A 144,179-nucleotide genomic window follows, 5' to 3' on the forward strand; every position below is an offset into this window, starting at 1 on the left:
TTCAGTTCAACGCAGAATCCTGTCCTATTGTTTCATATTGAAAATGAGCCAGATCTGACTATGGGATCAAAAACTATGGCGAAAATACTATTTTTAAAATGCACTAGAAAGGCACAATCACCGCTAGGTGGATTAATCTGGATTTTTACCGTGTTTTGCCTCTCTCGTACTTCAAGGTCAATGTTCACTCCAAAGACGAATGTTTGATTGAAGGAGACCCCTAGTGATAAATACCAATCAACTCAGCTCGACAAGTTGAGGTGATGTCTGTATGTGTGTGCGCAAACAAATCTTAATCGTCATTTTGACTTTTTTTTGTATTCGATTTTCTCGCAACAAGTTACATTCGACGGGGAATCCAGTTACATCGGTTCCTATTCTAATTGAACCTTCATAGTTCATAGTCCAATGAACTCAAAATGTATGGTCAACATACATTTATTGGTAATAATTTTGACTTCATTTAGAATCATCAATTAATCGACTTTTCAAAGGGGTAAATGAATGAAACCACCAATACAATGGAGCACAACGGTGACGGTAACTGCAGGATTTGACAGCGCTCATATATTTCCTGCCAAATTTTATCGTTCACGTCGGGGCTTAAGTGGTTTGAGGCATTCTCTAATCATAACTTTCTGAACTATTCATTAGATTCTAATGAGGAGCTAAATAAAAGATTTCATAATATTACGGAGAAAAGAAAAAAATGAATAGCTCCGCGGAAATAATGCGCAATGAGCGATCCCCGCAAGGAGGAAGTGTAACAAAGAATGACTTGATTTCAATTCTTGCTTTGAAAATACATGATGGACAAGTTTGGTTTGATTTTTCTGCAATTGAGCAGATTGTTGTTCCTAGGAGGTTTAGCGTGAAGTTCGGAAAGCTTTACGTTTACCCAATCTAACTAAACGAACAATGGAAAAATTGGAGTTTATAATTCAGCATGAAGGTTGCCGATGTATTGCAGATATCAAGACCAACTAATACGGTGTGAGTTGGAACTGCCTTCATTGAAATAAGTCTCACAGCAAAAAATATTTAAAATTCAACGACATGTAAACAGGCCCACTCGTAAAAACACAGTAATTGAATCCGTTATTTGATTGAAATTTCCATCGAAATCAATGCACATATTGAGAGCATTGAAAAACATATAAAATTAAACGAATCATCATTCATTTTTCAATTGATTTGCATATGCATGTGCGATATGCATTTAATTCTCCATCAATAAAACTTCAACCCCATTCCCAAATTAGACGCATAGTCTAATCACTCCCAATCCATTTCTCGAGTGATTTGACTATGCGTCCAATTTAGGAATCTCGAGCTAGGTTGCGAAGGCCGACGGAGCTCCTTCGTAGCTTAGTTGGTTAAAGCACCAGTCTAGCGTACTGTAGGGTCGTGGGTTCGAGTCCCATCAGAGGGAAAGTGGTTACCTCCAATACATTTTCCAAATCACTATCTTCCACATATCGTACATATTCACATATGAGTTTTCATAACATTGTAAATTAACGTCCAAGTCGGGTGGGTTAATCCCCGGAAATAGGCAATTAACTTTGATTGAACTAATATGCATAGTTCATCACATGATAATTTCTGACATAAATGAATAATTAGTAAGCAATTTACAATCCAAACTGAAGGAATAAAAATCTTGCACGAATTTCGTTGTTGTTCGACGGATAAACAAATAAAAGGGGTAACATAGCAAACGGGAAAATCAGCTTTTGCTTAGACGAAAATTTCAGTTCAGTGTCTGGAAGCAATTATTGTCAAAAAAAAATATAGTATCCGCCATTATGGTAAACGTGGAAATCTGGATTCAAAAATCATGATATCGCAAAGGATTTTTTTTCTACTTTATAAGTTAGCCACTTTTTTCCCCGCATTCCCCCGTGGAGATATTTCAGATTCCCATGGATAATCTTGCGCAAACTTGCACCATTTTAAAAAAACGCGATTAAAAAAAACGCCTGTGCCCCAAAACTTGTTTTTTTCTTAGTGTGCATCATAGCAACACAAATTTCAATATTCTACTATGATAAACGGTCTTTCCTATTTGCTCTTGATATTTTGTGAATAAAAATTCAATGTCGTTTGGAAATTTATTAATTTTTGTAAAGACTCAAAATATTAGGCCCTTTTCAAAAGTTAATCGCGAAATCACTGAGAATTTTGCTTAACAACATTTCCCTGTTATGACAACATGAAAAACATTTTATAAGCTCGAAAAAAGGAAGAAAATATTTTTATCCGCCTGTTTGTATGGGGAGGCTTCATAGTGCCCTTGGTTCAAAATAGTAAGGCCGTCATGAAGGTATAATGGTGGCCCATAATAGAAAAAGTAAGAAAAAAAAATCTAGCGGAATACTGACATGCAATATTCTGCAAAGTTGCAGCGCAGCTTATTTCAATAAATTTTGCCAAAACAATTTGTTTCTGTAACTTTTAATTTGGCTAAATAAAAGCAATTTTACCTTTTATTGGATTAGGGTGTCCCTGAAGAGAACATTATATTGGGTAACAGCTCCGATAGTCGTGAGTGTTCCTATAGTTGCGGTAGTACGGTTTGCAGGGAATTTACAAATTAAACGCAGTAACCCACATCACCGATCAATTAGTCGACCTGCCATAACACGATGGAACCAAAAATAACATTGGAATCTCATTTAAACTGGTGAAGTATCTTTAAAATACTTTGTTTTTATCTTTCCCTCGCACCAATAGTTGCGAGTCCGGTATAACACCTATGGGATTCGCAACTATAGGAACGCGAATAATAAAATACCGCAACTATTGGAACACTGTACCAATAGTTGGAGGATTGATTTTAGGTAACAATAAACGATTTTGATGAAATTATGGCACGTTTCGAATAAAATAGAGATAATGAGCTTCCGGAAGCACTATAAAGGTAAGGGAAATGAATTATGGATTAGGTGTTATGGAGAAATGTGTGTTGGAGCGTGCTTAGTTCCTCCACTATTGGGTCTTTTGCCCTTAATCTATTTTTTTTTGTTATCGATTGTTCGGAAAAGTCATCTTCGGGCGAATACAGCTTTTGATGCTCAATATCGTTTTCCGATCAAAATATATAACCTTTTTTGTCAAAAATACCTTTTTTCAAAAGTTGATATCTCCGGATGGGGGCAGACCAAAAAAATATGTTTACATTCAAGTCATATTATTTATTATACCGCCATCGGGGGTGACAATGGGTCTGGGGTGAGAATGGGTCATCGCTCTCACCGGCAGTCTGGAGGTCGTAGAGCAAAATCGTTCAAACAGGTCTCTTATATTTTGGACTTCTAGCTCTCAGATGTATTCAATCTTCTCTACAAGCATTCTAAGCAGTTGTAACAGTGATCCATTCTCACCCCCATTTGACCCATTGTCACCCCCGATGATGGTATCAGCAAATTGGAGGTGACAATGGGTCAAATTTTTATAATTTGCCACGTTGTAAACCACGCGTCTTGAAAAGTCCCAATAGTCTTCACAAGGTAACATTTGTGGAAAAATCAAATCTGAAAATTATTATCACCCTTTTGCAATGTCTAAATGTTTTTACACTTGTTGATCTAAAGATGAAAATATTATTTGGACAAGCAGTTATAGGGTAAATGACCCAATGGTTGAGGCAATAAGCACGCGCAATCACTGTTTTATCACTTACATCTAAGCGATACTGCATTTCACTTACCTTGGAGGTGTATCCAAAAGCCCATAAACACTATTTTAAGCGAAATATATTCTGATCGCAACGTAAGGGGCTGTCCACAAACCACGTAGATCGAAATTTTACTTTTTCAAACCCCCCCGTCCCCCCTAGTAGACTTTCGTAGACTTTTCCGAAACCCCTCCCCCCCACCTTGAAGTCTACGTAGACTTTTCCAAATTTTACAAAACATCATACGTGATTGTAAAAATATGGAAAACAACCACGTTTTAAGCAATTCAGCAATTTCCATGTAAACATTACAAAAAAAATCGAATTTCAAACATAATAACATCAATCTGAACAAAACCCAACAAAACGAAAATCAAATTGAAACGAAATCAAATTTAATGCTCTGTCCATAACTTCTGAAATCAAATCCCAAAAGCCAAATAATTTAATTACTGTTGAATTCAATTCCTCCTAGAGGTGTGCGCCACCATCGCCGACACTTTTGCATCGGCGCGCATCTGTCACGCATCCGACCTATAATTCTCAACGCCGCAGAGTGGCTAAAATCGGGTTTCTAGCGCGTTTTTTAATAATTCCTTTATTATGCAACTGGTGTAATAGTGTCCTTAAGACATTTAATCAGTAAGTTTATGAGCTTCTTTGGAGGTATTCAGCTTACTGATCAATCCACTTAAAAGTGAGATGTAAAATTTATTTTTTCCACTTCACAACATATAAGTTTTGATTCTTCATAAAAGTTGTAGCAAAAGCACCAAGTTCGGAACTATACTTTTGGAGATTTTTCACGTTTTATGCTGACAACCCCTTAAAAAGGGGTTTTCATCATATCTTTTACATTTTCATTTCTACATTTTTCGCATGTTCTAAAAAGTTTTAGATAATATTAAAATACGCCGTTGGGTGGCTATTGTGACTTAAAAACTTAAAAAATAAAAATTATAAAAGTTTTATTGGATTTTTTAGTCATATTTTATTTAACTGCTACTTGACACCGGGCAAATCGTGGCAGTCAATCTCATATGCATAAAAAAGTTCAAGTAATGAACTTAGAATCAATACCTTAACTGTAGAGTTGTCAGCGAATGTAAGGAATGTTTAATCAAAATCCATTTCCTACTATGTAAGGTAGAAATCAATCACTCATCACAAGGAGTTACCATGCGTCTCCATGCTTATACATTGAACATGTTTAAAACTTGTTGGCATAAAAAGCAATAAATCTCCGAAAGTAATGAAATAACGAACTTGGTGTCTGACAAAGTTTTTTTCAGGAGAACTTTTGCTTCAACTCTCGCGAAGACATATACCTTCCATGTGTTTCAACAACAAAATTTGTGAAAACCGAAGAATTTTCAGAATTTAGAAAAATGTCGAGTCTAGTCTACATTCCAATAAGTTTTGCGTGGAAATTTCGTAAAATTTACCAATTGATAACCACAAGTAATTTTCCATGAAAATTTTGAATTATTTCCCGAGGTAATTTTAGGTTCAAACGGACATTCCGAAATATTTCCCGTAGAAATTTAGAATGGTTTCCTATGTTATTTTTAATTTCTCTTGCAAATTCGAAGCACTTTCTTGAGGAAATTTAAATAAATCTTTCGGGCATTCCAAAACATATTTTCTGAATAATTTTTGGTGGAAATTATGGAGAATTTTCAGTTGAAATTTTTGTGAACTTCTCGTAAAAAATTCGAATAAATTTTCATGAAAATTAGAAAGACTTTAAAAAAATGCTATTTTTTTGTGGAAACTCAAACTGTTTTTGGTGGGAGATTCAAATAATTTCTCGTGGAAGTTTTCAACAATTTATTTAGAAGTTCCGAAAATATTCCAACGATAGTTCCAAAGAATTTGCATTAGAACTGCCAAAGAAATTTACGAAGAATTTTCCACGGGCATTTCGAATAATTTTATTTATATGTCCAAAGAATTCCTCGCGAAAATTCCGAAGAATTTCCGAATTAAAAAATTCGGGAACTTACCAGAAAATCTCCAGTGAATATTCTGAAGAGTTTCTTGCGGAAATTTCGGAGAATTCCCTTTACAAGTTCCAAAGAATATCTTTTGGGCTTTCCAAAGACTTTTTCTTAAATATTCCAAAATGCTTCCTTTGTACATAAATTCAAAAAAGAAATCCGTTTAAGTACGCCATAATTTCCATAGTTTGCAAAGAAGTTCCTGTCATAAATCAAAAGAAATTCTAGTAAAATCTGCAGTAAAATCAAAGTGAAGACTTTGAAAAAAAATTCGAAAGTTTTTATAGAATACTTTGCAGAATTTTCCTGCTCAACACAGAAGACTTTCCTGGTGAAATTCATAACATTTTTATAAAGTCATGTGAAAAATTGGAAAATCCTTAAAAATAAAACTGGTGAACTCCGTACAAAGCTGCTGTATAAATCGTTTTAAAAAAAATAAATAAATAAAAAAGTCTACGTAGACTTTTGGTATAACCCCCCGTCCCCCCTCGTAGACTATCATAGACTTTTTCGAAACCCCTCCCCTAAACTATCACTGCTGTTTAAAATCTATCCTCCAATTATTGGTACAATGTTCCAATAGTTGCGACATTTTTTAACTCGTGTTCCTATAGTTGCGAATTTCATTGTTTTTGTATGATACTCGCAACTAAAGGAACACTACCGCAACTATTGGTGCAAAGGCTAGAAAAAAATAATGTTTTTGAGGATAATTTACCGATTTCAAAGATATTGCTAGACTGTTTTCCTTTATATTCTATGCTGACAGTTCAACTAATTGATCGACAATGTGGGTTGCTATGTTTAATCTGTAGATTCCCCAAAAATTACACTACCGCAACTATAGGAGCATCCACGACTATCGGAACTGTGTAAATTACCACATTTTGTCAAGTTATTCTACCCCCTAATGCGTTATGTAATTTGAGAATGGACCCAAAGAGGCGCTCAACATAGCTCTGGTTCAATACTCACGCTTCCTGCCACCAGTTAAGGGTTGCGTACCTTGGATTATAGTACAGTCTAAGCACTATTGCCCCTTTGGCACCGGTCAGAATGAAGTAATGCGTCTTGTTGGGCCTTCCCAGGACGTGGCAATTTTTGAACAGCAAATAGTAGCTAAAAAATGTCATTCTTGCACGATTGCTAAAATGTAATTGAATATTTACTCGTCCAAATCAGATTTAATACTAGCAAGCAATTTTGTCTTGTAAGCAAAAGTCTTATTCATTATCAAGATGTAGCGTCAAAATTGAGAAAAATCCTTTGACTTTCAATATGAAAAAGTATTACGCCATTTACTTACTCGTAATATGCATGCTGAAACATTTTTGCAGTTAGGCGAGAACACTCCTAAATGCACCCCTTAAGCTTTTTCGATGATTTCACTCATATAAACAAGAATACTGTACCATTTCAACGTGTAGATGCAAAATTTACAAAACCAGCTACATTTCACAATGAATCATGACAATAAGGGCTTCATGACTTTCTAACGCATTTAAAAAATGTTGTAAAAATAGGCCTGGGGCAAAACGCCCGAATGGTGGTGTAAAATGGCCCAATTGCATTTAAAATAATGGTGAACGCATGGTTGTTTGTTTTTTCTTGATGGATTGAACTACAATCTTACGGACGGTGGAAGAATCGCAAATCGTTAAATTTCAGTAAATATGAAGGGATTTTGCTCATTTTTTTCAATGGAGCTCAATGATGGATAACTAATTATGAATTGTAGGTAGTATTCGTTCATAAATGTCCTACGACAGATTATATGAGTGATGACATTTAGCCCCAAGAGTGCATTATGTACTGTTCTCCCCTACATCAAGCAACTGAAAACCGAAATTTGCATCTCCAAAGTTATGGGATGATAAGTTAAAATAAGACTAAAAATATAGACAACTTATCGCAGAGCCTAATTGCTCAATTGCAAAAAATGTTATTCTCAAACACCCTTCCCCTTTTATCACACTATCGTATGAAAAATCTTATATCGTACGGACCATGGCGCTTCTCGGAACCACCTCCCTTTCGGAAATAAAGTTCGTCTATACATGGAAGAGCATGACAGAATGGTGGGTGGATTTTTCGCGATACTTCGGGTAAGACGTCTAACCTGGCAACCTCCTATTTATAAGTGTATCATTTCCACTGCGTAAAAAACATTTATGATTCAAGCCATTACTTTTTTATCATTCTGACCTACTCCATTTTTTCCATGAAATTCGCATTGTCCATCGCAACTCAAATAATATTAAAGCTACCGTCACCCTTTATGCCAGTACTTACCGTCGTAACCGTTCGAGTTATGTGATGATGACGCACAAACGAGAATTAAGTCAGACTCTGTCCCAGTCGAACAAAGAAAGAACATCCGAAAAACTAGGGCTTGTATGTGGATAACATCTGTCCGGTTGCCGGTCTGCCAATCGGATGCGTGCTCGTCTGGCATTGATGGTGCATTTCTTTTACTGTTTACTGCATTTTTCCCTGCTTTATTGCATCAACTGTTTGGTTGGCCTATTTTCCGTGCAAATGCAATCGTTCACTCTCTTCACGTTCCTTTGTTTCGACCATATCATTAAGGCTGCAACTAGGTGAACCAAAAAAAAAAAGCTTCATAAGCAGAAAAAATGAACAAACACCATGAGTCCACCAGTGCAAGTGCATCGCACAGATAAGATTTTTTTGTTGTCCCATACCTATATCACATCATCCCCACACCCCATACAGGCGGTACAAAGTTTGGAAAGGAAATTTCCATTCGCCAACCGGCCATCCCTCACATGCTTGTCGTGTAGTTAATATCAGAGAAGAGATGCAGACAGGCCCGGAATAAAACTCGTGGTAATCTATTTCAAAAATTTGTTTTAAAAAACACATCTCAGAAATTTTGTCGAATATTTACGAGAAAAATAAAAAAATCAATATACCGGGATGACAATGGGTAATTGCCTACATCACGTAAAAAAAATCTTGTACGCTACTACGACTGATTTCCATCCATAATGAACGCAATTAACTTTGTAATAGCTAAATGTCGAACATAGATTCAATTTATACTGGAGGTGATTACCTCCGCTTTTTCCAAAAATGTAGGCAATTATTTTGTGTGAATATACATAACTAATGTTGTTATAATTTTGATATGAACTGGTCGAAGACACATTTTTATCGAATTATCTAATTATAACACACGTTGTTTTAAATAACAACCATTGATAGAATTGAATAATTTTGTTATGCATTGCTGATATCGGGTAGACTGCCGGGGAGAGCGATGACCCATTGTCACCCACGATGACGGTAATTTAAAATACATGGGAACCCAAATTCGATTGAATATTTCACCGATTTGTGTGCTACTCTAAAGACAGCTTGGATTCTATTTTTCAGTTTTCGTTCCCAAAGGAGCGCGTATCAGGAAAATCAAGATTTTTTTAGAAATCCAGCCCTCTTTAACATAAATCTAGAGTGCTTTGAGAATAGGTCGTATGTGCAAAAGAGAGTCTCTCTTTGCCTCCATTCTCTTTCGATTATTACAGATCTATAATAAAGTTTACTTCAGATTTCTTGGCAGATATCTAAAGGTTATAGCTTTGTCTAGCGTTCTGAAGTGAAAATGTGGCAAAATATACAAAACTAGCTTATGTACAAGCGAAAGAGAGCGTGAACAAAGAGAGCCTCTCTTTTGCACATACGACCTATTCTCAAAGCAATCTAGAAATATGGATTAGGGGAACACTATGATGGGAACACAGGGACTATGTCCAAGAGTTTGACGACCCTATCCTTTGTGATGGGATTTTGCAGTAGGCTCCGTTTAACTTCTATAGGGCACTGCACGGAAACACCTCTATCTCTTTCATGCCTCATACATTTTGACGTTTACTGGCCTTGTTGTTTTCAAATTTCTTTGCAGCAAGAAAGAGACAAAGCAGTCCGACTGCACCATTTCGCTCCCACCACCACTACACGCTCATTTTTTTCTACTCAATAGTGAGTAGTTTTGTATTGCCGTCTCTTTTTTTCCCACAGAAATTTTACTCACTTTTTATTAAAAGTGGAACCACTCAAAATTTGAGTGGTTCCACTTTTTTTCAAAAAGTGAGTAAAATTTCTGTGGGAAAAAAAAGACGGCGATACAAAACTACTCACCGGTGAGTAAAATCAAAATGAGCGTGTAATAAACCCACGTTGATTGCCAGCAGCCATGTACTTCGTTTTGCTGGTATTGATCGTGGAGACCAATCCTCGCTGGTGATAATTTTAGCTCAATTGGTTGAAGTTTAGGTGTGCATCAAATAGATTTAGTATTTTCGGCATGATTTTGCCTCTAAAAAATCGTAACTCTGAGTGGGATGAACTAAATTCATTGCAACAAAAACTAAATAAAAGCCATACCTATCATCGACAACATTGTAGAACATTGTTTTGTAATCGGAACATATCTTCTATGTTTTTCAACAGATTTCGTCCTTCGAGATACCCAAAAACCAACATTTTTCGACGATAAACAGGCCTATGAAATCTACATATATTTTTTTATTGCATTTGTCGGGTAGTTGCAGCTACACATTCATTATAGTATAGCCCGATATTAAATCTTGAATACCTTCTCAAATAAAAATTGTAGAAAATTTAGAAGTGGATTCACATTCTAATTTGCTTAATTGATTGTCTTATTACAAAGAGTAGCACGCTGGCAAGCATTTTCATCGAACAAGTTACCATAGCTTTTCAATGATCGTCATCTATCGTCTTAAAATATGTTTGGCTGGGACATGAGATGTTGAGACAAAGTAATCATTGGTGACTTGGCAGAATGTCATTCAACTGTAACATCTTGCTGCAACAGCAAGCGTATCTGATGCAGTTGGTAAGGCGTTCGGCTTGTAGAACTTTGTTTTGACAATTCTTTAAAAGAATCTTCTTGATACCGTGGTGCATCGAAACCCGTACATTTAAGCACTTCAGTATATGTAAAAGTCTCTAGAAAATACAAATCGAATGCAAATCGAACGTTCGTCATTGATCTAACTGCACGAGGGCCTCTATTTTTTGTGTGCTCCACTGTATTGCATTGAAAGTAATGAAAAATATGATAAAATTACGAACAAAATCAACACCTCCTGAATCGAAATCCGTCCACCGTGGACGGACTTCGAATCATAGGATCATAATCCGTACAGCTATTTTCTAACAAAATATTTAAATTAAAGCAGACCAATTGATCAAACTAATACTGTGAATAGCGTAATACGCACCGTGAGAAGCGATCCCTTTGTTATTTATGCTGCTGATCTTGCTTTATTAATTGCAATTTGCAATTTAAACACACTCACTTTCGGTTCAATTGTGTCCAACACGCGAACAAAATGGCACCTGAAACTTCGCGTTTGCGGGTGCCGATTTGTTTTTTAATTACCTATGTTATTTTAACTTCAGAGCCTACTTTCTATTTCAATGGCCAGAAAGCTTTCTGTCAAGCTTAAGATCAAGATAAGATAAATGATTCATACATTAATTCCCTCAAACCCCCTTTATTTTATTGATATCTTACGAAGTGGACGGATTTCGGTCCCCACGGTATGGAAATGTTTCAAAAAGTTTCTTAAAGTTGACCGGTCGACTTTAAGAAACTTTTTGAAATTTTAACAGGTCTATTATCCATAGACCCCATCAAGATGAATACACAGCTAGGTGTTTCAATCTGCCCAATTTATGGACGAGAAGAAGGTGGGGGTGAAAAATTCATTTTCGGTGCAAAACATAAACAAACCGGCTGGCTCTCCCATACTAAAATCCAAGATGACTGAATCGTGAATTTGGCAGATTGGAACACCTAGCTGTGTATTCATCTTGGACCCCATAACAATATTAATGCCTATGATCTAATTAATGGTAAAAGTTATGAAAGTTATTAGATTCAAATTTAATTCACTTGGTTTAACTTATGGGAATATGCGAAATTTTTGAACAAAAGATAAATCCGGCCCTGAATGCAGAGCGAAATCTACCAGTCCAGAATGCACAAATTTAGCGAAAGTTAACTGAACTCTGCTCGCTGCAGCAGCGTCCGCCGCCGCCGATACGATGCGCTGATGTAACCTCTTTTTCGATTGGCTCGCCGCGCGTTGCTATTTACGATCATCAAGCGGTTCAAACTGGACCAATGAAACACGCACACAAGATGTGGATGGCGAGCAGCGTTGACAAACAGCGCGGGAGAGGCGAATATTTCGGAACAATGACCGATAGTGCAAACACGGTGCAACGTGATGTTGTGATAAAAATGTTGCTCCAAAATATGACGCGGCAGTTTAGACTGTTCGTAATACAAACGGTAAACAGGAAAGGTGTCATCGTTTTATTATAAACAATTATTAGCAAGATAAAATTGATAACATGTTTGTATTCTTGACCTAAGTATTTCGCAACCAAGTATTTTATAAGCGCATTAATTTTGAGGTATAGAGAGTTAATGTTTATGAGTTCAAAGTTAATCAATATACGTTCAGACTACTGAATCACATTTTATTTAAAATATAGGATTTGATGACATCAACAGTTTTAGAGTAAATATGTACAAAACAGTGAATACAATAATGCAAGAAGTGATAGGCACTAAGTCTCCCAGTTAGCCTCGCGAGTAAAGGCGTAGGATAGGATTGCCAATCCAGATAAGGGCGAGTTCGATTCTCGGTCCAGCCGATTCACCATATTTGTAGCACCGCAACCACTACATTAGGCACGGTGTTCCCAGATCAGATGAACGATTGATATGACGGCGAATATGAGCAGTTAGAGGTGAAGAATCCATCAGGGTGAGGGTGAACAAGGCATGATACAATTAGGCTGACCATACGTACCTTATTTAACGGGACAGCACCGTTTTTCAGACCTTTTTGTACTATCCCGTCGTAATATGAAAAATCATCCATTTGTCCCGTATTTCCAGTTCTGTGTTAAAACAGTAAGATAATCTCATTAAAACGAACCCCAAATTTTACGCAGTGTTGTCCATATACAAAACAAAAAGAGATGTCAGCCGCAATTTATTAACAGACCCCACACGACTTAAAAAGTTTGACAAACTCTTGATTATTGAAGGAAAAGATTGATGGTGTGAGTGCGAACCCAAAATATTGAAGTAAATATTGAGGGAAATCAGAAAAGTTTGATATTCTTTTCAATATTTCCCCTCATCTCCCCCCGCAGTTTGCCCACAGGAGTCGATGACGGTTGAGTGTGTGCGTGTTTTGTGCGTTATACCGCTATTTGATTCGTATGAGTTTAAGAAAAAAATGAGTTTTTCTTCAGCTACGGCCATGCTGGCTAACTAGTAAAAATATTGAAGAAAAGTTTGATGAAAAGTTTGACGAAAAAAGTATTGTCAATATCACATAATAACTAGAGAAATAATAACTAGATAAATTTTATAAATTTCAACTAAATAAATCATAATTGTTGATATATTTGCAATAGTAGTGATTCTTGTATTAAAGCTATATAAATAACATTTTTTCACGAATTATTTATCAAACATGGATTATTTAAAAGACTGACACGCTTGGCACTTTGGGTTCCTGATTTAGTATTACCACGTATCACTGTAATAACCAAAAGCCTTGGAACGAGTTCGAATTGGTATCATTTGTTTATATACGCTTAATAGAAATTATTTGTGTTTGGAAAAATAGAGAAATGCATTCAGTGTCGGAAAATTTTCACTTGCCCCACCCATGGTAAAAAACAGGCAAAGCAATAAAATATTTTTTTCAAAATTTTTGACGTTCATATCAATATTTTTGTGGCTAGGATTCAAAACCAACATAAAACAATATTTGTATTTATTGACACGCAAAACAACTTGTGCAAAAGATAAACTTGAAAGGTTAATAAATTTTTTCTCTCGCATGTTGAAATGGTTCATTATTTCATGTTTCACTTATTCAACGCATTGATTTGAATGGCTTTGTATGATTGTGAAGTGAAATTGAATAATTCTGTGCTTCATCAGTGAAATATTTGCGTTTTTTTTCATTTACCCCATTTACCCACTTACCCCACTGTACCTTATACTAAAATGAATGTAGCTTCCTGACAAATTCAATCCTAAAAAGTTATCTGTTTGTAGATTTCATAGGCTTTTAATCAACGAAAAATGTTGATTTTTGGGTATCTCGAAGGACGAAATCTATTTAAACACATATATGATAGGGAACACAAAGTTCTCGAGGATAAATAGGTATGGCTTCCATTTAGTTGTTGTTGCAATGCGTTTCGTCCATCCCACTCAGACAATTTTTTTAGGGGCAAAATCATGTCGAAAACACTAAATCGATTTGAAACAAACCTAAATTTCCAAAAATTGAGCTAAAATTTCCACCAGAAGTCTGTCTTCGCATAAGGCCCCAGGGAGCCGTGAATGTTTACCACCTGAAACATCCTAAGCTAGACCGAGAATCGATCACACTATCCCCGGATTGGTAATTCTACGCCTTTGCTCGCAAAGCTAATTGGAGACTAATTGAGAATAGCCGTATATGCCCATTTGAATAACATGGTAACCTCACGTAACAAAAGAATAGCTAATATTGACTCACCTCACGTGCCTTACTCTACACGCAGAAAAAAATCAATTATCTACCGCGATAGTGTTCGATCGTTTGACGACAAATAATCGTCACCAATTATGTTTCTTACTGGCGTAACATTGCTCATCTTATATTACAATTATATATACATTCTCAACCCACCAAGATGGCAATTTTCTTTGAAATAAAAACAATCAGTTGAGTAGTAAAATTTAATTCAATCGAATTTTAGAGCTTACCCTATCCTAGCTCGTAGTTATTCTAATGAAGCATTCTTAGTTCAAGATTAATTTTTACCTTTAGTGTACACCGAAGTGTACAGAAATGTAGTTTTATTGTTATATAACTAAATGAAAAAAAAACCGCAAATTATACGTAAGATTAAGTTTCCAGACGATCTAATTATTTCCTGTAGCATCGTTAAATACTTCCTAGGGATAGACTATTCCATGCGATTTTTTCAAATGCAGGTCCAGTTCACTTCTGTAATCGAACTGCTTGAAACAACGATCGCACGCAAAATCGCGGACGGCTTCATGGGACTTGAGATGTCGCCTAAAGTTGCCTCTAGTGGAGAAAATTTTCTTGCAAACCTCGCAAGTGTGTGCCTCCGATTCCTTAGGTGCGTGCGACTTCGAATGGGCGTAGAGCTCCTTCTTGTCCGTGAACTCCGTTCGGCATTGGTAGCAGTAGAATGGAACCCGTGCCGTGTGATAATGGAAGTGGATCTGGAACTGCTCGAACGATGGCAGCTGTCGTTCGCAAATCCGGCACTGAATGGTGTGGTTGTCTTCGGTTTCGTCATAATTTCCCTTGTTGAAATCATAATCATCGGCCAGAGTTGGCTTGCATTTGGTACAATCTTCCGGGTTGGAACAAAGGTGAGACTTATGGTGCTCTTTTAGTTCTGCAAGCTCTTCGAAACGACTTAGGCAAAGCGGGCAGCGATGTTTCCCAAGAACTTGCCCATTTTCCGGATCTTCGGATTGCGCTAAGGATTTCATGTTCTCCATGAAATCGGTTGTATTGTTAGCCACATGTTCGGCCTCATGTTTGAGCAGTGGTTCCTCATCAGTGAAAGTCTCCGCGCAATAATTGCACGAGAAATAGAGAGAATTGACATCGAGCGCGATGTCGTGGATTCCCATGTGCATGTCCAAGGCGCGCTTATAGTAGAACCTACGGTAGCAGATTTCACACCTAAATTTGTTCCGACCCTCATTATCTATGTTTAGTCCAGCTAATCGATCCCTTCTGTGTTTCCGACGAGGACAATGCACACGGAATGTATGCTCTTTGAGACTGGCTTTGTAGCAAAATATCTGTAAATAAAATCAGAATAATTATTACGATCTTGTTCATAATATTATGATCAAATTCTAGACCAACATTTGGAAATGGCGTAACAGCCAACACAGCTCTTCGGGTTCTTTATCTACATACATAGCTTTATGCATAAACAAAAAACTGGAAGGAATATATTTTAAATGTAACGCTCTTTTCAAATGTTGGGCAAGAAATAATCGTCAATGCTCTGCACAGTGGCGGAAAGCCGGACAAAACCTCAAAATTTTTTTCTCGATTTTGTGAAGTCCATATTTTTTTAATTTAACATATATATTGAGTGAGCTAGTTCCAAAATGTTTTGATTTTAGCTTGTAAATTAAATTTTGGGTGTCTTGTTGAAGTTCATTCCTTATGAATCACGGTGTTTATTAATTAACCTAGAAGAACTCAAAAAACGCAGGGAATTCTCAATGATAGCTTTCATGAACGATATTATCGCACAAAGAGTGGATAGTAGTGAAATTTTGGCAAATATTAATTTTTACGCCCCTATCCGTCCACTTAGAAATAGAAGTCTATTTTATATCAATAATCAAAGAACAAACTATGGCAGAAATGGCCCAATAAATAGAATGATGACATGTTATAATGCACATTGTGAAACAATTGATGTAACGATGAGTAAAACTAATCTAAAAAAAGTGTTCTTCTCTAGACAAGGTAATGACTGAAGTACACATAGACTAGATAATAAGTATTTATTGTACAAAGTATAATTGGTCTACATTTGATTGACGGCAAATAAATAAAAAAAAAATGTCTCCCGAACAAATATGTATGGGAAAAAGAAATTTGGCTAAAATTTTTTGGGAAAGATTCGAAAAGATCTGGTATTATGTATTAAAATCTATTTTTTGTCTACTTTCCGGTGGTTAGTGTGGTGAATTGCACATAGCTGCGCCAAAGCGGGAAATTCACTGGTGCAATGTTAGAACGAGGACACTGTCTTTGTTCTAGCTCCTAAGGCATGGGGCTTACGCAAGTCCTTGGATAACAAAGTATGTCGGATAACCATTTTAACCTCAAAATGAATGCAACGTTTCAAAATTACTCTGTGGTGAAGTTTTGAACACAATCTCAGGTTTTGTCCGGGATTTGTATGAGGGCCTGCCACTGTGCTCTGGTCCAATTGATGGGAGAAAATGAAAGTAAATAATAGGGGCAGTAGGGGCAATATGAGCCACCCTCATTTTGAGCTTATTGACAAGTTTAGTCATGTAAAAGTTATATGATCTTAAAGAGAATGCTCCACATATGCCTCAGAGCATTAGTGATTAATCATAGATTTAATCATGATTAATGAATAATGGGTGTTTTAATCATTATTCATTATTCATAATCATACAAAAAATACGATTTAATCATTAATCACTAATCGTTAATCATAGAATTTTACATTTAATCATTAATCACTAATCTAAATCATAATTATTTTGAGTCTATTCATTAATCATCAATTTTAATCATTGCATACATCGCTTTTATTCATTAATATTTAATCATAATCATATAATTTTCATACCTTTTAATAACCCAATTTGGAATAAAGGTTACTTGCTTTTTGATCACTATGCAAATCATTCAATTTGATTATTCATAATCGATAATCATTAATCATATCGATCGTTAATCATTAATCATACACATATTGTGTCAACATTTAATCATGATTGATAATCGTTAATCACACTCCAAACGTTTTATTCATTAATCATAATCGTTAATCATTGTCAAAAATTAATTTAATCGTTAATCATAATCATTAATCATTGTCAAAAACGAATAAATCATTATTCATAATCTTTAATCATAGAGTTGAATGATTTAATCATAACAAATTTAATCATTCACTAGAAGCTTTATTCATTAACGCTCTGGCCTTAACGTAAAAACCGCATTAAAATTCAATACAAACATGAAAATACAGTTGAAAATGTAAATTTTTGCTGCACAGGCAGAATTATTATAAGATTTGACGTTTATAAATAAGGTTTTGATACAAAACTGATTACCATACAGGTAAAAAATGAATCACAATCAAAAGACCTACTATAAGGTACACCGGGGGAAGTGGAAAAAGGGGGTAAGTGTAAAAATCAGCTCCAAAAATCGGAATTGAACATACTTTACCATTTTTATCACACCATAACATTGTGCAAGAATATACTTTGATGCTCACACTAACACTATGTTCAAATTTTTATGATACGTACACTAACACGGCTATTGCCTCCACTTTAGCATCTTATGTTGCATCATATACGATGTTGACTGGGAATACTATATTTTTAGCTTCATAAATTTGATTTTGTTATTCAAGTAAGTATGAGCTCATGACAAATTATTTGGACATTGCGATTCTGCAGAAAAATATCGCAGTTTAATTTTTCATGCAAAATGTTAGTCAGAAAAAAAAATTTCGACGAGAAGGCTTTTGAAAACTAACAAATGAGCACTTTAATTTTCACGTATTTAAGATTATCACATATGCTATGCGAAGAACGTAAAATCCCCGCATTACGAAACAAATAACACAAATCATGCAAACTGTTGATCGAATCTACATAATTTGGTTTAAATCCTGCATGAGTTCTAAGTTTTGAATTTTTCCAAGTTATCTTGGTTGGAAATATTATACATAACTGAAATATAGATAATATAGTAACAAATTAGTTTTTTTTTGTTAAATATCATTATTAGCACATGTTTCGGAATGGACAAATTGATATGAAATTTGCGAAACAGAATCCACATGACTTGGAGGGACTCGAACCCTCAACATCCTACTCTCTAGATTTCATTCGAGTCCCTCCAAGACACGTGGATTCTTTTTCACGAATTTCATATCAATTTGTCAACCGAGATATTTAACAAAAAAATGGTTTTCGTACGGCCGAGTTGCCGAAAAATATGCAATTAATTAACAAATTAGTATTAAACATTTTAAGTTGCTGTTCCGTCTCCCGTTGGAAGCGAGCCCGCAAAAAATAAGAAGCGCACCAACCAGCGAGCGCCACGCTATCCTTATTTCCATTGTTCCACAGCAGCCGTATGTCTGTTGTCACTTCTTCAAGTCGCAGCCTTCAGCAACGACAAGAGCAGAGGAGAGTCAACCTAACCACGCCCGCGACAAGACACGTCGAAGTTTATCCCCGACAAGTTCGCGCAAGCAGCAGCAAAAGCAGTATTAAAATTTAGTATCGAAAAAGAGAATAAATAGTTTGTAGTGTATATATCTCTTTCCGTACACGAAAGACGAAGAAAGTTTACCAAAAGAGTGTTCCACCAAGTGTTTTCCGAAATACGTCAATTTTTCTCCTTACAGTCCACTGCATTGTTGACCCACCCTGTTTGGGTCAGAACATATGGTCCTTCGAGCCGAATCTCTAGTGAACCGATAGTGTTTTCCCGTGACGATCTGCCGTGGATCGAGCCACCGCCTGGTGCATCCGGAAAAGTGAATTTTCAATCCTCGATTCTGTTTCTGTTGAACGACGACCGCCGGCCGAACCACGACCGAGCGCAGAACAAACAAGAAGCGTGGAACGAATCGGAAAGTGAAACAAAAAAAATGTAAACTGCTCCCGCTGCTGTGTGTGCTCGAGCAAAAACCTCGGAAGTTTGGTACATGGTGTGAACATTATTGCGAGAGAACCGAAAAAGTTTGTGCGAATTCGAAAAAGAAAGTTGAACTTAGTCATAGAACATTTCCGAAAGTGATTTCGTGCGAAATTCCGATTATGAAAAGCGCGAAGAAAAAACTGCCTCAGCAAGAAGAAGCAGCTGTGTTATCCAGTACGAGTACTCCAGAATCATTCCACGGATTTGACGAGCGGGAAACTGCAATGGATGACGCTTCACGAAAGGATTTGGAGAATGTCATCCGTCAGCGGTCGCAAACAAAACTGAAAGTAGTGCGATTCCAACGCACCTTGATCAACAATCAATCGCTTGGGCTGGCACAACTTAATGTGCTTTCTCAAACCCTTTCAACTGCCTACAACGGCTATTGCCAGTTTCATAGCAAGGTAGTAGCCATCATTCCCAACGAAGCTCTTCCGGAGCATGAAACAGAGTATGAATCGTTTGAAGACCTCTACTTCGAAGTTGCTAATATGGTCGAAGAACTGTCACTAGCAGCAAAAGCTGCCGCCGCCGTTCCGCTTCCTCGAACGCAAAGTCCAACAGCGCCTCAAATAGTGGTTCAGCAACAGCCGTTAAAAGTTCCGATTCCAACATTCGACAGAAGCTACGCAGCCTGGCCCAAGTTTAAGGCAATTTTTCTGGATTTGATGGAGAATTCGGGAGATAGCAATGCCATCAAGCTCTATCACCTCGATAAGGCGCTCATCGGTGAGGCTGCTGGTGTGCACGACACGAAAGTTCTGAGTGAAGGTGATTATGATTATGCATGGGAACTTCTGACGGACCGCTTCGAGAACAACCGTGTCATCGTAGAAACTCACATCCGTGGGTTGTTGTCCCTCAAACAAGAAATGACTGGTGTTTCGAATATCATTACAGCACTTGACAAGTCCACACGAAAGGCCTGGGAAGGAACCCAGAAGAAAGGAGATCTTCCAAAGTATAAGCAGACAATCAATTTCCTGAAGTCCAGGTGTCAGATCCTGGAGAATTGTGACACAGTCTTCCAAGCACCCAGCTCTACAATGAAACCGAAGCAGTCCCAGCCGCTTACCACCGTGCACAGCGTTAAACAACCTGACCGCTTCCCAGTAGAACGAAAAGGTTCGGGCCGCAGGAGTTTGCTTCAACTGCCTGCGAAAGGGACACCGCTCTCGAGAGTGTCCATACAATAAGTCATGCTTCAAGTGTCAAGCCCGGCACCATACACTGCTCCATGATGACGGGGCACCCACCAAGAATCCGAAACCCAACTTTCCCATTCCCACGGAAGCATGGGGAAAGCCTACCACCAAGTCCATCAGATCCGTCCCAACTCAGTATGACGGTGCAGAAGAAGCCGCTCCCGGCGGACCCGCCTGTGTCTACCACCTGTTCATCGAATTTCACGCAGTCTACCAAGACAGTACTGCTGCTTACCACGGTCGTACAGGTGTTTGATAAGAAGAGTCAGCCGTGTTCATGCCGCCTCCTATTGGACAGTGACTTGCAGGTAAATTTCGTGACGGAGGAGTTGATCAATCGCCTGGGTCTGCCGGAGAAACCAGCGAACGTACCGATCACTGGTATCAACGCCTTGCGTACCCTTGCCCATGATAAGGTGACGCTAAAAATTCAATCCCGCGTATCCAGTTTCCACGCAAGCCTCGAGTGTCTAGTTACACCGAAAGTGACAGGCACAATCCCATCATCCAAAATAAATGTCTCTCATTGGGACATTCCCGATGGCGTGGTGCTAGCTGATCCCGAGTTCCACACGCCAGATAAAGTGAACATGCGGAATTATTCTTCGAAATTTTGAAGCCCAGCCAACTGAATCTATCAGACAACCTAACGATGCTGCGAGACACTCACTTTGGGTGGATCGTAGCGGGTGTTATCATCGATCCCCAAAAGATCAACGTTTTCGTCCAACAATTCCATCACGCCACAGTGAACGACATCGAGCGAAAGATGCAGTAGTTCTAGAGGAAGTTCCGGACGAATAGTGGAAGTTCCGGACGTTCCCAAGCTCTCTATCGAAGAATTGACATGCGAAGCCAACTTTCTGTCTTCCCATCAACGAGATGAGAGTGGAAGGTTTATCGTGAGATTTCCGTTCAAAGAAAATTATGACCAGCTAGACGATTGTCGCGCTCTAGCATTGAAGCGGTTTTTAATGTTGGAGAAGCGGCTCATTCGCAACCCCGATCTACAATCGTAATTCCTCCGGGAGTACGAAGCTCCTGGACACTGCCATGAAGTAAATGAAGACGACGATCCATCAAACCAACTAGCGTACTACATGTCGCACCACGCTGTCCTGCGACCATCAAGTACCACAACGAAATGCCGAGTTGTGTTCGACGCAAGTGCCAAATCATCGATGTGCTGCAAGTCGGACCTGTGGTACAGAATAAGTTACACTTCATCGTTCTACGTTTTCGAAAGTTTAAAATAGCATTTTCCGGAGACATATCTAAAATGTACTGCCAGGTACTACATAGACCTGTGCGCCGCCGCGCCACGCCGCCGCCGCCGGTGGTTTTACTCGCGCCGCCGCCGACGACGATTTTGGGTCGGCACGCCGCCGATCATAATTTTGCCACGCCGATGACTAATCGCAATAAAAAAATCAATTAACTTAAGTCGAGTCGAGCCAACACGAGACACTGAAAACGGCCTAATAATTGAGGTCGGAATACGTATCTGTGAAGAAATACAGCGTGTTGGAGTTAATTGGAATAGTACTAAACTAGTCTTATGACAGTTCATAAATGTTGTTAAGATGGCTCTCGTCATAATTCAATGTCAAATCTTAAATTAATAGCTTGGTTGAGTGGAGGTACCATATTCTGCGCATTTAAGAAAATTTTGAAATAAAATCGTTGTTATCGAGAAACCATAATGATTTATGAATATCTTTATGTAGTAGATCTGTAACTATAATCACCGGAAGACAATGAGTCATGAAAATTTTGATTAAATTGACTAAGAACCAGGGTTACTGGAAATCGCATCAAGTATCTCGCATTCACTCATACTTTGCGAACGGAATCGGAAAAGAACGATAAATGATGCATCCCGAATGAACCGCACAAAATATATCTTCCCAAAGCTGACGAGTGAATCCTGTATGAATATGTTTCGTATTTATTCGTACTGCATTAGCTTCGGGTTTGATTCATCACCATGTGGTGAGTGACTCCGGTGTGTGCAAAAGTGTTGTACTGTTCGTACTGCTTTTGCATCGGCCTCGATTTATCTCCAGCAGAATTTGGAGATTTGCGATCGGATGCGATGATGAATGGCGATGAGTGGTGATGATGATAGAAAAATTGAATCATCGCAGTCCGCCGGCAAACATTGCAACGGACAGCAAGCGATGCGGGTGGAGAATAATATACCTACCTAGGTATGGGAGTGGGAGGTGTGGAGCGAGGTTCAAATGATATCGCTGTCCATCGTAGTTTACCATAGATTTCTGATAGCATGACAAATTGAACATTATTTAATTATTGTGATAGCAAAAATGCATTTTACAATAGGTTTTCGATATGTTGGCATCAAACGGAAGTCTTAGATTTCTAATATAGGGCACGGACTGCTTCTTCCAATTTGTCTTCAGGGAACCTGTACTAAAACGGTGGTGCTGTTTGAAAGAGATGGCGCCACAACATTTAAAGTATAATTAATTTCCTTGTTTGGACAAATCACCCATTCTCACCATGCGTAGTTCACACCAACTACGCATCTCATCGATATTAAATACGGATACAGAATGCTTGGAATATTTAATAGGTTTCAGTTTAAAACAATAAAAGAGCTTTCATTATGTCTCCATACCAAACTCTAGTTATTTACTTTAAATTTCTTCAAGGCTGTTCTCCACCTCGTGTGTGTGGAAGAAAATCTACTATATTGAACGGCAGACACAGCTAGTGTTTATGCTGAAGCTGAACCACATTGATACAAATACGCAACAACATAACACCATCTGTCATGGTCATCTGGTAATGTATATTTGCAATTATACCATCATGTGTAGTAGGCCTCAGCAGAATTTTTACTAGAATGCAACTGACGACGTTCTATAGTGACAGTCTGAGACATTCAATGACCTCAAAGACTTTTTTACTCGAGTCAAATATCGATAGCGAACCAACATGTATTCCCCAAATAACCATTCAACAAAATGATTTCCGCTAATTTTTTTGAGGCAGCCTTCACAAAACCAAAAATCCATTTGGTTTGTAAGAACAGATAAGAACCATTATTAAGGAAGTAAGTTTAGTCTGCAATTCAATAATTTAACGGCGCTAGTGTATCGGCAATGATGGAGCTAGGGCATGATGGGGCACGTGACCCACCAAATTGAATGTTTATTCTGAAATTTAATTATATACGCCAATTTTGATAATATTTCCGAAGGAATGTCTTAAAAAATTTGTAAAAAAATCTCCAAATTATTTTCTGAAGAAATTCCTGTAATTTCCAAGAAATTTCTGGAACAATTCATCAAGAAGTTTTCTGGAATTTCACCAAATACAAATACTAAATTAATTGAAAGAATCCAAAAGCATTTATAAAGGATTCCTAAATAAATTTTCATCGAAACTCCTATACTGCCCCACTCATATAACAGTAAAATTTCACTTTTCATCACTTTTGAGTTAACCCAACTCGGGCAGAAGCCATGAACAGAATAATAAAACATGATGTGGACTTAATTGATATAAGAGATGAAAGAACAGGCAAATATATCAAAAAATCAAGAATATATCAAGATATGCTATGAATAAGAACCTATAAGAACTAATGGCACATGATATTGATCACTTATTACAAATAGCATAAGTTGGTCTCCTCATGATATTTTAGTGCAAAATATTGATATCTATCTTTTATCTCTTATATCAATCATATCCATATCTTATTGGGCTATCCTATTACCATTTGATATTATTGAACTATTATCGTCTACTCGGGAATGGATAGTGTTGATCTTGTATGTCCAAAAATACAAAGTCATGTGCGTTCAATATTGAAAGTACTCGCATAATAGTTCCATTAAGAATTTGCACAACCTGACTGCACAGAACCAAACACTGTTTAACCTTAACTAAATTGTTTCACGGTAATCTATCGAATGATGAACTACTCAGCAAAATTTTAATAGCATCTAATGTAAAACATCATTATTAGATTTTTTGAAACTTTATATGAAACATGCGATTTGAAACATCAATGGCTATTATATCTGTATGCGACAAAAACGGCATGGGACTGGCATATATGCGAATGGGGGAAATATAATAATTTCCAATTTTTCCATGATACTTATTCTCGGAGTCGAGTGAGTAAGTTTAAAAAAATAAAAAATCACAAATACGAAATTCGGAACAAAAAATTCACACGTGTACTATCAGTGATGAACTTTATAATTATTTAAAAATCACTTTAATAATGGCTATTATATCTGTATGCGACAAAAACGGCATGGGACTGGCATATATGCGAATGGGGGAAATATAATAATTTCCAATTTTTCCATGATACTTATTCTCGGAGTCGAGTGAGTAAGTTTAAAAAAATAAAAAATCACAAATACGAAATTCGGAACAAAAAATTCACACGTGTACTATCAGTGATGAACTTTATAATTATTTAAAAATCACTTTAATAAAGAATAAAAAAATCTAGTAGCTATATTTCATATCTAGTAACACTTCAGATGAATTTAAGCCATAAAAATTGAAATGTAAATGTTTCGAGTGAAAGAAGGGTTTTCAGTTGTAATTCGTTAAAAAAACGACAAAGTTATACATTTTCCCATTGGTAATAATTATTTTGTATCTCCTGTGTTAGATTATAAGGTGTTTAGCGTGAAAAATGCGTTGCTTTTCTTGTACGCCCAGGTTTTTTTACACGGTTTGGTTTTACTCGTTTAAGACCTTCAGCGTCAATGAAACAATGAGTTAACCCTACTAAAAAAATCACAAAAAATCGAAAAAAAATTCAGGGGGTATTTAAAAAGCTGTGAACGTTCAGGTTAACCGAGAAATTAATGAATTCCAACCGCGTAAAAAAACCTGGGTGTATATTTAATTTTTGGATTTTCGACGAAATTGCGTTTTTTTAGTTTTGTATTCTTTGTGACAAATATTTTCACATTATATTTCGAGTGGATAATTAGTAGGAATGCAACTAAAAGCACTCGTTACGAACTTTCACTAGATTCAGCAGCTAAATGGAGCAAGAATGTACACCCAACCAGAGATTGCAACATTTTATTGCAATCTCGCATTAGTTTCGTGTACAGTTTGCCATAATTTGCGACATATGCTCAGATTGTATTAAGTAAACGGCAGGCCCTTGCATTAGGTCTCCGGCCACGAGAAAATAAGAACTGGTTATGTGTTAGTGTCTATACATTGAATCTAATTTTACACTCCCTCATCGAGGAGTGCAATGCTGTATACTTCGACAACCTCAGCAACCATACAAAAAAATTCGGTCAAAGACGGGAATCGAACCCGGACCCTCCACCCTTAGCACATCTTGACTGACGCGCTAACCATCTGGACTATTTACCAGATGAGGAACGACGTGCCCAAAGGCAATCATAATCCACGTTTCATGCTATGAGGATATGACAAGTGGAAGGGTAACAGGGATAGCAATGAATGATACGAGTGGAATAAGCATCATGCATATTTGTGTCCTTTTCCGTTATCAAGCTAGATGCAATCAGGAAGACTGTGTGGGTTAAAGTCATATTGCTGTACACGATTCATATACTTGTTCTAGAAGGAGCCAACGAGCGTTTGGATGTATTTATCGCAACCAAATAAACCGACTTAATGCAATGAGCTGTATTAACAAGCATGACATTCTCTGATCGGTTTGAATGTAAGATTTGACACAAAATGCTTAATACAAAGAATGTCACACAATTTTTTTTTGGGTGTATGTAAACAACCGTAAAGTCTTGTGAAGTCTAGTGCATTTGTGCGCTTTCATGCAGCATGGAAAGCGAAATTCTAAGAGCGGGAAATGTTTGACAACCAAGTAACTGCAAAATAATTTTGTTAATGGGAGTGATTTCAAAATATCCTTCTACTCGCTTGAGCGCAGAAAAGCGGCTCTAACCCGCAGCACCCAGCGTAAAACCTAATTTTTAAAAATATTTTATTTATTTTTGTTGTCGCTGAAATTGCGCTTGCAAGGCAGTGGCAAATATATTGCCACAAATTTTCCAATGTTTCTGAACTGTTTAATGTATAACAAACATTCATTCGAGTTTAATACCATGTAAACATTGCGTCTTATTGTTATTTTTGTTAATTTATTGTTTAGATTCGTCTGCCTTTCAAAGAGTAAAATCGTATAAGTTTCGACCCCATTACGTCGTCGCACATACGCTAACGCTGTCAAGCCCTAGATCTCCAAAAGCCCTAGATCTCCCAAATAACTTTAATGAAGACTGTAAGCGTCTATCTTTTAAGTTTGAAGCGATATAACAATAATTAACGTCTAAATGTACTAAATACAAAGCTCGTGGGCTCGCGCTTCAAATGTTCCGAAAGGCTAAAGCAGAACCTCTAGGTTTATATCCATAAGAGAATCCTGTGTAACGCTCCCTACAACTTCCAATCATACCCAATCATCATCACTCGCGATGCGTTTTGGCGATCCATCGCTCGTGATGCAATCAACAAGGAATCCGATGAACACTTTATACGCAAAGCAAGAATCCGTGCAGATACGAATAACTGGTGAGTGCCGTTTGCTTCCAATTTGCAGATACTGGTAACTCAGTGATTGGCAAAAGCACGGATGAAAAGGGAAGCCCAAAATGTATGGTTTGGTTCATTGCGTATCGTGTTCTCACGCGTGACGAAGACACACGAACAAAAGCTGTAGTATTCATAACTGAGCGGCATCTCAAGCGAAAGATGATGCTATGCATGGTTCGGATTTCTCACTCACTCACGCGACAACTGATCACTCCACCATGCATTTTATCCGGATAAATTACAGTGCGATAAACTCCGGCACAATCGGTGGTGCGAAAAATTGTTATCCTTCTTCCCATGTTTCGCGAAAATCAAATGCCGCTTGCTTTGCCTCTCCAAGCTGATTGAATCTGACGATGCGCCACGATAAGGAAAAGGTTCAATACAGCAGTTTTTCCATTCGCTTTCAATCAATTCATGTGGTGGCGTGGTTTTAGTGGGCGCTCTGAACATTTTAAAATTGTTTTGGGTTCGAATCCCGTTGCGGTCCTAAATTTTTGTAAATATGCTTGTAAAATTTATCTGATGAGGCGACGAGAAGGAAAATTTGTGGATTAAAATTAAATTATCCGGGCGATCCGGCGCTCACGAATTTATCACTCGCCATTCTATCCGGATAAAAATGTTGTGTGAGAATACTTCCTCACAGAGGGACCATGAAAAATCACACTCTGCTAAATGGATTAATCGCAGGTTTTTATTCATATGAGTGAGAATTCCGAAGCCTGATCTATGTAGGAATCAGTAACTTAGTAAGAACATATATTATTAATCGATTTGTAAACTGCCATATGGTTCCTAATTCTGCGCACATATTTTGAAATGTTCCATATTCTGCGCATAATGTTCCTAATTCTGCGCATAATAATAAAAACTCAGTTTGGGTAATTTTGTGTCTCATAAAATGGTTTTGAGCATTTATACAAATATTTCATTACTTTTGCACGTTTTTAGTGCCATGTATGTTTCCTGAAGTCTATCTGACTACACCGTCTAAACGTTCGCTAAGTATACGAAAAGCATTCGCTCCAAAACGAATTAGAAGGCGAATTAGACCCAAACCCAATCGATTCAGCTGCATTGAATTGAGATGATGCCTGTGTGTGCGTATATGTGTGTATGATGTATGTCCACACAAATGCTATTCATTTTCAAGACCATTATCCGTTTGCTCGCCATCGCCACAAGTTACTTTCAAAGATCCATTTTTTCTGTTAGACAACATTCCAGATAGGTTATTGTGTCCATGTCAATGTTCAAGTCACTATTTTGTTGTGTTTACTAAAGTTCTCCAATGATGAAAAGCCATTTTATTATTCTGATGAAATCGGATATTTATATGAAATGGAAATAAATGAAATCCAACGTGAATAATAAGACTAGTCCTACATAAATGGTCATATTGCCCAAAGTGCTGTTTTCTCAAATGTCGGAATTCCAGTCCGGCCTAGGAAATATCCAAGTGGGGAATTATGTCGAATTTTCAGGGAAAATTATTCGCGCTAGTCACGTGATTTACACATTTAGATTAGATACCTCGAAGTTTAAAAAAAAACGCATAGTGGAGCTGTGGTGCGCAAGGCCAAGTAGCAAATGTCCCTTGTATCTTTCCGGATATCATTTTAAAATATGTGTTCTTGCCAAAACAGTTGTTACGTCCAATTTGGGTTGACAACCCAGGCTTATTGTACCTATCCATTCCGCGCGCATAATTAGGAACAGAAAGCAAATTTTGTGCCATATTCTGCGCAACATAAATTGTTTCCTATTGGATAGAGATTACACTCTGAAAGCCGATTTTTATAATATTCAAGCAACAAATAATCTGCCTTTGCACTTCGCTTTAAAAAAAATGAGTCCAAATCATTTTTTGCTCAAATTCGACATTTTTTGACATTTTTCGTTTTTATCGATTTTGTTTTTCCTAACATTCCCGTTATCAACGCTAACTTATTGCTTTATTATCTGCTTATGACAACAATAAATTCCCAACTTTTTGATGACATGTAAGTAAATATGATAAAAACAGTAAAGAAAATTTAAAAAAATGTTTTTGTGTCGAAGTGCGCAGAATTAGGAGCCGCGCAGAATAAGGCACGCTCACGGTAGTTTGAGAATTTGAATGAGGCTTTATCTAGTATAGCTAATAAGTAATTGTAATCTTATATATTAAAATGAAATGGTCTGTGTTCGTATCCGAAATCGTAAATCGGAAATCGAAAACAGTGGATGGATTTTTTCATTTCTTCAGCAGAAACATTCGTTATAGTTTCCGACGGGTTTATATGATATTTCCTAATGGTAAAATTACGAGTAAAGTTGAGCAAATCGTGAATAACTGAAATTGTGATTTCTATGCGAACTTTGCATGGGCAGTTCGGAATGCACATTCTCGCCTACTATGCAGGACAACGTCTGCCGGGTCAACTAGTAAAATATAAATTGTTAAATTGATCTTTGGAATGCGTTAAGTCAAGGCCTCATTCAGTCGGGCACCTAAACTTGCAGGTGACTCGCAAAATGGGTTTGTTGTGGTTCATAAGCTTTTGAGGGGCCTGGATACATGCCCAAAGCGTTGCCATTCTTAAAGGATCTGGCATTGGTGCAGGTATTGCAGTTTTGAAATTTTAAGTTAAGTTGCACATTAGTAATTTGGACAATATTTATTTTTTAATTTATTTAAATCAGCTTCGTTTTAAGATTTGTGCTATTAGGATAGTTGGCTTATAAGGCAAACTGATTTAGAAAAATATTTAAATCTTTAAATAAATTAATTACCGATTTTTTTGTTCCGACCCCCGAGTAAGTAGTTTATATTTTGAAATCAATTTCTGAATATTACAAAACCACTTGCTGAGCATCAGCAAAGCAAATATTACGAGCATCAGTTAAAAACGGTTCTTATTTTTTTATTCACAGCTATTGTAACCCAGAACTGGGGCGTTGTCGCCTTGCTGCATAGTATTTAGTCAAATTATTTAGTTAAAACGTCAGGTATTTTCAAACATTATGAAATTTTATTTATTTTAATTTTATTTTATTGTCTTGAAATTATTTAATACTGTTTTGTAAAAGCCTTATTGTAAAATTCCTGAAATTTCTGAAAATATCGTTTAAACATTCATTTATGAATTCCTTCGAAAAATACTCCAGAAATTAGTTCGGAAATAAATCAAGAAATTTATTTAATAATTCCTCCGAAAAGTTTCTTTTAAAAAAACCTTATAAGATTATTTAGAAATCAGGAATTTGGGAATTCCTTTAAAGGTTCCTTACAAAATTTCTCCGAAAATTCCTTAAGAATTTCCATTACGGATTTCTTCGGAAAATCCTCTACGCATTTCTTTCGGAAATTGCTTAAGGAATGCTTTCGAATTTTGTTCCACGAATTCCTATATTCTCCTTCGGAGACTCCTTGAGGAATTCCTTTGGAAGTTTCTTTAGCAATTCCTGCGGAAATTTCTTAAGTAATTCATTAAAAAATTCAATTCGTTTTTTTTTTTGAGAATTTCTTCAGACATTTTTGAGGATTTTTTCGGAAATTTTTCGTTTTGAAATTGTTTCGGCAATTAGGCCGATACAAATATTTAAAATCTATTTTGTCTCCCTCCTCCTCGGATTTTTTGCCAAAAATAATATTTAGAGGGCAGCAAAATAAAATTCGGACAATTTGAAGGATTTTCAAAATATTCTTTAACAAATCCATGGAGATTTTTGATTTTTTCATTTTAATATTTATTTTTATTATCCACCCTTGACATTTCGGCGCCCAGTAGGACAAAATGTCAATTTAATATTTGTAACAGCCTTATTTCATGAATCGCTAGAAAAATTCTTCTAGATATCCATAAAGTATTCATTCAAAATTTGCCTACGGAATTTCTTCAGAACTTCTTCCAGCAATTCCTTTAAAATATTCTCCGGGAATTCTTCCAGAACTTCCTGCAGGAATTTCTTCGAAAATGCCTTCATCTTTCCGAAAGTCTTTTAGTGTTGTTGTTTATTTTTAGATTTTTTTTCGAAAATTCAAAAAAGTAACATCGCAAACAACTTCATTTTCAATAAATTTCAAAGGTTTTCCTGGGAGATCTACCGAAAAAAATCTGGAGAAATCTCCGAAGGAAATTTCGGAGGTTTTCGAATAATCTTTTGAAGAAGTCCCTGGAGGAATTTCCGAAGGAATTCTGGGCGGATTTTTTTTGTTTATTTAAGAAATAAAATTCTGGAGGAGTTCCCAAATAAATTTTTGTAGGCGTTTTTGAAGAAATTTGTTTTGGGTTTAGTGCAGGAATTTCCAAATAAATTGTTGAAGGCATTCCCAAAAGAGAACCTGAATGGATTTTCAAAAATAAATCCTAAAGGAACTTAAAAAGAGTTTTTGAAGGTAAAATATTTCCCTAAAGAATTCCTAAAGGATTTTCCAGATGAATCCATAAAGGTATTTTTGAAGGATTTTTTGATGGAATTTCCGAAAGAATTCTTAAAAGAAATTACGAAGAAATTCCCAATAGAATTTCAGAGAAAATGCCTACTGGTATTTCTGATGTAATTCCTAGATTTCTTCAAGAATACCTTTGGAATTTTTCCCAGTAATTTATTCGCTATTTCCTCCAGAGATTTCTTTGAAGATTTGTCCAGGAATTCCCTAGAAATTGCCTCAAGAAGACCTACAAAACTCCTCCGGAAACGAATTCCAGAAAGTCCTTCAGAATTTTTCGGATGTTCCTTAAAATTTACCTCAGGAATTACGTCAGAATTTCCTACACGTATTCCTTTGTTTAAGAAAACCATAGGAAATTTGTTAAGGTTCGTTCTTTTGGAAATTCCTTTAAAAATGTCGTAGGAAATTGCTTTAGGAATTTCTTCATAAAATCCTTTAGGAATTCTTTCGTAACTCCCTTAGAAATTCTTTCGGATGTACCTTCCGAAAATCATTCGCAAATCGCTTTTGAAATATCGACGGAAAATATTTTAGAATTTCTCTAAAAATTCCTTCAGAAATTCATTTACAGATTCCTTCGGAAATATGTTTAGTCTTTGAAAGTTTGCTTAGGAATTTCTTCGGAAATTAATATGGAGGATTATTTTAGGGAAAAAAAACGTTGGAAATTTTTAAGAAATTCCTCTATCTTTTCCATCTTTTCCTGAAATTCCCATAGGAATTCTTTCAGAACTACCTTAAGTAATTCCTTGGGAATTTCTACGGGTAATCCTTTGAAAATTCTTCGGTAACTTAAGGAAGAAGTTCTTGGTCATTTCCCTCAGTAATTCTGTCTCAAACCTAGTAACATTTAGAGTGAAATCAGGAGTGATTCAGTTTGATTCTAAATTTTCGACCACTATTCTAGTTTGTATCTGGAGCAAAATAGAACAAACTCGCTGGTTTCCCCAGCAGTGTTCTATTCATGTTTTTCAAATTTTCATTGAAATCATTATGTTACTGCCAAGAAAGGCGCCAGAATTGCAAAGTGGATTGATCCGTAGATAAAATGACGCATCCATACACCAAAACAATTGAAAAATATTTGAATCTCGTGATTCAATCGTGGTTCAAATCTGCAGAAAATAGAACGGAGCGTTATACCAGTTTTATTTTTTTGACAGTTGACTGGTTTATACCACTGAATCTGAACTGAATCTAGAACAGCTGCTGGGAAATTCAATGTTTCAGATTCATATTCAAACTGACAGCCCCGAACGATTTGAATCACTGCTGATTTTACTCTTAGTTTTTATGCAGGTTTTATAACACTCTTGAAGAGTAAATTAAGGTCTTCAAGAGCGTTGTAAAACTTAAAATGTTACTTGGGATCATTCTCCATTTCTTTTGATTTTTTCGAGAATCTTTTCAGAAGTTCATTCAAAGAAATTTCTTCAGAAATTGCGTTTGGGAACCATTCGGAAATTCTTCTAGGAATTCCTAGAACATTTTTGAAATTTACTGAAAAGATTCTTTATTATTTTTCTTCGGGAATCCCTTCGGTTCCCTAATGTAAACTATTTTTGAAGTCGGTGCTTCCGGGCAAAATTATAAAATACCTATACATATAATAAGCAAAGACTGCATGCCCAAACCTTTGTTCCTTATGACGAATAAACGAGTCTACTTTTAGCAAGGAAACAAGCTAGTTCGGTTTTGTATTTCCGTCCGTCGTGGGATAAAAGTACGGACGAAGTATTTTTACACTAGGTTCTTTTGAAAATTACTTCAAAAATTTTGCCAGAAATGTCTTTATAAACTCTTTTCGCTATTCCCTCGGAGAGTCCTTTTTGACCCCTTCGAAGATTTTTTCAGCAATTTCTTCGGCAAATATTACATTCCTTAATAAATTTCCAAATGAAATCCTGAAAGAATATTCAATGGTTTTACCTGTGGTTTTACTAAGGAATTTCCCAACGAGAGCCTTAATGGTTTATGAAAAAATGCCTATATGAGTTTCCGCAGAATTTCTTATAGGGTTTTACAATGTCAAAAAAAAATCGTAGTTTCCTCCGGAAATCTCTTCAGGAACCCACCAAGAACTTTTTTTTTGTCATATTTAACCAACTTTTGAGGAAAATATTCAATTTGTAGGTCATCGTGCCCCAATCTTACTCAGCGAGAGCTCATTTTAGTTATGTTGATCATCTATTGAGATTTGTGCATACAAGAACGCGAGGTGGGGAGTAAACTGTCCATTGTGGTTGTCATTAGTGGATTCTATCGTGAATGTTCCTTCCAGGGTCACAGCAGGTGAACGAACTGCAAATTCTCTAAATATACTAGATATGCAGCCGCTCAGACATTGCCCAATTATATATGTAACTCAAAGAATAGCAGCATTTTTCTGAAATATAGATATATTGAGAAGTAAATCGACTGGACTTTATCAAAATCCTGAATTAGAAAATCTTTTGGAAAATAATTACAAATTAGTCCTATGACACCGAAGTCTAATTCTCAATATTGCTCAAGGGTTACGAATAATGAAGCAGAATTCGTTGTTAAATTTTGATTCATCAAAATCAAAGAATAATAAAATAGTTTCAATTTAAATAACATTTTGAGGTACTTATTAGTGTCGCTGGTAATTGACTATGGAAAGTGCTGTTTGATGATCGATCGAATATTACAATTTTAATCCACAGAAGTCGATTTTTATACGGGCGATTCGTACGGTGTGAATCAAAACCGCGTGAATTCAAAAATCCGCGTTAAAAGCGATATTTTAGCCATTGATTTTTTCATCCACGCTGGATCACGCCGCCGCCGATAAAAGCCAACGGCGCGCCGCCGTGATGTCACCGCCGCCGGGGCAAAAGTGACCACTACGCCGCCGCCGCCGATTATATGACCGGCGCACACGGGAGTTAGAATTGTGTACCATTACATACGGTACAGCATCAGCACCGTCTCTGGCCACACGGTGTTTGGTGCAACTAGGTAGTTGAAGAAGACGGCAAAGCTTTCCCAATCGCTTCGAGCATCGTAAAGGAAGAAACATACATGAACGACATACTTTCCGGTGCGGATTCGGTGGAGGATGCCATCGAAGCTCAACGACAAGTGAAGCAACTCCTAGAGCGAGGAGGATTTCCCATTCATAAGTGGTGCTCGAATTCTCGAGAATTTCTCGAGCACATTCCGGAAGAAGATCGTGAGAAAACAGCACCAATAGAAGAGCGAGGAGTGAATGAAGCCATAAAGGTACTCGGCTTACTTTGGGATCCGAGTGCTGATGCACTGTTTATCGCCAACCATTCCAGATCCCTAACAGCAGGCGACCAGCAACGTGTGAAGAGAGTGATGTATTCGGAGATCGCCAAATTCTTTGACCCCCTCGGGTTGGTGTCGCCAGTCATCGTATTGGCGAAACTCCTGGCTCAACGATTGTGACAGCTTAAGATCGGGTGGGACGATCCAGTCGACCAAGCAACCGCGCAAGAGTGGCAAGAACTCCAAACATCCCTGTTACATGTGCACCACATTGGTATTCCAAGATGCGCGATAATCGACGAAACGATTGCGTATGATCTGCACGGTTTCTCTGATGCTTCAACCGTGGCGTACGGGGCTGGCATCTACTTGAGAAGCCTGTTTGCCGATGGTGCGGCGAAGTTACGACTCCTCACGAGCAAATCGAAGCTGGCTCCTCTGCATGATCTTTCCATTCCTCGGAAAGAGTTGTGCGCCGCTCTTCTGCTCACTCGATTAGTAGAGAAGGTGTTACCAGCCCTGTATATGAAGTTCTGGCAGACTGCCCTGTGGTGCGATAGTGCGATTGTCCTGGCCTGAATAAGGAAACCACTACAACCAGCTATAGGTATCCGTGCGAAACCGAATCGCTGTAATCCAAGAGCTTACTGGTGACTACACATGGGAATATGTCCGGTCTCAACGAAACCGGACATCGTTTCCCGAGGTCAACTACCTGAAGCACTGGAGCACAACAGTCTCTGGTGGGACGGCCCTGAATTTCTTCTTAGGGTCGATTACGAAACCGATTCGCCGGAACCCGTTCTAGAAGATCAACTACCATAGCAAGTCCAGCCATAAATATCGAACCATTTCCATTTTTTTTTTCGAAATACAGTACTGCCGTTCTACGCATAATTCAAGACAAAATTTTCAAAACGACTTATCTGCTTTTGTAAACAAAGATTCAAACGACGATTTGACGAATCTGATAGCTTTCCCACGCAAACCAACACCACCAATAAGTAGGTAAAGGTTTACGCTACCTGTTGATGGTGTTGGTTTGCGTGGGAGAGCTATCAATTCCAAATTCAATTTTTTTAAATTCATTTTCATTCATTCAATTTCAAAAATTCAAAATCCAAACCAGTCAATTTGTGCCACTAGTTTCAGAACCGATTTGATCTTGAAATTTAACAAATATTTTTGAGATTTAATGAGCGTAGGCAAAACTTTGCCACGACATAAAACGAATCACTACTTATTTAAACAGTTTTCAGTCTCTATTATCATCAAACAACAACTTCATTTTTTCAGTGGGACAAATTGATTCGAGTTTGAGATTTTTCATCAAAAGTAACATGGGACAATTATGCGTAGAACGGCAGAGTAGCTTTCGGACGATTCAACGCATAATGGGCTATATACTGCGATTTGTTAACTTATACAACAGTCGATCAAGTTTGATCTAATTTTGATTCAGCAAATGAGCCATGAGCAATTAGCACAAAAATGTAAACGATACAACCGTCTTGCTCCAAATAAAGGATTTTTTAAATTATGCCATTTTGAAAAACAATCAAAAACAAATGTTCTTACCTTGTCGCAATGCTCACACGCAATCGTATGCGCTTCTTGTAGCTTCTCGTGATATTGTAGTTGACACTTTTGGTTGAACGTCTTGTGGCACCGGTCGCACTTGTAGGCGTTGGCCGCAATGTGGACCGTTTTTTCGTGTGTGCAAACCGTGCTTTTGTGGTTGAACCGTTTGTCACAGTACGAGCATTTGTAGGGCTTCTCGCCGGTGTGCAGTCGCATGTGTATCGCCAAGCGTTCCTCGTTGTCCAGGACTTTGTTGCAACGATCACACTTCAGTGCCTTCCGGATCTTCTCGTGCGTCCTTGAATGGGCTATCAGATTCGACTGGTGATTGAAACACTTCATACAAATCTTGCATTGGTAAGGCTTTTCGCCGGTATGCAAACGCGTGTGGACCTGAAGTTTCTCTTCTGATTTAAACACCTTTCCACAGGTAACACAAGAGAATGTATTACCGGATGCATTCTCTCCGTGCACCTTCTCATGGCAGGTAAGCGTGCTTTGGGAGCGAAATTTCTTATCGCACACACGACATTCAAAGGACAAATCCTCATTATGAGTACGTTGGTGTTTGTCCAACTTTGCTTTTGAATCAAAAGTCTTGGCACAAATTTCACAGCCGTACGTTATTTTTTGGGCTGCGACGTGACCGGAATGTTGCACGACCGAATGAGTATTGGTACTCTGAGGAACCGGCGAAGCTTGGACGCTGTATGGCTGATGATGATCAACAGAACTGATGGTGGATGCGTTGGAATGGTCGTGATAGTCATGGGCCATCTGAAAAGTAGCTTGCTGTTGACCAATCACCGTAGTTTGATTATGCGGCAGATATGGATTCGAAACTAATTGCAGATCCAGAGGTTTCCCATAGTAAATTTGCTTATCTTGATGATGCCCACTGGATTCCGCATAATGTTGACCACTTTGACTGTAGTTCACGGGCGGCGTCGCAGTTCCACTGTTTGGTTCGGGTTCCTGCTTTAAGACGAGGCTCGGATTCGGCACTTTGAGGAATGCAGCTGAACTGTTGGTATGAAAGAAACCCGAGCCACCAGCAGTTGGTTGATTCGGTGTTACGCTGAAACAAGCAGAGGGTTGTTTTAAATTTTTAATGAATAAAAACCGGAAGTATATTTGAAGACTCACAAAATTTTGTTGTACGAATTGTAATCCATTTTAAAGTTTCAACTTTTCGTGACAAACGTGTCTTTAATTATAATTATTAGGCGCGCAAAACTAGCTAACACAGATATTATTTATATTTTTAGTCTTAAACTGGTCTTAATTTTAGTTGAAGAATGAATTTCACATTTCCATGATCAAACTTTGCCCGGAACTTCTGATCGCATCACAACAAAAAAGATTTTTTCACTTTTGACCAAGACCCTGCCGTAGCTTTACTTTTTGCAAGTCAAGGAGCCCATCTAACTGAATGCTCCAAAACAACATAAAAGATACCAATAAAATGGTATAATACTTGCTGCACTTTTTTACGTTTTGTTAAATATTTATTCTACGATATTATGGTAGCAATTGACTTATTAATTCCACAATTTGATTGTTCAAGTTAAATGTTTGATCAATTTATATCTCAAATTGTAAACATTCCGCAGGAATGCCAGAGTCCTGGTTTTGAAGTTTAAATTTTGACAGTCGATGTTTTTGAGGGAGCGGACAGTTGCACACGCTAAACTGAATTTACTCAATCATTGTATAATTTCTGATACACGGTAATAAAAAAGGCTATTTTTTGAATATTTTTTTATTTTTCTCGTATATACACGGTAATACCAGAATACTCATTTTAGGAGTATTTTTCAATCACTTGATTTTTTTTAACTCTATTTATTAAGTTCAACACCGCAATCACTTTTGAGAATATTGCCTATACGTCAAAATATGCGTACTTTTGGCTAAAGGCTGGTTTACAGTTCGGAAAACGTGTCCCGGGATTTGGTCTCCCATGTAATTTAAATGGGAGCGGGATTTGCGTTTCCCGTGACAGGAGCAGAAGTCTACACGAAAAAATATTTTCCTGAAGTGTAAACCCAATCGCGGGAAAAGTGTACGGTGAAAAATCCCATGTGTAGAGATGCAAATCCCACGGGGAATCCCACGTTTGAATTGATTTCGCACGGGGAATGTGTAATCTATGACGGAAATTTATTATGGGAAGAATTTAGTGAAGTGGATAGTGAAACGTGAGAAATGTGAGAAGTGTGAAGAGAAAACTAAGGAATGATAAGCGAGAAATGAAAAAATGAGTAAGTAAGCAATGAGCAATGAGCAGTGAGAATAAGAAGTAAGAAGTGTACAATTAGAAGTAAGAGTTGAGTAGTGTAATGAGTAGTGAGAATAAGGCGCGAGAAGTGAAGAGTATGAAGTGAGTTATGAAGAGTGAGAAAAGAAAAGTGAAAAGTGACTAATGAGAAGTGAGAAGTGAGAAGTGAAGAATTATAAGTGAAAAAATGAGTTGTCAGAAGTGAAATGAATAGTGAGAAGTGGGAATTGAGAATGAGAAGAAAAAGAGTAAAGTGAGAAATGAGTACTAAGAAGTGAGAAGTGAAAAGTGAGCAGTGATAATTGAGAAATAGTGCATAATGAGCTCGCTCTAACTCATTCTCACTCACTCGCTCTAACTCATTCTCACTCACTCACTCTAACTCATTCTCACTCACTCGCTCTAACTCATTCTCACTCACTTTCTCTCACTCATTCACTCACTCAATCTCACTCATACACACACATTCTCACTCACTCGTTCAATCTCACTCACTCACTCACATTCACTAACTCTGGCTCACTCACTTATTCATTCTTACTCAATTACTCACTAACTCTTTCTCACTCACTCACTCTCTCTCTCATTCACTTACATTCATACACTCATTCTCACTCACTCACTCAACCTCACACACTCATTCTCACTTACTCACAAATTCTCACTCACTCAATCACTCGTTCACTCACTCATTCACTTTGACTTACTGACCCACTCTCACTTACTCATTTTCACTCACTCGCTCACTCATTTCCTCTTTCTTTCCCACTCAATCGCTCTCTCTCACTCATTCTCTCCCTTTCTCGCTATATCTCACTCTTCTCGTTATCTTTCCACCTCTTGTATAAAGAAATCCGAACCAAAACCCCGAAGTGTAAACTCAAGCACGGACGAGGATACGCAGATTCTCAAATCCCGAAGCAAAATCCTGAAGTGTAAACCCAATCACGGAAAATGTTTTGACAGTGGAGACTTATCGGCGGAAAATTTTCCCTGACAAAACCCGGAGCAAAATCCCGTAACAAATCCCGCGGACACGTTTTCCGAACTGTAAACCAGCCTCGAACCAGCCTTAAAGGCGGAGGAGTAGTTTTTACAACAAAACAGATAGACATCATAGAACAAACTGCAAACTTCAAAGTACACTCAGAATAAAATGCATATTGGGTATTTTTTTGTGAATTGGCTTGTGTCGTCCCCCTTGGCTGAACCGTCTACCATTTGAAGACGTATATGTATTAATATACAACAATTGTTGATACCGCAAGACAAAGTTCTAGTTCATCATTGCTTCCTGGGCGTCATCAATGCAATATCTCTAATCGGAGAAATCACGGAACCGGCTTTGAATCCTCCGTCGCCGACAATCAAACGGAGCAGCACATTCGGATCGATCGTGCTGTGGAACAACCAGATTAGTGAGAATCCTTGCGGGCCATATACAGCGGGATCACCACCGATAAATCCGCCCACATGCTCCGATATTTTTCAAGTGTCGTACTTACGTCCGTAACATTTCCGAGTCGTTAGAAACACGAGTTATTCGGTTTTTTAATTTTTTTTCAAAAACACGCAAATATTTTTCACGGAAAATTTTCAATCTATTACAGTTGATATTATGCATCTCGAGAAAATATAGATTACTGCGTCGTCCTGCTGGCTGCTTCTCAGGTAATCGCAACAGTCACTAAACACGACAGAGTCAATAAAAATCTTATCCACCGTATGCACTTGTCATGATAAACACTCTCCATGTACTCAGTGACTCCGGTTGCCTCTTACTAATACAATCGAGTACTGCTGTCATTTGGCGAAAAGCACGTGGTATTGTTTTGAGAGAGAAAATTTTCCCTATCTTTTAACCCGGCGGCTATCTTGACGTCTACCTTCGCAGTCGAGCCTGCGAGAGTAAGATCGCCGCGAAATTCTAGAAAAAGATAAGCGCGACAATATGAACAATTACGCAATAGTGAGTAAACCCTAAAATTATAAGAAGTGAGTGAAAATTAACTCACTTGCTAAATATAATGTTACTCACTTTTTGACATTTCCATTAAAATTTTAAAGTGAGTCATTTTGACTCACTTTTGAGTAGATTCAAATGAGCGTGTAAGGTGGCCTTTACACGGTTACTGGCTGAAACCCATTAATGGGTAAAAAAGTATACATTTTTTCAAGTTCTATGAATCTGTCAAGAAATGGGTTATTTTAAATGTGGATAAATGGGTAAAAAAATGCCCATATTTAAAACTTATTTGACGTTAAAAAATGTGCAATTTTTTACTCATTAATGGGTGAAAAAATAGTTAGCAATTTTCGTCATATAATTCACAACGCGCATCTTGGTGCGGATTCTTTTAGCAAGAACAATAAATTATTCGTAGTCATTAAAGATTGGAGACAATTTAAAGGATCACTAGAAGGTAAGTAGTGTAGTATAATATTCATTATTCATTTATTATTTAAATCAACCCTTCTTTTTAAAGATATCGTCAGCTTGAAATTTTCGGCTGGTGAAATGGCAAGAACCAGAACCCGGAACAAATTCGGTGGCCAGACCATTATCATGTGGTGCAACATTCGTAATTTAAAAGGGAGCGGCATGGTTCGAGGGGCAGCATCTGGTAAAGGCAAAAGTAGTGGACATTCAATAACTATCGATTGCATCATTGGAATTAGTGGCTTGTCGCAGGAAAAAAGATCGCTCAAACATTTTATGAATTATGTGTAATTTGCTTTTGTACAACAAATGTGAATATCTAGAAATATAATGTAGTCGATAATGCGTGTTTTCTTTGAATGATTTTGCAAATATTCTATTCCCCAACATTAAGAAATTGTCCATTACATTTTGACAAAATGGGTATTTATTTACCCATTTTGCAAGAAAAATGCTTCCGGCTGATGGGTAAAATAATACCCATCATTTGACAGAAACATGATTTACCCATTAATGGGTATATCGCTTTTACTCATTAAATGAGTAGTGGCGGTTTTGACGAAAATGGGTGCCATAGTACCCATTAATGGGTTTTAGCCAGTAACCGTGTAAGGTAGCCTCACACCTCGGGAATTTGGTTAGCGGATTTTTCCCCCACACTGTGCCACCAAAGTACTCTTTAATGGGTAAAAATGTACCCATTATGAAGTTAAATAGTTCAACTCATTAAAAGAGTAAACAGCGTTTACTCATTAATGGGTAAAAGACCTGTACGTCAAGTTCATGTGTGATTTTTACCCATTATGGTAAAAAAAAATCGCCCACAGTGAGTAAAATTTACTCTTTTCTATACTAAATAATTCGTATAGAAAAAATAATATGGATTTGAAAAAGACATTGTTATAATAGAAGAGGCATGAAGTTTTATTTCCTGATATTAAGATCTATTTGCATACAACAACATATCACTTAGAAACAATCTCGAAAACAATCTTATACAGCGTAAAAGTCGAGATCAACCAATGCCGAATTGTTGTCATCAGCCGTCCTCATTTTACATTGGCTTCTTAAGTCTCCTTTCAGCGGCTGCTGTAACGGAACTGCCGTCAGATGAACGCCGATAAACCGCTTGATTTCCCGGCCGTCAATTATTATGGACGACATTGTCGTACGCTTGGTCGTAACTATAGATAGTGGAATCTATAGATGAGCGAAAGCATGGCTGAGTCGATTTTTTTGCCTGTGCACACGCGCATATGACGTCACAGCCCTTAACGTTTCCATTGAAATCGTGACGTCATGCTTGTTTGGAGACACGTTTGACAGTTCGTTTGGAGACAATGGATTTATCTTCGCTCATCTATATATTCCACTATCTATAGTCGTAACCATTATCTGAAATAAGTATAAGTTTATCGACTTATTTTCACACACAAAATAGAAATCAAACCTTATTCATTTGATTACTGCATGTAGGGCTCTGGTTTCTTTTCGGGAGCAGCTGTTGCGGCTGGCGCTAGCGGATCAGATTCCGGTAATCAGGATCTTGATGTGCGATTCCATTACATATTCCTTATTTTATGTATTCCTCTGTGTTTTTGGTCTGTAATAAAGGAATGATGTTGAATAGTTGTTAAAACAACTAAAAATATAAAAACTTACGTTTAATTACCATAAATCACAAAAGATTTTTAAATTTTATTGCATGACGTTTGCAAACGCGGGCTCAGCGGATTATTCGTTATTTGTTTTTGTTGGCATGCACTTAAGTAGTTTTCACTCTTTAATGAGTAACTATTCAATATGACAAAATGGTTGTTAAATACGCATTATCGAAAAAAATAAAATACCCACTTTTGACAGCTCCATACATCGTCAAAAATGAGGTATTTTTACTCTTTAATAGGTATTGGTGGTTCACAGTGCATGTGTTTTGCATATGCGATGTTTTCGGAATATGGGCACGGAAAATAAAAATCCAGCCCCTTTAAAATACACGGGGGCAAAAATCCGGCGGAAAATTTTCCCGAGGTGTAAGGTAGCCTTTACGCCCACACGGTTACATAACTTTACCCATTAATGGGTACTGTGTTATTGTTGATATTATTCCCACCGTGAAAAATTCACCCATTTTCTTCAAAAAGCGCCACTACTCATTAAAATGGGTAGTGGCACTTTTTCAAGAAAATGGGTGAATTTTTCACGGTGGGAATAATATCAACAATAACACAGTACCCATTAATGGGTAAAGTCATCTAACAGTGCAGGGGACTGAAGAGAAGGCTAATACGCCTACCCATCATTCATTCAATATGGCGTACAATGTTTTTGTTTTAATTTCGTTTAATTCATGATAACAAAACTTCGGAAGTATCGACGAGCTATTTTTGTGATCTTTTGCCCTCTACACGCTTAGATAAGATTACCTAAAATTAGGTTTTTATTTTACCCAAAAATTAGGTAATGGACACTCAGAAATAGAACAAACCAATGATAGTATGAAAACAAATCTATTTATATATATACGCAGTTTATACTTAGTCTAGTTTACGAAGTATTCTGTTCAAGATGATCATTTAATCTATTAATGAATTTTGCAAAAATATATTCCACAAGTATATTTGCGGCTCTGAAATTTTCTGGGGTTACGTTTTTTCCCGGCTTGTGCTTTATAAATAAATCATTTCTGATCCCGGGTCTGTTTTGGCAACTATAATATATGGAATCGATTGTTACAGAATATGCGGATTTATTAAGGAATATACGGCTATGCAGAAGACGAACTTTTAAGGTAGGTTTTTGAAATAATTTTCCGATGAAAACATCGCTTATATGATTCTCATTTTAGTATCGATACCAATATCCTCCCGATACTCTTCCGGACGTTCTAATGGCTGAAATACACATAATCATTAAAAAGACGGAACGCCGGGAATCATCCTATTTTACAAAAAAAAAATGGCAAATTGGATCGCAAGCAGACCTAATAGGTGGACCTTTCAAGCGTCATGATCCAGAGCTAAACTTTGATCGCCCAACAGTGCACTGTATAGTCTTGTTGTCGGCTGGCGGATGATTAGGTCAAGCAGTTGCAGCTCCATCGTGCTTAATTAACGACCATCAGCTAGAACTGGCTACTGGATACTATTTCCTAGCAGAACAAATGTGGCGAAGCAGATAACCTACTACCCGCAGACAATGTCCCGCGTTGCAACATAGTGACATAGTGGAGTTACCTGGCATGCCAGAAAAAAAATGATCGGCCGTACTTGTACTCGCCCGATCGTCCGTGCTCGAGATCAGGTGAGTTCATTGAAAAATCTAAAAATACATATTATATTTCATCAACTAAATTATTTACAGCAAATTGGGACACCGATATAAACAGCTAAAATAGCGATTGCACATGAGGAACTGCGAGCTTTAAACTCTACAGCAGTGTTTGATGCAAAATTCGCATTTACAGGATCAACAAGACCCTCAGTAGCGTTTGTTAGATTATGTTTGAATAAAATGAATAAAAAGTTTGTCGAAAGTGTTTCCCTGCTTCCTTTTGTTACTATTTCTAAACAAAACAAAATAAACTCCATAAATACTATTTTTGATATATTCGCTTTATACTATTTCCATATACATGAAAGTTATACTAACCATGTATAACTGGCACTTAAACCAAGCCGGGGTCAACCAGGCGAATAGCCGATTAGAATGACTTTTAATCTATTTAGTATAGATTTTTCTCAGAGTGGATGTTTACTAGAAATATCGGTAAAAATTGGCGATAATTCTCGTTTCTTTTTACCTACTTTTAAGTATTCGACGGTTTTAGACGATGACGTTATTTTTTACCTAAAATTAGATTTTTCTTGACTTTGTAAATACAAGTGCTTCTTCCGGCTATTTGCTGTGTAGCCTATCGAAACCTACTTGTTCCTGCCGCTGAATTCTTCGGGCAACATCGAGATAATCAACGATTCAAAACTGATGGTAAGTGGTTGATTGATAAGGGACAACTCCCGGGAATAATATATTAACTTCTACATATTTATTTTCAGAATTACGGAAAATGGTTTTTTGGTCTCACATTTCCGAAATGCTTCCAGGATCAGGGCTCGAACGCCTGTCACTGTGTTGGTTGGGGATGTTGGTCACGGGTTTAATCGCTGGCATGCGGCCGATGATCAGCCGCCCTTAGCGTGGGGAACAGACCCTCATACCATGAGGAGCAGACGCTCGATCAGGTTAACACCTCTGGAGTGGAGCAACCCCCCCCCCTTCCTGTTAGCATACGACCATAGTTCCCACCGGGATTAGTTACCTGATCTTCCCATCACTTCCAAGACGCTCGATCAGGTTAACACCTCCGGAGAGGAGCTAACTACCACACCCTCCCTCCCTGTTTGCATGTGACAAAAGTTCCCACCGGGGTTAGTTACCTGGGCTTCCAAAAGGGTGCTCGTATCCCGGCCAGCACCACGGGGAGGCATAGGTAAGAGGCTAAGGACCCAGTATTTGCAATGCCATACAACAGGTACCATAATCCGGCCGAAAATTTAGCCGGTTTCAAAATTTACTCAATAAAAAATAAATGAATCAATTGAAGAATTTTGTTTTTCTTTAAACAAAACACTAAAAAATAACCTAATAGGGTAAGACACCCAGAAATCGCCCTCCCCCCAGTTTTCGCCCACCTATTTTAAAACCTTCCTTTCTCGAAAACTAGTTGTTGGAAACAGTCAAAGTTCAAGTTTTTTCGTAATTGATTGATGCTTGTATGGAAAAACTTCAACTGTAACTGTTTTCAACAACTAGTTTACGAGAAATGAAGATTCTAAAGTAGGTGGGCGAAAACTGGGGGGAGGGCGATTTCTGGGTGTCTTACCCTAATCGGTAATTTTCAACGTTTTTGCATGACCAAAACAAACATCCAAAACCTATTTTAGGTAAAAATAAACGACCGAAATCGGTAATTTTTAACGATAGTTCTTGATAACCACCACTACCTAACTTTAGGTAATCGATGATTACCTACACTAATAAAAATCCACACATTTTTATTGGCAAAAATCTAAAGAAATTTACAAATAAATTTTATGTGTGCGTTAATAACCACCCGCTATGAGAGAATCCACATAAAGGTTATTAGTTAATAACGGTTAGGTGTGTTTTCACATATATGCTATGCGAATTCACATAGCCATTATGTGGGAAATGCTATAGTCAAAATTTATGTGTGCCACACATAATGGATATGATTGGATTTTTGTCAGTGTACATTTTAGGTATGTGCACTTTAGTTCGATTATCGGTATTTTTTACCGACTTTTAGATTATCCTAACTAAGCGTGTAAGAAAAAATCGGACGCATAAGTCGGATTAGAAGGCCGACGATCAGTCCGACTGAGCCCCATATGGGGCTTCCAAGGGTTGGACGATCCGCCTCATATCCAACGATTTTGCACCGTTTGCGTCGAGCGGATCGAGCGTCGACAAAACAAATGAGGCTCGACGTGAAAGCCCGTTATCGGACGGATGTCGAGCTATGCAAAATCAAGCCCTCTGAGCCTGACGTAGAAGTCCGATATCGGACAGCTGTGAAGCTATGAAGAATCAAACCCTTGTAGAGCAATATAATTTTTATTTCTTCTTTTCAATTAAAAAAAGGCAAAAACAATATTTGAAAATAGACATATACTAAATATTTATTCAAATGCTAAACCATGCTTATCAAATAGGTGACGTTAAAGGAAAACACATTTAACTTGCGAACTCCGGGAATGTCACCGACGGTGTGACCCTTACGACCGAAACCGGCAACCAGGACCTCATCGTTCTCCTAGATGTAGTTCAGGCCCGGGGTAGGAAGGCGGTCATTTTCTTGCCGTTCTTGATGAGCTGCACTCGGCGGTACTTATGGAATGGATGGCGGAGTTCGGATTCGAAGCTGACCTTTTCGTGCACGACGCCCTTGGCGTGGGAGGCTCCGGCGAACGGGTTGGACTTCCAGCGGGTGCCCAAGTGGGCATTCTTGTAGTTCTTATCGGCCCATCACTGGTCCCTTCGGTAATGGATGTACTTCCGAGCGGAACCTATGTAATAGCGTCTGAACCAAACGAACACTTGCTGGATTCTAAGTTCCTGCGGTGCTCTGCCCTCACATAGCAGCTTTACAATTCGTGGTGGATGTTGCCATTTTCAATATTTAATTCCTGTTGAATTAGCATCTTATTAGTTCATTTTGTTCAATTCCATAAATATTTAATAAAAATACTCACCAATTATGCTGGAAAATTAAAAATATATGTGTGGTGCACGATGATACGTGCTTGCCGCGAGCAAGAAAACTTTGAAAATAAAATGTGGTGGCATGCTGGCGAGGATAGGGGATCTAAAGCTATCAGTACACTGTTTGTCATAATGACAAATATTTGTCAAGTCAGTCTGATATCCATGTCGATTTCTAATCGGTTTGGTAGATGTCCGGATCAACTTGACCTAGAGAAATATTTCATATGGTCCTATCTATAGATAGTGGAATATATAGATGAGCGAAGATAAATCCTCTGTCTCCAAACAAACTGTCAAACGTGTCTCCAAACGAGCATGACGTCACGATTTCAATGGAAACGTTAAGGGCTGTGACGTCATACGCGCGTGTGCACGGGCAAAAAAATCGACTCAGCCATGCTTTCGCTCATCTATAGATTCTACTATCTATAGTCCTATCTAACAAAAGTAAACAAATCGAGTTGTTAGTTTATTAACATTACCTTTAAAATTTTATGTTAAATTTGAATCAGATCGATTTTACTTTTTTTACTAAAATTTATAGTAGTGCAAAACGGCCAATCTGACTTGACTTGACGACTGGCCGTTTTGCAATGTGACAGTCCAATCTGATATTAAATTTTACCAAAACATTGTCAAATTCAAGCTCTATCTGGTAAAAGGGCGAATGTCGCAAGAGAGAATTCTCTTCGTCGACTTCCCCCTCTTTTAAATAAAAGTGACAAGCAAAGGATTTCTTTGCAGTTTATCACCTCAGAATGCAAGTTCGCATCGTTTTCTATCGTCCTGAGGTGATAAACCACAAAGAAATCCACTGCTTGTCACTTTTATTAAAAAGAGGGGAAGTCGGCGAAGAGAATCCTCTCTTGCGACATTCGCCCTTATTCCAGATAGAGCTTGAATTATCAGATTGGACCTTCGGTTGTCCATCGGTTTAATTATTAATTTTAATGATTTAAAATTGTTTCTAAGGTATATATCCGATCCGATAATCCGACACGAAAGACACGCTGTTAAGGTAAGTTTGTAAAAGCATAATTTTAAGTTGTTATGGTATATTAAGGGTCTGTCTCATTTGGAGAATTAAACTGAAATTAAACTTAAAAGTGACACTTCAATAATTATTATCGAATAACCCTGCTGGCAGAGCAAGATTACTTTTGACAGATATAGAATCATTTTGCATCGATGTCTTATTGGAATTGCGGGGTAGCACCAGCCATTCTTATGACCGGTTTTTTTTTTGCTAATTTTCGAACTGTCACTTTTAAGTTTAATTCTCCAAATGAGACAGATCCTAAGCATACAAATTACAGGACCCGCTTCAGAAACAGTAAACAGGTCATTAACAATCGGATCCCACCAAAGGGAAGCCTACGGAAGGGTGGCACCCCCTGGGGGACGGGTTCGACGGCGCAGAAGGGAATGATAACTCCGGAGAAAAATTGGACTCGTTCTGGAAAAAGAAGATGATATCGTGGTACGTCACGATGAAGGACAGTTTGAAGAAACGCTATGAAGATCTGGATGAAGGGACGAGCGCACTGCGGGTGATCAATCCGGTGGCCCTGCTGGACAAGAAAGCCACCCAGCGGATCGAACTCCGGTTGAGGAACCTGCTGAAGCTTCCGAAGGTGCAAAAAAAATGTTAGCTACGAATGGTTTTACAGCAATATCGAGCGAGCGCTGCTCGAGGGCGAGAATGACTTCCAGTTTTGCCCGAGGGAAATGTAACCGGATTTGAAAAACAAGGCGTTTGACAAGGTACGAGGAATAAGATTCGGTTTGAATGCGGGTTTATAAATAAAAATCTATCTTTAAATTTCAGAGCTGAGTGGAACCAAATTCGAAGGACTATGGGAAGTCCAAGACGTTGATCGGTAGTCGTTTTAGAGGAGGAACGTTGTGAGTTGGAACGCAAGCGGCGTAAGATTCGGCTACTGCAGTCCAAGCTTTCTTTTATTCGGAATCTTCCCAATGATATTCCTCAAGGTGACGGCTCCTTTGCGTTCTCCTCAGGATGGTCTTTTTACGTAAACCATGGAGGCGATTGATGTGATGTCCAGTTAATATCGGGTGTGTTTCGATCGACCCGATTTGAATGCCCTTACGATTCCAGACTTCGAGATTATAGCCAACGATAATCCGGAAAAGATTATGCTCTGTACTCTATCACGAAAGACTTCCAACATAAGTATCAGAATGCTTCATTCTATGTCGCTTCACCTGCCGTAAAAACCTCATCACCAGTATCGAAGGCGATCCTTTGCTGGGAGGTAACAGTTATTCGAAAATTTCCGGTATGCCCGAGATCAATATGTTTTTCTTGAAATATAATATTGGAGGATTCCCGGACAAGTTACTTTGTTGTTGATTATTTGAACAAAGAAAGTATCCGTCGTCCCGAAATGCCACTGCTGGCGGGTGCAAAAGTCGAAAACCTCGGCTCGACATTACTCCGAAATTTTCAGCACCTCTAAGCACCTTCTTATCTCTAAGGATGTGGATTCAAAAATGGAAGGTATATACACAGTATTAGCTGCTATAATGCAAGACGGGACTGCCCTGCAACAGACGGGATATTCTGTTAGATGTTAAATGTATGTATTCAAGTATCAGATCCTATCAGCAAAGCTATCAATGTCCTGTATGTATATGACGCGATTTGTTGTCGAAATACATACACCGATCCAATATTCAACAAGTTAATGTTGAAGAATATGAATATTCGCTGAATTACGCATGATCCTCTGTACTATCCACCTAAAACTAGCCTCCTTTTGCAAAGTTTGAGTAATTTTCATTCAAGGTCCTATGTAAATTTGATTTAAGTAAAATGTCCAATATAACAGGTCCCATCTGATTGTTCTAATGCAAAGGGTCCGAAGTAACAAAAGTATCTTAAAATCCAAGAAAAATGACCTGTACTGGAAAACCATTACTTTTATTCAGTTCTACGACTATTATTTTGCCTGTCAACGATTTAAAAATCGTTGAACGAAGTTGGAATTTTAATTCAGATTTATTTTCGTCTGCCAATTTTTGCATCCCATATTTCTCAGATTATGGCAGATGTTAGGTAGGCCCATTTGAAATGTTTGTCTAGAAATATTTGTCATTATGACAAACAGTGGACTGAGGGCTTAAATGTGAATGAAGGAAAAATACATACGATTTGACAGTTAGGTACCACACATGTTTCGGACAGCAGAACAAAGGGAACCGAAGCGACAATCTTTATCTGGTAATAAATGTCTTTTATCGCCACTCATAGACTGGCGGAATGGTCAGCAGTGTTGTACACTTAACATGAATAACATATGCGAAATGGTGAGTTGACATCTGGGAAGGAGTGACCTACACAGCACTGGTCCTCACAAGTTCCAATCTCACGCTCCCACGGGTCTTCCGATGACAATCGACCGCCAGCTAAGGGTTTTGTACTTAGCTGGTAGTGCAGCCTGGGCACTGTTGTCCTTCTGACATCAGCTAGAGTGAGTGGGTGCGACCGACCAAAGGGACCATCGTCCCTAACCCCTAATCCCAAAGCGTTAAGCGACCCGTGCCGAGGGGATGCATGACCAGGGGGGTGAAATAATGAGCTAGGCTTTTAACGGAGCCTGTGGGGTACCTGGGCACCCTCCACAGTAATTGTCCCTTACTGCGTCATGCTGGGCTCTAGCGTGGTGGACCTCTTTTCCCGAGCAACTCGTGGGACCAAAATGGAAAAACAAGTCAATTCTTCAATTAGTGGTAGTAGTGTAGACGATACCCGGATAAAAATGTACTATTAATTCAATAGTGTAAACAATTGAATTACAATACAATGTACGGTATACAATAGGATACATTGTTTCTTGATGGTTGCACAGATCGTGTCAACACTGAGGATACAATACATCAACATATTTCTTTATTGTAACAATACTTGCAATTGTTTTTGAAACGTTTTCGTACATAAGATTCAAACATTGATAACTTTTGAAACGTTTCTTTACATTGCATATAAACTGTATAACAATATTTGCCTCATAGCGCCAAATATGCATTTTATTCCCTTTAAATTGTATTGTTGAACAGTAAAGCTGTCACAACTGAGAAATCAAAAATCGTATTGTTTTACTATACAAATACAATACAATCCATTGTATTTTGAACAGTTTTGTTCGGATATTTCAACAATATATTAACCATACCATTGTTGGGGCCCTCCTTAGCCGTGCGGTAAGACGCGCGGCTACAAAGCAAGACCATGCTGAGGGTGGCTGGGTTCGATTCCCGGTGCCGGTCTAGGCAATTTTCGGATTGAAAATTGTCTCGATTTCCCTGGGCATTAAAGTATCATCGTGTTAGCCTCATGATATACGAATGCAAAAATGGTAACCTGGCTTAGAAACCTCGCAGTTAATAACTGTGGAAGTGCTTAATGAACACTAAGCTGCGAGGCGGCTCTGTCCCAGTGTAGGGATGTAATGCCAAGAAGAAGAATTAACCATACACTCTATTGTGTGACGAAAAGAATGTATGGAAAAATCTCAGATTTTGTATAGTTAAGATACTTAACAACCCGTACATTCTATTGCGAAAATTTCATTTACATTTGAGTAAATGGTTCATAACAATGCATTCTAATGTATTTCTATGGTTTCATTTACAATATAATCTATTGCCAACTTAATGTTATTAATAGTAGTGTTACAATAAATTATATTGTTATTCAACTGTATTTTTTATTCGGGTAACCCCTTCGCAAGAGGTGGGTTGTTCAGGTCTCCGCCTAAAAGGCCAGAAGCAACAGTCGGCAGCTCGGTGCGCAGCGTGAAATGCGTGGAGTGGAGGTCTACCCAGAGACCCAGGAGGCCCAAGGATTCGCGGACTCGGGCAAGGTCGAATCGACCGAGGGCGTGCCAGCGAAGACGGTGGTGCCAAAGTCTACCCAGACTGAGGCTCAAGTATTCGCAGGCACGTCGGGGATCACTGCTCCAACGGAGCAGACACAAAAACGGGGGAGACAGTCTCCAGGCGATGAGTAACGCGGAGGGTTACTACCCCGAACAAGGGTAGTGGGGCTGGGAAGCTGAGCCCCGGCCAGGTACCTCCCAAACCGGTGGAGGAAGGACCTGTAAAAGTCCGTCCACCCAGGAAAGACGGTGGTAAGGGGTTACGGCAGGCTGAGAACTCTCAGCCGCCCCAGACCAGGGAAATAGAGGGGGATGACGCCTCCTGGACCCTGGTCAAGAACAAGAGGAAACCGAAGACGTCAAGGGCCGAAAAGAAGGCCCAGGCGAATGAGGGTAGCAAGAAGTCTAGGGTAGGCGCCAATCGCTCCAGGGGCGATGCCCTAGTCATCAAGACGAACGAGGCTAAGTACTCGGACGTCTTGAAGGCGATGAGGAGTGACGTCAAGCTCGGTGAACTCGGCGCCGACGTACGTCGAATAAGACGTACCCGGATGGGCGAGATGATCCTCGAGCTGAAGCGGGGCGTCACAAGCGGTTTAGCGGGTCGGGGATGTAGTCCTTCCTCCCTCGTTTTCTGTTGGAGGTAGTCCCTAATCCCGCACTTCCTGGACAACCCAGGAAGTCTGTTAAGCAGATTCCCCCTCCATTGCTTGGGAAAAAAACATATGACCATTGCACATCGAGATAGGAAGATATTCGAATAAGGGGTTCATCGAGATGGAAAAAGCAAAAATTTGTGTGGATTGAAGAAACCGAAAAAAAAACATTTACATATTAAAGATATCGAAATATGGAAAATTAAGATGTAGAGAGTAGACTGAACTGCGAACAAAAAATAAATTACCCTTCTTATAATCTCATAATTTATTTAGAAAGTAAAATAGTTTCATCACATCAATCACAATTTGTTGATATAAATTAAATAATGCCATATTCTACGTAAAGCTAATGAGAGAAGTCAAACTAATAGGAAACACTGCGTTATACGCTTTAAATATCGGTCACTGACTCATCACTCTCTACACACATTTTTCATTTTTTGCATAATTTCCTCACGACTTATTTGGTTGCATAACCTTCTAATGGCACTCAAACTTATATTCACGCACACACTCATGGCACTGCCCTTTTAATCCTTGTTCCTACCCTCCATTGCTAGCGTGATTTCTTCAATGCTCTTTCCTCGCGTTTCCGGAATAAACAACGCGTTGAAGAACATTCCGAACATACAACATCCGGCGAAGGTCCACATGCAGCCATGCATACCCAGCACTTCCACCATCACAGGGAAGTACTTGATCACAATGAAGCTCACCACCCAAAGGAATGTGGTGCACAGAGATCCTCCGAAGCTTCTCAGCTTCTGTGGCAAGATCTCCGACAGGATCACGAAAGTTAGCGGCAGGATACCGCACGCGGCGATGAATATCACAAACGATAAGCTGGCCACCGGGATCCAATTGATTGCACTGACATCGAATCCGTACATTTTAAGGTAGGCGTGAACTCCCATCGCAGCCAGACCAACAGAAGATCCGAAGGCAGTTCCGATGTAAAGCACCTGGAAAATGTATGAAGAGGTTGTTCAAAAATCGATCATCAAGATTGGAATACGGAACTGTTTACCTTCCGCTGGAAACGATCAACCACTAAGGTGGAAACGTAAGAACCCACGATTTGGATGCTGCCCACGATCATAGCAGCTGTGTTGGGATTCAGATCCGATCCAGCTTCAGCAAAAATGTTCGCTGTGTAATTGATGAGGGCGAAGCATCCCGAGAACTGATTCAACGTAACCAGGACCATTCCTATCAAGAGAGCTTTCTTGGTTGAAAACGGTGCTAAATTTGATAAATTTATTAGGATTATTTTCTTTGTTCATTATAGCAATATGATTAGTGGGCATTACCAAAATCAGCCAACTTCAGAGATGAATCTTCACTGGAATCTTTTCCGTTCGGGTAAACCTGGTTAATCATGGTAGTCATTTCCGTCTTCATCATTTCAACATGCTCCAAAGAAGTTGTGTAACCGCGAAGATACTTCAGCGAGCACTCAGCCTCTTCAATTTTGTTGCAACGAATAAGGTGCTGCGGTGTCTCCGGAAAATTTATGAAACACAGCAAAAACACGATCGGCAATGTCATGAGAATGTACGATGTGATGTGATATGACAAATAGCTGCCAACGACGAACGACACCAACGTTCCTATATTTATGAATAGGATGAAGAATGATCCTAGAGAGCCTCGTATGCTGTAAAATATGAAAAAGATGTATATCAGTTGACTTCGATAAACTTTATTCTTCACTAGCTAACCTATCCTCTGCAATTTCTGTAACGTAGAGCGGTACAAGAAGGAATACTCCGGCAGCTCCCAAACCTGCCAGCACTCGCCCCAGGTACAAGATTTCCACGTATCCTCCGAAGGCAACGCATGCCCAGAATCCGAGAAGGGGGATAGCTGCAATGCAGAGCGAAAACTTCCGCCCGAATTTGTCCGCTGACCAGCCGAAAAGAACCGTCCCGAAGATAGCACCTACACAGAGCAGCGAAGCGATCCACGTAGCTTGGATATCCGTTACGGGGCCGGTGTGCAGGGGAGCATTCGCGGAAACAAGCAGCGGGAGAAATGGCGACAACCATCCAATGGCGGTACCTTGCGCTAACGAAATGATGTTAACTGTTGAAGAGAAAGTCAATTGTGAACTTTTTAATTGGGTATGAAACTATGTGTCGAAAATAATTATTTACAAAAGTTGGCTAAAAGTTATTAAAATAAGCCGAGAACACCTCGGTACTTTTTATTTGAATTCAGGTTGTATGGCAGAAGTTCGTCTTGGTTAACGGTTTGCATTTTTTACCTTTCTCATACAAACCAATTTTTATTTTTCAATCATGTGAATTTTGATAATATATCAGTTTTTAACTCGTTATATATAGCAACTATGGTCAGAGAGGCACCTGGTAATAGGGGATTGGGCTTGGGTAGGCCATCTTCCGGTATACCCTTAGGGACCTTCCGCAAGCATATTTAAATTAGCATAAATAATACAATTATAAGTTCAAACAGCAAAAAAGCAACACTTTAAAAAGAAATTCATGTGTCATAACTTCGATGAGTCCAAAGGCCTTCTTATGATCCTTTAGCAGGATGTCTCGGGATGATGATTCTAATATTGTTCTCCAGAGATTTGAAATCGCTGTCCATAACCGTGGCGAAGTTAAAACGCTTAATCCTACCCGTCTTTAGCTCTTCCAGTACGACGTTTTATGTAGATTTAACACATGGATTTATCGACATCTCAGCAGGTCCATCGAGCTGATAGGATTTAACCCACTACTTTTACAAGCTATCCGTGCATTTATTCCAGCAGGTTTTTCAAGCCTAGAGGATTTCACTCATTACTTTCACACACTACTACACTGCCCATGATCGCATATTTGTAACAATTGCACTTTTTGCGATTTTGAGTTAGGCTCATGAATTGTCTTCAAATTGTTAGTTCTTCCATCTAAGTTGGTGAAATCTGAAAGTTTGTTCTAAAAATCTTGAAAAAACTACCAAGTTGTTTTGTAACATCGAGCATAGTGACCGCATAATTGTAACACTGGAAAATTATTTCACCGGTGTGCCATGTTCCTTGAACAAAAATTAGCACAATTGATTTGCACTCAAATATTAAGTGATATAAGCTGCCGATGATTTTAACTGCAAAAAGCGTTTGTGTGTGTTTTTTGAAAATGCGTTAGATTTCCATAATAATGCATATCACAAACTTCATCGTTCCATTTCTCCCATGCCTACTTTTGTCGATTGTTACAAATAACGGTCATGGGCAGTACAGACCTTGTTTGTTCTCCAAAACGTCATGGAATATGTGAGGTTTGTGTACGTTACCATCAGCGTGTGGTTATAAATGGACACCTCAACGTGTCAATCGGTGAGCAGCAAGCTATGACTCGGCCTCTTCTTCTCAGATCGCCGTGGCGTGCACATGCACCCACCACGGAGAGCTGCTGTCATTGCATTCCGCTCCGACCATTTGAAACCACACAGAATACAGAACATACGATCTATCCGTTCAACCAAGTCCTGAATAACATATCTGTGCATAACTAAACTTCCTAGTAGGTTAATCGAGCTGAAAGGTTTTACACATTACTTTTACAAGTCATTGTTGTAAGACTTGATGTTGATTTGTGGAATAAAATGATGCCATGCTAAAAATTTATTTTTGTTACTCTGATAGTCCTTTTGAACAACTTTCCAAGGAACTTCTGTTCCACATGTCGATTTATGCTTGAGTCAATGGTTCTTTCATTAGCGACTCATGAAAGGTCGACTGTATTACATACTCATTTTGGTGGCTTTGGTTGTAGTTTAAAATGGTAGCGGTAGCGTTTTTGTCATGATGCTGAATTCAAAATTTCCGTGTGTATAAATTTCTTTTAAAAAAATATACTGAATTTCGAGAAAATTTCTGAAACTCCTCTAAATTGCCATAAAAACACCTATTTTTTATTATTTTTATTTTGTTTTTATGGAAGGTTATTATGATTCAATTCAACAGAAAATTATTTCCTCAGAAATTCCACGGAAGTTATTTTTTATTTTAATAGAAATTTCACAAAGAAATCCACTAAAATAAGTTTTTCTTCCACAGTAAGTTTTCCTAATAGCTGGGTCCGCTCAGTACTGCTGTAATAAACGTCACTGAGCATCGAATGCCCACCACATGCCCTCGAATCCTACTCGACGTACATACAGCGGCGAATTCACCAGAAGCGATCTTTCAGCAGCTATCTCGATGAAGCTACACAAGGATTCTGAGGAAGGTCGCTGCCCCGGTTGTTTCTGACATCATCTACTCGTCCCTTCCTCTGACTCTGACTTTGAAGTTGGAAATGGAATTCCCTTTTCCTCGATTTTCATATCATTCACCGGGATTGGGAAAACTGATATGGATGGGTGCTTTTGGATATACAAAAACAGCATTTCTTCTATAGAATTGAAGGCAGCGATGTCAAGTACTGAAGCTGTCGCATGTTGGGTGACGCATTCAATAAAAAGGTCTCAGTGTCGCCAATCGTTGGTAGGTTCTGCGTTAGAGTTTTGTTGCCGCTGGATAAAGTCGCTTGCCGCGTGTTGGGCTACCAAAATTGTGTTTTTTTTGGACTTTATTAGAGTGATTTTTAAGTTTGAAAAAAAAAAAAACTGCCGAAATTGTGTATAGAGAGCAGATAATATTCGAGTGTGACTAGAAGAAAACCTTCAACTTATGTGGTTCCACATCATGATGAACGAGAGTTTCGTCTGCTTCTGCGAACCCAGATAATCCAAGTTTTTCGTTTTCTCAGCCAGACAGAGAGCATAGAGAACGAACGGAACAACATCCGGATGCTCCAATGTCCACTTTCTGGCATCGTAGAACTTATCCGTAACATCTTTGATGCCTCCGACTCAGTGAAGAACAGTCAAAGCAGTTCCTCCTTTAATGACTCATCTCCTAAAACAGCTTTTCAAATTTTTAACCAACATTTTACTGCTTTAAATTTTCCCAACAAACAAATTAAACTCATTTTATTGTCTCAGCCGATTATTTGACTTAATAAGGATCAACTTTGCCCATTGGCGTAACGATGCTGTAGCTGTGACAGGACGTTAAAAATTTTCACGTCGTAATTCTGATAGATTTTATGAAAAACTAGCTTTATGTACCCGGCCTTGCTCGGAGTTGCCAGTTTGGTTTGCAGTTTTTTTTCACAATCGGAAAATAATAAAACCAATTGGTTAACAGGGTAATTGTGTTTACTTGTTGATACTTCATCATTTGATTAAAAGAAGGCTTTTAGAAATATTGACTGATTTTGAAGAAGGGATTGTGGTTTTGAATAGCCTTATTCCGGGCAAACGTCTATTTCTAAAGAAGGAAAAACATCAACCAATGTCTTATTCCGGCCAAACGCATATTTTTAAAGAAGGGATCACACCCACCATTGCCTTATTCCGAGAAAACGCCTACTTTTAAAGGAGCAATCACATCCACCATCCAGAAGGAAACACATTATTCATTGCTTTTCACTGGGCAAACTATGATTCCGATGAAGGGTAACAATTATCATTGCTTTATACCCAGCAAATGCATGCTTTATATGAATTTTTTTCAGTATTATCCCAAATTCACTTCATGTTAAATGACCTTAGGCCAAATAGTGTTATGTTAATGGCCTGATTCATTCAGGGTTATGTCATTTTTAGGGCAATGTTATTGTCGAGGATTTGCTATTTTTGAAGAATTGTTTTCGGAGCATTGTACAATGTCAAAGAACCTCGGATGAACTAAATAAGAGGGATTTCAAATTAAGTCGTTTTCTATACAATACCCAAAAATAATTTCCTTTGGGTAAACAATACGTGTTTAAATATTTGGTTTAATTTCACCCATGCGATAGAAAGGTATACTAAACTGTTCGTTTAATAAATATGCCCTCTCTCGTTCAGCTATGACAGTCCTCTCTCACAACCACCCCATTTTAAAAGGACCTACCAATATCCACTAAAATCGGTTCCTTAGGACAGACAATATTTGATACCAATTTGGTTCAAATCGGTCATGGGGCTCAAGACTTACATTGAGTTGATCGATTGTTAAACAATACCCCTCCCCACATACCATCTCTTATTTCCAAAGCGCATGCCTAACCCCTATCGTCGTCTCCTTAAGATAAAGAATGTGTGTTCCAAATTTGGTTGAAATTGGCTAAGGGGTTCAGAAGGTAAACTGAGTTGATAAAAACTAAGCAATACCGCTACCCTCACCCTCCTCCTTTTTCAAGGAGCATTACTAACCCCCCCCTATCGTCGTCTTCTTAAGATAAAGAATGTCTGTTTCATATTTGGTTGAAATCGGCAAATGGGTTCAGAAGTTACACTGAGTTGATCAATAACTTAGCAATATCCCTCCCCCCTTACCATCCCCCTTTTCCAAAGAGCATCCCTAACCCCCCTATCGTCGTCTCCTTAAGATAAAGAATGTGTTTTCAAAATTTGGTAGAGATCGACCAAGGGGTTCAGAAGATACACTGAGTTGATCGATGACTAAGCAATACACCGCCTCCCCCCACCCTCCCCCCTTTTCCGAACAGCATCCCTAACCCCCTATCGTCGTCTCCTTAAGGTGAAAAATGTGTGTTTTAAATTTGGTTGAGATCGACCACGGGATTCAGAAGGTACACTGAGTTGATCGATGACTAAGCAATACATCTCTCCCCACACCCTCCCCCTTTTCCGAACAGCATTCATAACCCCTCTATCGTCGTCTCCTTAAGATAAAGAATGTGTGTTCCAAATTTGGTTGAGATCGGCCAAGGGGTTCAGAAAGTACACTGAGTTGATCGATTACTAAGCAATACACCTCCCCCCACACCCTCCCCCTTTTCCGAACATCATTCATAACCCCCCTATCGTCGTCTTCTTAAGATAAAGAATGTGTGTTCCAAATTTGGTTGAGAACGGCCAAGGGGTTCAGAAAGTACACTGAGGTGATCGATTACTAAGCAATATCCCTCCCCCCACACCCTCCCCTTTTCCAAACAGCATCCATAACCCCCCTATCGTCGTCTCCTTAAGATAAAGAATGAGTGTTCCAAATTTGGTTGAAATCGGTCAATGCGTTCAGAAGTTATGCTGGAACATACATACAAACATACATACAAACATACAAACATTGAGTTTTATATATATATATAGCTTTATGTACCCGGCCTTGCTCGGAATTGCCAGTTTGATTCGCAGTTTTTTTTTTCACAATCGGAAAATGAATAAACCAATTGGTCAACAGGATAATTGCGTTTTCTTATCGATACTTCATCATTTGATTAAAAAAAGGCAGATTTCATTTGAAAACATTGAATGATTTTGAAAAAGGGATCTAACCCAAAATCGCTTTACTCCGGGAAAACGTCTATTTCTAAAGAAGGAAAACATCCACCGATGTCTTATTCCGGGAAAACGCCCATTTTCAAAGAAGGGATCACATTCACCATCCAGAAGGAAACACATTAATGATTGCTTTTCACTGGGCAAACCATAATTTCGATAAATGGTTAAATTGATCGATAACTAAACAATACAATAATGGGTTCAGAAGTTAGGCTTGAGCATACACACAAACATACAAACATTGAGTTTTATATATCTCAGGTACTTATTCAAAAGGACGTATGTGATTTTGTAAACAAAGATGCATACGTCGATTTGTCAAATATGATGGCACTCCTACGCAAACCAACACAACGAACATGTAGCCGAAACCTCCCCTACCTGTATGTGGCGATGGTTTGCGTGGGAGTGCTATCAGATTGCAGAAATCAACGTTTAAATTTTTGTTTACAAAATCACATACGTCACATCACTGAATAAGTATCCGAGATATATAGATAGCTAATAGCTATATGTATCCGGCTTTGCTAGGGACTGAAAAGTAAATTATTCAATTAAAATGTCCAATGCTGTAGCACAAAACCCACAGAGGTAGATCTACCGCTCATAGAATTGTTCCTTTGTATCAATCTATTTTTATATATTTGTTTGGCCCTTCTACCTTTTCAATAAACATCTTCCAAAAATAGAGAATAAGTGTACCAAATCTGGTTGTAATTTATCCTGGGAGCTACACTGAATTGCTCATTTTTAAAGACAACCTTCCCCATAATTTTTCCCCAATGACCCTCCCACCTCCTTTGTTATCTTCTCCTTGGGATAGAAAATGTGTACACCAAATTTGGTTGAAATCGGTCCTGGGAGTTAGGTGTTACACTGAATTGCTCTTTTCTAAATACAACCCTTCCCCTTACCCTCCCTTTTCCCAATGATCATCCTTTGTTATCTTCTCCTTAGGATAGAAAATGTGTGCACCAAATTTGGTCCAAAATCGGTTCAGGGGTTCAGATGATACACTGAATTGCTCTTTTTCTGAACAATACCTCCAGACCCCTCCTCCCTTTACCAAATTACCCTTCCATATGATCGAATACTCGTGAATATGTGTACAAAATTTGGTTGATATGGGTACTGGGGGTTGGGAGTTACACTGAATTGCTCGTTTTATAAAGACAACCCCTCCCCCGATATCCTCCTTCTTTTTACAATGACCGCCCCACCCCCTTTGTTATCTTTTCTTTAGGATAGAGAATGTGTGTATCAAATTTGGTTGAAATCGGTGCAGGGGTTCAGAATTTACTCTGAATTACCCGTTTTCTGAACAATACCCCGCCCTCCAGACCCCTCCCCCCTTTCAAAGATTACACTCTCATATGATTGTTTCCTTATATTGAATATGTGTACAAAATTTGGTTGAAATCGGTCCTAGGAGATGCAAGTTACACATAATTGTTCGTTTTCTAAACAAAACCCCTCCCCCTTTCTAAATGACCCTCCCACCCCTTTGTCAACTTCCCTGAGGATAGAGAACGTGTGTACCAAATTTGGTTGAATTCGGCCAAGTGGTTCAGAAGTAGTTAGCGAACATACATACATAGATTGATTTTTATATATATAGATAAAGATAATATTGAAGATAATAAAAATTTATGGAAGTCTTTTTTTATTTTTAACTTCTTCCTATCAGAAACATGCTCATTGAAAATCCTATCGGTATGCTCACTTCGACAGTTAAGCGGATTGAGTATACAATATTCCGAATTACACACCGGATACATAGTGCAACAAACTTAATGATGGTATGAAACCCAGCCTTAACGAATAAATTAGATTTTTATTACCATTCTTGATTTCATTACTCAAGAAGAACTTTCATGAGATTGGTATATGTATTGAATATCGAAAACCTGAAGAAAAATCTGTTTGTTTCATGCTAAAAATAATCCTTGTTCCCAAGTAACGCCCAAAACAGTATATTCATCGTGCAAATTCTATTCCCTGACTTCAAAATAAATATTCAATGCTTATGCTCTTATAATTGTGTTACAATTTAGATCAATCACATTTTTTGCATTAAAGACCAGATCATTTAGAAATAGGAAGAGCTACTGAATAGCACATGGATAGAGCATTTGCCTTTAGATCCAGAGGTCAAATGTTCGTGACAGAGAATTGTTAATGCTAGTACCTATTATTGCTTTTCTCACCGAAGAATAGACTACCGTGCAAATTTGTCGAAGTACCAAAACAAATACTCACACGTCCAATTCTATAGAAATTAGCGAAAGCACAATCCAAAACATCATTCTTGCACCTTATCTCACACCCCAAACAGCTCTTTCTTGCAGTGGAGACGTCATCCATATATGGAGAAACTGGTGGGAACATATTTTGGTGGGACAATATTTTTTGCATGGGAGTCGAATACTATCGACAGACATATGATTTCTGTACAGTGATACACGTACCATGTTGTACGCGTACAGCAGCAGGATGACACACATATTGTTTTACCATTCGCTGCGTTACTATAGTATTATTTGCGTTTCACGTAGATTTTCCTTATAAAATAATAAAAAAATATTTTCCATTTTTACATGACCTGTAAATATATTATTAAAATGTAAATAAGGGGAATGACGGCTTTGGCCGGTTTTGTTCTATTATTGGCAGGGGGGGGGTTTATCACTGACAATTCTCAAATTTGCCCTAAACATTCTTTGCATATCAAAGAATATTGTGGCCAAATTTCATAAAATTTGGTCGACAAAAACCACCCTGACAATAATAGAACAAAACCTGCCAAAGCCGTCTTTCCCCCTACATACTTTATTCAAATCCGGCCTTTTGCTGATTATTTTAAACATCTTTATTGTTGTTCAAAACACACTTGGTTAATTTTCGATTGATGTAGAGAAACACTACTATCTGTAAAATTGCTAAAAAGTAAATTTGTCGTTATCAAAATTATTAGGTATATTACAATATGTACAGCTTTTTTGATTATTGGAATTGAAAAAGAAAACGCAAAATCCCTATTTACGCCCAAACAAAATCCCTATTAAAACTATTCCCCCTCCAATCGTGGAAACTCTTCGATATGCAAAATTTTCTGGCATTGTCCGTTGTCTTACAAAATATGTAAGTAATTATTATTATATTCTTTATTATCGTGATTTAAAAAAAATGTAAGTGTTCGGATTTTGAAGGCATTTTCCTAACTTTTTAGATCTTTGCTAATTTAAGGATACTCCAAAAGAATCTCTCACATTTTCTGATATCCCATTTTCTTAGATTCTAGAGCTTCGATTGGATCATTATCATGATCTTAACTTTACAAAATATCTTCAGACACGTTTAACTGTGTAAATCATACAAATTCTCAATATTTGCACATTCTTTACACCCTCCTGAGTAATCAAATACTTAAGATTCCTTAGATTCCTGCATTATTCAGAGTTTGACAAGTTATTTCAACTTTCGTTGATTTTTCGATACATATACGGAAATGGCCTAGATTCTCAAAATTATTTAAACCTCCATTCTTCAAGTTCAGTAGACCCTCCAGAATGTCCAAGATTTCTTATTTCTCCTGGTTTTCCCGATGTTGACCATCCAATTTCTTACGAATTCCATAGCTCATCCAGAGATTTATCATGTGGTAATGCGGGACATTCTCCGGGCAATTCGGATCAAGCAGGCTGAATCAGTGAATCCAGGACTGTAATATTAAAATTAGTAAAAGGATTGATGGAGATATCCGTGCTGTTAAGTATTACTTATTGTAGGCGATGAAATATTCATTTAATTGTTGGGAAATAATTAGTTCAAATATAAATAGAAAACATGTTGACGTTTCCTCTTTATAAGAAATATTTACAAGAAACTAAGAAAAAAGATCAGCGTTCCAGACTTGTCTGAAACTCAGAATTCAAAAAAGCTGATAATAGCAAAAGAAAATTATTTAAGGTCATCAAGTATAACCAGGACAAACAGTTACAATATTTTTATAAATATATGCCTACTGAACAAATCATTTAGTAAATTCAGTGATATGATGTGGCATATAAATTTGTAAAATAAGTAATTTGAACTAAAATGGAATATACAAATATATCGCCGACGAACACGTTCATTGGTCGTTTTCATATTCCAACAAGTCAGTGATGGGTAGTGACCGCAACCAGATGGCGCCATTGTATGCGTTACTAGCATTGCTTGCATTCAAATTTGCTTTGCGCTGTACCTGTAACGTTGTATACAACGGGCGCAGAGCAGGGTACGTATCAGCGTAGAATCATCATTGCTTGGGTAATACCAACGTGATTCTGGGTGACAGATATATGATTTTATGCTGTACAGTGATTTTCGCATCATATATCTGTCACAAGTAGAACACGGCGCAAAATTTGCAATAGGTTGGTAACAAAATAGATCAGAGTGCGTTTTTATTAGATATGCAGATTGTTCGCGAGAATCAGAAGCTTTTGATCTGCTTGTGCGGTCGATATGTGAATAGATTTAATTAATCGCAATGCTGTATTTGAAAACATGCCTCAGAGACGTTTATTTAGGAGTAGGGTAAATCACTACTTGGGCCTATGGATCCGGTTCCCGGCTCACTGCACAGAAAACTAATGATTTAAACTGTTTGGAAGTCGTAGGTTTATGGTTGATAATTTTTAAAAAGTCTTCCATTTATTTTTCACAATACTCAATATTTTCCTATCACTTGTTTTACTCCTAATTGATTCAATTGTAGAAAATAAAAATGTAGAATTCAAAATTTCACTCTCCGATGCCACACCACTGAGCCGGAGTGATTCTTTCCACTTTTACAAAACGGTATTATCGAATAAACACCTACCTGAAAATCGTCACAGTGCTCGACACAACCATTGCATGAAGCTGTTAATCACCACACCATAATTCTAAACACCCGCACTTCAATTATTCTTATTTGTTCGTTTCACTAGAACTTATTTAAACATACTAGAATACATTTTAAAATGTATTCACAAACCGAACAAAAATTCACCTCGGCCCAAGAACTTCTAGCCGCACCGTGCTGCCAAAAGGCCAGGATTATAATAATGATCCTTCATCGTTAATAGGAAAATTGTCTGATATGTTGACGTTATCATGTTATTTATAGTTCTCTCGATTTTAAAAGGTGAAATAAATATTGTTTTAAAGTATTTGGAAGAAATTTGGATGAGTTTATATATCTTCTCCTGAGAGAGAGAAGCCAGCTCACTGACAGATCGTTTATTTACTATGTCTTCTTCTTCTTTTTTTGTGTGGAAACCGAGGAAACTCAACAAATAAAAGTAACATTTCATAACGTCGGAAGCAACATTTTTCACTCCAATAAAAACTTGTTCGAATTAGCTGATTTTAATGGTTATGAACTTCCTAACGGGCAACAAAACCGATTTCTCATAATACGGGATCATTCACATGGATAATTACGGGTTCAATTCACTGTAGCAGATATTATGATTCCAGTTGAAAATCGAATTTCGAAGTCGCGAAAACCGATTTTATTCGCGTTCAACTTAAAGCGCATCGTTGCGCAACTGGTGCACATTGTTCGCAACCAGATGCGCTATACAGCGCACCAGATGCGCAGTAATAAAACTTGCGACTAGTAGGAGAAAAATTGATTGTCGTGAGTTCAAAAATTCGGTTTTGAGCTGCACATATAATATAAGAAAAGTTGCGAACATAAATTGCCAAATGAATAATTTTGGTTACGACCATTTGAAGTTGCATCGCAGTGTTTACTTTTTCGGTTCGCAGTTACTGGTTTGCGGTGACACTAGGATCAACATAAATAAAGCGAACTGTCTTCTCTCTCTCAGATCTTCTCAACCAAATAAAAATGATTATGAATAATACCATCTGGCATCTTGTTGCCGTGGAACGTGCATATTTTTGTTTACATCGCATTTTCTACCGTTCCGAGAGAGAATGAGAGTAAAATGTTGAGAGATTGAGTGAAATTTTGCTTAGGCCGGGAACTGGTTTTTTGTATGCCGGATTGGGAATTGCTATGACTGAAATGAGTGCTGCACCTCGTTAATTTAAATCAAATAAAAGCTTCTTTGAACGATATTTAGCACGAATAGCTATTTTTTAAGCAGAAGTGAACCCCAATGCAGTATTATACAGCCTACAAATTTCAGAAAAGTTGCTTCCTGTCATAAATATCAATTAAATAATGCAGTCGTACGCATGTTAGGCCGGGAATGGGGTAAGAAACCCTATCAACTTTTCTGTCGGAATTGGGTGAAAAAAAGTAGATCATGTTTGTTGCTTGAAAGACAAATGTACAGCATTCATAGGTCACGTACAGTCGTGATTTATTTAGTAGGCAGAACGATCGCCCGATCATCGAAATGTTGTTCTGCTTTGTGCGGGTGAGTAAATTAATTAGAAAGTGAAGACTCAGTGCGCGTCAGTAAGCAGAACGATCGGCCGGTCATCGAAAAAAATGTTCTGCTTTGTGCGGCTAGCAGAGAGATCGGCTGGTCATCGACAATTTTGTTCTGCTTAGTGCGGTCGGTAAATTAAATAATTGGTGTTGGTTCGATTATGTTTTAAATTGATTAAACTACACGCTATACACGGCATATCGTTTACCAAAACGAACCCTTCCACAATACCTACCCCATAATGTCCAACATCCCAGTGATTTCTCGTGGAAGTGCAGATGACTCGTCGGCTTCTATCAAAGCGAGTATCACGTCAACATTTTCCTACCCATAAGTATTGCACATATTTAGTCCACTTCATTATCCAATCCCTCTCTTCGAAACAAGTTGAATCTATTCGCTCAGGTCTGGACCCCTCAAAACACGTTATAACTTATGAAATACAAGTTTTTCCAGGGTTTTGTGAGTAATTGTTATCTAAATCGAGCTTATGATCTTAACCTTCCTAACTAACACCAATCCTAAAAGCTGCAGCGCATTTTAATTATCACTGTAGGCTTTTTGAGAAAGGTTCGGTAAAACTCTTAGATTTCAAGTAGTGGTAACTAAAAGCTGAATAAGAAAGAACTTTGTATTCTTTCGGATGGATTTTAGAAACTCCGCATACTTTTTAATTCTCTAAACTCCTATTCTGCCCATGATTTCATAGTTGACGTACCAGCACCATCGATGTTGGGAAAACGCATTTTTATTAATTTTACCCGAATCATCATATCAATCAGCAAAATACATGAACTAATCTGTCTAAATGGACAATATTAGTAGTTATTTTAAGGCCGCGGGGAATTAATTATTATTCCTTTGATTGAAATGGTCACAATATGCATACGACAGTTTATGCGATCAAACAAACGTTTTGTGAAATGTTTGTTCCCATAACATGGCGTAAAAACCAGGCTACTACGTGTGGTTATAAAGCGCTAATTGTCGCTGCAGCAATGAAACCAGTGAACATGTCTCAGTAGGCGTAAAACAGACCTACTGAGAGAAAAGATGTGTTAAATGTTCCTATGTGTTAACAAATGCTCCTATAAGTTAATTTGTTGGCTTTTTTTTTTTAACTAAATTTAAAATTAACGACCAATAAGTTGTATTGGGATGTAAAACTGTTTTTTTTTAATCGTCCTAGAAGTTATTCTAACAGAAAAGAAAGGTTAGTTTGTTGTGGTCAGATCGTCGTTTGAAAGCTCGTAGGAATTGTCAGGCCACTGAATTGAAAGCTGGCGAAAAGAGTTTAACTAACTAATTTATCCAATATTTGATTTACAATGTATTCTAGGTTCGAAGCAAATAAAAAAAATCTTCAAAAATCAGGATCGTGCTTCACATTCTATATACGGCACGCGCAACACCTATGGTTTTCTGAAGCTATCAAGGATTTTGGGAATCCTACGAGATTTCTAGATTTTTGTAACAAGGCTGAGCGTCGATGAACATCATCTGAAATATTTAAAAGTCGTCCATTGATTTCTGGTAGACCAACAATATACATCAGTTGAATCGAGCGAAAATGGTAAACTTTCTGTGTTATGAGTGTTAAAATAGAAAAGTTTAAACAAATTTAGCCCCCTCTAGAATTTTTCATTAGTTACGCCAATGTTGCCAAAGAACCCATATTTTTGAAGCCTTTAACTATTACAAAAATCGAAAACAAAAAATCAAACCAAGATAAAATTTTCAAAACGACTTATCTGCTTTTGTAAACAAAGATTCAAACGACGATTTGACGAATCTGATAGCTCTCCCACGCAAACCAACACCATCAACAGGTAGCGGAAACCTTCACCTACCTATTGGTGGTGTTGGTTTGCGTGGGAGAGCTATCAGATTCGTCAAATCGTCGTTTGAATCTTTGTTTACAAAAGCAGATAAGTCGTTTTGAAAATTTTGTCTTGAAACAAGTGCTGCAGTGTGAACCGGCCTGAACAATAAGTTTGATGTTCTCCCAAAATGTGGCGAATATCAGTCCAAAGTTAGATTACAGCACTTTTCTGATTTTTGATTTTAGAAGTATCTTTGAATTGGCCACAACTCCGGTGATTTGGAATCATTGGCACAAAAATGGATTACTATCATCTTTACATAGGATGTGGAATGTTGAAGTGAGTGCGCTAGAGATGGGCAAAACGGATCACTTCGTTGAACGGATCAGATCTGGGTATTTCACTTTAATGATCCGGATCTTTGAACCGGATCGGATCTTTTGAACTTAACATGAGGAAAATGCAAAATGGCGTAGCGGCTGTTATTCAGGCTCACTCTTTTGACACAATCATACAATATTTCCTCCCTCTTTCGCTAACAATCATATATAACATGTAAAAAGTACTTACAATTTTCTTTTCAATTTGTCATTCCTCTTTAAATGCTCACGAATTTTACTGATCTGGTTAACCAGGTCTTTTAAAAAGTGATCTACGAATCATTCACTCACATTGAAGATCCGGATCATTTGAACGGTTCCGGATCTGAACGCCCATCTCTAGAGTGCGCTAAATTGTCTCGCGCACGCCCTGTTCCTTCGACTGTATTTTTGAAACTGCCGTAAATTTTGCAATGAAACTCACGCCAGAGATGCATCCTGAACAGAACATGGGCCAAGAGCGTGCCTTGGTGTTCTTAGTTTTGAAACTATGCAAAAACATACGAGCATACCTGATTTCTATTCGTTAGATACCCAACGGTTTTATTACTAGACGAAAAATGTGTAGCATGCCGTAGTTTGAATTTGTTTTTCTAGGATACAAGTTGCTTAGGTTAGGTCAGTGCTCTTGAGCAGTGTGCTGTTCAAGTTCAAGAATGTTTTGAACACGAACACGCGTTCACGCGCAGAACAAAATTTTGGTGACCGGCCGATCGTTCTGCTTACTGAAGAAAACATGTTTGGATCTGGGTGGTGCCAATAGAATCGATTTGGTTGTCAAACTGAAGCCAAAATTTTCTATTGTGCCGGAGCCAAACATTGAAGATTGTGGTTATGTTCGTTTCAGATTCTATATTGAGAAGTATTGTTATTATTTGGGAAAAAAAAATAAAAATAAACTTAGTTTGAGTTTTTTTTATTATTTGTAACAAATATTTTCACATTACATTTCGAGTGGAAAATTAGTAGGAATGCTATTAAAAAGCACTCGTTATGAAATTTCACGAGATTCAACAGCTGATTGGAGCAGGAATGTATGTAAACCATCAAAAAGTCATGTAGAGTCTTGCGCATTTGTGCGCCCTCATGTAGCATGGAAAGAGAAATTCGAAGAGCGGGAAATGTTTGACAGCTAAGTAACTGCAAAATAATTTTGCTTATGGGATTGATTTCAAAATATCCCGCTACTCGCTTGAAAACAGAGAAGCGATTCTATCCGCAGCACCCAGCTTTGGATGCGATCTCCGATCGTTCTACGTCCAATACAAAACACAAACAAACCTACACTGATCTTTGCATTTATCAAAACGGTTTTCCACAATAAAAATGACTTGGGTTCTTTCTTATTGTTCGATCCCGGAAAATGGAAAAGTGGAATCTTTGGATAAGGTAGACCTACGATGATTTTTTCACACTAACTCGTCAGGTGGCCTTGAGCTTGAACAGATGGCAACATAAATGGAAGAGTGTGGAATAGGGTAGATTTTTTTTTTTTATTCGTATATTTATTTGGTAGGCACTCTGTGTTTTTTTTAACCGCTACTGTGCCGTGATCTACTGTGGTATTCTGCTGTACAGAATCCACACAGAATCTATTTTTAGATATCCCTAATTCGTTATTGTTGTCGTTTGCCAGTTCATCGCATCGTGAGTCCATTGTGTCCATTTGTCCGTATGGTGTATCCAATGATCGTTGCTTTGTCCGGTTGCCATTTATCGAGGATCGTTGGAGGAATGCCTCCGAGAAGAACAGTTTTGTCAGTCGTCATCAGGCAGAAGTGTCGGTGAGGCGCGTCTCCCAAAACGCCACCGTACGAACTGCGCTTCCGGCGACTGACAAGGGTTTTTGTGGAGGGGCTGGGAATCGAACCCATGACCATTCGCTTATAAGGCGAACGTGTAGCCAACTACGCTACGGGACCCCCGAATTGGGTAGATGGTTTAATTTAATTTGCCCGCAAGTGTCGAAATGTTCGTGGTTAAAAAAATTGAATATGAGACGAGACTTCATTCGCTGCATGTGTCGTCTAATGTCCAACCAATACACTGGATGCACATATTTTCAGAGTTGAGCCCTCGGAAGGCAATCTCTGTGTTTGCGGCTAGCATAATAAGGATATTGACCATGTTGTGTGGCCGTATGAGGGCCATCGTGGACTCAAATCTGCTCTAAGTGAACATCGCCGAGTCCGGAGGAAACAACCGAAGCCTATTAGAGAAGGATTGGCGGGCCTTGAACTCGAATATATGGGTCCGCGACGTTAGGCATAAGTACGTTAGGCATAAGGACGTTAGGCATAAGTACGTTAGGCATAATGGACGTTAGGCATAATGTACGTTAGGCATAATGGACGTTTGGCATAATTCTGCCTTCTTTATGTCATGGGCTGTTCTTTGGGTCATTTTATGCCTAACGTCCATTATGCCTAACGTACATTATGCCTAACGTCCGTTATGCCTAACGTCCATTATGCCAAACGTACTTATGCCTAACGTCTTTATGCCTAACGTACTTATGCCTAACGGGGTATACCCCGAATACATGGCCCTTGTTCACCAATTTTTTTAAAGTTGCTGATGTAAGACTGTCATCCTAATCTGCTCATGCCTTTTGACTGTCGTACTCCATCACGAATGTCTCTCTCTTGTTGTCAATTTCAATTACATACTTATATATGGGTTCTGAACAGCCCCGGTGGTGCAAAGGGTTGACTTGAAAGATCTCCATCCTGAGCGGTCCCGAATTTCTGTTGCTATAGGTCTTTGGTAACAACAACGATAGAATTCGTTGTTTGAGATCCAGTTATGAGGCCACCAAGCACGAATTATGTACCGCAGGTATCTGTTGATGAACACCTGAAACCTTTGAGTGCTCGATACCCACTATGCTTCGCTAGCGTAGGTTTCACGTTAGAATTGAAAATTCGGATTTTGGTGCCTGTTTTTCCAGATATTTCTTAAATTCGCGAAGGCAGCCCTTGCTTTCTCAATCTGTGCGCCTATGTCAATCTTGGAACCGCTGTCTGATGCCATTTGACTACCAAGATATTTGAATCTTTCAGCATTCTCCATTTATTGTTCGGCTACTGTGAAACTGGAAGGGGTCACAGTGTTTACGTCCAACGATTTGGTTTTAGTGACGTTGACGAGTGAACCTGCCAAAGAGGAGCGCTTGGTTAGGTTGTTGAGCTTACTCTGCATATCATCCTCGCCGTTGAGCGAGGAGTGCACCGTCATTGGCTAATTCGCAGTCGTTTAGGTGCTCCATGGTTATAAGGTGCCATAGCAGCCCGCGGCTTGGTTCACGGTCAAACGTGCCTACCAGAATCTCGTCGATTACGATGAGGATCAGTAACGGAGATAGAATACATCCTTACCTCACACCACCAGTTACGACCCGGATAGGATCGGACAAGACCCCATTGTGCAGCACTCTACACGAGAAGGCTTCGTATTGTGCCGCGATGAGGCCGATGACTTTCTCAGGAACTCCCTTGCGTCTTGGGGCGCCCCACATATTCTCGTGATTGAGACGGACGAAACCTTCTTCATAATCGATGAATACCAAGTCAAGGGATTTTTGAAATTCGTATACCTGTTCCAGAATGATACGGAGATACCCAGAGTCCCAGGTACTACCAAATAAACGATGCAATAGTTGAGGATCTCGGCTGATATGCTATCGACCCCTGGGGACTTGTTGAATTTCATGCTTTGGATGGCTGTTTCAATCTTTAGCAGTGATGGAGCTTCGGTTTTGACGAATGTTTTACGTCGGATCCTAGGCGGATCATGCCAAGGAGATGGAGGCTTGGCTGGCACTTGAAAAACATTTTTTGATGTGGTCGAACCAGAGTTTCAGTTAGTTGGGTCGGTCAATAACTGACCATACGCGTCTTTCACATGTATCGTTGCATTCATCTTTGCTCCGTTTAAGCGTCGTGAGATATCGTAGAGGAGACGAATGTTCCCGGTTGCTGTGGCTCTCTCTCCTTCGTCGGCCAGAGAATCCGCCAGAGAATCCTTCGTTCTCCAGAACCGAGTATCGTTGACGGGCTAAGACTTTGGCTCTTCTGGTTTTTGTTCGCTCTATCACGGATTTGGCTTCTCTTTGCTCTTCTATCTGGAGATTTTCTCCAGGTCTCATCGGTGATTCATTCTTTTCTCTGGGTGCGCAGTTCGTCCAGATTATTCTCGCTGGTGGCGCTGAAGGCATTCTTGATGGCGGTCCATTGGTCTTCCACGCTACCACCTTCCGTATCCAGTTCTTTAACGAAAGACCGTTTCACTGTGACATCTTCCAGTCGGCGTGTGTTAGACCGTCGTCAAACTCTCTCCTCCTACCGACTGATCTGCGCAATGTGAAAGCATCTATCGCCGATGAGGAGGTGATGATCAGACGCGATATCGACACTACATCAAGAAGGCACGAAGCCATTCATTTTCGGCTGACGCAGATGTGGTCGATTCGATTTTCTGTAAAGCCTTCACGGAAGACTCACGTGACTTTATGAACCAGTCGATGGGGAAAATGCAATCCCTCGATCACCATGACGTTATCACCAAATAACTCTGCGAACGGCTCCATTTCATTATCAGTCGTTCATTCCTTTTGTTGTTGTCTCTCGAGAAAAAGTTTGTTTGTCACCGTAACAGAAGAGAAACATCGCTTAGAATTTAAACTTTGTGAACATCAGCATAATTACTTAAGCACCCTAAATTACCTTCTTTTCCTACTGTGTTATTGTATTTTTTAAACCTTGACCGAACCGCAAGACTTTTGATTTCCCAAAACTAGCACTTTGTATGAGAATCTACAAATGTATAATTTTAACTTGATTTCGGTTCCGTAACGCTTCACGGCGAATAAGCCTTCTAAATAAACGATAGATTAAAAAATAACCCCAACAAGTAGAATGAATTATTTTGTCGCTCGATCCTGCACACCACCTCCCATTAAAAGTTCGTTTCAACAATTAGCTTTACTAGTAGGTTTTACCATGCTGTACGAAGAATGCAAAAACGTTTGTAGCATTGACGAATCACAACTTGCTGTTTGATAGCTTTTCTCAAGATCATTCAAAACTACAACAAAATAGACAACAACCATGCTCATGCTGAAAATTTGCGACAAGATCGAGCCACAGAACCATGAACACCTTAACAAGCATATAAATATTATAATCCGGAATAATGAATAATAAAAAGCGCTGCTATTGGTATGGTCATAGGTTCTGTTCAAAGTAGTTATCATGCAGTAACAAAAACTCAATACAATACAGGAAACATTACTTTTATTTATTTATATTTATTTACTTTTTATTTGTTTACTATTGATGAGATAGATCATATAGTCCTAGTTTGAGTACATTCGTTTGAATCATCGTTCCATTTGTCGTTTTATATTTACTACTCAATATTTTTCTAACGTGAATTCTCGAGAAGGAGTCAATATCGTAGTTCAAGATTCTAAATGTACCAAGCTTCAAACGAACATGTTATGCAAAACATTCTCATGATGTACTCATGATGATAACGCCAACAGAAGCAGACAATTTGAATAAACGATGAATAGAAAAATGATTAACTGGTTCGAACCAGTACAATACTCATTAATTTATTCCAACAAATGTGTTCAATACCACTCCGAACAGTAACGAATCGGATGAACAAATATTTTACATTGCATGCCACATGATTGGAGAGCAGCAACTAAATCTAGAAGCTTCGTATTTTGATAGATGCCCAAATCTAACACAATGCAACAATTTGTCTGAGATCATCAAAAAACGGCACACTTCTACCGTACCCATCTATTGCGGGCCGATAAATCGTTCAGCACGTTCTGCGGTGGATCTACGTAGCAAGTGATAATACACGAACGTGAAATTCATTCCTCTGTGGCATTCGTATCAGCACCCGCTCTAATGCGCGCGTGTTCTAATCAGACCCGCAACAACACATTCCAGACATTAAGGGAGAAAAGACTTCAACATGATTTGATTTGAAAAATATATTCTCTTATGTTTATTGCGTAGTTGAAATACATTACATATTTTATAAATTGTAAGGACAAGGAAATAGACAATGCATAATAATTTTAATCTAAACATACTTTCCCTAATAAAAAAAATAAACAAGAACAAGTTGCAGTAAATCTATGTTCGATTAAGAACTTTCACTGTAACATTAGTGGCCACTCTACTCTACTGGAATTAATGCTAATGCTGTTACGCACAGCTTGTACGTTGATCCGGTCGCACACGCTTGATACAGATATAGAAAAATGAACAATGCAATGATTTGCTTAAATTTGTCTGCCTGGTGCCTGCGAGTTCAATGCTAAGAAGCGGGAAACCACACGACAAGGGGGTTGGGAGTATCGTGATCACATTCGCTTGATAGAACGAAGGTGGTGGGCGGAATGAAAAATACCCCCCTCGGAATACAACCGCTTGATCCACTGTCCAATGATGAGGCTAAATGATTGAAACGACTCAGAAGAGTTTCAATGCGGACGGATAAAGGCCGTTGGACAATTTAGGAAGTAATCTGTTCTAAAAATACCTTATAATGGATCGTTGCACATAGCTAATATTTTTGCCTTCCTCGTTGATCCAGTTGTACTGGAAGGTTATCATTTACCTTAAAAGAAGTTCCAAAGATAAATGATCATATTTTCCGGTTATAAACGTTGTCGGTTATAAACGTGAGACTTTCTGCATACAACATTCCATCTTTTACAAAGGGTAGTAGAATTTATTTGATTTCCAAAAAAACACTGATCCTTTGCTTACCTAAATACCGAAGGGTGTCCCTAGTAGGTGAATTATTCGGCATTTCCAACATAAGCACTTGTTTTGGTTTGATTTTTAAAATGCATGTCATGGGCCGTTCTAAAGACGTCATTGAGAATTGCCTGGTATGGAATTCTTTTGTATATGGATGCAAATTGATGCCTTTATATGTGTATAACATCTAATTATTGATATAAATAGTTCTGATATACTATAATTACCAGGAATTTGTTGCTCACGAAATTCGAATTCAAACAGTTTAAAATGAACAAGTCATATGTTATATGATGCATCAATCAATTGCCGGTAAGCCGGTTAGAGACATGTACTATGATGTGAGGCTGCCAAAATTATATAAAACAAGTTAAATCAGAACGCCTTATTAGTGATCATCCATAACGAATATCAAAGATTTGGCTTATTGTATAAGAAAAGCCAACTGTAATATGAGAAATAACGATCGCTCCACAACACCGGTACCAGAACTGCCTCAAACTGGTACAAACTGACCCGTAAGAAAGCATAGCTGCAGATGACCTCATCGTCAATGAAGGAATTTTGTTCTATGGAAAATGTTTTTTGTTTGATATGATGCAGGGGTTCTTCTAATTTTAATTGGGCACATTTGGCCTTTGTTATGAATCTTTCCAGGATTTATAAATTCAAAGAATTCATATTTCCCATTAATAAGAGTGCGTTTTAAAACAGCTGCGTAAACAGTCATCAAAATGAAAGCCAAATAAAACGTGTCACTTGCTAATGGGGGCGACAGCGGCGAATGCTGTTTGCTAATTAGGGCATTTTGACAACATTTACTTTCTACATTGAACAATGAAAAACCTTCACGCCAAGTGTTCCTCCAATTAGGTTGCAACTAATAACCATAGTTCGTTCAGCAGCTAATCAGCATAATACCGAAATGGTAAATCCTTCTGAATTCCCTCGCCGTTTGTATTGGTACAATTCCGTGTAAAATTAATTAAGTGAGAAAAAATGAAGAAAGTTTTAATCTGTGGGGATTTTAATACCAGCTACGCAATATGGACATAAGTGCGAATTAAGGGTATGCGATAACACAATTTTTCCTGACGAAACGAAACGAAACGAAATTAGAAAAGCTATTGTTGTTTCGAAACGGAACGAAACGAAATTCAGATTACTTCCGAGACTTCGAAACGAAACGAAATCGAGGTCCATTTGATTCGAAATTTTACGGAACGAAACGAAATTAAATTATTGTTCCGCGGAATTTTTATTTTCTAGTTTTTAGTACAGTCGCCTCTCCACATCTCGATATTGAAGGGACTATCGAGATAGGGAGAGATCGAGGAGTGGAAGGAAAATTGAATTGGGTACTAGATTTAAAAAAGCTCGTTGCTATGAAAAACGACAACAAAACAAATGTCGTTTCCTGTTGTTGATGTGTTTGTTATTGTCCAAAGATGGTCTAGTAGCCTAAAAATTTGAGCATATCGACATAAGGAGAGTGAATCCTGAACAAAATATGATCAGAACACATCGAGATAGAGAGATATTGAGATAGGGAAGTTATCGAGATGTTGAAAGCCCAAATATATATAGATTGAAGGGACTGAGAAAACCATCGACTTAGGAAGGGATATCGAGATATAGAACATCGAGATGTAGGGTAACGGCTGTATTTTGGACCGGGCTCATATTTTGGACCACCCAGCAGAATTTTGTATTTATATCACACAAAACTAAATAAAACATGCAACATTTAAATGTTATTGCAAAAATAAACTATCCAGACAGTATTTCCTACATTTGTTTCTTAAGAAATATTGCAATTATTAAGAATATTTGCACGCATTTACCCATTCTAGCTGGATTAGACCAAAACAAAGACGACATAGTAAAATTTAAGTCAACTTTCAAAAGCTGTAAGTTTATTTGTACATAGATTTAAAACATGTGAATGATGTTGTTGAATTATTACAACCTAATAGGAGCAGTTTCCTATCTCGAGCAAAACATTGTAAGTTTAAAAACAGTATTCTTAGGCATGTCCAAAATAGGTTCATTTTTCATTGAGCCGAACATATTTTCGACATATCTTCTTTTTAAGTTCTAGATCTCTTAAACTTTTGTTTTTATCAACCATGAGTTTCTCTAGTATCAAACCATTCATAAATTACTGTTCATATCGCATTTATAAATTACCGTTCATGGATGTAGAAAAATGAAAGTCATTAAAAATGTCTATTAACCCAACATGTGACTGTTTTTTTTTATTAATTCCATACGAAAATACTGCCTATGATCGCATATCAGTCCCATCTTTACTGGAATTCCTATCCATATGGGACAAATATGCTATTGCGGGCAGAATAGCTAAGAAAGCTCCATGACAAGAACCAATCTTTGCTAGAGCTCTCCATCCGTGCTGCTTGCCAATGCAACAGTGTTCCACGTCTTACGGTTATGTTTCGTTTTTAAAAGAATGTCCAAGGAGCAAGAAAGAACCGGGCAACCCACTACTATCAATGGCGCAAATGGAACAGATCTACATAAAATATGGCAGGGTAGGAGTGACCAGGTGCATACATCACGGCCATGGGCCGCACGTTTGTTTTGCTTTCATGATGCTGTACCGAGTGGTACTGAAATTGATATTAGTTTCAATACCCTTAGCTTGCAGATATTGTTCTAAGCTTTTGAGTGCTTGTAAAAATGTATTGCTTAACAAGGAATTTCAGGATGAAAAAGCCGAAAATGCTGGAGATCACTAATTTAATCTAATAGTAACATAACTTTGCGAGCAATACAACATTATTTTAGTGGTCCAAAATATGTTCAATAGGTGGTCCAAAATAAAAACAGGCGGTCCAAAATTAAATCTTACATATCTTCAGAATTTATGATAGTTTGGTTCTTTCGGTGGGATTTACATCATTTTTACCTACAAATCCTACCTAGCATTCACAACTTTGTAGTTTCATAGGGAATTGATCAAGCATTATTACAAAATCTAACTTTTATTCGAAAAATTGTACGACCATCTCCTATAGCGGTCCAAAATACCTCCCTTACCCTAGAGAGTCGACTGTATAATGCAAAAACGAAAAAAAAAAAATCGCGAAGAAAATTAATTTTGTTTCATATTTTCAAAGCCAAATATTGTTACCCAAAATGCCATAGAGAGAATCTAGCTTAATTTTACAAACATTTTTTCATCACTTCACCTCTCACTCACTTCGTGTGAGAACAATTAGAAAAATTCTACACGGTTAGATGACTTTACCCATTAATGGGTACTATGTTATTGTTGATATTATTCCCACCGTGAAAAATTCACCCATTTTCTTTAAGTGGCGCTTTTTAAAGAAAATGGGTGAATTTTTCACGGTGGGAATAATATCAACAATAACATAGTACCCATTAATGGGTAAAGTCATCTAACCGTGTATGATACGCTGTGATGGGAGTCGAGCCTTAAAAATAATAGCCGCTTACTCTAGCAACACCATTACGTTATCTGCATGTAGGCGTTAGGTTACAGTGACCAGTCCCAGATCATGTGAGACAGTGCCGGGTTCAGCCTGCTTGCGTTGGATTGTCATTTTATATGGAATGTAAATAAATCTGCAACAGATTTGAATAATTAAGAGAAAATAGAGAACTTGAGCCTACTGAAGTTGAGGGTCTTGAGGGTCTACTGAAGTTATAGGATCAAGGTAATTTTGAGTATCTAAACAACTCAAATCCCAAACACTGGCGTTTTAGCGCCCTAAAACTAAAGTTTTCATCGTTTTTTTTTTGTACTGAGGATCAAGATTGCAAAAGAATTCAAGCACTATGGAGAAAATTACATAAACAAATCCAAAATGGCCATTGTATCCATTGTATCCAGATGGTGACCAGTGTATCGAAAATAATTTGGTACATAATCTTCCAAACAATGTGTTTCAAAACTCTATGTTTATCTTCCTTCATATCCATTATTTATTGTAGAGAAGCGAAAGATTCAAACACAAAAGATTTCACTTAAAAAATATGACTGTTAGTTAAAAAATGACAAAAATGAATATAATACTTAAAATCATCAGTTATAAATCTTTGCAGACCTTGAGAATAATGTATAGGCCTTTTATGCCAACAAACTCATACGCAGACATTTACCTTTATTGCTAAATATTAACTTTTAAAACCGGCAACACGTCCAAACTAACAAGAAACTGCCCTACGGAAAACGCGCCCCACCGGCACGATTGTAACAGAAAATCGATACAACTTTGAAGCATTTGAATAATCTGGAACTGCAGGATCTAGAAAATGTGAAAAAAATCTAGATTTCCACACGCAAAAAAAAGGTTCCCGAATTCGTGAACCAGCAAAAATACACCACGATAAGTGATAAGTCATGGATTCAGGAGCTTCAGTCACGTTTTCCAGAACGTTCCAGAAAAAGTGACTGATTTTCCCGAATCCGTGACTTAAAATACACCGTGAACTCGTTAGTTCACGAGTACATGATCGCTTTTTGGCGTGCATGATATACGGAATCAAAAATATCTGAAAGTAAAAGTTTAAGTCATGTAAATGATCCCAATCGGACTGAATTCGTTCAAAAGACAAAGGAAAACAAACAATACTCAGTAGATCAGTGAGTAATATTTCGATTACCGAAAAGTTTCCATAACTAAAGCACAGTTCGAACAATCGCCTCAAAATACATTACATTTCCCCAAAACTAACACTATGAATAAGAATCAAGAAATGTACTATTAAACTTGATCTCGGCTTCGTAACGCTTCATGGCAATTAAGCCTCCAAAATAAACGAAAGATTTTTACATTTTATTTACACAACTCAGTCAACTTAAATAAAATTAGAGCATGTCAAAACGATGAGATGTACAAATTATGTTTACGTCAATCAACAATTTTATTTAAACCAGCAAATATTACGATTTATAGTTGAACACTTTCAACAAAACATTGAAGAAATTTTCAAGTGGAAACCTGAATGCGTTTCTGTTGAAGATACAGAATTGAATAACGTAGTTAGATTTAGTGAAGAAATTTATATGTATAAAATTTTGAGTAGAGTTTGAATGATTTATTCAACGGCGCAGCCGAATTTTTTTATGTTTAAAAACTTGAATTAATCAAAATTCATTTCGAAATTCCGCGAAATTTCGTAAAATTTCGTTAAAAGTATGATTTTTCAGTCGAAATTTTCCAAATTTTACGATACGAAACGAAATCAGAATATCAGATTTCGCCATACTCAAATTTCGCGGAATTCCGCGGAATTTCGTTTCGAATGCCCTAAAACGAAATTTTTCGAAATACCGCATATGCTTAGTGCGAATGATAAACATTTAATCGAAACATTTGTAGGACACGACAAGTTAAACGGAAGTTGATTCCCGTTGATATTTTTTTCATGCGTACGCACAACTTGACGACATGGAATTCAAAAGCACAATGGCCTTCATAACAAGGTCATGTAGGGATAAATCATCGCAAATTGATCAAATATTAAACACCAGCTCTTAAAAAGTGTTTGTAAAAAAATCTAGAGGCTAGTTGATTACATTCAGGGTTCATATAGAAACAAATTTCTCTTTATAGTATACTATCGAGTAAAGAGCTATACGGGTCCGTGAGAATAATACGAATTTGCCAACCCCTTGATGAAGGAACAATACCAAGAGCAATTGGCAAGTAAGTATCGATGTTGAAAGACCGTCATTATCAACCTCAGAAACAATCTTACAAACGTACTACAATTAGCTAAAAAGAAGTCGATTCACAAGTATGCAAATATTTCAAACTATCAGACAATGAACCAAAAAAAGTAAAAGACATGACCGCAAATTGGACGTAAAATTACATACAGTGTAAAAATTTAATTTTTATGTATTGAATATGTTTACTTTTTGGGCCCTCCTTAGCCTAGCGGTAAGATGCTCAGCTATAATACCATGCTGAGGGTGGCTGGGTTCAATTCCCGATGCCGGTCTAGACAATTTTCGGTTTGGAAATTGGGCATAAAAGTAGCTTCGCGTTAGCCCCATGATAAACGAAAGCAAAAATGGTAACTTGGCTTAGAAACATTGTGGTTAATAACTGTGGAAGTACTAACTGAACACTAAGCAGCGAGTCGGCAATGCCCCAGTGGGGGATGTTATGCCAACAATAATAATAATAATAATAATAATAATAGGTGGGAGCTCAGGTGAAATACCCTGGGCGTCCATGAAAAACCACCATTTCGAGTAGGTGGGAGCTGAAGGCCCAATTCCTAAGCACCAATGAAAAACCACTCTCGTGCGAGGACTGGCGCTTGAACTTAGCTATTTAGTACTGTAAAGAATTAAATAACTTTATATAACCCGTAGCTTCCGGGAATGAAAACACACCCAGATATGGAGTTACGCTCAGGAATAATACCATCCATGCGATTGCCTGAGGAGGGAGCCCCTACTGGAGCTGGTCCTGGAACGGGGACAGAGCGAGCGGCCAGCGGCTAGAGGAAGGAGAGGTGCAACAGCGACCCTCTAGTCATCGGGCTCAGCCCGTGCTGACAAGGCAAAACAGAAACGGCAGCAGAAGAAATCACCAAGGCAATGCTGCACCTGCTGATGTTGCTGTGGTTGATCGACGTCAATCACTCACGTTAGCGGGCCGCCGACGGCAACGGATCATGTGGACAAGGGAGATGAATCAGTACGTGATCCGTTGCTACTACGTTTGCACCAGGATGGAGACGGATATGTCCGGCAGACCGGCGATGCTGGAGATGTTCAATGAGAGGTTACCTCGGTTTGCACCCCAGCTTGACCAGAACAAGTTGTACACACGCCAGAGAGCTATTATGTCACATAATATGCTGACTCCAGAAGACGTAGAGTACATCAAGCGGGAAGTGCAGAGGGAATTAGGAGAGGAGGAGGAGGCAAGATCGAGCGATACGTCGAGAAGGAGTTCTGTTGGGTTGGATGCATCAATCGCAAGTAACCGTCGCGATTCGATTGCACCCGCCGCTCCAGGACCAACAGTGGAATTGCAACGACAGCAATTGAAGGACGAACTAGCTAATCATATGGGCACAGCAGTTACACAGTTCCGTGGGACAGACCCCATGTCCCGACACCGGATACCCAAGTTGCAGTACTCCTATCGGTTGACGAGTACAGTAAGCATCCTTAACCAGGATATTTTGCCACAGTACTTGGAAACCGTGGAGAACCTTGAGGAGCTGCAATTTATCGTGTATTCGGCTGCAGTGGCTGTTGTAAGAACGTTGGGATTGCGAACGCGCCCACAAGGTGAGAGTGATGGACGCGCACGCCCCAAAGCACGAAAACCCGCGTGGATGCGACGTCTGGAGACCCGCATCGCCACACTGCGGTCAAAGGTTGGTCGATTAACACAGTACAAGCAGGGCTAGTTCGGAATGTTGCTGAAATTGTGAAACCCACAGAACTCCGTGATCTCACCGAGGCGAACATAACTGAGATCCTCGACACCCATGTACAGCGGTTGAGTGCTCTTGCTAAACGACTGCGACGTTATGGAGAATGTTCGAAGAGGAAGGAGCAAAATCGAATGTTCAACATCAACGAAAGGGAGTTCTACAACCACATCCGAAACGACAAAGCCGACTTTGGCGAGGGCCTTCCGGAGATTGGAGAAGTCACGCAGTTTTGGTCCAATCTATGGGAGAACCCTTCATACACAACGGCGACGGGTGTGGATGGCAGAAGAAGAGCAATATTGTGGTGGAATTGGAGACATGACCGCTATCAACGTGACCGCCCAAGACATACGTGAGGCTACTCGGTATACCAGGAATTGGGCTGCACCAGGACCCGATTTTGTGCATAATTTCTGGTATAAAAACTCACAACGGTCCACGGGCGGATGGCGGAATGCTTCAACACGGTACTAGATAACCCCGGGCAGCTACCGGAATTCATCACTAGGTGTCACTTATCTTCTGCCGAAGGATCGGAACACTTTGAACCCAGCCAAGTACAGACCAATAACGTGCCTTTCGAGTCTGTACAAAGTGCTGTCATCGGTAATAGCGAGGAGGGTACAGAACCATTGCGACGTCAACAACCTGATGACCGAGGAACAAAAAGGTTGTCGACGTAACACACGAGGCTGCAAGGATCAGGTCATCATTGATGCAGTCGTTGTTGGGCAGGCCACCCACAAGCAAAGAAACCTGAGCATGGCGTATATCGACTATAAAAAGGCATACGACTCAGTACCTCACTCGTACCTTCTTAAGGTACTGCAGTTGTATAAGATAGACGGTAACGTCATCAGGCTAATGCAGCACGCTATGGGGATGTGGAGCACATCCCTACACATTACCGACGGAGAAAAGGTGTTACGGTCCAGGACTCTCAGCATCAGGAGGGGCATATTCCAAGGCGATACCTTTAGTCCTCTATGGTTTTGCCTTGCCATGAACCCTCTTAGCAGAGCACTCAACCAACACAACTATGGCTATCATTTGAAGAGTGGGGAAAGGAGTACAAACATTACCCACACCTTCTTTATGGACGACTTGAAGCTGTTTGCGGAATCTGTGGAGAAGCTGCACCAATTTCTGCGGCTTGTAACGGTATTCAGCAACGACATCCGGATGGAGTTTGGTATCGATAAATGTCGATCCGTACATCTACACCGGGGTCACCTGGTGGATGCCGACAGTTTCCGCGTCAACGAACAGGAGGAGATTCGAAACATGGTTGAAGGCGAAACGTACAAGTTCCTAGGTTTCCTGCAACTGAAAGGAATTCGCCATACGACGATCAAGAAAGAGCTGCAGGAAAAGTTCTTGCATCGTGTAAACGGTATTTTGAAGAGCCTCTTGTCGGCCGGCAACAAGGTGAAGGCGATAAACACATTTGCTGTGCCCTTGTTGACATACAGTTTCGGGGTGGTGAAGTGGACCAAGACTGACTTGGAGGCGTTAGAACGAGCAGTACGAGTGGCGTTCACTAAGCTTCGCATGCGACATTCAAAACCGTCCATTGAGAGAGTCACCCTGCCACGTACAGTAGGAGGAAGAGGCGTCACCGATATACAAACACTATGTGTTTCCCAGATCCAGCAGTTGCGAAGATACTTCGTGGAAAGCCAGAACCGCCACGAAATCTATCGCGCTGTGTGTGAAGCTGACCACGGATTCAGTGCCCTGCATCTGGCGCAGGAGGACTATCAGCTGAATTGCGACATCAAATCTGTCGACGAGATGATCGCATCGTGGAAGCAGAAGGAGCTGGAATATATCGACAAAGCGGCGTCGAATACGTGGCTGGTGCGGGGTGAACTCTTCTCGGAAACAGAAGGATTCATGGTAGCCATCCAGGACCGGGTAATTGCGACGAAGAACTATCGGCACTATATATTGCACGAAAACGTGGAGGACCGCTGCAGGAAGTGCAATTCAGTAGGAGAGACGATCGAACATATCGTGTCCGGGTGTTCAGCCTTAGCTGATTCAGCCTATCTCGGTCGTCATAACGAAGTAGCCAAGATTGTGCACCAACAGCTTGCTTTAAAGCACAACTTGGTTAACCAGTTTGTCGCCTACTACAAATATGTGCCTGTCCCGGTTCTGGAAAATAGTTTCGTGAAGCTGTACTGGGATCGCGAGATCATAACGGATGTCCTCATTCGTGCCAATCGGCCCGATATTGTGGTCTACGACAAAAGGATGAAGCGGGTAACCCTCATCGACATTGCTGTACCGCTAGACCATAATGTCCAAACAACATTCTCCAACAAGATAACGAAGTACCACGACTTGGCGGAGGAGTTGAAGCAGATATGGCACCTGGAGGACGTGCGTATAATTCCGGTTGTTATCTCAGCAACCGGAATCGTCCCGAAATCTCTTCTGAGATCCTTAGGAGAGCTGGAACTATCTCATAACCTTCATAGCATCCAAAAGACAGTGGTTCTTGGAACTTGCTGCATCGTAAGAAGATTCCTGAACCAGCATAACTAATACATCCGGTGCAAACGTTTATTATAAGATTTTAAGTCAACCGGCGAATGAGATCCACAGAGCCTAATCCCTTTGGCATTCAGATTACCCGGGGTAGGTGAAAATTCCCAGCACGCTTGCTGAGGAAGTGCCAAAACTCTACAATAATAATAATCAGCAGGTGGGAGCTCAGGTGAAATACCCTGGGCGTCCATGAAAAACCACCATTTCGAGGAGGTGAGAGCTGAAAGTCCAATTCCTAAGCACCAATGAAAAATCACCCTCTGGCGAGCACTGGCGTTTGAATCTAATCTAGCTATTTAGCACTGTAAAGCATTAAATAACTTTACAGAACCCGTAGCTTCCGGGAATGAAAGCATACCGTGATATGGAGTTACGCTCAAGAAGAATACCACCCATGTGATTGCCCGAGGAGGGAGCCCCTACTGGAGCTGGTCCTGGAACGGGGGACAGAGCGAGTGGCCAGCGGCTATGGGAAGGAGAGGTGCAACAGCAATCCTCTAGTCATCGGGCTCAGCCCGTGCCGACAAGGCTAAGCAGAAACGACAACAGAAGAAATCACCAAGGCAATGCTGCACCTGCTGATGTTGCTGTGGTTGATCGACGTCAATCACTCCGTTGCTACTACGTTTGCACCAGGATGAAGACGGATATGTCCGGCGATGCTGGAGATGTTCAATGAGAGGTTCCCTCGGTTTGCCCCCAGCTTGACCAAAACAAATTGTGCACACGCCAGAGAGCTATTATGTCACATAAAATGCTGACTCGAGAAGACGTAGTGTACATCAAGTGGGAAGTGCAGAGGGAATTAGGAGAGGAGGAGGATGCAAGATCGAGCGATACGTCGAGAAGGAGTTCTGTTGGGTTGGATGTATCAATCGCAAGTAATCGTCGAGATTCGATTGCACCCGCTGCTCCAGGACCAACAGTAGAATTGCAACGACAGCAATTGAAGGATGAACTAGCCAATAATATGAACACAGCAGTTACACAGTTCCGTGGGACAGACCCCATGTCCCGACACCGGATACCCAAGTTGCAGTACTCGTATCGGTTGACGAATACAATAAGCATCCTTAACCAGGATATTTTGGCACAGTACTTGGAAACCGTGGAGAACCTTGAGGAGCTGCAATTTATCGTGTATTCGGCTGCAGTGGCTGATGTAAGAACGTTGGGATTGCGAACGCGCCCACTAGGTGAGAGTGATGGACGCGCACGCCCCAAAGTACAAAAAACCCGCGTGGATGTGACGTCTAGAGACCCGCATCGCCACACTGGGGTCAAAGATTGGTCGATTAACGAAGTACAAGCAGGGGAATCGATCAACGAGGCTAGTACGGAATGTTGCTGAAATTGTGAAACCCACAGAACTCCGTGATCTCACCGAGGCGAACATAACTGAGATCCTCGACACCCATGTACAGCAGACCATGCTGAGGGTGGCCGGGTTCGATTCCCGGTGCCGGTCTAGGCAATTTTCGGTTTGGAAAGTGTCTCGACTTCTCTGGGCATAAAAGTATCATCGTGCTAGCCTCATGATATACGGCTTAGAAACCTCGCAGTTAATGTGGAAGTGCTTAATGAACACTAAGCTGCGATGCGGCTCTGTCCCAGTGTGGGGATGTAATGCCAATAAGAAGAAGAAGAAGAAGAAGAAGAAGAAGAAGAAGAAGAAGAAGAAGAATTGCATATTATTCGGCAACTCGGCCGTACGAAAATCGTTTTTTTTTTGTTTAATATCTTGGCTGGGTATATGCACAGCACATGTTTCGAAATGGACAAATTGTTATGAAATTTGCGAAAAAGAATCCACGTGTCTTGAAGGGACTCGAACACTCAACCTCCTACTCTCTAGATAGGCGTAATTCCCCCGCAGAGTGAGATTGATTCGCACTCTATACAAATCCGCTAAGCCTGTTGTTGGGGGCATGTGTTTCTCGATTTATAAACAAGTTGGGCTTGCTTGACTGTGGATATACAACAGTAAAGCACATGTGAAGATTGGACAAATCAAGCATCCGAAAGATATTCAATTTGCAAAAAAGAGCTAACATGGTGGAGCGTGGTACTCGGATTCTGATGGCTTTTCTACAAACGTGACCTTGAACTGGTCTTGTTGTGTAGGGGTTATCACGCCTATGTAGAGAGTAGGAGGTTGAGGGTTCGGGTCCCTCCAAGACACGTGGATTCTTTTTCGCAAATTTCATATCAATTTGTCCATATCGAAACATGTACTGTGCATATGCACAGCCAAGATATTTAACAAAAAAATATTTTCGTGCGGCCGAGTTGCCGTATATGCAATATGCAATTAATAGAAAATGTCGGTTAAGTTTGTACCGGATAGACAATACCTCAAAATGATACTACCTTTTCGTGTAATTACCAGCAAATAGTTGTGAGCCGCCTTTAGCAGGTATGTATGCAGGCGAAACATGATTGCATTATAAATAACACATCTTGCACTAGACAATCTTATTCGTCATAAGTTGACCGTTCTGTTCTACTCGTGATGGCCTCCTGCTGCATGTTGATCGTCAAGTGACTTTGATGCACCGGAAAGTTGATTTTTCTCTCATTCGGAACAATTATATCACGGTTATTACATCGGTTCGTTGGCAAACTCATGGCATCATTTAATCCGTCTTGGTTTAGTATTGATTATGTTATGCTTCATTACAGAATATCACCAAGGTTCATATTATGTGCTCAATTAGAGCGGTGGTCCTTTCAAACGTGGAAATCCAGTCAAAGTCAAGGTGAAAATCGAACAATATTGCCGTTTGTTATTGGTTTGTTTAATTCCCATCGGTGTTATGGAACGAGGAAGTTAAAATAAAATTAGTTTTGTTGGCCAACCATGAGTTTTCAAATGAGCTGAGTAAGCGTGGATCTTTTGAAGAATAATTTCTTACATTGCCACCATATATATCATCGATCATTTAATTCTATACCTTGTCATTATTTTACAAGTATTTCACCATTCGAAATCTTCCTGATGAGAAACACAAACAAACGAGGAACTTAAATCTTCTGAATTGCGCCGTGCAATGCATTGCTAAAAATACGTCAAAACACGACATTGAAATGAGCTTAGTGTCTCATGTTTATCATCTCAAAATACGAATATTTTGCAGTTATCGCAACTAAGCACATGGCATACACGTGTCGGGCTACGATAGTTCTGGATCCTGTTGTACGCCTTCTTATCACTTGATGTTCAGATGTCAAACATCCAAGACATAACGCTAACGAATGTATAAACATCTGCTCTGCTGATTGATTTCAACGTTCCAACGCTTCTCAAAACTAGTGACATCTTGTCACTAACTGCGGATCGCTCGCCAGGCTGTCAGCACTAGATCAAAGTATTTGACGCAAGATTTGACGTGGTTTGTAGTAATTTATAAGGTGAAGTAATCAATTCCATAAGAAACATTCTAATGTGACATGAAAGACATGAAATAAGCGGTTATTTTACTGAGAGGATGAAAAATTGCCGTTCGGTCCAGCATCTTGGATTGGAAGGGCACTCATCTCGTGGGTACTAGTAGAGGAAATCGCCAAATGTTGAACGGCTAATTTTTCGCCTATATTGTTGAACGCCCATATGAAATGCACAATAGGTGCAAAAAATTGGTCGTTCAACATTTGGCGAATTACCCTACTCGTGGTAGGAAAATTTCAAGCTCAAAGAATACTTGTGAAGCATAACTTACTGTTCAATTGCGGCCAGTAGAAAACAATTAATCTGCATGAGAACTTCATACTCTTACAACAAAAAAATAAATGTTGTTCTTTTCAAACTAGGACTACTTTTTATTGTTATTATTTAATATTCGAAAAGTTTGACTGTAGCCTTCCAGAAAGCTATTTTCTGTAGTACTTTTGCCATAATTGCTAATTGTTGATTACAAATTCAATTGATAGTTAATTTGTCAACGTGTTCATGTTGACTTCCTTTTCGTCATAAATAAATATCAACAGCACGAGTTGCATAAAAAATCAACTATTAGGAGTACAAACGATACGCCTTCTTATTAATATGCACCTTATGTTGGCATATTATACACTCGACAAACTGACTCTGGTGTAAATTGTTTGTTTGTTATTTTTTCTGTTCAGTCACGTCCAAAAGCAACAAAAAGTGACGAATAAATTAGCGGCTCATCTTTTGTTTTCGAAATGGTAGACTAGATGATTAAATGCTGTGATAATTGAGGGGATTTCCCTATTTAAATAATTCGTGAACCTAATATGGAAGAAGAACATCCTGAAACGGAACGTGAAAATCAAATGCAGAGTCGACTTTAGTGTAAAACAAGTTGAAATGAATTACTATGTCTGAAACATGATTATGCATATGTACAACATGTGATAGATTTAGTTCGGAAAAGGTATTGGAGGGTAAGTTGAATGAATTACTATGTCTGAAACTTGATTATGCATATGTACAACATGTGATAGATTTAGTTCGGAAAAGAACTTTTCCGAACTAAATCTATCACATGTTGTACATATGCATAATCAAGTTTCAGACATAGTAATTAATTTCCACACCGGGTGGCTTAATACCCGGCATATAGGCAATTAACATTGAATGTGCTGAAGTTGAAATGCATCATCAGAACCAGTGACCCCCGCAACTGCGGCTTTTTTAAAAAAAGTTTTCCATGGGGTATAGCCCCCAGAAACAGCTCATTATTGTAACAGCTTCCAAAAAATGCCTCTCAGTGAAAAGAGAGAAGTGTGATGTCTCATGTTGCATTTTTTAACCTTCCTTTTCTTTTCATATGAGAGAAGAGCAGTGTTGGTAAAATCTCAAATTCTCAAATCTCATCGGTGATTTAAATCATGCGTGAGTCAAATCCCATCAGAAACATAACCCAGAGAATCGCTCATGATTCGATTCGCGCTTTGCATCATCGCATGATTTTTGCGTGTTCTTCATTGTTGAATGCATTGAATTACCTTTTCTACTTCAAACAATGGCTGATAAATCCATATGTAAACAAAACATACGCCTCGATTGCGTTTTGATGCTTTTTAGAGCGAAATCATTTTTCGGCGAGTGAGCGAATCGATGCGATTCTGTCTGAGAAACTCAAGCTCGATGCTCTCCTTACAGAATCGCCAGCGAGTTAGCTCGTGCATAAAGCGTCGATGATTGAGATTTGAGTATGACTCTACCAACACTGGAGAAGTGAACGAGAAGTTAGAAATGAGATGAGAAATGAGACGTGAGACATCTCACTTATTTCTCACTTCATACTTCGCACTACTTACTTTTCACAGTGAAAAGTAAAAAGAGGGATCTGCGGAGTGAAAAGTTATGATTAGGAAGTAAAAAGTAAGATGTCTCACTCCTCTCTTATCATTTCTCACCTCATTTCTAACTCCTAACACCTTTCTTTCTTCTCACTTCTCCATTATCGTTTGTCACTAGGCACTATTTACATTCACTATTGCTCGATCAAACGACTAGGTGCACACTAAATCTATGAGATACGTGTCAACCTTTTTTGATATTAATATAGTCAAGTTGAAAGCCAATTATATCATGGAACCATTTTTTGTTTTGTTTCTTTATTTCAGTATAAAACGTGATTCAAACTAAATGGCTTGCACACTCTTTCGACTCAATGAAAAATTGAATCAGTTTTCAAAACCAGAAAAACTGGCTCGAAACAATTGTTGAGTCTGTGTTGAGTGTTTGCGAATAAGCTTCAATGATTTGCTCAGTTGCTTGCATTGGGTTAATCTGCTCTATCTTTTTTACGTTGAACTAAAGTATGTATTTGGTTTCACTGGATCCTGCTAAAACTGGCATAGATAGAACTAGAAAGGCGTTGAAATGTTGTTTTGCCGTGGGCCGCCCAAACTGTTCTGGAGTTCGCATCCTTGAATGTACCAGAAAATATGAAACAAATTGTCCTAGGCTGAGATAAATGTTTAAAAATATCTATGTGATCATTGGATCTTAAAATTATCGAGTTTTGAATAAACGTAAAATATTGCAGGGTCTCAAAAACGTCATGAAGTTCAGAATTTACGAATTTACGATTTCACTCATTACTTTTACAAGCTCTTTCAGACGTATTTGGTTCTTAAAAACGTCCTGGAGATCAGAACATGTGATCTACTCGATCAGCCAAGTCCTGAACATCCCAGCAAGTCCATTGAGCTGATAGAATTTAACACACTTTTGACACACACACAGTGGGTCCTCTATGAATCAATGTCCTAAGACTTGATATCGACTCGTGGAAGCAAATGATGCAATACTAACCATATTTTCTCGGTTGCTCTGATGGTGTTTTCGATCATTTTTCCAATGAACTACTGTTTCACATTTCGATATATGTTTGAGTCTATGATACTTCCATTAGCGACTCATGGTGGGTTGATTGTATTACAGACCCTTTTCTGGATTTTCAAAACGTTCTAGAGCTCAGATTATTCGATTTGTTCAAAGAACTAACTTATAAATGACATATGATTCTATACTTATAAAAGCTATTACGACGAGACGAGACAGGAGGTTTGCGCAGGCCCAATAAGCCGCCTGGAAAACCAATAATTACGAACAATATAAGAGATAATGCGACTCGATATAATCGGCAAAGACCTAGGCGACGAATAAAGGATCACGATTGGAAGCTTGGAACATGGAACTGCAAGTCGCTAGGTTTCACAGGTTGCGACAGGATGATCTACGATGAATTACATCCCCGCAACTTCGACGTCGTGGCGCTGCAGGAGATTTGCTGGACAGGACAGAAAGTGTGGAAAAGCGGGAAACGAGCGGCTACCTTCTACCAAAGCTATGGCACCAACAACGAGCTGGGAACCGGCTTCATAGTGCTGGGTAAGATGCGCCATCGTGTGATTGGGTGGCAACCAATCAACGCAAGGTTGTGCAAGCTGAGGATTAAAGGCCGTTTCTTCAACTATAGCATCATCAACGTGCACTGCATGAGCATGAGCATCAGCAGGATAACCGTATAATTCGTAGTTGCTACTCCGTGATTGATTAGAACTTGCGAAATTGCACAGGGAACCAATTGAATGGAGCTTGGGTTTAGCTCAATGTGCAAATTTCGGAAATTCAATGCATTTGACTAAGTCAATTACGGCGCCGGCCACGTCCTTACGGTCATCAAGGGAAGGAAGGATTATTAGTTCATCTCTCGTTGCTACTAGAGACCAAGTATACCTCTGCATCTCCACGATAGTCTTAGGATAGGATATTGTGTTAGTATGAAGGGGTATATTATCTGGATTCACTTTGGTAAGTGATGCGATCTATGGGATTGGAATATATGAATGAGAATTAGAAGTACTAGAGTAATGAGAAAATATTAAATTCAATTCTAATGGGATTCATTTCAGGGTGTCGACTTAAATTTGAAAATAAAATTCCCTGACTTTCCCTGACTTTCCAGTCATTTCTCGAAAAATTCCAGGTATGATTTTTTTTTCGAATTCTTAAGCATATGAAAATCCCTGCATGTTTAAATCCTTGAAGACCAAACGAGTTCCTGAGTTATTGGAAGCCTATTCACTTGTAGAAGCAGAACATTAAGGTTTTGTAATAAATGGTAGGTAATTCTGGTCGTTCACAAAGATTCTAGTAAATGCGCAGAGCTCCCAAAAGGTTATTATAATTCAGCATTACACACATCTCTCCAAAATTGGCTCCAAATAATGTTATAAACTTTCTGGAATTCTCACGGTTTCTTTAGAATCGCAATAGATCTCCACGGCTACTTTTTCAAATCGTTGAAGTTTTCACAATCTCTCTGAAAATTTATGTGAAATCTTGTACCTATCTTATCTTTTGATAAGACTTTGGAACTCTTTCCAAACAATCGTGGGAGCTTCAAGAAATCCTTTAAATTCTGTGAAAAAATGCTTACAGATTTGCGGGTATTATCGGGAACACCAAAAAACCTTCTCTGAAGTATATTTACGGAATAACAATGCTTATTCACTTTCTGTGGGGTTATGCATTTCTGATAATCGTCACTTACTGCTTGAAATCTCACAGATATTCAAGAATTCAATTCCTACAATCTCACACAAATCTATTCAGCACTTACAATAAGTCCAGGAAAACATTATAATCATTGGGATACTTTAAATATATTGGTTTGAATATGCTCAGGTCCTTCAGGGAAGAAGAGGCATAACTAGCCTCAAATGCTAGGGAGAGTTACATCTCGAGAGGAGCCAACCCAGGGCTGAAAGTCTCGCTAATAAAGACAAAAAAGCTACATCTATTCCATTTATTTGATCGAGTTTTAGTTATTTGCCAAAACTTCCACACTGGATCAATCGGTTGGATTAACAGCATTGTTTTTTTACAGAAAGTTCAATTACTGTCAACTCGATGTTAAACTTCAATTTGCCACCAAAGTCTTTGCAACATATTTAAAAAAAATTCTAAATAATTCAAAGAAAAATCACATGGTTATTATTATGCGTTAAACATTTAGGATGAATTAAAAAATGAGAAAATGTAAATCGTGTAAAAACAGAATCCAGTGTATCTCACTGCAGTAATTTCTGGACAAAATTCTTAAACATCAACCAGAATATTTCCTGATAAAATTGTTTTGTAAACATCAATAGTAACGTTTAGTGATGAACTTATTTTATACACACAAAATCACTCTAATAAATCTACAAAAAATCAAAGCAGCGAATGTAATACTGAAACATTGCCGGTTTTTAATAATGTTTTTGGTTTAAAAAAATATAAGTAGTCAATGTCTAGAGATAAACACACCCATCTGTTAACATGACTACAATTTCGCTTTAGAGGAAATATGCAAATAGTCGCAGTTTGAAAAGTTCACAACAAATATCTCACGGTTGCAAATATAATTGAACGTAGCATTGTCTTTGTCTTCTGTAGATAATACAAACATTGTTGAAAAGTTTTGAAGAATTATTTTGAAACCGTCTGATTGATGATTGAATTTATATCAAATTACTTTAAATTTTCAAGGAGAGCGTCTATGATTGTGGAGTATGGAGTAATAGCCTATTCAGATTACGCCATTAATGACATAATAATTGGCGTTTCAGGGTAAATACGCTTTATGATGTCATTATTTACGTAATATTCCATACATTTTGCGCTGTCAAAAGATACCCACTAAAAAGAATTTATTACGAACAATTATTACGAGAGAGCTTTCGTTCTAACTGGAATGCAGGGAGAAATTCAACAAAACAAAACTGACAAGCGTCACGCTCTCTTTGCCAGAGAGAAAATTCTCTCTGTTTTCATTTCGTTTCGTAGTTGACAGTCATGCTCTTTCTGTCGCAGCAGGGTCGAATGCATGTTAGATGGAAATCTTCTGAGCGCTGAAGAATAACTCGGATTGTGATGGTTTTGTGGAAAGCATTTTATATGATGAAAATAATGATGATAATTATTTATTCTCCACTTATTCAACATGAATTGTTTAAAAACAGATGCTCTCTAGAATTAACATGAAGTATTTAACTTAAACCTAGATTTAATAGAACAAATCGAATAAATTTTCAAAGTTCAAGGGCCAATGCGGAAGACAATTTAAAACGTAGGAATGGTTGTAAAACGAATATATTTGATGAATAAACATGATTTCATAAATTGTTTCAATTCTGCTCCTTGAATGGCTTAATATACTTTGGATTTCAACATTTTTCACGTGGGACAACTGTACGATTTGAATGGGATGTATATATAAAGTAGAATAACCTTAAATGAAACATGGATTGGTAATGCATTAATTCATCCAAAATCCAGTTTAAATTATATCACATTCACACGATTCGATTTTGTTAGAAGCTGTATCATTGATTGTCGAGTAGAACGCAATGGTTCAGTTTCCATTTTTGAAAAAAAATAAATTGCTGAGTTGCCCTTCATACATGGAGATACTGGTGGAAATACATTTTAGTTCGATAATATTTCTTGAAAATTGGTCCAATCGTCCTTTTTTTTATTTATTTGTGAGAATTCCCAAAAGTATCTAAATTTTTCTATCTCCGTTCGATCATAGTACAGAATCAAAATACTTTTTAAACTTAAAAATAAATTGAGGAATAGTCTGATTGCCCGAAGAACGACGCACCCAACTAATGAATGTTGCTTCGCTCATTATCCTTCAAATATTCTTCGAAAATCCCTTTTCATATTTTTTTTTTTTTCGTAGAAACTTTGTTCGATTGTCGCCACACAAATGCTTGATTTCGCAAATTAAATTTTAAAACTCTCCTTGAGTTCAACCCTGTATTAGCGTGCAAATGAGGAAACATGGAAACGTCAAGATATATTATCTTGCTGCAGTCTGAACACCTCGTAATAATTGGATACCCTCTCACTTAACAAAGTCATAAATAGCCCAATCTGAATTTGGCTATAACGTTTTACCACTGACAAACAGACATAACACATTGAACATTGACTCATCAAATTCATCGTCGTACACACACTAACGACATCTGTTGTTTTCACTAAGTTGGGCAAATCACGAATCAGATGGCGGTAGTGGAAAAACGCGGGAAAACTCGAGCAAATCCGATGCGCGTGCCACGAGTGATCGATTGGCCAATTAATGATTATTCAAATTGACCAGTAAATCAGTGAACGATGAGAATTTCATAAGTGTTATGTCTGTTTGTCTGTGGTTTTACCATCACCACCTACTTATACTAAGGACACACCTATGGTACTTGTACCATGGTACAGGAGAACAAGAAAATTATTCCAAGACTATCTTTAATAAAGACAATAATTGGTATGGTACTCATTTCAAGATTCTTGTACCATGGTACTTGTACCACCAGTGTGTCATTAGTATTACATGCGGTAGACCATATTATGCTTCTAGCCACTATCATTCTCCCAACATGCTCAATAATTTGACCACCTAAGTGCCAATGTCTTTATAAGCCTATCATCAAATGGAAGTTCATGAAATGGTTTTTAAACATTATCTACAGAATCTTGTTTGTGGCACTTTCAATCGTAGTATTCGACGTTTTCTTGAAATAAGCCTTAAAATATCAAGTTTTTGGTTGTAGGTTGAAATTTTTTGATGATTGTTTGTTGAACGGTTCTGAACTATGGCCCATTTAGGCCTTTCGATTCAGTTTCGATTGCTTCCACTAGATAATTTTCATACATTTAGGCGATAAATTTACATCAAAAGATAATGGGATATTATTGGTTTTTCATTGGAGTCGATTACTTGCAATATAGTCAGCAATTTAAATTCATTGTGATATATCGTATTTCCTACAATCACATCAACATAATTACATTACGACTAACTCTCTCGATTGATGATTAAATATTTGACCGAACTTTTAGAACTTCTTTTGTTTGATGGGAACATGACTTGCACGCCACTAATGAAGAAACTGCAAAAAATAACTGAAAAAACTGAATATGTGTTTTTTTTCTTTATTCATGTGATTTTTGAAATTTAAATAATAAATTATAAGGGGGGACTTTTCATAAAAGCTATTTGGATCAGGCCTGAACAGTGACCATTTGAGCAACCTCTGTTATTGATCTAAAATAGATTAATAGAGGCAAATTAGATTACCATGAGGAACATGGAATACGCCCAAAGTAGACTTTTAGTCTAGAGACTGCCAACGGGTCATACGAAAAAATAAAATATGCTTCACATCTTAATTTTTTTTAAATCAATATGAATTTTTATTATTACAGTTTTGTGATTTTTTCCCTGACCTCAAACAAAATTCCCTGACTTTCCCTGACATTCCAGGTCCAAATTGAAATTTCCTGACTTTCCCTGACTTTCCAGGTTTTTCCAGGTAGTCGACACCCTGTGGGATTGATTTTTAACAATTAAAATTTGAATGCTATTGGATTCTCCTACCAGGCACACATCTACCACACCATCGCTACCCGAACATCAACCTCACACATTCTTACTTGTATGAGGCCTGCACGAGCATAGCGATCGTATATAGCATTCGTATGCGGGTACAAATGAATACCAATCTATTTTTACATTTTATATTTACTGCTACTAAGTAACAGGCAGCTTTTTTTTATAACAATTCTATATTTTGAATAATACTTGCTAGCAATGAGAATTTGATTTGCAAAGAGATTGAGTTATATGATTAACGAAATTATCTAATAGGAAATTGGAAAGGGCCAGGGATCAAACCCTTAATCTCCTGCTTATGAGGCAGAAGCAGTGACACAAGGCCACCAAGCACCCCTATATAGCATCATCAACGTGCACTGCTAACACGAAGGGAGACCCGACGACGGGAAAGAAGCGTTCTACGCACAGCTGGAGCAGACATACGATGGATGCCCACTGCGGGACGTCAAAATCGTCATTGGTGACATGAACGCACAGGTAGGAAGGGAGGAAATGTATAGACCGGTCATCGGACCGGATAGTCTGCACACCGTATCGAATGACAACGGCCAACGATGCATAAACTTCGCAGCCTCCCGCGGAATAGTAGTCCGAAGCACCTTCTTTCCCGCAAAAATATCCACAAGGCCACATGGAGATCACCTAACCAAGGACCGGAAAACCAAATCGACCACGTTCTAATCGACGGTAAATTCTTCTCCGACATTACGAACGTCCGCACTTACAGCAGTGCGAATATTGAATCCAACCACTACCTCGTTGCAGTATGCCTGCGCTCAAAACTCTCGACGGTGTACAACACGCGTCGAAGTCGGACGCCGCGACTTAACATTGGGCGGCTACAAGACGGTAGACTAACCCAAGAATACGCGCAGCAGCTGGAAGTGACACTCTCAACGAAAGAGCAGCTAGGCGCAGCGTCTCTTGAAGATGGCTGGAGAGATATTCGATCCGCCATTGGTAGCACCACAACCGCTGCACTTGGCATGGTGCCTCCGGATCAGAGAAACGACTGGTATGACGGCGAATGTGAGCAGTTACTAGAAGAGAAGAATGCAGCATGGGCGAGATTGCTGCAACACCGCACGAGGGCGAACGAGGCACGATATAAACAGGCGCGGAACAGACAAAACTCGATTTTCCAGAGGAAAAAGCACCAGCAGGAAAATCGAGACTGTGAAGAGACGGAGCAACTGTACCGCGCTAATAACACACGGAAGTTCTATAAGAAGTTAAACCGTTCACGTAAGGACCACGTGCCACAGCCTGATATGTGTAAGGACATAAACGGGAACCTTCTTACGAACGAGCGTGAGGTGATCCAAAGGTGGCGGTATGGTGATGGACCTGGGAGAACGCACGCAGGACATAATTTTACCGGCTCCGGATCTCCAGGAAATCCAGGAGGAGATTGGCCGGCTGAAGAACAACAAAGCCCCTGGGGTTGAGAAACTACCAGGAGATTTATATAAACACGGTGGTGAGGCACTGGCTAGAGCGCTGCACTGGGTCATTACCAAGATTTGGGAGGAGGAAGTTTTGCCGCAGGAGTGGATGGAAGGTGTCATGTGTCCCATCTACAAAAAGGGCGATAAGCTAGATTGTAGCAACTACCGCGTAATCACATTGCTGAACGCCGCCTATAAGGTACTCTTCCAAATTGTATGCCGTCGACTAGCACCAATTGCAAGGGAGTTCGTGGGGCAGTACCAGGCGGGTTTTATGGACGAACGCTCTACCACGGACCAGATGTTCACCATTCGCCAAGTACTGCAGAAGTGCCGCGAATACAACGTATCCACACATCATCGATTCATCGGCTTCAAAGCCGCATATGATGCAATCGATCGGGACCGGCTATGGCAGCTAATGCACGAACATGGATTTCCGGATAAACTGACACGGTTGATCAAAGCGACGATGGATCGGGTGATGTGCGTAGTTCGAGTTTCAGGGGCATTCTCGAGTCCCTTCGAAACCCGCAGAGGGCTACGGCAAAGTGATGGTCTTTCGTGTCTACTATTCAACATCGCTTTGGAAGGGATAATACGAAGAGCAGGGATTAACACGAGTGGTACAATTTTCAATAAGTCCGTCCAGCTATTTGGCTTCGCCGACGACATAGATATTATGGCACGTAACTTTGAGGAGATGGAGGAAGCCTACATCAGACTTAAGGGGAAAGCCAAGCGGATCGAACTAGTCATCAACACGTCGAAGACGAAGTACATGATAGGAAGAGACTCAAGAGAAGGCAATGTGAGCCACCAGAAGAATTTGTGTACTTGGGCTCATTGCTGACTGCCGAAAATGATATCAGCAGAGAAATTCGCAGACGCATAGTGGCTGGAAAGCGTACTTACTTTGGACTCCGCAAGATGCTCCGATGGAATAGAGTTCGCCGCCGTACCAAACTGACAATCTACAAAACGCTCATTAGACCGGTAGTCCTCTACGGACACGAGACCTGGACGATGCTCGTGGAGGACCAACGCGCACTTGGAGTTTTCGAAGGGAAAGTACTGCGTACCATCTTTGGTGGGGTGCAGATGGCGGACGGTACGTGGAGGAGGCGAATGAACCACGAGTTGCATCAGCTGTTGGGAGAACCATCCATCGTTCATTCCACGAAAATCGGACGACTGCGGTGGGCCGGGCACGTAGCCAGAATGTGAAAATGGTTCTCGACAACGATCCGACGGGCACAAGAAGGCGAGGTGCGCAGCGGGCAAGGTGGATCGATCAGGTGGAAGATGACTTGCGGACCCTCCGTAGACTGCGTGGTTGGCGACGTGTAGCCATGGATCGAGCCGAATGGAGAAGACTCTTATATACCGCACAGGCCACTTCGGCCTTAGACTGAATAAATAATAATAATACATTGCTCGACACAAATACCTCCATAGTCAATGCGACGATATAAATCTCACGACCTTACTGCTGCCTTCTGTGAGATTTATATCGTCACAAAAATTGCCCTCCATTCGCTGCCAAATCCACTTCTATATACAAATCTTCATGCCTGCCGTGTCCTAACGGAACTATCAAATCTGTACTTTCGCCTCTATCATGAACATTTATGTACGTCATAGTGTGGAATATGATATTAGCATTTCCATATCATTGTAAGTTATTGTGCATCTGGTAGATACCTTGATCTTAACTTTGGAGGACCTTGGACTCTCATGTTCATGGAAATTGTGATCAGATCCATATGGAACTGGATTGTGTGTATACCGATGATAAGGGCATTATTTACCGAGCCTCTAGCATCTCGTATTTCCAAAAATATATCACTGGTTTGACGTTCAGGATGACTAAGTTTGATTGAGGGTTCAGGGTTATCATACAATTTGGAATAGAAGCGAAATCATTCCAAGGTTTCAAATGACTGAATCGTCAGGGCATAGTCAAACTTGACCTTCGATATTTTTCTTCTAAAGCCAACATCCTGAGGAACAATTTTGCCGAAGGAAGTGGGGACCTAGCTTTCTTCTCGGCATATATGACTCATTCGTCCCGGAAGGGTTAAGATGTAGATACTAAGGGCCTGCTCACGGGTCCTTAAGCCCGAATGAAAAGTTAAGTCATTGGAGAAAAAGTTAAGTCTCCAGAGTAGTGAAGTCCTGCAATCGCCAAACCATCAAAGACAATCCGTAAGTGAATTCCGTGTGGATCTTTTTCGATTTCCAATTTTTTTTTTGCAGGACCGAACTTGAAGTAAAAGTTGATAGGGTAACCGTACCCTTAGTGGAGGTAGCACCAATAGTGGAGGTAGTGGGGTTTCGATGAGATTTATCATATTTATACACTTTACGATGGTTTCAGTTGTTTTTTTTTGGCCTTAAATATCCTGTTAAATGCAATTTATCTTAAGATTTCGCTTAAAAAACTATTGAAAACAATTATTTTCCTCAACAAAATTGACTCCTTTGCACCTATAGTGGTGCAACTGTACCAATAGTGGCGAGTCTCATAAGAAACCAATGGATAGCACCACTATGGGAACCAACATTAATTTTACCGTCACTAAAGGAACAGTGTACCCATAGTGGTGCAAGCAATTTTGGTAATTGTTGATGTCAAATGACAACTATCATCTCGCGTTTAGTTTCATAGGGAGTAACTGTATTGATCGATTTCTCTTAATCGATTCTATATTTTGTTAATAACTCAATTATTTCAAAAGCTATAACCGTGATTAGTAATTCTGGTGCAAGATCACACCAAACCATTAAATCATCGACAAACTAGCGCAATTCGGTACAATAATGAAAAGAAAACATCGACGAAGAGGAATCGATCAATACAGTTACGCCCCTATGAAACTAAATGCGAGATCTCTTTTTTGTTTGCAAATTTATTAGTTTATCTGTTTACTAAGATATTAAAGCTGTAAATTTCCCATAATTATCAATTTTTAAAAAATATTTTCTTTTGTTGATCTACTAATACCTCCACTATTGGTACCGTTACCCTAGTTTCCTAACAACCTATGATCGAGATAGTGGAAAGGTACACGCTTTTTTAGTATGTTACGCTTTTTTAGTATGAAGGATCAGACAATACTTTTTATAGCTATGATTTAAATTGTGAATCGATCCACCTGCAATAGGAAGATAGATTATGTCTCTTCTTTGAGATCTTATTCCTATAGCTGCGATGATAACTTTTTGAAACATCGGAATTGTTATTCTTCTTCTTTTTAGCAACATCAAACCGCCAACATCACATTCGACTAGGCTTTGCCATTCGTTTGTAGAACGAAGGTTAGCGCTCATATGAAAAGGTATTATATTTCACAGAGTGTCAAATATTGTGATGCAATATAGACAACAGATAAAAAGCAATGGATTTTTATCACTAGAACTTGTTTCTAATCGAGTAGTGCTTTTCGGAGACATCTTTGGCTGTGTATAATTGATGATAATTACCCCCTTTTCTCTACCGAAGTGTACATTTCTTGCGTCACAAAATGAATGAATCATTAACGGGACATTAGGAGCTTATAGTTTTTTCGCTGATTGATTCACTTTATGATCTGCACTGACTGAACATTTCTTTGGGAAAAGCAACGAATGCATTGTGTAATAAATGCTTATTTTTAATGTCGATAATCTACCGAAATGACCAGTTTTAGTTGAAAATCTCGCTCGGGTTGCTTTTTTCAACCAAATTGTCAATCCTTTATTCAATTGCGGCGTCGCCCTCTAGATCGATTTCAATTGGAGCTTGAGGGCTTTCTTCAAAAAATCATGAAAACGTTGCACTTGACCATTTTTTAACTTTCCCGGTAATTTTTTTTTTGCTTTTCATTTATGTAAACACAGCTGATTTCCAGACTAATCGATTAGTAAGGTAATCTTGCAAATCTATCCAACCGTTCGTGAACTATATTACCTCAAAAGAAATGTAAATCAATTTTTATATATAGAAGAGAAGAAGAAGAAAATTGTCATTTTATATCCTTGAAAGTTCGGGATTATATTACTTATTGATTGGTATTATGATTTTAACTATTCTGAATCACGGACGAGCGTATAGAAATTTTGATTCCTATTATTCAAAATGCTTTTCTGTTGTTTTTCAAAGCTGTGTGCTAAACGAATAACACATTCCGTGTCTTTCCTAAAATAGACTCTCTAATTTATTGAGTCAATGTTCAAGATTTGCTTTTCCTAAATTAAACTGTGCGATGAAATTTGCAAAACAGATATGTATGGGAATTAGTATGATTTACGTTACATTTATGGAAGAATGATCGTTTCCAGTAACGTAACAATATCAAACATGTAATGCCAATGGTACATGCCGATGGGGAAAAGCGGTGGAAATGATAACATTTTGAATAACGTACTTAACGACCTACTCGGGTGCTCCAGTTAGCCTTGCAAGGCGTAAGATTAGCAATCCGGAAATGTTGAGTTCGATTCTTGGTCTCCTCTTAGGATGTCTTCAAGTGGGGAAATTTCCTCGACTGACTGGGCATAGAGTAGGGGAGGAGGCTCGATTGTGGGCACCGTTTGGTTATGGGCACCCCTATGTGTCTTTTGACAGTTAAGAGATGCTGTCATTCTGACAACCGTCATTTGTTTGCTATAATAGCATGATGTTTTGTGCTCAATATTAAACCGGATGGGCATCTCTACTTTGAACTAGAAACAAATAAATTTTTTGTACAAGGAAAACAACGCGAAATTTTTTTTTTGCCTTTTTCAAAGTGTCATAAATTGAAGTGATTTAATTCAAAAAGTGAATTCTAATGCGTATTTACACAGTAAATTTAATCAATTTTGAGGCCCAATGTCGATTGCCATCAGCGCGAAATTTTTTTTCTTCACATTCCAAAAAGGCTGCGAAATTCGATTGTGGGCACCCTTATTGGTTCGGTTATGGGCACCCTCATCTTATTGATAAATCATTCAATATCGTTTTAGTTGTCCCTTAACTTATTTTTAATAACGTTTTTATGCAGTTTGTATAATTATTTTGACATAATTGTTCGAAATAATGAGTTTGTTTAATATTTTTGTTCTTTGGGCATGTCTAGTTATTATACACACACTTTTTGGAACAAAGCGTTGACCGATTTGCTTGCAACAAGTTGCATTCGACGGGGAATGCTTTCCCATTGTTTCCTATTGAAAATTGGTTAGTTCGGACTATGGGATCAAAATTTATGGCCAAAATTTTTTTTTTTTGAATGAACGAGAAAGGCACTATTGCCGCTAGGGTGATTAATCAGGATTTTTTTGACTGTGATGCATATCGTAATAAAACGTAAATCAATGAAAAATTGAAACTCATTTACCGTAGAGGGCGTTTTGGGGCCTCTTACCCTATTTATTGCTCGAGTGAATTATAATTGAAAAAAAAAACTGCCGAAAGGCGTTCAAATGATCTGTTTTTAAAACTTAAGAGCGTTTGAAATTATTTTTCTTCGTCGCCTTGTTTACAGTCGAAAAACGCGTTGCCAAACTGGCGGTTTTAACTGAAAAAATCTTATGCTATACATCTGATAATACATCATGCTGTCAATAAAAGTGGGGTTTTCAATTATTTTCCGCTAGCGTAATAAAAGTAAAGGCTTCCAAATATATATTTTTCATACACACTTGTCATTCATACTAAAATTTTCTACTATTCCAAAAGTTTGAAGCAGGAGAAATAATTTATTAATGGAAATTTGTTGGCAGCACTACCCACTAGGGTGGCTCAAATTAGTATGGGAAAAACTTTTTTCAATTTTTTTTGATGGGCCGCCCTCTTATTCAGTTCTATTTGATGCCCTGATGCTCTGAACAAAATTTCAGCCAAATCGGTCAACGTTTGGGCGGTGCTAAAAACGTTGGAAGTTTATATGCGAAAATGTATGCAGAAACATTCAAAAACAGTGAATTGCAGTTGGACGGCATATCTTACGATGAAGAACTGTGATACTCATTCAGATCTTGAAGAATTTAATACAGAATTTTATGCTGAAAACCGCGAGAAGATTAGAGTCTAACCGGCTAAGTTATTAGCATTTCTGTGAAGTGGGGATTGAGCAAATTTCATTTCTTTTACCTTTGAAAATAAATAAATTCACTCCTACAACAGTCCAGTAAAATGTTCATATCTTTGCCTTATAAACTCTTATCTTCTCGCAGTTTTCAGCATAACATTATGTATTTAATTCTACAAGAACTGAATGAGTATCATGGTTCTTCATCGTAAATTGTGCCGTCCAACTGCAAATCACTGTTTTTGGATGTTTCTGCATACATTTTTCCATATAATCTTCCAACGAGTTTAGCACCGCTCAAATGTTGACCGATTTGGCTGAAATTTTGTCCAGAGCATCAAATAGAACCGAATAAAAGGGCGGCCCATCAAAAAATTTTAAAAAGTGTTTTTTGAGCCACCCTAACCCACGTACCTGTTAAGCAGACAGACTGAGGCATTTCACTGAATGGCAGCACAATCAAAACCATTTTTATGCGGTCGAAATGGGATTGGACTAGGAAATTTTTGTTAACTGGAACCGAAAATAAACTTTCAAATTTGACTTTTGAAATTGACCGAAATGATAGTTATTTTGCATAAAGTCCGTCCAGTTATCCAAGAAATGGCTTGAGCTCTACACTTGTGGTACAGAGAAAGGATATGATTAGGGTGGTCTAACCGGTAATACCGGTATTACCGGCCAATTTTGAGTACCGAAAATACCGGTTTTAGAGACGGAAAATACCGGTATTTCCGGTATTTCAAATTTTGCTGTAAATTAAATGCAAATAAAAATCTCGAATAATAGTTTTCAGTTAAGCTAAAAATTCACCGCTAAAAATGCCGTAATAGTTCTCTTCCGGAGATAACATGTGAAAAATAAATTGCTGCAAAAATATGTCCGTTCTCAATTCGGAAAAAAAACTTGTATTGATGACTGACACCAAGTCACGCTAGAATAGCATGTTATCCATGCTCGAACGGTTCTACGAGTTTCAGGGGGCCCTTCAAAAGACTTTGATCGATTTGAAGCTGCAATCCAAACTTATCTTCCGTGGTTATGATTTTTGTTTTCGGTAGGTGAAATAATTCAAGCCCTCGAACATGTTCAAGCTGCTGTGGAACTACTCTGCCGACGTGGCATTTATCAAGTAAAGCCACAGAAATTGCCGCCGTTGCGATGCTCTCAAAGAACGAATCCAAGAGACGATCAGAAATTTTTACATTTTCTTCAATACATCCATCTTTGATTAAGCAAGTGGACAAGATCTTGAAGCAGAATGCATAGGCAATGACAACCCCTGACATCCGATGCATAGAAGATACCTCTGTGGACGATTTTTCTGGTTTATCGGTAAAAGAACAATTCGTTAAGAGACCGTAGCAGAGCAAAATACTTTGCTGGTGGCAATTACCTTGACGCCAGGATCCTTGCAAGCAATTCATAAAGATTTCTCCTACTATGAATCTAAAGCGATTAAAGGCAAGTACTTGAGACTGATTTTCGACGCTCTTGGAACCATTCCTCCAACTTCGATTGAACCAGAGAAAGCATTCTCAGCAGCTGGAAACATTGTCAACAAAATCCGATGCGGATTGGGAAATGAATTGCTCAGTATGTTATGTCTACTTAAATTTCACTTTGCCCAGCTCAACCAGCAATGGTTTTTACCTTGGGTTTTTACACTTGAAGTTTATTAATAAATATTGTTTTTCGCCCAAAAGTTTTTATATCTGAAATTTTTACAAATACCGGTTTTTACCGGTATTAATTAATAAAGTTACATTTTAACAGTGTATGAATTAAATAATAGCCAACCACCACACCTTTCTTCATCCCATCAAGGCCAAATGTGACTAGATGCGAAAATCTCCTGCCGTAAAAACTGAACTCATCTTCATCGGATTGTTCTTGATTAGTTTTTACGATAGAGCGAGGCGAGCTGCGTTCAGTAATAGGTATACAAACACGTGAAAGTAAGTGCTGCTAACTAAGTGCAAACTTCTGTTTAGTCTTTATTTAGCCTGACGTGAAATGATACAAACCAAAACGGCTATCACGATCAAGATGCTTTTTTACTTCAATTGGCAAAGCGTCATCAAGCACAATTAGGCAGGTATAATTAGCTCATCAGCTATTCCGTTGTGTGTCTGAATGATGCAGTTAGTGTCATACATGCAGTAGTTCGTGGCTTTATTATTCGATCGAGATAGCTTATTCGGAAAGGATTTTTTTAAGTTGAACTTTGAATTTAAAAAAATGGTTATACAGTGCTTAAGTGATACAACGACCTACTTCACCATACTAATGGAAAGGGTGCTATAATGACCATTATGTAACTCAAAAGAGTTGCATAATAGTAGTTTGTGCAACAAGTTGCAAAAAGATGATTTTTTCAGCACGAGTTGTACGTTTATCCAACGAGGCTAGCCGAGTTGGATAAATACTACGAGTGCTGAAAAAATCGAGTTTTGCAATGAGTTGCACACGCTATTTTTTGCAATGACGAAAAATGTACTTGAATTTGATAAATTTGTACCTAAATTGTACAGTCTAATTTACTCCACATGAACATTCTTGCCAATAAATTTTGTTGCTGCAGAAAACAATCAGATTCCATGTGCCACATTGCATAGTTCGATAAGCCGTGAAGCGATAGATGTACTTGCCTTTGGAAAATTTTGATGTCATGTCCATCAAACTATTTTATGTATTACGCGACGCAGAGAATACACTATTTGAACACTTACCCAAGCACATTCAGCGGAATGTAGTCATGTAACTACTGTTCTGATGTTGGTTTTTCATTAGAGCACCCAAAAGAGTGTTATAATGAATATTATGCAACCCATTTGAGATGCATAATGTTCATTAAAGCACCCATTTCGTAGGTATGGAAAAGTAGGCCGTTTTATCACTCAAAGACGAACTGTAAACCAGATATTATGATCAGAAATTGCAAAAATCCATTATAACACTCATGTATGTGCTATACTGGAAAACCAATATTAGAACACCAGTTACATGACCCCCTTTTGCTCAAACAGCTTGGGTGAGTGTTTTACAAATATTTGAATGTATCAACTGATTATAAACCGAAGTTAGTTATACCACTGCGAGGTGTCTAAGCCAAGTTACCATTTCTGCACTGCCCATGATCGCATATTTGTAACACCGCATTTTTGTTTATTTTTTTAAAAGCCTGTAAATCGTTAAGAAAGCTCAATTTACTGCATCTAATCCCACAACAATAAAATAGTCTTTACTATCTTGCTTATCTGTGGTACGCTGGAAATGATTGAGTTTGTGGGGAGAAATGACAAACGATTTACAAAATCAACCAAAATGCAAATGTTACAAATATGCGATCATGGGCAGTGCATTCGTATATATCATGAGGCTAACACCATCATACTTTTATGTCCAGGGAAATTGAGACAATTTTCAACCAGAAAATTTTCTAGACCGGACCGGGAATCGAACCCAGCCATTTTCAGCATGGTCTTGCTTTGTAGCCGCGCATCTTACCGAACGACTAAGGAGGGCCCCCACTCTTCCTATCCAAATCGAATTAAAGCGTAAGAAATTTGAGTATCTACAGTACCAGTGGTGAGCATTAATCATTCAAAAATTGGATTTCTTCGAGTACATAAGAAATAGAGTAGCAGTATGCCAAAGTTTACAATTTTGGATAAAAATCTAGCTGTGCTTCTTAAAATTTTGCAATACCTATTTACTTTACAGCATCTGTATTTACTTTGTGTGCTGAACGAATAAACAAACTTCAAGTGCATAGAATTGATATCCTCGTTAAGAAACTCTCCCTCCATATCAACAATAACTATCTATTGAACCATTTGTTCTGGTTTATATTATAATTCCATTGCCACAACAGCTTCTGGATTTCAATAATCAATTACCACTGACCGATAAGCCTGAAACAAATCAAATCCAATAAAAAAGAGCCCGTACAGAGTTAGCATAACTGGCTTCACGCTGAACCTGTGCAAGATTGCTGAAAGGAGAATAAAAACACCTTCTCCGTAAATCCCAACCTACCGCAAATAGCCGCCAAATACTGGTGAACGAGCCGTCGATTGGCCTTTATCGAGATGGGGAGTTTCGTTTCTGTCATTGTTGAGAGCTATCGCTGATCAAGTGTTGTAGATCACTTTGTTAGTTGCAAACCCCGATCACTGCACTGTTGTTCTAATACCGCAAAGTGGTTTAGCGCGTAATAAGTGGCAATTAAATAACAACACTTCCGTCTGCAACAGCACTGGGATTACTTTTTCTTTCTTCTATCGCGGTGAAATCTCTTTTCGTATTGGCACGTGATCGGATTCGGCTAGGTGGTGATCAATAATACAGCCGAATGGATCGTCACTGCGCACTATTGATTTGGACGGCTGTTTGTCATCAAGTCGTTTAATTGGTCTCGATTTCCTGGATTTTATCACTCTCGCCGGATATGAAGAATCACTTGGTCAGCACTACACCGTTGATTTGATACCGATATCCCAAAGTTTAAGCAATTGATTAGCACCGCACACTGTACCCGCGGGATGTTCTAGACTCAATATTGCGATTTGAGATATTCGAGGTTCGAGCGCTGCTACTGGATGGCGAGAGATGATGCTTCTCGGACACCGGGTACCGAACGAATGATTATGATAGTTCTCCAGCGTCGTCGCTTGGCTCTTGGCGCTTGCGGCTAGCGGTAAGCGTCGGCGAGGGAAGGGAACAGATCGCAAATGCGAAAATTTATAAAGTAAGCTACGGTGAAGCAGCGCACTGGATTTGCCGGGACGTCACTTAAATCGTGCTAATAATTACAAACGTATTTTGAATATCGCATGGGAGATAAACCGACCGAACTGAGACGTGATATGTCCGATGAACGTTGAGCGCGGACTGAAAGTTCTGATTGGAGCACATTTGAGCTTCCATTGCGCCTGGCTGCAGAATATGAAACGCTTTTATACATTTCCTGCGTTGCGAGCAGCTACACCTACTGATTACAATGTGCTGTAAGTGTAAGGAAGAATTTCAAAGTTTTATCACCAGTAGGATAGTTACAGCAGGGGGTGCCATATATCATGCCTAAAGAGACAAAGCCTTGGGATTCTCCATATCTACCCGTGCTATGTTTGGCGGTCAGATCTGGGGCTACACTAATTATTACAATCAGCTGACAGCCAAAAGCTGTTGTAGGGCATTAGGTTGTATTATGACGATTATTTACTATATCTACAAAAGAGCATTCACTTACATATTGCGTCTATTCTAAAATCATTTGATTTTCAACTCCCAAGCGCAGAATTTTTACAAAGGAAGCAAATATATTTCTAACAGTGAGTATTTCTACATTGTGGGTAGTGTAATTGTACTTCTATGGATATTCTTCTTCTTCTTATTGGCATTACATCCCCACACTGGGACAGAGCCGCCTCGCAGCTTAGTGTCCATTAAGCACTTCCACAGTTATTAACTGCGAGGTTTCTAAGCCAGGTTACCATTTTTGCATTCGTATATCATGAGGCTAACACGATGATACTTTTATGCCCAGGGAAGTCGAAACAATTTCCAAACCGGCATCAGACCGGCTCTCGGAATCGAACCCAGCCACTCTCAGCATGGTCTTGGTTTGTAGCTGCGCGTCTTTCCGCACGGCTAAGGAGGGCCTCTACTTCTATGGATATTACTTTTAGGAATACTCATGAACTTTTTTGACCTCTTTTTGGACTCTATTAGAAGTTTTGAGCAACTTGGACTCTATTAGAACCTTTTTGGCAACCGACCCGGCAACGAAATAAGGACTATGATTGGAAACTCGGTACCTGGAATGTCAGGACCCTAAAAGAACCTGGACGAGGGACCCTTCTGGCTCGCGAACTGCAGAAGACTGGAGTGAACGTGGCCGCTATTCAAGAAGTCCGATGGCCCAGATCCGGAGGACGTGAATTCCGAACTGTGGACCCCACGACCAACACTGCATTCAAGTATAACATCTATCACAGCGGCGGTGAAAAAGCAGAGCATGGAGTTGGGTTCGTAGTGAAGGGCAAGCAGATGAATCGAGTGATGCGGTGGAAACCCATTAGCGAACGAATCTGTGTGTTGAGGATACGGGGCAAATTCTTCAGTTACAGCCTAATCAACGTTTACGCACCGACAAACGATAAATCCGACGACGTGAAGGACACGTTTTATGAATGTCTTGATAAAGCCTATGGAGAGTGCCCAAAGCATGACGTGAAAATTGTTATCGGAGACGCTAACGCTCAGGTCGGTAGAGAGGACTTTTTCCGTTTCATAATCGGTAGGGAGAGCCTTCACTCCGCTACCAATGACAACGGCCTACAGCTAGTAAATTTTGCTGCTGCCTGAGGGATGGCCATCAGTAGCACCTACTTTGCACGAAAGAACATCCGAAAGCACACCTGGAGACACCCAAATGGTGAAACTTGCAACCAGATAGACCATGTTCAGGTGGATGGGCGCCATTTCTCGGATGTTATCGATGTGCGGACATTCAGAGGTCCGAACATTGGCTCTGATCACTAACTCGTTGTCAGTAAAATTCGATCGATTCGAGCTACGCCACTTGGCTGAGTACCGCCAGAAGCTCGACGAACGGATAAGTGCAATCAACGTTAGCGACAACATCAACGATCTATGGGAGTCGATACATGGAGCGGTGAGCACAACAGCACGAGAAGTGCACAGCAAATAATTTTGAAAATTCAACGACGTGTAAAATTGCAGCTCATCCCATCAAACGAATTAACATTCGATATTCAATTCAATTTGGTTGAATTTTACAAGAAAGCACCTTTTAAATTTATTTCGATTTAAAAGAATAGTGAGATCGATTGAATGTTACGTTTATTTGCATGCTCCAAATATGTGCATGAAAATACATTTAAAATCACAACATATTTTTATCTGTGTGGTAGGCACTGCACAGAGGCGATCCAGGACGGGTTGGTTCGATGTGGAGTGTCAGAGAGTGACAGACAAGAAGAACGTTGCCAGAAGCCGAATGTTGGTGGCGGGTACCCGATCGAATAGAGATCGGTACAAGGAAGCAAGAGCAGCCGAAAAACGAACCCACCGCAGGAAGAAAAAAGAGTACGAAGAACAAGTTATTAGTGAGGCGCAGGAAAAAATGGAGCAGAACGATATGCGAAGGTTTCATGAGTCTGTCAATGGCGTGCGGAGAAAGACAGCGCCATCTCCCGTCATGTGCAACGACCAAAAAGGGAATTTGCTGACAGATAAAACTGAAGTGGCTGCCAGGTGGAAGCAACACTTCGAGACTTTGTTGAATGGAGGAAGTGACGGTGCATCGGTGAACAGAATAAATATTAGCGACGATGGCCAAGCTGTGGAGTCACCTACACTAGATGAGGCTGTCAAAGTCAAAGAGCTGAAAAACAAGCTGTCAAAGAGCTGAAAAACAATAAGGCTGCGGGGAAGGACCAGCTCCCGGCTGAACTTCTCAAACATGGCAGTGAGCAGCTTTATGAAGTTCTGCACCATATTTTGTCGAAAATATGGGAAGACGAGGAAATGCCTGCTAGCTGGTTGGACGGCCTCTCTTTAAGAAAGGGCACAGACTGGAGTGCGCCAATTACCGAGGAATAACCATCCTTAATTCGGCGTACAAAATTATGTTCCGTATTCTGTTCAACAGATTTAGACCGCTTGAAGAGTCCTTCGTCGGCGAATACCAAGCAGGTTTCCGTGAGGGCCGATCAACGACGGATCAAATGTTTACTCTGAGACAAATCCTTGATAAATTCCGGGAGTACAACTTGCAGACACATCATCTGTTTATTGATTTCAAGGCGGCGTACGATTCTGTGAAACGGAATTAATTATGGCAAATTATGCTTGAACATGGTTTTCCGGCGAAACTGATACGGCTGATTCGTATAACGTTGGACGGATTGAAATCAAGTGTAAGGGTTGCGGATGAAATATCGACGTCATTTGTTACCTTAGATGGATTAAAGCAGGGTGATGCACTCTCGAATCCACTGTTCAATATAGCGCTCGAGGGAGCGATTAGGAGAGCTGGTGTGCAAAGAAGCGGTACCATTATCACAAAATCGCATATGCTCCTGGGATTTGCGGACGATATCGATATTATCGGAATTGATCGCCGTGCCGTGGAAGAGGCTTTTGCGCCTTTTAAGAGGGAGACAGCGAGGATTGGACTCACGATCAATACCAGCAAAACGAAGTACATGGTCGCTGGCAATCAACGTGGGTTCATTAGTGGTGGTGGTAGCGAAATAGTGCTGGATGGTGAAAAATTTGAAGTGGTAGAAGAATTTGTGCATCTTGGAACATTAGTGACGTGCGATAATGATGTTACCCGCGAGGTGAAAAGGCGTATTGCAGCTGCAAATAGGGCTTATTACGGACGTAACCAGCTTAAGTCCTGTAGTCTGCAAACGAGAACAAAACTCGCGCTGAATACTAATCTGATTCTTCCGGTGGCCTTATACGGCCATGAAACATGGACGTTAAAGAAAGGTGATCGGAGTGTTTGATCGGAGGTTTCGGAGTGTTTAAGCGTAAGGTGGTGCGGACAATACTCGGCGGTAAACAGGAGAACGGTATCTGGCGGCTTCGGCATGAATCACGAATTGTACCAGGTGTATAAAGGGCTGGATATTATTAAGCTTATACAACAAGGCAGACTACGGTGGGCTGGTCACGTTGTTCGTATGCCGGAAGAACGTCAAGCGAAGATAATATTTAGTAGAGAACCCGGAAGAGGCCGCAGGCTTCGTGGAAGGCCGCGTACACGATGGCTTTTTACAGTTGAAGAGGACCTGAGGGCGCTCAATATTCAGGGCGACTGGAAGCGATTGGCCCAGGATCGAGTCCAGTGGAGAAGGGTACTCCATTCGGCGTAGGTTCATCGAAGAGCTGTAGCCCATCAAGTATCAAGTAAGTATTTTTAAGCACTAAAAAGCTTGAAAATCACATAAACATAGTCAAAATCAGAACAAGTGGAATCGCAAGACGTGTAGAGCTCACCCAAGGCTTTCGTTTACAGATTGTTGCGATGGTTTTCGGTATTTTTATCGCTTGTTAGATTTTTTGCATTTCTCATATACTAAAGAGGCTATATGTTCACTCCAAAAACAAACATTTGATAGAAGGCCCGGAGACCCATAGTGTTTTATGCATCAATCGACTCAGTTCGACGAATTGAGGAGATGTTTGTGTGTGTATGTCTAGCTTCCAACAGACTGCATTCGACGGGGAGTCCTGTCTTATTGTTTCGAAAATCGTGTAATCGAAAATCAAAACTAGTGAAAAAGTCACTTATCTTTTACCCATTTACTCGAAATAATTTGCATTCGAAAGGGAATCCTGCCCCAATGTTTCTTATTTAAAATGGGTCAGAGCGGAATATGAGCTCAAAATTTATCGTTTAATTCTATTTTCATAATAATCAAGAAAGGCGCTAGGTGGATTAATCTGGGCTTAGAACTTGAAAATAGCACGAAAACTAGTCCTAACATTTGCTGAAAATTATACTGAAGGTTTATCATGGCATAAACGTTGTGATTTTGACTGGCCGAATTTATGATACTTTTATAAAACACGAAGAGGACTACTGAGCATTCCTCAGCACTTTGAGGCACAGCATTGGTGAAAAACATGGCCTACACTCTTATTTTTTATCGCCGAGATCTCAGATTTATTTGTTTATTTTCCCGAGGTGGGCACATCATTTTTGTCAAAATCTCAGTAAAAGTGACGTTCCGGCTGCTGAGATACGGTAAATATTTTGCTAGAAATCAGTTACTTTAATACTGATGGGTCCTGTATACATTCGGTGGTGAAAAGGGTCGACTTGAAAGATCTCCATCCTGAGCGAAACCCAGTTATCGCTTTAGCCTGTTGTCAGGTTAGATTTCGGTCGACTTATTTTATGTCTCATTGAGGCTTCGCCGCCATAGGCCTCTGGGTCTACCACTGCTGCGATGTCCCGCTGGGTTTTAGTCTAATGCTTGATTACAGATTTCGTTTCCGCCCTTACGTAAGGTGTGGCCGACCCAGCCCCTCTTCCGATCCTGAATTTCTGTAGCCATCGGCCTCTAGGGACAAAGACGATGGAGTTGTCGGATGTCGTGGGGTCAGCTTTGGCCCGGCTGATACGCCATCGACCCTTGGGGATTTCATGCTTTGGATGGCTGTTTGAATCTTTAGCAGTGATAGAGCTTTAGTATTAACGCGTGTTGTATGTCGGATCCTAGGCAGACCATGCCGGGTGGTGGTGGCCTGGCAGTTGGGTCGGTCAATAACTGACCAGAGATATCGTAGAGGAGGCGATTGTCCCCGCTTTGCTATGGCTCTCTATCGTCTTGGACTCTCTGGCTTGTCACGTCGTCATGAGCGTTTCACTTCTTTCTCCAGAGCCGAGTATCGTTGACGGCCTAAAACTGTGGCTCCTCCGGTTTTTGTTCGCTCTACCGCGGATTTGTCTCCTTCGCTCCTCTATCTTCCTCCAGGTCTTATCATCGGTGTTTCATTGCTTGCTCTAGGAGCGCAGTTCGTCTAGATTATTCTCGCTGGTGGCGATGAAGCCATACTTTATCCTAGACCATGGCGTTCCATAATGCGCTCATGGTTCGATTTGTCGGATCCGATCTTCATTTAATATCACCCTTCGGAATTCTATCTACGACGGCATAGAGTTGACTGTAGAAGTTATTTTTGTCTTGCAGATCGGCAGCATCGGTTGGCGTCTAGCATTGGATTATAAGAAGGTTTCGGACCCGTGTTACAAGTCGCGCAACGATGATCCTTTCACTTATAGGTTCTTATAGGTGTGCCTGGGCGCTTAGTAGGAAGCCAACTCCGCGATGCCGGGGAGCGTGTTCACCTCGTGAACCAGAGTATAGCAGAATTTGTCTCGATGGTATTCTGTGTTCTCCAAAGATTGGCCAATGGACTTCACTCAGTCTCAGTATCTCAAGCTTCCATTGGTAAGTTCGGCGAGTTTACCATGCTGGGCTAGGGTTAAAACGTTCCATGTTCCATGTTTATTCCTATTTGTGTCTTTTTTTCGCGCTAAGAGTCGTGGCCGTAAAATCAGTCCGTATGCTTTCATTGTCAGATTCTCGTACAAATTGATGTTTCGGGAACAGTAGGTTATTGGTCCAAGGTTCCCTATCTACCGGAATAGGGCTGCCATCTTAGGCATAGCTCACGGAGAATATCGGCAAACGTTCGCTTTCGAGCAGCACAAATCAGTCAAAAATGGTTACAGCGACTTGATTGTGACTGAATCTGGTCACATATGAGTTGCAGTAACCAGTATGCGTGCTGCTAGGGTTTGATAGGACCGGCTTGCGGATGCGTGCAGCTTTTTATGAATATTCTACAGAGCCCACTGTCAAACATCCTAGGCAGACCCCACAGGGCGAACCCTCTCACTACTAGCTAAGTACGCAACCCTTAATTGGCGGTCGTGGATGCGTGAGTATTGGAACTCATGAGGACCAGAGCTATGTTACCAGATGAAAAAGTGATAAGTTATATGAGGGGGTCAAACGTAAAGGAGTGTAAGTGACAAAAAAAATATTTTTGAAAAAAATGGTTTAAAAGTTTTTCAATATTTTTTCGTTTCATACAAATTGTATGACAGTTCCAGCATTGAGAATTGTCCACCCTAGGAGTATTCTTCATTCTCGTCATTGAGGGTTTTTGTGATAGTCCCTCGACAATATGTCGCCAGTAGCTACGTTTTTCTAGCCTTTAGAAATTTTTCGAACTTTTTTTCCAGTACGCTTTAAAAAGCTCAGGCCTTCCGTGTTTATGGAAAGCTTTGAAGGTATCAGATCTCTCATGATACAACTTAGTACCCAGTATTAAAACTGGGGATGATAGAAGAACGACAGCGCTCCGAGGTTGACGACGATTAAGTGATGCGTTTGGTGGAATATAAACCGAAGCTATGCAAAGGTCTTTATTCATTACATTTACTTGGCAAGCGAAGATTTCTAAGCCAAAAACAAACGGGATTGGAATTCTGTAGAAGGAGTAGCAATTTTGATTCTAAATATACTGCCCATGATTTCATAGTTGACGTAACAACCATTGCACTTTCGCATATATTTCGAAAAATTTAGGGACAAACATTGCAAATTATAACATTTCAATCCGTAAGCACTTGAATGAAGTTTAGAACCAGCATCGTATCGTAGTAATTCCGCAATAAGTAAAATTCGCTTAAATTTCGAATGGTTTATACGTCAACTATGAAATCATGTGCAGTATAGCGCCACCATAGTTATCGTCCCGTTATGGACGAATAATGTTAAAATGTTGATGTCATTTCGACCGTTATGCCCGTTCGGCCACTTCTGCCAAATGGTATTTTTGGCCAAATTACCTGTTCGGAGAATAACGAGAGAGGCCGTTTGTTTGGCCTTAAGTCATTCGGCCGAAAACCGTTGTTTGACCGAATATGTTATTTGGCCGAACAAACCTTTAGGCCGAAACTCATCTGCCCGAGAGTGTCATATGACTGCGATAGATATACGGTTCAAAATGTCGTTCTGTCGAACTGGATCTATAAGCGGAAAAGTCGTTTTACCGAATGGCCATTTTGCAGAAATGGTCGTTTGGAGGAAAAAGCCATTTGGCCGAACAGGTCGACATTTTTAACCATATTACTTTCTCAGCAAACTACATTCTCTGCCGTATGACTAATTCGTCCAACTGGCCCATCCACCATACGACCATTTCGCCAAACAACATTTTCGGCAAAATGACCTATTCGGCTGTTGGAGCAAACCCTTTTTCTGTGCCATATTACAAGTTTGGTCCTTTTAGGTATGCGTAAACGTTTAATTCGACCTTAACTTTCGGCTTGGCGTGTTATCCAGCCAAGTGGCATCCAGCTAAACTGCTCCCATGTCGATTTTCGACTATTTGGATTTTTTTTCAGAAATGTACCTAAAAGTTGCCTTCTATTTTAAAGAAACTGATAAAGTAACACACTTTGATACAGAAATCTAAAAATCAAAACCAACTTGTGTTGTCCCATATGGATATGTGTACGAATAGCAGTCAAATTTCAGATTTCGATACTCTTTTACACAAAAAATAAACATAATGATGGTCCATTTAATAGTTCTACTGCAATGTATACAGATGAAGAACATTATGTAATACAGGCATACTTCGATAGTACGTACACCTGCGTTATTTAAGTGTACGTACTATCGAAGCAAAAAAAAATCCGAACAAATTTTTTTTGTTTGCTTTTTTTGTTTATTAAGGATCAGTAGAATGATTATAAAACCACCTGGAAGCCAAAATTTTGATAGAAGGCTCTGTACTCTAAGCATATTTGCATTTGATATAGAACAAATGGCCCTCCTTAGCCATGCGGTAAGACGCGCGGCTACAAAGCAAGACCATGCTGAGGGTGGCTGGGTTCGATTCCCGGTGCCGGTCTAGACAATTTTTGGATTGGAAATTGTCTCGACTTCCCTGGGCATAAAAGTATCATCGTGCTAGCCTCATGATATACGAATGCAAAAAAGGTAACCTGGCTGGCTAACGAAATTCTTCCTGAAATAGGAACTTCCCGGAGTAATTCTTGGAGGAATTTTCTGCAGAATATCTTGAGAAATTTCTGTGGGAATTTCGAAACGAATTCCCGGAAAAATCTGAAAGAAATTTTAGGGGAACTTTTAAAGGGATTTGTGGAGGAATTTTTGGAGAAGTTCTTGCAATAATTTCCGGGGAAATCCATGACGGAATATTTGGGAGAATCCATGGAGGAATTACTGGAAGAAAAAGTTGGAGAGTTTGTAGAAGAATTACCGAGGTTATTGTTTCAAGATATTGCTGCAAAGAATATCTCTTTTTTGAAAGAATCCTGGAAGTAATTCTCGGGAAATCCTTAAGAACTTTTTAGATGATTTGTCATTCAAATTTTAGGCGAAGTACCCGCAGAAACCTTGAGAATTCCGGCAGGATTTTCCGGGAGAATTTCTTAAATAAGTTCCAGAGGAATTTAAAGGGGTTTTTTTTGGAAGAATATCTGGATTCTGGAGAAATAACCAGATTAATTTCCAGACGAATTTCTCAAGAAATTTCCGGGAGAATTTCCGAAGAAAAAATCCTTGAACAATTTTTCGAGAGAGTTCTTGGCTATCGAGGACTTCCACGTTAGATACTGAAGAAATTCAAAGGGAATTTCTGGAAAGACCTAGAAGTAATCAATGAAGAAATCTTGGTGAAATTTCTAGAGAAACTCCAGAGCAGGGTTTGAATCCAAAGGAGAATGAAAAAATCTCTCACTTATCATGTCTGTATACACTCTCGATAGGTAGCATACCGTGAAAAACGTTTTTCGGTAGCTTTTACGATAACGAACTGATTCGGGGGGCTACAACCCATGATAAATATCTTTCAATAAGCCCCAATTGCGGAGGGCACCGGCTATGATGATGTATTTCAACTTGTTTTACATAGCTGTGCAAAAAAAATATGGTCCCCAACATGAAATGAGCGAGAACAAAGCGTTTTATCAAACCCCATCGGTGAAGGCCGCCTATCCGAATCAGTTTTTTTCCAACTTGTATACAAGTGCGATAGTTTTGTTTTCATGGCATGTTATGATTCGAAGAGGTTTTAGCCTCTCTTTTATCCTTGTTCGTTATCTATAGAGAGCGATTTCTGCAAACCCTGCTCCAGAGAGAATTTCAGGAGAAGTTACATGGGAAATTCAGAATGAAGTTCTGGGAAAGGAGACGTAGATATTTCTTAGGGAATTTCTGAGTAAATTGCTAAAAAAATAGATGTTCGAAGGAATTTTCCATGGAAAAAATCCACGAAAAAATGTGGAAAAATTTGACTAGCGTGTGGGATGCATGATAGACGCAGTATATATTATCGTCACAAGGTTAGTTTCAAATACTCTTGGTATTTAAAATTAACCGTGTAGAAGAAACGCAAAGCTCAGTGGACTCAAAACGCAAACTCGTAAAAGCTTGTTGAAAAGAGACTTCTTCCGTGGGTGTAGCGGAAACAGTTATAATGGTAGATCGTTCGAATACATGAGAGAAAGAAAAAGCAAACGACAAGGATGCTTGGTGTTCTGAGTGAGAGGAAAGACTCGTCCACGAGTTTGCTCGAGGCGTCGCCTGAATTGCTTAGACATTCAGTATACGATTTTTGGAGCGTAAGCACGTTCCCGTTCCGATCCCGACTTTTTGGCACACGCGGTTCAACTCCAATTCGGACGATGGATATCGAGATGTACCACATAGCGCAGTCCTAGTAAAAGGCACGGCAAATGCTGGGTAAAGCGTACCATTGGTACTTCGCGTACCTGAAGGAATAAAATAGACCCCATCTCGCGGTCCTTAGCCTCTTACCCAGCAACTCCTATCCCTACCTCCCCGCGGTGCTGGCCGGGATACGAGCAACCTTAGGGAAGATCGGGTAACCAACCCCGGTGGGAACTATGGTCGTATGCTGACAGGGAAGGGGGAGTTTGCTCCTCTCCGGAGGTGCGGATCTGAGCGTCTGTTCTCCATGTTAGGAGCGGCTCACAACAGTGTCTGTTCTCCATGTTAGGGGCGGCTGATCATCGTCCGAGTGCCAGCGAGAGACTCTAAGTGAAACTGTGCACCATGGTCCACCGGAAATAAGGAGGAATGGTCCTCCGGAAATTTAGGGGGTTTGGTGTCAGGCCCTGCAAGCCAGCCAAAAAAACTCACGCAACGAACAATCAACAAGAGAGTACGGACCGGAACCATCGGCGAAGACCACTGCGACGAAAAGGGACTAGCGATTGGAAACTCGGTTCGTGGAACTGCAAATCTCTCAACTTCATCGGGAGCACACGCATACTCGCCGATGTGCTCAAGGACCGTGGATTCAGCATCGTAGCGCTGCAGGAGGTTTGTTGGAAGGGATCAATGGTGCGAACGTTTAGAGGTAATCATACCATCTACCAGAGCTGCGGCAACACACACGAGCTGGGAACAGCTTTCATAGTGATGGGCGACATGCAAAGGCGCGTGATCGGGTGGTGGCCGATCAACGAGAGAATGTGCAGGTTGAGGATCAAAGGCCGGTTCTTCAACTTCAGCATAATCAACGTCCATAGCCCACACTCAGGAAGCACTGATGATGATAAGGACGCATTCTACGCGCAGCTGGAACGTGAGTACGACAGCTGCCCAAGCCACGACGTCAAAATCATCATAGGAGATTTGAACGCTCAGGTTGGCCAAGAGGAGGAGTTTAGACCGACTATTGGAAAGTTCAGCGCACACCGGCTGACGAACGAAAACGGCCTACGACTAATTGATTTCGCCGCCTCCAAGAATATGGCCATTCGCAGCACCTACTTCCAACACAGCCTCCCGTATCGGTACACCTGGAGATCGCCACTGCAGACAGAATCACAAATCGACCACGTTCTGATTGATGGACGGCACTTCTCCGACATTATCGACGTCAGGACTTATCGTGGCGCTAACATCGACTCTGACCACTATCTGGTGATGGTTAAACTGCGCCCAAAACTATCCGTCATCAACAATGTTCGGTACCGACGACCGCCGCGGTACGACCTAGAGCGACTGAAGCAACCTGATGTCGCCACTGCATACGCGCAGCATCTCGAGGCAGCGTTGCCGGAAGAGGGTGAGCTCGATGGGGCTCCTCTTGAGGACTGCTGGAATACAGTCAAAGCAGCCATTAACGACGCAGCGGAGAACAACGTCGGGTATATGGGTCGAAGTCGACGGAACGATTGGTTCGACGAAGAGTGCAGACAGATTCTGGAGGAGAAGGACGCAGCGCGGGCGGTCGCGCTGCAGCAAGGTACCCGGCAGAACGTGGAACGTTATAGACGGAAGCGGAGACAGCAGACCCGCCTTTTTCAGGAGAAGAAACGCCGCCTGGAAGAAGCGGAGTGCGAGGAGATGGAACAGCTGTGCCGTTCTCAAGATACACGCAAGTTCTATCAGAAGCTCAACGCATCCCGCAAAGGCTTCGTGCCGCGAGCCGAAATGTGCCGGGATAAGGATGGGAGCATCTTGACGGACGAACGTGTGGTGATCGAAAGGTGGAAGCAGCACTACGAGGAACATCTGAATGGCGCTGAGCGTACAGGCAATGAAAGTCAAGGCAGCGGAGGAGATGACTACGTCAGTTCAGCGGACGATGGAAGCCAACCAGCCCCCACCTTGAGGGAAGTTAAGGATGCCATTCAACAGCTAAAGACCAATAAAGCAGCTGGTAAGGATGGTATCGGAGCTGAGCTCATCAAGATGTTGCCGAACAGCTACCGGAGGAGTGGAAGGAAGGGGTTATATGCCCCATCTACAAGAAAGGTGACAAACTGGAGTGTGAGAACTTTCGAGCGATCACCATCCTTAATGCCGCCTACAAAGTGATATCCCAGATCATCTTCCGTCGTCTGTCACCATTAGTGAACGAGTTCGTGGGAAGTTATCAAGCCGGCTTCGTTGACGGCCGCTCGACAACGGATCAGATCTTTACTGTACGGCAAATCCTTCAAAAATGCCGTGAATACCAGGTCCCAACGCACCATCTGTTCGTTGATTTCAAGGCGGCATACGACAGTATAGACCGCGTAGAGCTATGGAAAATTATGGACGAGAACAGCTTCCCTGGAAAGCTTACCAGACTGATCAAAGCAACGGTGGATGGTGTGCAAAACTGTGTGAAGATCTCGGGCGACCACTCCAGTTCGTTCGAATCGCGCCGGGGACTAAGACAAGGTGATGGACTTTCGTGCCTGTTGTTCAACATTGCGCTAGAAGGTGTCATGCGGAGAGCCGGGTGTAACAGCCGGGGAACGATTTTCAACAGATCCAGTCAATTTATTTGCTTCGCGGATGACATGGACATTGTCGGCCGAACATTTGCAAAGGTGGCAGAACTGTACACCCGCCTGAAACGTGAAGCAACAAAAGTTGGACTGGTGGTGAATGCGACAAAGACAAAGTACATGCTTGTGGGTGGAACCGAGCGCGACAGGGTCCACCTGGGAAGCAGTGTTACGATAGACGGGGATACCTTCGAGGTGGTCGAGGAATTCGTCTACCTCGGATCCTTGCTAACGGCTGACAACAACGTTAGTCGTGAAATACGAAGGCGCATCATCTGTGGAAGTCGGGCCTACTACGGGCTCCAGAAGAAACTGCGGTCGAAAAAGATTCGCCACCGCACCAAATGTGTCATGTACAAGACGTTAATAAGACCGGTAGTCCTCTACGGACATGAAACATGGACAATGCTCGAGGAGGACTTGCAAGCACTCGGAGTATTCGAGAGACGGGTGCTTAGGACCATCTTTGGTGGTGTACAAGAAGACGGTGTGTGGCGGCGAAGAATGAACCATGAGCTCGCCCAACTCTACGGCGAACCCAGTATCCAGAAGGTAGCTAAAGCCGGAAGGGTACGATGGGCAGGGCATGTTGCAAGAATGCCGGACAGCAACCCTGCAAAGATGGTGTTCGCTTCCGATCCGGCAGGTACGAGACGACGTGGAGCGCAGCGAGCGAGATGGGCAGACCAGGTGCAGAACGACTTGGCGAGCGTGGGGCGTATTCGAGGATGGAGAGATACGGCCTCGAACCGTGTATTGTGGCGTCAAATTGTTGATTCAGTGTTATCTGTATAGATGTAGACTAAATAAATGAAAATGAAATGAGTCCTAGTAAAATTTTTGAAGGAATAACCGGAGGAATCCCTGGTGAAACTTCCAGAGGAATTTCTGGAAAAACTTCCGAAGGAATTTCTGGAGGAACTTACGAATGAATTCCTGGAAGAACTTCCGGAGGAATACATCGAAGAACATGCAGAGGAACTTACTTAATTCCTGAGCATTTTCTGTAAGAATTTTTGGAGGAACTTGCGGAGCAACTCCTGGAGAAACATGTGGAGGAACTCTTGGAGGAACTTCAGGAGGAATTCCTGGAGGAACTTACGGAAAAATTCCTGGTGGAACTTCCAGAGGAATTTCTGGAAAAACTTCCGAAGGAATTCCTGGAGAAACTTACGAATGAATTCCTGGAAGAACTTCCGGAGGAATACATCGAAGAACATGCAGAGGAACTTACGGAGAAATTCCTTAGAAGGAACTTTTGATTGAATCTCTAGTGGAATCCAGTGATAAACGTTTGAATGAACTGCTGGGAATAGACCCCCAACAAACATTGAAGACGAATAAAGCGCTTATATAGCTAAAAATAGGCTTCTACGGCTAAAAAACTAGCTTATTCAGCTCAATTTTTTTTGGACCGTAATTTTTTTTGTCTTCATTTGAGAGGTTTTCAGCCCACAGCACTTATGGAGGGAGGGGGGGGGTTCGTCATTTTATTACGCGCCATATAAATAAAAAATCTAAATTAATGATTTCGTGTGTGTTACTTCTACGTGAAGTTGAACGATTTACAATGATATGGAAAATGCTAATATCATCTTCCAAACTTGGACGTACATGTTCATGATAGCATTAGAGGCGAAAGTATAGAATTGATAGTTCCGTTAGGATACGGCAGGCATGAAGAATGTTTTTATAGAAGTCGATTTGAAAGCGAGCGGAGGGCAATATTTGTGATGGCACATATCACACGACCTTCCTTCTGCCAAGCTCCCGTATGAAGGGGGATGGCCAGTGGAGATATATCAGCTTCCACACTGATATTCTACTAGTTTTTAATACTACCCGAAGCTATTTTAATTTCAACGGTGCTTCTTAGCGCTATTTGTACCCACTGATCCCGTTACGATCTTTGCAAGGACCCGTGCCTTCGTTTTACGTTGGACCCGTTTGCGGAAGTAAAATTCCGACAAGCGGTGGTAATCCTGCAGGGACACCGTTCTGGGAAAAAACCTCTTAGAAGGTCACGTCTCCACGCTCAGCAATGAGTATTAACAAAAACAAGAGGAAGGGGGAGTCTCTGAATTCTCCACTTCCTTCAAAGAAACAAGGTTTCAAGACCGTCCTGCCCAAGCGCGGAAAAAATAGAAGGAAGCTGGAGAATTCAGATATTCCTTCTAATTCTAATATCGGAAATAATTCTTCTCCAATCGAACTGAGCAATCAGTTCGATTTGATTAATGATGAAATTGAGCAAATCGAATCTACCTCTAGCCCAGGTGATTCGATTCATGCGAAAAAGCAAAGGATTCCGCCGATTGTGGTATCTGTTGCCGAGTTTTCTGGCTTTAGGAATGAGATTTTGAGTAACCTTCAGGGGATCAAGGTTTCATTTCAGATTGCTAGGAAGGGTGACTGCCGCGTTTTGCCGGGATCCTTTGACGATCGCAAACGTCTTCTTCAGTATTTAACTGAGAAGCGCCATAAATTCTTCACATACGACGACAAAACTGAGCGATTGTTCAAAGTCGTCTTGAAAGGTCTCCCCACTGATGACAAATCACTGGATGAGATTAAAATTGAAATTTCTCAATTACTTGGATTTTCACCAGTCCAAGTAATTAAGATGAAAAGAAATCCCACTCTGGTACTTCCCAGAGGGCATTTCTCAAGAATTTTATTTAGTTCATTTTAACAAAAGTGAACTAAATAATATGAAAAGTTGGAAAAGGCCTGTATTATGTCTCATGTCCGTGTTACATGGGAACATTTCCGCAGGCCTGGGGAAATTTCAAAACCCCACCCAGTGCCGTAAGTGCCAAAAGTGGGGTCATGGAACCAAACATTGTCACATGGATGCTAAATGCATGATTTGTGGTGGAACCTCTCACGCCAAGGACGCATGTCCTGTGAGAGAAGATTCCAATAAATTTAAATGTGCAAATTGTGGGGGCAATCATAAATCCAATTTCTGGGAATGCCCTTCACGCAAAAAGTTTTGAATTCCGTGCAAAATTGATGACGGAAATTCCAATCGGATCCCAGATTCGACGGGTAGAAATTTTTCAAACGCTCAAATTTCGAAACCGGTTACCGGTCGAGCAATTCATACCCACCACAATTCACAAACAAATTTTGCCGCTCGTCAACGGGTAGCAAGCACTTCAGTAAATTCCAATTTTTCGAATGTACCTACGTATGCAAACATCGCTGCTGGTAGACAAAATTTCTCTTCTCAAAATGAGGTTTATACCCATGTCCCAACGGAAAATAACGGTCATGTTGCCGATTCAGGTAGCATGACTGCTTCCGATTTTGATTTTTAACTGAACAATTGCATCACATGATTGATGCAATGTTCAAAGCAAATACCATTCCTGAAGCTGTTCAGGTTGGTATAAAGTACACACAAAAATTGTTATCGGACTCCGTTTCAATGGATCCAAATAATTGTGTGAAAGTTCTAAATTGGAATGCCCGCTCTCTAAAGGGTAAGGAAGATGAATTATTCAACTTCCTTTCAGTTCATAATGTGCATATTGCCATTATAACTGAAACGTATTTAAAACCAGGACTCTCCATTAAAAGAGATCCAAACTATTTTATCTACAGAAATGATCGTCTTGACAGCGCCTGTGGTGGGGTCGCCATTGTCATTAATAGACGTATCAAACATAAATTATTTTCTTCATTTGAAACCAAAGTTTTGAAACCTTGGGAGTTTCTGTTGAAACAAATTTTGGACAATTTTCCTTCATTGCAGCCTACTTGCCTTTTCAATGCAATGGGCAGCAAAAGAATTTGTTGAAAGCTGATCTTCAAATTCTGACTCGCAACAAATCAAAATTCTTCGTAATTGGTGACTTCAATGCCAAACACCGTTCATGGAATAATGCTCAAAGCAATTCCAATGGTAAAATTTTATTTGAAGATTGTTCTGCAGGATATTATACTATTCAATATCCCAATGGACCAACTTGTTTTCTTCCAGTCGAAATCCTTCTACAATTGATTTAGTTTTAACGGATTCAAGTCAGCTGTGTGGCCAATTGGTAACTCATGCTGACTTTGACTCTGATCATCTTCCTGTGACATTTGAAATCTCACAAGAAGCCATTTATAATCCAATCAGCTCTACTTTTAATTATCATAGAGCTGATTGGGATTTATCAAAACGTATGTCGATAGGAATTTTGATGTTGATATTCCTCTCGATACCAAAAGTGATATTGATAATGCTCTCGTATCTTTGACAAATTTAATTGTCGAAGCCAGAGGCATTGCAATTCCTAAATGTGAAACTAAATTCAACTCCATTATTATTGACGACGATCTTCAGCTACTGATCCGTCTTAAAAATGTGAGAAGAAGGCAATACCAAAGAATTCGCGATCCCGCGTTGAAAGTTATTTGGCGAGATTTGCAAAATGAAATTAAAAAACGTTTAGCTATTCTGAGAAATACCAACTTTGAGAATAATGTCTCGAAGTTGGATCCCAGTTCGAAACCCTTTTGGAAATTAACAAAATTCTTAAAAACCTCAAAAGCCAATTCCAGCGCTTAAAGAGGGAAATACAATTTTATTAACAAATGGCGAAAAGGCTAGAAAACTTGCTCAGCAGTTTGAGAGTGCCCATAATTTTAGTCTAGGTCTCACGAGTCCAATTGAAGATCAGGGTGCACGGAGCTTCGAAGACATTCTCAATCAAGAGCATGTTTTTGACCCTTCGTTAGGAACTAATTTGGATGAAGTGAGATCTATTGCTAGAAAATTTAAAAATATGAAAGCCCCCGGTGATGATGGTATTTTCTACAACTTATCAAAAAAACTTCCTGAGAGCTCTTTATCCTTTTTGGTTAATTTATTTAACAAATGTTTTCAATTGGCATACTTCCCAGATAAATGGGAAAACGCCAAAGTTGTTCCAATTTTAATGCCGGACAAAAATCCAGCTGAGGCTCTTAGTTATCGCTGAATCAGTTTGCTTTCTTCAATAAGCAAACTGTTTGAAAAGATTATTTTAAATAGAATGATAGTTCATATTAATGACAATTCTATTTTTGCTGATGAACAATTTGGTTTTCGCCATGGGCATTCAACCACCCATCAGTTATTAAGAGTAACGAAATTAATTCAGCTCAACAAATCTGAAGAATATTCGACTGGAGTTGCTCTTCTTGATATAGAGAAAGCATTTGACAGTGTTTGGCATGAAAGTTTGATTGTAAAATTGATGAATTTTCAATTTCCTCTGTACATTATTAAACTGATCCAAAATTATTTATCAGATCGCTCACTGCAGGTAAACTATCAGAATTCTAAATCTGATAGATTACCTGTAAGGGGGACACCAGCCCAAGGCAGCATACTGGGGCCCATATTGTATAACATTTTTACTTCTGACTTACCTGATTTACCACCAGGGTGTAAAAAATCTTTGTTTGCTGATGACACAGGTCTCTCAGCCAAAGGGCGAAGCCTTCGTGTCATTTGTAGTAGATTGCAAAAAAGTTTGGATATTTTCTCCACTTACTTGCAAAAATGGAAAATTTCACCGAATGCTTCCAAAACTCAGCTTATAATTTTCCCACATAAGCCGAGAGCTTCTTTTTTGAAACCTACTAGCACACATATTGTCACTATGAATGGGGTTCCAACTAATTGGTCTACGAAGCTAAATATTTAGGACTTCTGCTAGATCAAAAATTAACTTTTAAAAATCACATTGAAGGCATTCAAGCCAAATGTAACAAATATATTAAGTGTCTATATCCACTTATAAACAGAAAATCAAAACTTTGTCTTAAGAACAAACTTTTGATTTACAAACAAATTTTAAGACCAGTGATGTTGTATGCTGTGCCAATATGGACTAGTTGCTGCAATACCAGAAAGAAGGCACTCCAGAGGATTCAAAATAAAATTTTGAAAATGATTCTGAAGTTGCCTCCGTGGTATAGTACCAATGAACTTCATAGAATTTCTAATATTGAGACATTGCAACAAATGTCCAACAAAATAATTTCAATTTTAGACAAAATCGTTGCAATCTTCTATTGCAACGATTAGCTCACTGTATCCTTAGTATAAAATAGGTTAAGTTTAGTTTAAGTTGAAAACATTGTAATTCCTACATGATTCAATTAAACCAGTGGAAAAATCCTGCCAGAGTCTATTGAAAAGTATTAATAATAACTAAAAAGTTACATAGCAAATAAGGATGATAGTGTTAAGAAAACACGGAACACCTAGTGTAAGAGATGAATGCATGTATTAGATAATTAGCAAATAAATTTAGTTAAAAAAAAAAAAAAAAAAAAAAAAAAAAAGACGTCTCACTACTTACTCCTCACTTCCTCTTGTGAAAAGTGAGAAGAGCAAAGTACACGGACACAAAATTGTTCATATTGAATCAAAAAAATCGCTTGTTATTTTTATATAGAAATATATTTTTAAGTTTACCATGCATATTATTATTCCAACAAGAATTGGCATGCCGATTTCAACGTGAAAATATTATTGTTTCAACTATTCTGTCAAATTGAGCTTTCATGAAAAGCTCAAAAGATACTTACGGAGAATACATCTAAAAATGGCCTATTTATTTATACAAAGAAATGCGTTTTATTAAAACAGGCTTGAATTTCACCTATATTGATGAAGCAAATTTAATCTCTCTAGATGCAAAATATTGATTAATTTCAACAAAAGATTTCTTTGCTCATATGGATGAAAATAGCATCATATCAATGGCTAAAAAACTCTTAAAAAAACGGATAGGACATTCCATAACGTTTTACCTAAAATTTGTAAATAAAGTAGCGGGAGCGCGAAACCTAAGTTGAAACATGAAAATAATTTAATTATCAAGAAGTAGACTACTATGTCTGAAACTTGATTATGCATATGTACAACATGTGATAGATTTAGTTCGGAAAAGGTATTGGAGGGTAACCGCCCCTTCGGTGGGGTTTGATCCCACGACCCCAGTTCGCATGACAGGTGCTTTCCCTACTAAGCTACGAAGGACCTCCGTCGTCCACCGCAGCTTAGCGGGTACTGATGAAACCAAATTCCCAGCACCAGGTACCAGCCGATCTCTCGCAATACATTTTCAGAACTAACTCTCTCAAATGTATTTTTGTACACAATGTCAACCAAGTAGGATGAGTATTTAGTATTGTCCGGCTCCTACACACTTGCTTCATCAGCAACGGCGCTCAATGAAGTAGGGTTGTGTGAGGTTGTGCCAGTTTGGTCGTCAGATCCCAACACGACCACACAAGCGAAGAGAGATCGCCACTCGAGATCAGTGCATTCAAAGTTAATTGCCTATATGCCGGGTATTAAGCCACCCGGAGTGGAAATTAATTACTATGTCTGAAACTTGATTATGCATATGTACAACATGTGATAGATTAGTTCGGAAAAGGTATTGGAGGGTAACCGCCCTTCAGTGGGGTTTGATCCCACGACCCCAGTTCGAATGACAGGTGCTTTCCCTACTAAGCTACGAAGGACCTCCGTCGTCCACCGCATCTTAGCGGGTACTTATGAAACCAAATTCCCAGCACCAGTGACCAGCCGATCTCTCGCAATACAGTTTCAGAACTAACTCTCTCAAATGTATTTTGTACACAATGTCAACCAAGTAGGATGAGTATTTAGTATTGTCCGGCTCCTACACTACAGTACACACAATACCCGGCATATAGGCAATTAACTTTGAATGCACTGATCTCGAGTGGCGATCTCTCTTCGCTTGTGTGGTCGTGTTGGGATCTGACGACCAAACTGGCACAACCTCACACAACCCTACTTCATTGAGCGCCGTTGCTGATGAAGCAAGTGTGTAGGAGCCGGACAATACTAAATACTCATCCTACTTGGTTGACATTGTGTACAAAAATACATTTGAGAGAGTTAGTTCTGAAAATGTATTGCGAGAGATCGGCTGGTACCTGGTGCTGGGAATTTGGTTTCATCAGTACCCGCTAAGCTGCGGTGGACGACGGAGGTCCTTCGTAGCTTAGTAGGGAAAGCACCTGTCATGCGAACTGGGGTCGTGGGATCAAACCCCACCGAAAGGGCGGTTACCTCCAATACCTTTTCCGAACTAAATCTATCACATGTTGTACATATGCATAATCAAGTTTCAGACATAGTAATTAATTTCCACTCCGGGTGGCTTAATACCCGGCATATAGGCAATTAACTTTGAATGCACTGAAGAAGTAGACATTACTTTGCCGGTGAAAACGTTGTTGCTCTCGATGTATAAGGTATGTTACTTCTGTTTTACGCTGTATTCTCTACTAAATTATTTAAATTTTGTTGGTTCCAGGTGACGAATATCTACAATGGACAAATCAACATCCAGAAATTAAAAAAAAAAAATCCATGTAAATTTCAATGGAATTCCCATTAAACCTTCAAAGTAATCTGAGATCTTAAAAAACCTCAAGAATATTTTTGGAAAACTTATACAAATTTCCTGGGGAAGTTCATTGGGCGAAATTCAATGAATATTCTCCCATTATCGACTTGAAAATATTTCGAAAAAAAACCTGAAAAATATCTTCAAGAAACGAACACAATAAAAAAATCACCAAGCCGAATCCCGCCAGATAATAAAATGGCTCTTGGTATATACGGATATACGGATGCGATGCGGTAATCGGCCCATGCCTTACAACCGTATTTTAGTAACTCGCTTGGTAGTTGGACTACCCCAGGAGCGTTGTTATTTTCATCATCTGGATTGCATCTCACTTAGTATGAGAAGAAATTTTCAAAAGTGCTCGAATCTAAACTCGCACAGCCAAAGATGATGAGTGATATTAAGTTTGTAGATTGCGTCACAGAACTCTGCCTAACATCTCCGAGTATTACGGCAGTTTCATACCATGCGCCCAATACTAAAATGTTGCTTACAATGCACCTCCACCAGTTAAAATATCAACTCCTTTTGCAAGGCTAAAATAACATCTGATGTGTATTTTATAAATCTATGCATCCTTATGCACAGCTTTCATCACTCGTTATTGTAAATCTTCGAACAGTGGAAGCTTAATTGAACAACCTTCGGGATATCGAATTTCTACCTTTTCCTTCCAAACGGTAGCATATCAAAGCGATTGTCAAGGCCTGTAGCCAACCCGGAAATGATATTTTATTTGCGCTCGCACTCTACCGTCAAATTTCGATATGTTTCGTATATGTATATCGTATATGTATATCGATATGAATACAAAATACAAACGTTGTTTTCATGGTTTTTGTTTCAATAAGCGTGGCGAATTGCATTTTTTTATTATCTGAAAAAAATTATTGCCCTACTTTGACTTTGCAATACTTTGTTGAATATTTATGGGTGAATTCGAGAGAATCGGAAAATTTCAGTTTCAGTTTTCCGGGAAACTCAGTTCTGGAATCCTACTTCAATGTAATCTATCTAGACATACACTTTTATTGGAGGATACATTGTGATCAGGATCAGCCATCATTATCCTACATCAGCAGATTCATTCAGTAATACTAGCAAGCGAAAAAAAATGTTTGGTCTAAATACGACTGCTCCGCGGCCTCAATTGTGCAACAAAAGTTTGCGAGCCATTACTTGATTCATGTTTTATCTGCTATTACCATTCTAGTTGGCCATATTATGCTTTCATTAAACCGGTTTATTTTTGGATCCTCCAACCCCGGGTCCGGCTGAAAATGTCGCGGCGCATTACACACAATGATACCGCGCGCGTCATAAAGCCCACATCGTGAACGATTTAAGGAATGATGACCAAATTGCCCCAGCTAGCTCTAGATTCGCAACGCTCGGGTTGACTGGCTGGTGCTAGGTGTATGTATATTCGTATTCCAGCAGTTAATCCAAACCGAGGACAATGTCACACTTGATTCGCACCTAATACTTCAGCACGCTGACAATCGAGCATGACACCAATGTCATTAGTTTGTTATCAGGCAATCCAAAGCGCTTCGTGGGCCTGAAAGCGAAAGTAAATTGACCCACTTGATCTCTTAGGAGGATGGCGTCCCCTGCTCACGTCTTTGGGCTTAGAGAGGGTACAGAAATTCTAAACACTTGACTGATATCAATCGGTTTGTGCTGTTGTGATTCATTTGTCGGTGGGAAATCGGACTGATCGGTGAGGGGAAAGTCTTCACACTTTTCACTCAATCTCACATTAAAGTTGGATTCAATTGAAGATTCTCGATTTTAAGTGCCTAAGAATGTGAAAATAGTAAAATACGTGGCATCGATTTTTCCTAAATAAACCTTTTCTGAATTACAAAACTGAATCGATAACGCGTTTAAGAAGGTGAGATCGGGTTTGCATCATCATTTATAACATAGAGCGTGTGGATCGTTCTTACAATGAGTTGATGATAGCGGAATGAAAAATTATAATAAAGCTTTTACGGCTTATGTCCTCGCTGTTGATGTTCACAACAGACTGAACTTTAAAATGAATTATGGAAATTTACTTTTACTGCGTAATACAAAATCCGTTACCTTTGGCCATGTCTTTGAGGCCATTGGTAAATATGAATGGTATTCAATAGGGTTCAAAATGGAAATTTTGTGCAAATTGCGAGTTTATTGGGTCTTAAAATGCTATTTTTTATTTTGTAATTGTTATGTCACAACATTGGAACCATTCCACGAAATGAGGAGTAAATTAATTCAAATTCCAAATTCTTGACTTCATTGACATCGTCCTATTTTATTTAATTAGTTACGCAAACTTAGAGAAACGATTCAATGTTAAAACATCACAAGTTTGAAAAACATATCTATTGTTCATGATAATACCATGAAGACTTGAAATATACTACTGCATACATCTATTTGGATACAGTGAATCTTGTGTCTAGATGACGGATTTAAGAAACGGTTATCACATGTGACAATTGACCTTTCCTGTCAAAAAATTTTATTTGCTCAATCGATTCTTTGGCTTATTTAAGGTCAACTTTCCCAAAAGAACCCATATTTTTTTAATCCTCTAACTATTTTTAAAATCTAAAACAAAAACCGTAAAGTGCTGCACTTGTGAATCAGCCTTCGTTCAAAATCGGACCAATCTTAAAAAAACAGCACTTTTTTTATTTTTGTTTTCGATATTAATAATTAATAGAGGCTTCAACAAATATGGGTTCTTTGGGAAAGTTGACCTTATATAAGCCAAAGAATCGACTGAGACAATAAAACGAGATACAATTTTTGACAGGAAAGGTCAATTCGACTCGATTCAAAAGATCTAAATTCGTAAACTTGGTAGTGACTAAATACAATAAAACCGCAGGACAGCGGTCCTAATGCTATTGTTATAATCAAGGGTTATTCGAAGTCAATACGTACATATATTACGTAAGCACTTTCTGAGGGGGGGTCTGTCGTTTTGTTACGTACCATTTAAATAAAAAATCCTTTGTATTGGAAAAATCTAACTAGGGGGGGGGGGTCGAAAACCCAAAAAAAATGCTTACGTAATAAGTGTACGACCCCTTCATTGAAGATATGAGACATATTTTTGATAAGTGGTCCGATTCATTAAATTGAATTCATTTATTTAGTCTACATCTAGTGTTATCTGACTGAATCAACAATTTGACGCAGCAATGCACGGTTCGAGGCCGCATCTCTCTATCCTCGAATACGCCCCACGCTCGCCAAGTCGTTTTGCACCTGGTCTGCCCATCTCGCTCGCTGCGCTCCACTACGTCTCGTACTTGTCGGATCGGAAGCGAACACCATCTTTGCAGGGTTGTTGTCCGACATTCTTGCAACATGCCCTGCCCATCGTACCCTTCCACCTTTAGCTACCTTCTGGATACTGGGTTCGCCGTAGAGCTGGGCGAGCCCATAGTTCTTCGCTGCCACACAGCGTCTTCTTGCACATCGCCAAAAATGGTCCTAAGCACCCGTCTCTCGAATACTCCGAGTGCTTGCAAGTCCTCCTCGAGCATTGTCCATATTTCATGTCCGTAGAGGACAACCGGTCTTATTAGCGTCTTGTACATGACACATTTGGTGCGGTGGCGAATCTGTTTTGACCGCACACCCGGCTCTCCGCATGACACCTTCTAGCGCAATGTTGAACAACAGGCACGAGTCCATCACCTTGTCTTAGTCCTCGGCGTGATTCGAACGAACTGGAGTGTTCGCCCGAAATCTTCACACAGTTTTTCACACCATTCACAGTTGCTTTGATCAGTCTGGTAAGCTTCCCAGGGAAGCTGTTCTCGTCCATAATTTTCCATAGCTCTATGCGGTCTATACTGTCGTATGCCGCCTTAAGTCATCGAACAGATGATGCGTTGGGACCTGGTATTCACGGCATTTTTGAAGGATTTGCCGATTCATTAAATACTACCTTTTATATGAGGTTATTACATGGCTTACCAAAACCGGCACTAGGGTCTCCGGAAAATTTTAGGGTTGGCGTAAACCCCTGCAAGCCAGCTTTTAAGAACAGGCAACAAGAGAATGCGGACCGGAACTATCGGCGACGACCACAGTGACAAATAGCGATCGGCGTTTGGAAGCTCGATACGCCTAACTGCAAATCTCTCAACTTTATCAAGAATTATAATCCATCATATTATAATCCAAATTTTGCCTCAAAATCATAAGCGGCTGAAGCCAATAAACTTCTGTAAGCCTTGACACGAAACTTAGTCAAAAACTCTGCATAATAAAGTGTTTTTGGCTATTTGCGATGCAATTTAGGTTTACGTCCTTCAAGCTTTTTCTTCAGACACACGAAATATTTTCTCCTTCTTACCATCTGTCTGAGACATTGACTACCTTGAAGTACATGGCTGACACTAATCTTGTGCAGAAGAGTGTGACAATTTTAGTGAAAAATATTGGAATATTTTGATTATCATATCGGACGCATATTTCCCAGCATCGCATCGTTCTCAAATTAAACTCAAGTGGAAATACACAATTTTGAAAAAAATCGTTTTTTTCAGACCATATAATGAATATGTTAAATAATTGTTAAACACTTCAAAAATACATTTTTTCGGAAGAAATCATCGTACAATTAAGAGATTTGTTAAGGGGTTGCATACTGACCATATTTACCCCTACTCGCCGAGGTGCTGAAGGAGCATCGGCTTCACTTCCTGTATGCGGGAAGACGTCTCAGAAAATACAAATAGCGCCGATTGGGACTTATCGCTCAACCACCGGTGCCGTCAAATTTTATATATTCTAGAATAAGAAAACCTAATTAATCTGCTAGCGGTAATGCTGCTCTTCTTGTGCATTATAACATAGTATTTTAAACATAACTCTTGAGTCTATACTCGCAAGCAAATCGGTTCAAGATAAAACATGTGTGAGTTTCATTTTGCGCACGTACGGACAAAGACAGACATCACCTCAATTCAAAGAGCTGATGCGATTGGTTTAATAATTAATAATAATTTTAATATGTATATTTTAGAACATGCCCATTATTGTCGCATTTTATCATATCCCATGCTGTGGGATTAGTTTCCAATCAGGTTGTTGGCATCCGATCGACAGTTTTATTATTTTATGAGCTGTACATCACAAGTGCACATTCTCTGCTTCCGAGTCTTTACTCTAGCGGTGACGTTAGTTTATTTAGGGTTGTTGCACTAAGAAGCTTTGTGACATCGAAATTCATACCACTGAGCTCAAGGCTTCACCTTGTTGGGGTAGGCCGGAATATACAGCAGCAATAACGCCTTATCAGCTAATCCGGCGCAATAAAATGCACAAATAGACCTTGTTGCGCTGCTATCAGTTGGGCAGAGAAAGGTACGTAAGATGTATTACGAAAGGGTACTCGAAGTTCCCACGTTTTTTCTGCTGCTGTGAAAAAACCGCCTTATCTTGGCTATTTTCGTCCGGGCGAGAACAAAAATTATGAATGGTTCGAGGAAGCTCGAATTCGAGTAACCCATTCGTTCGGCGCGGCGAAACGACTTTGGCGATGCTAACGGCTAATGACTGGGGCAAACAAAAACAATATCATGCGACTTCGTGAGGCACCTATCCGCTGTTGCTAGAGCGTTCGGTTCGGTGTTTGTTCAATCTCTAATGCGTTATCCTATTTTGAGGAAGCGCATCACCCTACGGGGAACCGGATCTTTCTGGAATGTTGAGTCGCCACTTGAAACTAGTGGAGTCGTGACAGTGGAATTTGGATTTTTTTTTGTATTATTTTCCCGGGTACTTTTGTCGAAGATTACGTTGAGGTAATGATTGTGCGTATTCCAAACTTAATCTAAGTTTTTTGCAATTTGCAGCTTTGTAGTGAATTTAAGAACGACTGTTACAGAAAAACCCTTGATTAATCCACCTGGCCGTGTTAGTGCCTTCCTCGTGCTCATCTTTAAATTACACATATGAACAGTCCAAACTAGCACTAATAGGTGGAAAAGCCCATTATTCACACTTAGTTATGCTCATTTCGAATGCAATTTATTGCAAGAAAATCGGGTGAGCATAAGTGCTAAATATATATTTCTTGTGTTTATACACGTTTTAAAATTAATATATTGGATTCGCCCTAACTTACGAACCCATAGTTCGATGCGGAAAATTTTCAATCAAAAACAATAAGACAGGATTACTCGTCGAATGCAAATTGTTGCGAGTTTCTAGTGTGGAAAATATTTATTTTGACCATAACTTCTGATCCGATAGTTTTAACCAGATAATTTTCGATAGGAAACAATGGGATAGGGTTCTCCGTCGAAAGCAATATGTTGCGAGCAAATTGGTTAAGGGTACGTACCTAAGAAATGGGCGAAACTTTTTGCGCACATGCATACACGCTAGAGTGGGGCGCAATTGTATGGAAAAAAGCGAACTTCATCCAATCTAGGGAGATCAAGGTTTTTCTGAATTGTTTTGGGACCCCAATCAACTGTGCAAAATATGGGCTCGATTGGTTGCGTCCTCGCTTTCCGCATCGCGTTTTAAATTCATATGGAGATTAGTATGGGAAAACGTACTTTTTAACATTTTTGCTTTATGCGACTTCAATATATCGTCAATCCCGTGACTCAATACGTTAGCATATAGTCTGAAGGATGCCGAAAGACTTTGGCGAAGAAGGTACGTTGCTAGAAGGCTTACAAAAAATGTTATTACGCTTCAAAAATTGATTGGTCAAACCATGAGCAAGAATTCAGTGTGTCTGCCAGCACTACCGGACAACATATGATTATGGGAGGACAAAACCCATCTTGCTTTTTGTCGGAATTTTGACTTTGTGAAATCATTCCGAAGAATTGCCGTATGCTCCAAAGTCCTATAAGTTCAATAATTTTGTAATAAGGCGCAGTTAAATTATTGGTCCAGGTAGTTTGAAACTTCTAGAAGTAAAAATGCAAAAATATGCTTTCTCCCATACTAATTTCCATACAAACTTCAAAGAAACCATACGGATCCAAATTCTGCACAGTTGTTTAGGACCCAGAATAGCTTCGAAAAACCATTGATTTGAAAAAATGACCATGACGCCCCACTCTAACACGCACACGCAGTCATCACCTCAATTAGTCGAACTGATTCGATTGGTACATAACACTTTGGGTCCCCAGGCCTTCTATTGAAAGTTTATTTTTGAAGCGAACATATTGCCTTTACGTATACTTATATACGAGAAAGGCAAAAATTATTTATCGACCTAATTTCAACAACTCTACAGAATAATTTATATGATATCAACGAGAAGGCAATGCATCAAGATAACACAAAAGCTTAAAGCTATAAACCAAAATGTGCAAGATTAAGGGTGGACAGCTTTACGTGGCTTGCTTCGGAGTAAGTCACATGGTCTCATTGCCAGCTCTATGCAAATTCTGACCCAACGAATAATTTCCGTAAAACCCAACTTTGTAATAGTTATGAAGTTGTCACTGAGTGAGAGGCGTCCGTAAGGTATAGGTACTAGACCAACACATCCTCCACTAAAACGAATTGCACCAGGCCAGGAGTAATGCCGACTCTAATAATGATTTATTCACTGACCAGAATACTCAATGGGCGAATGATTTTTATGATTCAAAGTAGGTACCATGTGGAGATGGAATTTGTTCAGTAGAACTGTAGACTCTGACGAAGATGTTCCGATCGAGCTTAATACTTGGTTATAGGCCGCCTGCATAGAGGTGAGGTGAAGAGACCAGATTTTTCTTCGACCAATCCGAGACAACATGTATGCATTACATATTTTGAAAGCATTTCAAAAAGATGTTTCTTCAATAAACCTACATCGGCCAGTATGATGTTAACTACGCAATTTCAAATAAAGAAATTCCCAAAATGTAATTAGTATAAATATAATCTAGATCTCGTAGCCATGCGTATTGTGTAGTATGTTGTGTATTAGGAAATAGGGGTTCGATTTCTGCTCCAGTCGTAGAAACTCTTCGAAAACTGAAACATTCTTCACTGGTCTACTGGGAATTGTCCGTTGTTATATGGTGTTCAGCTTGAACAACCGTTGGTTTGGATGTTTCAGGTGTTTTCTTGATTTTACAGATTTTTAGATCTTTGCAGATTTTCAGATTCTGGACTCGACCCAGATCCTTCCGATCCAGAACATTGCCATGACCTATTTTTTTGGAATCTTCAGATATTTTGAATCAGTAGATTATACAAATCCTTAATATTTCCACATCTTCTTTTTATTCAAATGCTTCTGTAAGGGTGAGATATATTATGTCGAATTCGTTTTAAAAAAGTTCCAACCTAGGTTGGAACTAGTTCCAACCTAAGTGCTGTCAAAGTGTTTTTTTACTCGCTCAGGTTGGAACTAGGTTTGTTTGTGTCCTAAATTAGGTCAGTTGATGGATTTAGTTTGGGAATTGCCCTTGAAACCCGTTTACAAAATCCGCTAAGAATTGACAGAAAAGTGTATTTAAGGGATACCGAATAGAATACTTTCTTAAATAATATCCAGAATGTCTTTGAAATTCTTTCAAAAACTTCTTCGTGCGTATCAGAATTTTCTACTGGAATTCTGCCAGAAATTACTTCAGTAATGCTTCCAGGAATTCATTCTTGAATTCTTGTATGCATTCATTGGCGATATCTTTCAGGTATTCCTCCATATTTTTTTTCCAAAGGATTCCTTGGAAATGAATTCTTTTGGAAATTCTTCTAGGAATATCTTTGAATGCTGTTCCAGGATTTTCTCTGGAAGTTGCTGGATTATGATTAATAAGTTCATCGCACTCAAGAAAGTCATTGCCTCATTACATAAAGATATTTCCTTTTTGAAAAGTTGCCTAAAATTAAAACTTACCCCCGTCAGCCATAAAATTAAAGTCAGATCACCAACCCATGCCCATCTTATTTAGAAAATATAACGAGAGCACGTAAAAGAAAGCATCAAAACATTGTACAGTAAATTGAATATCAAAAATTTAGAATGTTATAATTTGCACCTTAAATTAGCTAAACAATATCCAGCAGAATTCCCCTCTTTTTTGACTAAAGTAAAAGTAGCAGAAAAATGTGAGTCTGAGCGCAAAAGATTGTTACATGTTAAAAAACTAAATTTATTAAAATTCCGAAGTGATAAAGTGAAAAGTGATAAAGTGAAAGTGCAACCCTTGGAAGGATTCGTCGTCAACAGATCATCGCAGGAGTTTTCATCAGAACAAGTACAGGTATTACAAAATGGTTTAAATTACGCTTTGACCTCAAAGCCTGATTTAAACCAAATAATTATAGACTTAGAGACGGCCATAGACTCATGCCAAATTTCCCTTGACCAGAAAAACACAGCTAGGACATTTACAGAAGACACATTAAAGACACTAGAACACACACCCAACACACACGAGACTAACATTATTAAGGAATTAAAAGACAAACCAGTTTTCTATACAAAAGCCGACAAAGGTAATGCAATTGTCATTCTAGATAAAATTAATTACGATAACCTTATGATAGAAAAACTTAATAATGGTTCATACAGAAAACAAATAAAAGATCCCTTGACAGATATTGTGAAAAAGTAGATAAAACCATCAAAGAATGTAAACCCATATTTGAAAATTTGCCTCGACTTAAAATTTCCAACCCAACTTTGCCTAGAATTAGAGGACAACCAAAAATTCACAAACCCGGAAACGAAATCAGAGAAATAATATCTGCGGAAGGATCTCCAACTCACAAAATAGCAAAATGGTTAGTCAAAGAATTCCAAACACTCTACACACATACACAAACAGACACTAGACAAGTACAAAACACAAAACAGTTTATTGAAAAATTGCAAAACTCAGGAAATATCGAAGAAGACGAGATAATGGTTTCATTTGATGTGGCTGCACTGTTCCCAAGTGTACCCGTAAAAGAAGCTTAGTTAGACAAAAATCAGACGCAACTTGGAAGACAAAAGTACGCACATATTTAAAATTAACAAGACTTTGCATAGAAGAGAACTATTTTACATTCAGAGGAGAATACTACAAGCAGACAAAAGGAACACCAATGGGTAATCCTCTGTCCCCTTTCTTGTGTGAACTGTTCATGGCTAATCTTGAAAAGGATTTGAAGGAAAAAGGGGCCATTCCTGAGCGATGGTGGAGATATGTAGATGATATCTTCAGCATCATTAGGAAAGACGCACTTCCATCAATCCTAGAAGCCATTAACAGTGCACATAGGGATATCAAGTTCACTTGTGAACAAGAGAAAGACGGAAAATTGCCCTTTTTGGATGTTTTAATAGTTAGAGAATCAAACCAAATGAATTTTGAAATTTACAGAAAACCCACACACACACACAAAGAGTTATACCCAACACTTCAAACCATTCACACCAACACAAAGCTGCCGCATTCCAACACATGATACATAGACTCGAGACTTTTCCAATTAGCGTCACAGGGAAACAGAAAGAATTAAATTACATTTTTGAAACAGCTAGACTAAACGGATACTCAACTAGAACTATTCAAGCTATTATAGACAAACATAGAAAAACCCAGTACAGAAAATCATTAACTACATTATCTCCAAGAACAAATGAATTGCGACGAGTATCCGTTAATTTTGACCATAATATAACAAGACCATTACGCTCTAAATTTAGAAAAATTGGTATCGAATTAGTTTTCAGTAGCAGGAACAAGCAACTGAAGACACTACTTGGAAGCACAAAAGACCCCGTTGACGCATTAGGAAAATCTGGAGTTTATAAAATATCATGCCCACAATGTGACAAAATCTACATAGGACAGACAAAACGAACACTAGACACGAGGTTCAAAGAACATTTGGCAGAAGTAACTAAAGCAAACAAAGACACTGAAAAAGGTATACATTATCATTTCAAATCTAAAGTACCCGAACATATATTTAACGAAGATCATCAATTAACCAAAGACAACATATCACTTCTCAGACAAATACAAAATCCTTGGAAACTTGACGTAGCGGAAAGCTTAGAAATTTACAAACAAAAACAAATAAACTTACTTAACAAAGATCAAGGAAACGGATATACCTGGCTGTTTAGATTACTACCCACGGGACGACGACGAATCGGTCCAAGCAACATGCCCTAATTTTTACCTACAGTTCTACCTACACACCATATTTAAAGTTAATGAGCAATGTTTTTCTTCAGTCGATAACAAACACTGAAGAAGTTTCCAAGTAGGAAACGAAATACGTATCTGCTTGTTGATACATTAAAAAAGTTAATAGTGGAAGTAAATGGAAGAATAATAGTCTTTTAACCTTGCTGCATTAATTTGAAAACTCCTGCAATAACTCCTCCAGGAAATCCTTCTGGAATACAAGAACTTACTCGAAGTTTCCTTTAGGAATTTCTCCGCAAGTTTCGTATATAAATGCCCCCGGAGCAATTCTTCCGGAAGATTCTTGAGGAATTCCTCTGGAAGTTCTTTGAGGAATTCTTCTGGAAATGGAAGAGTTCCGGAAATGCTCTGCAAAATCCTCCAGGAATTCCCCCGAAAGTTCCTTCACGAGTTTCACCGGAAGCTAACACGAAAGTTCTTCCAGGAAGCAGGAATTTTTTCGAATAAATTTCTGGACGAATTAATGGAGGAGTTCCTGAAGGAAACTTCGGAAAAATTCTTGGAGGAGCTTCCAGAGGAAATTCTGGAGGAACTTCCGGAGGAATAACTTGAGAAACTTTCGGAAGAATTCCTGGAGGAACTTCCGGAGGAAACCCTGAAGAAACTTCGGGAGCAAATCATGTAGAAACCTTTGGAGGAATCCCTTAAGGTACTTCCGGAGGAATCCTTCAATGAACTTCCGGAGGAATTGCTCAAGAAATTTTCGGAGAATTTCCTCAAGAAACATGTAAGGATGAAACTTGCAGGGGAATTTCTGAAAAAAACTTCAAGTATACTCCTGAAGAAACTTCCGGAGGAAACGTTGTTAAGGTCAGTGGTGCAATTTATCAACAATGCCTGCTGAGTGTGATTCTTTTGTTTTGTATTTTTCTCTGCTCCTCTTCGCCTATGACGGTGTCTTTCAGTCAGTAAGACAAAGCAGGAGTAGATTAGCTTACTCGGTTTGCCAACAGCGGGCTGAAGCTGATGATCAATTGGCACAAATTTCCTGTCACTGTCTTTCAAGTGATAGTATTCACCCATGCATTTATATAGGGCCGTCGCATTCACGCAGCAGCGAGTGAACTGAATGGACTGTCACTGCGGGCTGCGTGTGCAATTAGAAGAGAGGTCTTTTGTTTACTCTTTCTTTGATTGTTGCTGCTAACCATTTTCAGTTTTCACTTTTAGGAAGTGAGTGTGAAGAGGATATGGTATCAATTTCAACAAATTTCAGTCACTGAGATTGATAATTCGCACCACTGGTTAAGGTTTCCATGTTGGACTATTGAAAAATTAGGAATTTCAGAATGAACTCCTAGCATTAAGTTAGCCTTACACCTAGGGAATTTGGTCTGCGGATTTTTACATATATTTTCGGGATTTGGGAATGGAAATTAAAAATCCAGGGTTATTCAGTTGATACTGACCCAGGTTTAAAACCGAATTCGACATTAGAAATTGGGCAATCCACTTCCACTTCCATGGATGACAGATATGCAAATATCATCCTTAAAGATTACTGCATGATGACAGTTTGACAGTTC

At 39.2% G+C, this 144,179-nt stretch overlaps 2 protein-coding genes and 1 long non-coding RNA gene across 3 annotated transcripts; 1 reads left to right on the top strand and 2 right to left on the bottom strand.

The window, feature by feature from the left end:
- Positions 1-14,483: 14,483 nt before the first annotated feature.
- LOC134216268 (zinc finger protein 85-like) lies at positions 14,484-37,948 on the bottom strand. The gene is made up of 3 exons (XM_062695202.1): positions 37,479-37,948; positions 36,330-37,410; positions 14,484-15,607 (listed from the first exon to the last, which is right to left on the bottom strand). Exons 1-3 carry the CDS (start codon positions 37,505-37,507, stop codon positions 14,717-14,719), a joined length of 2,001 nt encoding a protein of 666 aa, XP_062551186.1. The 5' UTR covers positions 37,508-37,948; the 3' UTR covers positions 14,484-14,716.
- A 10,293-nt stretch (positions 37,949-48,241) lies between these two features.
- LOC134216269 (uncharacterized) lies at positions 48,242-49,677 on the top strand. The gene is made up of 3 exons (XR_009980582.1): positions 48,242-48,359; positions 48,658-49,105; positions 49,170-49,677. It is a non-coding gene; the product is annotated as an uncharacterized LOC134216269 (long non-coding RNA).
- A 3,449-nt stretch (positions 49,678-53,126) lies between these two features.
- On the bottom strand, positions 53,127-110,040 carry LOC134216270 (facilitated trehalose transporter Tret1-like). Its single transcript, XM_062695204.1, has 5 exons — positions 109,163-110,040; positions 54,623-54,986; positions 54,212-54,558; positions 53,929-54,143; positions 53,127-53,863 (listed from the first exon to the last, which is right to left on the bottom strand). Exons 1-5 carry the CDS (start codon positions 109,236-109,238, stop codon positions 53,432-53,434), a joined length of 1,434 nt encoding a protein of 477 aa, XP_062551188.1. The 5' UTR covers positions 109,239-110,040; the 3' UTR covers positions 53,127-53,431.
- Between the last annotated feature and the right edge of the window lie 34,139 nt (positions 110,041-144,179).

This window comes from Armigeres subalbatus, chromosome 2 (genome assembly GCF_024139115.2).
Source record: "Armigeres subalbatus isolate Guangzhou_Male chromosome 2, GZ_Asu_2, whole genome shotgun sequence".
Classification (NCBI taxonomy): Eukaryota; Metazoa; Arthropoda; class Insecta; order Diptera; family Culicidae; genus Armigeres; species Armigeres subalbatus.

Bases quoted from the DNA above. Each gene is read 5' to 3' on its own strand.
- LOC134216270 (XM_062695204.1), bottom strand. From the start codon at position 109,238: ATGACAGAAACGAAACTCCCCATCTCGATAAAGGCCAATCGACGGCTC. The intron at 54,144-54,211 runs GTAATGCCCACT...TATCAAATTTAG, and splicing joins TCTGAAGTTGGCTGATTTTG to CACCGTTTTCAACCAAGAAA. The intron at 53,864-53,928 runs GTAAACAGTTCC...TACATTTTCCAG, and splicing joins TTGATCGTTTCCAGCGGAAG to GTGCTTTACATCGGAACTGC.
- LOC134216268 (XM_062695202.1), bottom strand. From the start codon at position 37,507: ATGGATTACAATTCGTACAACAAAATTTT. The intron at 37,411-37,478 runs GTGAGTCTTCAA...TGCTTGTTTCAG, and splicing joins AATTCGTACAACAAAATTTT to CGTAACACCGAATCAACCAA. The intron at 15,608-36,329 runs GTAAGAACATTT...TTTTATTTACAG, and splicing joins CGTGTGAGCATTGCGACAAG to ATATTTTGCTACAAAGCCAG.